This window comes from Lithobates pipiens, unplaced genomic scaffold (assembly GCF_037356315.1).
Source record: "Lithobates pipiens isolate NorthernLeopardFrog02 unplaced genomic scaffold, aLitPip1_a1.2 Scaffold_23, whole genome shotgun sequence".
Taxonomy (NCBI): Eukaryota; Metazoa; Chordata; class Amphibia; order Anura; family Ranidae; genus Lithobates; species Lithobates pipiens.
In genome coordinates, this window is record NW_027507785.1 from 68,522,818 (window position 1) to 68,666,996 (window position 144,179).

General features: G+C 45.6%; 1 protein-coding gene across 4 annotated transcripts; it reads right to left on the minus strand.

Moving 5' to 3' along the window:
• Nucleotides 1-31,871: 31,871 nt before the first annotated feature.
• On the minus strand, nt 31,872-95,190 carry LOC143927637 (deoxyribonuclease gamma-like). 4 transcript variants are annotated; one of them, XM_077451820.1, is made up of 9 exons: nt 95,153-95,190; nt 65,529-65,622; nt 62,928-63,016; nt 56,805-56,894; nt 55,225-55,337; nt 52,515-52,627; nt 43,071-43,228; nt 40,849-40,942; nt 31,872-34,709 (listed from the first exon to the last, which is right to left on the minus strand). In XM_077451820.1, the coding sequence occupies exons 1-9, from the start codon at nt 95,176-95,178 to the stop codon at nt 34,632-34,634; spliced, it is 855 nt and encodes a 284-aa protein (XP_077307946.1). In that variant the 5' UTR covers nt 95,179-95,190; the 3' UTR covers nt 31,872-34,631. The 4 variants fall into 4 exon arrangements, with proteins under 4 accessions (XP_077307946.1, XP_077307948.1, XP_077307945.1 ...); XM_077451822.1 differs by having other exon boundaries at nt 95,169-95,189; XM_077451819.1 differs by lacking the exon at nt 95,153-95,190 and adding an exon at nt 90,042-90,187.
• Nucleotides 95,191-144,179: the final 48,989 nt, after the last annotated feature.

The following is a 144,179-nucleotide window of genomic DNA, read 5'->3' on the forward strand; positions in this document are numbered from 1 at the left end:
ATCAGATAGTGCCCCCCATCAGATAGTGGCCCCATCAGATAGTGGCCCCCCATCAGATAGTGGCCCCCCAGTCAGATAGTGCCAACCCCCGTCAGATAGTGCCCCCCCGTCAGATAGTGCCCCCATCAGATAGTGCCTCCCCCGTCAGATAGTGCCGCCCCGTCAGATAGTGCCCCCCATCAGATAGTGCCCCCCTCATCAGATAGATGGGGGGACACTGTTTGATGGAGGAGCACTATCTGATGGAAGACACTGTCTGACGGGGGACACTATCTGATGGAGGAGCACTATCTGACGGGGAGCACTATCTGACGGGGGGCACTATCTGATGGGGGGACACTATCTGATGGAGGAGCACTATCTGACGGGGGAGCACTATCTGATGGGGGGCACTATCGCACTATCTGACGGGGGAGCACTATCTGACGGGGGACACTATCTGATTGGGGGGCACTATCTGATGGGAGGGCACTATCTCATGGGGGGACACTGTCTGATGGGGGGACACTATCTGATGGGAGGGCACTATCTGATGGGGGGACACTATCTGATGGGAGGGCACTATCCAATGGGGGAGCACTATCTGACGGGGGCACTATGTCCCCCCGTCAGATAGTGCTCCCCGTCAGATAGTGCTCCTCCATCAGATAGTGTCCCCCCGTCAGACAGTGTCTTCCATCAGATAGTGCTCCTCCATCAGACAGTTTCCCCCCCCCGTCAGATAGTGCTCCCACGTCAGATAGTGTCCCCCCGTCAGATAGTGTCCCCTCGTCAGATAGTGTCCCCCCGTGAGATAGTGCTCCCCGTCAGATAGTGCTCCTCCATCAGATAGTGTCCCCCGTCAGACAGTGTCTTCCATCAGATAGTGTTCCTCCATCAGATAGTGTCCCCCCGTCAGATAGTGTCTTCCATCAGATACTGTTCCTCCATCAGATAGTGTCCCCCCGTCAGATAGAGTCTTCCATCAGATAGTGTTCCTCCATCAGATAGTGTCCCCCCGTCAGATAGTGTCTTCCATCAGATAGTGCTCATCCATCAGATAGTGTCCCCCCGTCAGATAGTGCCCCCCTTTAGATAGTGCTCCCCCATCAGATAGTGCGATAGTGTCCCCCCATCAGATACTGTCCCCCCATCAGATAGTGTCCCCCGTCAGATAGTGTCTTCCATCAGATAGTGTTCCTCCATCAGATAGTGTCCCCCCGTCAGATAGTGTCTTCCATCAGATAGTGTTCCTCCATCAGATAGTGTCCCCCCATCAGATAGTGTCCCCCGTCAGATAGTGCTCCCCGTCAGATAGTGCTCCTCCATCAGATAGTGTCCCCCGTCAGACAGTGTCTTCCATCAGATAGTCTTCCTACATCAGATAGTGTCCCCCCGTCAGATAGTGTCTTCCATCAGATAGTGCTCCCCCGTCAGATAGTGTCCCCCCGTCAGATAGTATCACCCCGTCAGATAGTGCTCCCCCGTCAGATAGTGCTCCTCCATCAGATAGTGTCCCCCCGTCAGACAGTGTCTTCCATCAGATAGTGTTCCTCCATCAGATAGTGTCCCCCCATCAGATAGTGTCTTAAATCAGATAGTGTTCCTCCATCAGATAGTGTCCCCCGTCAGATAGTGTCTTCCATCAGATAGTGTTCCTCCATCAGATAGTGTCCCCCCGTCAGATAGTGTCTTCCATCAGATAGTGCTCCTCCATCAGATAGTGTCCCCCCGTCAGATAGTGCCCCCCTTTAGATAGTGCTCCCCCATCAGATAGTGCGATAGTATCCCCCATCAGATAGTGTCCCCCCGTCAGATAGTGTCTTCCATCAGATAGTGTTCCTCCATCAGATAGTGTCCCCCCGTCAGATAGTGTCTTCCATCAGATAGTGTTCCTCCATCAGATAGTGTCCCCCCGTCAGATAGTGTCTTCCATCAGATAGTGCTCCTCCATCAGATAGTGTCCCCCCGTCAGATAGTGCTCCCCCGTCAGATAGTGTCACCCCGTCAGATAGTGCTCCCCCGTCAGATAGTGCTCCTCCATCAGATAGTGTCCCCCCGTCAGACAGTGTCTTCCATCAGATAGTGTTCCTCCATCAGATAGTGTCCCCCCATCAGATAGTGTCTTAAATCAGATAGTGTTCCTCCATCAGATAGTGTCCCCCCGTCAGATAGTGTCTTCCATCAGATAGTGTTCCTCCATCAGATAGTGTCCCCCCGTCAGATAGTGTCTTCCATCAGATAGTGTTCCTCCATCAGATAGTGTCCCCCCGTCAGATAGTGTCTTCCATCAGATAGTGTTCCACCATCAGATAGTGTCCCCCCGTCAGATAGTGTCTTCCATCAGATAGTGCTCCTCCATCAGATAGTGTCCCCCCGTCAGATAGTGCCCCCCTTTAGATAGTGCTCCCCCATCAGATAGTGCGATAGTATCCCCCATCAGATAGTGTCCCCCCGTCAGATAGTGTCTTCCATCAGATAGTGTTCCTCCATCAGATAGTGTCCCCCCATCAGATAGTGTCCCCCGTCAGATAGTGTCTTCCATCAGATAGTGTTCCTCCATCAGATAGTGTCCCCCCGTCAGATAGTGTCTTCCATCAGATAGTGTTCCTCCATCAGATAGTGTCCCCCCATCAGATAGTGTCCCCCGTCAGATAGTGCTCCCCGTCAGATAGTGCTCCTCCATCAGATAGTGTCCCCCGTCAGACAGTGTCTTCCATCAGATAGTCTTCCTACATCAGATAGTGTCCCCCCGTCAGATAGTGTCTTCCATCAGATAGTGCTCCCCCGTCAGATAGTGTCCCCCCGTCAGATAGTGTCACCCCGTCAGATAGTGCTCCTCCATCAGATAGTGTCCCCCCGTCAGACAGTGTCTTAAATCAGATAGTGTTCCTCCATCAGATAGTGTCCCCCCGTCAGATAGTGTCTTCCATCAGATAGTGTTCCTCCATCAGATAGTGTCCCCCCATCAGATAGTGTCTTCCATCAGATAGTGCTCCTCCATCAGATAGTGTCCCCCCGTCAGATAGTGCCCCCCTTTAGATAGTGCTCCCCCATCAGATAGTGCGATAGTATCCCCCATCAGATAGTGTCCCCCCGTCAGATAGTGTCTTCCATCAGATAGTGTTCCTCCATCAGATAGTGTCCCCCCGTCAGATAGTGTCTTCCATCAGATAGTGTTCCTCCATCAGATAGTGTCCCCCTGTCAGATAGTGTCTTCCATCAGATAGTGCTCCTCCATCAGATAGTGTCCCCCTATCAGATAGTGTCCCCCGTCAGATAGTGCTCCCCTGTCAGATAGTCTTCCTACATCAGATAGTGTCCCCCCGTCAGATAGTATCTTCCATCAGATAGTCTTCCTCCATCAGATAGTGTCCCCCGTCAGATAGTGTCTTCCATCAGATAGTGCTCCTCCATCAGATAGTGTCCCCCGTCAGATAGTGCCCCCCCGTCAGATAGTGCCCCCCGTCAGATAGTGCTCCCCCATCAGATAGTTTCCCCCATCAGATAGTGTCCCCCGTCAGATAGTGCTCCCCGTCAGATAGTGCGATAGTGCCTCCCATTAGATAGTATCCCCCCATCAGATAGTGTCCCCCATCAGATAGTGCCCTCCCATCAGATAGTGCCCCCCATCAGATAGTGTCCCCCGTCAGATAGTGCTCCCCCGTCATATAGTGCGATAGTGCCCCCCATCAGATAGTGCCCCCCGTCAGATAGTGTCCCCCCGTCAGATAGTGTCCCCCCATCAGATAGTGCTCCCCGTCAGATAGTGCTCCTCCATCAGATAGTGTCCCCCCGTCAGACAGTTTCTTCCATCAGATAGTGCTCCTCCATCAGATAGTGTCCCCCCGTCAGATAGTGTCTTCCATCAGATAGTGTTCCTCCATCAGATAGTGTCCCCCCATCAGATAGTGTACCCCGTCAGATAGTGCTCCCCGTCAGATAGTGCTCCTCCATCAGATAGTGTCCCCCGTCAGACAGTGTCTTCCATCAGATAGTCTTCCTACATCAGATAGTGTCCCCCCGTCAGATAGTGTCTTCCATCAGATAGTGCTCCCCCGTCAGATAGTGTCCCCCCGTCAGATAGTGTCACCCCGTCAGATAGTGCTCCTCCATCAGATAGTGTCCCCCCGTCAGACAGTGTCTTAAATCAGATAGTGTTCCTCCATCAGATAGTGTCCCCCCGTCAGATAGTGTCTTCCATCAGATAGTGTTCCTCCATCAGATAGTGTCCCCCCGTCAGATAGTGTCTTCCATCAGATAGTGCTCCTCCATCAGATAGTGTCCCCCCGTCAGATAGTGCCCCCCTTTAGATAGTGCTCCCCCATCAGATAGTGCGATAGTATCCCCCATCAGATAGTGTCCCCCCGTCAGATAGTGTCTTCCATCAGATAGTGTTCCTCCATCAGATAGTGTCCCCCCGTCAGATAGTGTCTTCCATCAGATAGTGTTCCTCCATCAGATAGTGTCCCCCTGTCAGATAGTGTCTTCCATCAGATAGTGCTCCTCCATCAGATAGTGTCCCCCTATCAGATAGTGTCCCCCGTCAGATAGTGCTCCCCTGTCAGATAGTCTTCCTACATCAGATAGTGTCCCCCCGTCAGATAGTGTCTTCCATCAGATAGTCTTCCTCCATCAGATAGTGTCCCCCGTCAGATAGTGTCTTCCATCAGATAGTGCTCCTCCATCAGATAGTGTCCCCCGTCAGATAGTGCCCCCCCGTCAGATAGTGCCCCCCGTCAGATAGTGCTCCCCCATCAGATAGTTTCCCCCATCAGATAGTGTCCCCCGTCAGATAGTGCTCCCCGTCAGATAGTGCGATAGTGCCTCCCATTAGATAGTATCCCCCCATCAGATAGTGTCCCCCATCAGATAGTGCCCTCCCATCAGATAGTGCCCCCCATCAGATAGTGTCCCCCGTCAGATAGTGCTCCCCCGTCATATAGTGCGATAGTGCCCCCCATCAGATAGTGCCCCCCGTCAGATAGTGTCCCCCTGTCAGATAGTGTCCCCCCATCAGATAGTGCTCCCCATCAGATAGTGCTCCTCCATCAGATAGTGTCCCCCCGTCAGACAGTTTCTTCCATCAGATAGTGCTCCTCCATCAGATAGTGTCCCCCCGTCAGATACTGTCTTCCATCAGATAGTGTTCCTCCATCAGATAGTGTCCCCCCATCAGATAGTGTCCCCCGTCAGATAGTGCTCCCCGTCAGATAGTGCTCCTCCATCAGATAGTGTCCCCCGTCAGACAGTGTCTTCCATCAGATAGTCTTCCTACATCAGATAGTGTCCCCCCGTCAGATAGTGTCTTCCATCAGATAGTGCTCCCCCGTCAGATAGTGTCCCCCCGTCAGATAGTGTCACCCCGTCAGATAGTGCTCCTCCATCAGATAGTGTCCCCCCGTCAGACAGTGTCTTAAATCAGATAGTGTTCCTCCATCAGATAGTGTCCCCCCGTCAGATAGTGTCTTCCATCAGATAGTGTTCCTCCATCAGATAGTGTCCCCCCATCAGATAGTGTCTTCCATCAGATAGTGCTCCTCCATCAGATAGTGTCCCCCCGTCAGATAGTGCCCCCCTTTAGATAGTGCTCCCCCATCAGATAGTGCGATAGTATCCCCCATCAGATAGTGTCCCCCCGTCAGATAGTGTCTTCCATCAGATAGTGTTCCTCCATCAGATAGTGTCCCCCTGTCAGATAGTGTCTTCCATCAGATAGTGCTCCTCCATCAGATAGTGTCCCCCTATCAGATAGTGTCCCCCGTCAGATAGTGCTCCCCTGTCAGATAGTCTTCCTACATCAGATAGTGTCCCCCCGTCAGATAGTATCTTCCATCAGATAGTCTTCCTCCATCAGATAGTGTCCCCCGTCAGATAGTGTCTTCCATCAGATAGTGCTCCTCCATCAGATACTGTCCCCCGTCAGATAGTGCCCCCCGTCAGATAGTGCCCCCCGTCAGATAGTGCTCCCCCATCAGATAGTTTCCCCCATCAGATAGTGTCCCCCGTCAGATAGTGCTCCCCGTCAGATAGTGCGATAGTGCCTCCCATTAGATAGTATCCCCCATCAGATAGTGTCCCCCATCAGATAGTGCCCTCCCATCAGATAGTGCCCCCCATCAGATAGTGTCCCCCGTCAGATAGTGCTCCCCCGTCATATAGTGCGATAGTGCCCCCCATCAGATAGTGCCCCCCGTCAGATAGTGTCCCCCCGTCAGATAGTGTCCCCCCATCAGATAGTGCTCCCCGTCAGATAGTGCTCCTCCATCAGATAGTGTCCCCCGTCAGACAGTTTCTTCCATCAGATAGTGCTCCTCCATCAGACAGTGTCCCCCCGTCAGATAGTGCTCCCACGTCAGATAGTGTCCCCCCGTCAGATAGTGTCCCCTCGTCAGATAGTGTGCCCCCGTCAGATAGTGCTCCCCGTCAGATAATGCTCCTCCATCAGATAGTGTCCCCCCATCAGACAGTGCTCCCCCGTCAGATAGTGCCCCCCCGGCAGATAGTGCTCCCCCATCAGATAGTGCCCCCCCATCAGATAGTGCCCCCCATCAGATAGTGGCCCCATCAGATAGTGGCCCCCCATCAGATAGTGGCCCCCCAGTCAGATAGTGCCAACCCCCGTCAGATAGTGCCCCCCCGTCAGATAGTGCCCCCATCAGATAGTGCCTCCCCCGTCAGATAGTGCCGCCCCGTCAGATAGTGCCCCCCATCAGATAGTGCCCCCCTCATCAGATAGATGGGGGGACACTGTTTGATGGAGGAGCACTATCTGATGGAAGACACTGTCTGACGGGGGACACTATCTGATGGAGGAGCACTATCTGACGGGGAGCACTATCTGACGGGGGGCACTATCTGATGGGGGGACACTATCTGATGGAGGAGCACTATCTGACGGGGGAGCACTATCTGATGGGGGGCACTATCGCACTATCTGACGGGGGAGCACTATCTGACGGGGGACACTATCTGATTGGGGGGCACTATCTGATGGGAGGGCACTATCTCATGGGGGGACACTATCTGATGGGGGGACACTATCTGATGGGAGGGCACTATCTGATGGGGGGACACTATCTGATGGGAGGGCACTATCCAATGGGGGAGCACTATCTGATGGGGGCACTATGTCCCCCCCGTCAGATAGTGCTCCCCGTCAGATAGTGCTCCTCCATCAGATAGTGTCCCCCCGTCAGACAGTGTCTTCCATCAGATAGTGCTCCTCCATCAGACAGTTTCCCCCCCCCGTGAGATAGTGCTCCCACGTCAGATAGTGTCCCCCCGTCAGATAGTGTCCCCTCGTCAGATAGTGTCCCCCCGTGAGATAGTGCTCCCCGTCAGATAGTGCTCCTCCATCAGATAGTGTCCCCCGTCAGACAGTGTCTTCCATCAGATAGTGTTCTTCCATCAGATAGTGTCCCCCCGTCAGATAGTGTCTTCCATCAGATACTGTTCCTCCATCAGATAGTGTCCCCCCGTCAGATAGTGTCTTCCATCAGATAGTGTTCCTCCATCAGATAGTGTCCCCCCATCAGATAGTGTCCCCCGTCAGATAGTGCTCCCCGTCAGATAGTGCTCCTCCATCAGATAGTGTCCCCCGTCAGACAGTGTCTTCCATCAGATAGTCTTCCTACATCAGATAGTGTCCCCCCGTCAGATAGTGTCTTCCATCAGATAGTGCTCCCCCGTCAGATAGTGTCCCCCCGTCAGATAGTGTCACCCCGTCAGATAGTGCTCCTCCATCAGATAGTGTCCCCCCGTCAGACAGTGTCTTAAATCAGATAGTGTTCCTCCATCAGATAGTGTCCCCCCGTCAGATAGTGTCTTCCATCAGATAGTGTTCCTCCATCAGATAGTGTCCCCCCGTCAGATAGTGTCTTCCATCAGATAGTGCTCCTCCATCAGATAGTGTCCCCCCGTCAGATAGTGCCCCCCTTTAGATAGTGCTCCCCCATCAGATAGTGCGATAGTATCCCCCATCAGATAGTGTCCCCCCGTCAGATAGTGTCTTCCATCAGATAGTGTTCCTCCATCAGATAGTGTCCCCCCGTCAGATAGTGTCTTCCATCAGATAGTGTTCCTCCATCAGATAGTGTCCCCCTGTCAGATAGTGTCTTCCATCAGATAGTGCTCCTCCATCAGATAGTGTCCCCCTATCAGATAGTGTCCCCCGTCAGATAGTGCTCCCCTGTCAGATAGTCTTCCTACATCAGATAGTGTCCCCCCGTCAGATAGTGTCTTCCATCAGATAGTCTTCCTCCATCAGATAGTGTCCCCCGTCAGATAGTGTCTTCCATCAGATAGTGCTCCTCCATCAGATAGTGTCCCCCGTCAGATAGTGCCCCCCCGTCAGATAGTGCCCCCCGTCAGATAGTGCTCCCCCATCAGATAGTTTCCCCCATCAGATAGTGTCCCCCGTCAGATAGTGCTCCCCGTCAGATAGTGCGATAGTGCCTCCCATTAGATAGTATCCCCCCATCAGATAGTGTCCCCCATCAGATAGTGCCCTCCCATCAGATAGTGCCCCCCATCAGATAGTGTCCCCCGTCAGATAGTGCTCCCCCGTCATATAGTGCGATAGTGCCCCCCATCAGATAGTGCCCCCCGTCAGATAGTGTCCCCCTGTCAGATAGTGTCCCCCCATCAGATAGTGCTCCCCGTCAGATAGTGCTCCTCCATCAGATAGTGTCCCCCCGTCAGACAGTTTCTTCCATCAGATAGTGCTCCTCCATCAGATAGTGTCCCCCCGTCAGATACTGTCTTCCATCAGATAGTGTTCCTCCATCAGATAGTGTCCCCCCATCAGATAGTGTCCCCCGTCAGATAGTGCTCCCCGTCAGATAGTGCTCCTCCATCAGATAGTGTCCCCCGTCAGACAGTGTCTTCCATCAGATAGTCTTCCTACATCAGATAGTGTCCCCCCGTCAGATAGTGTCTTCCATCAGATAGTGCTCCCCCGTCAGATAGTGTCCCCCCGTCAGATAGTGTCACCCCGTCAGATAGTGCTCCTCCATCAGATAGTGTCCCCCCGTCAGACAGTGTCTTAAATCAGATAGTGTTCCTCCATCAGATAGTGTCCCCCCGTCAGATAGTGTCTTCCATCAGATAGTGTTCCTCCATCAGATAGTGTCCCCCCATCAGATAGTGTCTTCCATCAGATAGTGCTCCTCCATCAGATAGTGTCCCCCCGTCAGATAGTGCCCCCCTTTAGATAGTGCTCCCCCATCAGATAGTGCGATAGTATCCCCCATCAGATAGTGTCCCCCCGTCAGATAGTGTCTTCCATCAGATAGTGTTCCTCCATCAGATAGTGTCCCCCTGTCAGATAGTGTCTTCCATCAGATAGTGCTCCTCCATCAGATAGTGTCCCCCTATCAGATAGTGTCCCCCGTCAGATAGTGCTCCCCTGTCAGATAGTCTTCCTACATCAGATAGTGTCCCCCCGTCAGATAGTATCTTCCATCAGATAGTCTTCCTCCATCAGATAGTGTCCCCCGTCAGATAGTGTCTTCCATCAGATAGTGCTCCTCCATCAGATACTGTCCCCCGTCAGATAGTGCCCCCCGTCAGATAGTGCCCCCCGTCAGATAGTGCTCCCCCATCAGATAGTTTCCCCCATCAGATAGTGTCCCCCGTCAGATAGTGCTCCCCGTCAGATAGTGCGATAGTGCCTCCCATTAGATAGTATCCCCCATCAGATAGTGTCCCCCATCAGATAGTGCCCTCCCATCAGATAGTGCCCCCCATCAGATAGTGTCCCCCGTCAGATAGTGCTCCCCCGTCATATAGTGCGATAGTGCCCCCCATCAGATAGTGCCCCCCGTCAGATAGTGTCCCCCCGTCAGATAGTGTCCCCCCATCAGATAGTGCTCCCCGTCAGATAGTGCTCCTCCATCAGATAGTGTCCCCCGTCAGACAGTTTCTTCCATCAGATAGTGCTCCTCCATCAGACAGTGTCCCCCCGTCAGATAGTGCTCCCACGTCAGATAGTGTCCCCCCGTCAGATAGTGTCCCCTCGTCAGATAGTGTGCCCCCGTCAGATAGTGCTCCCCGTCAGATAATGCTCCTCCATCAGATAGTGTCCCCCCATCAGACAGTGCTCCCCCGTCAGATAGTGCCCCCCCGGCAGATAGTGCTCCCCCATCAGATAGTGCCCCCCCATCAGATAGTGCCCCCCATCAGATAGTGGCCCCATCAGATAGTGGCCCCCCATCAGATAGTGGCCCCCCAGTCAGATAGTGCCAACCCCCGTCAGATAGTGCCCCCCCGTCAGATAGTGCCCCCATCAGATAGTGCCTCCCCCGTCAGATAGTGCCGCCCCGTCAGATAGTGCCCCCCATCAGATAGTGCCCCCCTCATCAGATAGATGGGGGGACACTGTTTGATGGAGGAGCACTATCTGATGGAAGACACTGTCTGACGGGGGACACTATCTGATGGAGGAGCACTATCTGACGGGGAGCACTATCTGACGGGGGGCACTATCTGATGGGGGGACACTATCTGATGGAGGAGCACTATCTGACGGGGGAGCACTATCTGATGGGGGGCACTATCGCACTATCTGACGGGGGAGCACTATCTGACGGGGGACACTATCTGATTGGGGGGCACTATCTGATGGGAGGGCACTATCTCATGGGGGGACACTATCTGATGGGGGGACACTATCTGATGGGAGGGCACTATCTGATGGGGGGACACTATCTGATGGGAGGGCACTATCCAATGGGGGAGCACTATCTGATGGGGGCACTATGTCCCCCCCGTCAGATAGTGCTCCCCGTCAGATAGTGCTCCTCCATCAGATAGTGTCCCCCCGTCAGACAGTGTCTTCCATCAGATAGTGCTCCTCCATCAGACAGTTTCCCCCCCCCGTGAGATAGTGCTCCCACGTCAGATAGTGTCCCCCCGTCAGATAGTGTCCCCTCGTCAGATAGTGTCCCCCCGTGAGATAGTGCTCCCCGTCAGATAGTGCTCCTCCATCAGATAGTGTCCCCCGTCAGACAGTGTCTTCCATCAGATAGTGTTCTTCCATCAGATAGTGTCCCCCCGTCAGATAGTGTCTTCCATCAGATACTGTTCCTCCATCAGATAGTGTCCCCCCGTCAGATAGTGTCTTCCATCAGATAGTGTTCCTCCATCAGATAGTGTCCCCCCATCAGATAGTGTCCCCCGTCAGATAGTGCTCCCCGTCAGATAGTGCTCCTCCATCAGATAGTGTCCCCCGTCAGACAGTGTCTTCCATCAGATAGTCTTCCTACATCAGATAGTGTCCCCCCGTCAGATAGTGTCTTCCATCAGATAGTGCTCCCCCGTCAGATAGTGTCCCCCCGTCAGATAGTGTCACCCCGTCAGATAGTGCTCCTCCATCAGATAGTGTCCCCCCGTCAGACAGTGTCTTAAATCAGATAGTGTTCCTCCATCAGATAGTGTCCCCCCGTCAGATAGTGTCTTCCATCAGATAGTGTTCCTCCATCAGATAGTGTCCCCCCGTCAGATAGTGTCTTCCATCAGATAGTGCTCCTCCATCAGATAGTGTCCCCCCGTCAGATAGTGCCCCCCTTTAGATAGTGCTCCCCCATCAGATAGTGCGATAGTATCCCCCATCAGATAGTGTCCCCCCGTCAGATAGTGTCTTCCATCAGATAGTGTTCCTCCATCAGATAGTGTCCCCCCGTCAGATAGTGTCTTCCATCAGATAGTGTTCCTCCATCAGATAGTGTCCCCCTGTCAGATAGTGTCTTCCATCAGATAGTGCTCCTCCATCAGATAGTGTCCCCCTATCAGATAGTGTCCCCCGTCAGATAGTGCTCCCCTGTCAGATAGTCTTCCTACATCAGATAGTGTCCCCCCGTCAGATAGTGTCTTCCATCAGATAGTCTTCCTCCATCAGATAGTGTCCCCCGTCAGATAGTGTCTTCCATCAGATAGTGCTCCTCCATCAGATAGTGTCCCCCGTCAGATAGTGCCCCCCCGTCAGATAGTGCCCCCCGTCAGATAGTGCTCCCCCATCAGATAGTTTCCCCCATCAGATAGTGTCCCCCGTCAGATAGTGCTCCCCGTCAGATAGTGCGATAGTGCCTCCCATTAGATAGTATCCCCCCATCAGATAGTGTCCCCCATCAGATAGTGCCCTCCCATCAGATAGTGCCCCCCATCAGATAGTGTCCCCCGTCAGATAGTGCTCCCCCGTCATATAGTGCGATAGTGCCCCCCATCAGATAGTGCCCCCCGTCAGATAGTGTCCCCCTGTCAGATAGTGTCCCCCCATCAGATAGTGCTCCCCGTCAGATAGTGCTCCTCCATCAGATAGTGTCCCCCCGTCAGACAGTTTCTTCCATCAGATAGTGCTCCTCCATCAGATAGTGTCCCCCCGTCAGATACTGTCTTCCATCAGATAGTGTTCCTCCATCAGATAGTGTCCCCCCATCAGATAGTGTCCCCCGTCAGATAGTGCTCCCCGTCAGATAGTGCTCCTCCATCAGATAGTGTCCCCCGTCAGACAGTGTCTTCCATCAGATAGTCTTCCTACATCAGATAGTGTCCCCCCGTCAGATAGTGTCTTCCATCAGATAGTGCTCCCCCATCAGATAGTGTCCCCCCGTCAGATAGTGTCACCCCGTCAGATAGTGCTCCTCCATCAGATAGTGTCCCCCCGTCAGACAGTGTCTTAAATCAGATAGTGTTCCTCCATCAGATAGTGTCCCCCCGTCAGATAGTGTCTTCCATCAGATAGTGTTCCTCCATCAGATAGTGTCCCCCCATCAGATAGTGTCTTCCATCAGATAGTGCTCCTCCATCAGATAGTGTCCCCCCGTCAGATAGTGCCCCCCTTTAGATAGTGCTCCCCCATCAGATAGTGCGATAGTATCCCCCATCAGATAGTGTCCCCCCGTCAGATAGTGTCTTCCATCAGATAGTGTTCCTCCATCAGATAGTGTCCCCCCGTCAGATAGTGTCTTCCATCAGATAGTGTTCCTCCATCAGATAGTGTCCCCCTGTCAGATAGTGTCTTCCATCAGATAGTGCTCCTCCATCAGATAGTGTCCCCCTATCAGATAGTGTCCCCCGTCAGATAGTGCTCCCCTGTCAGATAGTCTTCCTACATCAGATAGTGTCCCCCCGTCAGATAGTATCTTCCATCAGATAGTCTTCCTCCATCAGATAGTGTCCCCCGTCAGATAGTGTCTTCCATCAGATAGTGCTCCTCCATCAGATAGTGTCCCCCGTCAGATAGTGCCCCCCGTCAGATAGTGCCCCCCGTCAGATAGTGCTCCCCCATCAGATAGTTTCCCCCATCAGATAGTGTCCCCCGTCAGATAGTGCTCCCCGTCAGATAGTGCGATAGTGCCTCCCATTAGATAGTATCCCCCATCAGATAGTGTCCCCCATCAGATAGTGCCCTCCCATCAGATAGTGCCCCCCATCAGATAGTGTCCCCCGTCAGATAGTGCTCCCCCGTCATATAGTGCGATAGTGCCCCCCATCAGATAGTGCCCCCCGTCAGATAGTGTCCCCCCGTCAGATAGTGTCCCCCCATCAGATAGTGCTCCCCGTCAGATAGTGCTCCTCCATCAGATAGTGTCCCCCGTCAGACAGTTTCTTCCATCAGATAGTGCTCCTCCATCAGACAGTGTCCCCCCGTCAGATAGTGCTCCCACGTCAGATAGTGTCCCCCCGTCAGATAGTGTCCCCTCGTCAGATAGTGTGCCCCCGTCAGATAGTGCTCCCCGTCAGATAATGCTCCTCCATCAGATAGTGTCCCCCCATCAGACAGTGCTCCCCCGTCAGATAGTGCCCCCCCGGCAGATAGTGCTCCCCCATCAGATAGTGCCCCCCCATCAGATAGTGCCCCCCATCAGATAGTGGCCCCATCAGATAGTGGCCCCCCATCAGATAGTGGCCCCCCAGTCAGATAGTGCCAACCCCCGTCAGATAGTGCCCCCCCGTCAGATAGTGCCCCCATCAGATAGTGCCTCCCCCGTCAGATAGTGCCGCCCCGTCAGATAGTGCCCCCCATCAGATAGTGCCCCCCTCATCAGATAGATGGGGGGACACTGTTTGATGGAGGAGCACTATCTGATGGAAGACACTGTCTGACGGGGGACACTATCTGATGGAGGAGCACTATCTGACGGGGAGCACTATCTGACGGGGGGCACTATCTGATGGGGGGACACTATCTGATGGAGGAGCACTATCTGACGGGGGAGCACTATCTGATGGGGGGCACTATCGCACTATCTGACGGGGGAGCACTATCTGACGGGGGACACTATCTGATTGGGGGGCACTATCTGATGGGAGGGCACTATCTCATGCGGGGACACTATCTGATGGGGGGACACTATCTGATGGGAGGGCACTATCTGATGGGGGGACACTATCTGATGGGAGGGCACTATCCAATGGGGGAGCACTATCTGATGGGGGCACTATGTCCCCCCCGTCAGATAGTGCTCCCCGTCAGATAGTGCTCCTCCATCAGATAGTGTCCCCCCGTCAGACAGTGTCTTCCATCAGATAGTGCTCCTCCATCAGACAGTTCCCCCCCCCCCGTGAGATAGTGCTCCCACGTCAGATAGTGTCCCCCCGTCAGATAGTGTCCCCTCGTCAGATAGTGTCCCCCCGTGAGATAGTGCTCCCCGTCAGATAGTGCTCCTCCATCAGATAGTGTCCCCCGTCAGACAGTGTCTTCCATCAGATAGTGTTCTTCCATCAGATAGTGTCCCCCCGTCAGATAGTGTCTTCCATCAGATACTGTTCCTCCATCAGATAGTGTCCCCCCGTCAGATAGAGTCTTCCATCAGATAGTGTTCCTCCATCAGATAGTGTCCCCCCGTCAGATAGTGTCTTCCATCAGATAGTGCTCATCCATCAGATAGTGTCCCCCCGTCAGATAGTGCCCCCATCAGATAGTGCCTCCCCCGTCAGATAGTGCCGCCCCGTCAGATAGTGCCCCCCATCAGATAGTGCCCCCCTCATCAGATAGATGGGGGGACACTGTTTGATGGAGGAGCACTATCTGATGGAAGACACTGTCTGACGGGGGACACTATCTGATGGAGGAGCACTATCTGACGGGGAGCACTATCTGACGGGGGGCACTATCTGATGGGGGGACACTATCTGATGGAGGAGCACTATCTGACGGGGGAGCACTATCTGATGGGGGGCACTATCGCACTATCTGACGGGGGAGCACTATCTGACGGGGGACACTATCTGATTGGGGGGCACTATCTGATGGGAGGGCACTATCTCATGGGGGGACACTATCTGATGGGGGGACACTATCTGATGGGAGGGCACTATCTGATGGGGGGACACTTTCTGATGGGAGGGCACTATCCAATGGGGGAGCACTATCTGATGGGGGCACTATGTCCCCCCCGTCAGATAGTGCTCCCCGTCAGATAGTGCTCCTCCATCAGATAGTGTCCCCCCGTCAGACAGTGTCTTCCATCAGATAGTGCTCCTCCATCAGACAGTTTCCCCCCCCCGTGAGATAGTGCTCCCACGTCAGATAGTGTCCCCCCGTCAGATAGTGTCCCCTCGTCAGATAGTGTCCCCCCGTGAGATAGTGCTCCCCGTCAGATAGTGCTCCTCCATCAGATAGTGTCCCCCGTCAGACAGTGTCTTCCATCAGATAGTGTTCTTCCATCAGATAGTGTCCCCCCGTCAGATAGTGTCTTCCATCAGATACTGTTCCTCCATCAGATAGTGTCCCCCCGTCAGATAGTGTCTTCCATCAGATAGTGTTCCTCCATCAGATAGTGTCCCCCCATCAGATAGTGTCCCCCGTCAGATAGTGCTCCCCGTCAGATAGTGCTCCTCCATCAGATAGTGTCCCCCGTCAGACAGTGTCTTCCATCAGATAGTCTTCCTACATCAGATAGTGTCCCCCCGTCAGATAGTGTCTTCCATCAGATAGTGCTCCCCCGTCAGATAGTGTCCCCCCGTCAGATAGTGTCACCCCGTCAGATAGTGCTCCTCCATCAGATAGTGTCCCCCCGTCAGACAGTGTCTTAAATCAGATAGTGTTCCTCCATCAGATAGTGTCCCCCCGTCAGATAGTGTCTTCCATCAGATAGTGTTCCTCCATCAGATAGTGTCCCCCCGTCAGATAGTGTCTTCCATCAGATAGTGCTCCTCCATCAGATAGTGTCCCCCCGTCAGATAGTGCCCCCCTTTAGATAGTGCTCCCCCATCAGATAGTGCGATAGTATCCCCCATCAGATAGTGTCCCCCCGTCAGATAGTGTCTTCCATCAGATAGTGTTCCTCCATCAGATAGTGTCCCCCCGTCAGATAGTGTCTTCCATCAGATAGTGTTCCTCCATCAGATAGTGTCCCCCTGTCAGATAGTGTCTTCCATCAGATAGTGCTCCTCCATCAGATAGTGTCCCCCTATCAGATAGTGTCCCCCGTCAGATAGTGCTCCCCTGTCAGATAGTCTTCCTACATCAGATAGTGTCCCCCCGTCAGATAGTGTCTTCCATCAGATAGTCTTCCTCCATCAGATAGTGTCCCCCGTCAGATAGTGTCTTCCATCAGATAGTGCTCCTCCATCAGATAGTGTCCCCCGTCAGATAGTGCCCCCCCGTCAGATAGTGCCCCCCGTCAGATAGTGCTCCCCCATCAGATAGTTTCCCCCATCAGATAGTGTCCCCCGTCAGATAGTGCTCCCCGTCAGATAGTGCGATAGTGCCTCCCATTAGATAGTATCCCCCCATCAGATAGTGTCCCCCATCAGATAGTGCCCTCCCATCAGATAGTGCCCCCCATCAGATAGTGTCCCCCGTCAGATAGTGCTCCCCCGTCATATAGTGCGATAGTGCCCCCCATCAGATAGTGCCCCCCGTCAGATAGTGTCCCCCTGTCAGATAGTGTCCCCCCATCAGATAGTGCTCCCCGTCAGATAGTGCTCCTCCATCAGATAGTGTCCCCCCGTCAGACAGTTTCTTCCATCAGATAGTGCTCCTCCATCAGATAGTGTCCCCCCGTCAGATACTGTCTTCCATCAGATAGTGTTCCTCCATCAGATAGTGTCCCCCCATCAGATAGTGTCCCCCGTCAGATAGTGCTCCCCGTCAGATAGTGCTCCTCCATCAGATAGTGTCCCCCGTCAGACAGTGTCTTCCATCAGATAGTCTTCCTACATCAGATAGTGTCCCCCCGTCAGATAGTGTCTTCCATCAGATAGTGCTCCCCCGTCAGATAGTGTCCCCCCGTCAGATAGTGTCACCCCGTCAGATAGTGCTCCTCCATCAGATAGTGTCCCCCCGTCAGACAGTGTCTTAAATCAGATAGTGTTCCTCCATCAGATAGTGTCCCCCCGTCAGATAGTGTCTTCCATCAGATAGTGTTCCTCCATCAGATAGTGTCCCCCCATCAGATAGTGTCTTCCATCAGATAGTGCTCCTCCATCAGATAGTGTCCCCCCGTCAGATAGTGCCCCCCTTTAGATAGTGCTCCCCCATCAGATAGTGCGATAGTATCCCCCATCAGATAGTGTCCCCCGTCAGATAGTGTCTTCCATCAGATAGTGTTCCTCCATCAGATAGTGTCCCCCCGTCAGATAGTGTCTTCCATCAGATAGTGTTCCTCCATCAGATAGTGTCCCCCTGTCAGATAGTGTCTTCCATCAGATAGTGCTCCTCCATCAGATAGTGTCCCCCTATCAGATAGTGTCCCCCGTCAGATAGTGCTCCCCTGTCAGATAGTCTTCCTACATCAGATAGTGTCCCCCCGTCAGATAGTATCTTCCATCAGATAGTCTTCCTCCATCAGATAGTGTCCCCCGTCAGATAGTGTCTTCCATCAGATAGTGCTCCTCCATCAGATAGTGTCCCCCGTCAGATAGTGCCCCCCGTCAGATAGTGCCCCCCGTCAGATAGTGCTCCCCCATCAGATAGTTTCCCCCATCAGATAGTGTCCCCCGTCAGATAGTGCTCCCCGTCAGATAGTGCGATAGTGCCTCCCATTAGATAGTATCCCCCATCAGATAGTGTCCCCCATCAGATAGTGCCCTCCCATCAGATAGTGCCCCCCATCAGATAGTGTCCCCCGTCAGATAGTGCTCCCCCGTCATATAGTGCGATAGTGCCCCCCATCAGATAGTGCCCCCCGTCAGATAGTGTCCCCCCGTCAGATAGTGTCCCCCCATCAGATAGTGCTCCCCGTCAGATAGTGCTCCTCCATCAGATAGTGTCCCCCGTCAGACAGTTTCTTCCATCAGATAGTGCTCCTCCATCAGACAGTGTCCCCCCGTCAGATAGTGCTCCCACGTCAGATAGTGTCCCCCCGTCAGATAGTGTCCCCTCGTCAGATAGTGTGCCCCCGTCAGATAGTGCTCCCCGTCAGATAATGCTCCTCCATCAGATAGTGTCCCCCCATCAGACAGTGCTCCCCCGTCAGATAGTGCCCCCCCGGCAGATAGTGCTCCCCCATCAGATAGTGCCCCCCCATCAGATAGTGCCCCCCATCAGATAGTGGCCCCATCAGATAGTGGCCCCCCATCAGATAGTGGCCCCCCAGTCAGATAGTGCCAACCCCCGTCAGATAGTGCCCCCCCGTCAGATAGTGCCCCCATCAGATAGTGCCTCCCCCGTCAGATAGTGCCGCCCCGTCAGATAGTGCCCCCCATCAGATAGTGCCCCCTTCATCAGATAGATGGGGGGACACTGTTTGATGGAGGAGCACTATCTGATGGAAGACACTGTCTGACGGGGGACACTATCTGATGGAGGAGCACTATCTGACGGGGAGCACTATCTGACGGGGGGCACTATCTGATGGGGGGACACTATCTGATGGAGGAGCACTATCTGACGGGGGAGCACTATCTGATGGGGGGCACTATCGCACTATCTGACGGGGGAGCACTATCTGACGGGGGACACTATCTGATTGGGGGGCACTATCTGATGGGAGGGCACTATCTCATGGGGGGACACTATCTGATGGGGGGACACTATCTGATGGGAGGGCACTATCTGATGGGGGGACACTATCTGATGGGAGGGCACTATCCAATGGGGGAGCACTATCTGATGGGGGCACTATGTCCCCCCCGTCAGATAGTGCTCCCCGTCAGATAGTGCTCCTCCATCAGATAGTGTCCCCCCGTCAGACAGTGTCTTCCATCAGATAGTGCTCCTCCATCAGACAGTTCCCCCCCCCCCGTGAGATAGTGCTCCCACGTCAGATAGTGTCCCCCCGTCAGATAGTGTCCCCTCGTCAGATAGTGTCCCCCCGTGAGATAGTGCTCCCCGTCAGATAGTGCTCCTCCATCAGATAGTGTCCCCCGTCAGACAGTGTCTTCCATCAGATAGTGTTCTTCCATCAGATAGTGTCCCCCCGTCAGATAGTGTCTTCCATCAGATACTGTTCCTCCATCAGATAGTGTCCCCCCGTCAGATAGAGTCTTCCATCAGATAGTGTTCCTCCATCAGATAGTGTCCCCCCGTCAGATAGTGTCTTCCATCAGATAGTGCTCATCCATCAGATAGTGTCCCCCCGTCAGATAGTGCCCCCCTTTAGATAGTGCTCCCCCATCAGATAGTGCGATAGTGTCCCCCCATCAGATACTGTCCCCCCATCAGATAGTGTCCCCCGTCAGATAGTGTCTTCCATCAGATAGTGTTCCTCCATCAGATAGTGTCCCCCCGTCAGATAGTGTCTTCCATCAGATAGTGTTCCTCCATCAGATAGTGTCCCCCCATCAGATAGTGTCCCCCGTCAGATAGTGCTCCCCGTCAGATAGTGCTCCTCCATCAGATAGTGTCCCCCGTCAGACAGTGTCTTCCATCAGATAGTCTTCCTACATCAGATAGTGTCCCCCCGTCAGATAGTGTCTTCCATCAGATAGTGCTCCCCCGTCAGATAGTGTCCCCCCGTCAGATAGTATCACCCCGTCAGATAGTGCTCCCCCGTCAGATAGTGCTCCTCCATCAGATAGTGTCCCCCCGTCAGACAGTGTCTTCCATCAGATAGTGTTCCTCCATCAGATAGTGTCCCCCCATCAGATAGTGTCTTAAATCAGATAGTGTTCCTCCATCAGATAGTGTCCCCCGTCAGATAGTGTCTTCCATCAGATAGTGCTCCTCCATCAGATAGTGTCCCCCCGTCAGATAGTGCCCCCCTTTAGATAGTGCTCCCCCATCAGATAGTGCGATAGTATCCCCCATCAGATAGTGTCCCCCCGTCAGATAGTGTCTTCCATCAGATAGTGTTCCTCCATCAGATAGTGTCCCCCCGTCAGATAGTGTCTTCCATCAGATAGTGTTCCTCCATCAGATAGTGTCCCCCTGTCAGATAGTGTCTTCCATCAGATAGTGCTCCTCCATCAGATAGTGTCCCCCCATCAGATAGTGTCCCCCGTCAGATAGTGCTCCCCTCTCAGATAGTGCTCCTCCATCAGATAGTGTCCCCCCGTCAGATAGTGTCTTCCATCAGATAGTATTTCTCCATCAGATAGTGTCCCCCGTCAGATAGTGTCTTCCATCAGATAGCGCTCCTCCATCAGATAGTGTCCCCCCGTCAGATAGTGCGATAATGCCTCCTATTAGATAGTATCCCCCATCAGATAGTGTCCCCCATCAGATAGTGCTCCCCCGTCATATAGTGCGATAGTGCCCCCCATCAGATAGTGCCCCCCGTCAGATAGTGTCCCCCCGTCAGATAGTGTCCCCCATCAGATAGTGCTCCCCGTCAGATAGTGCTCCTCCATCAGATAGTGTCCCCCCGTCAGACAGTTTCTTCCATCAGATAGTGCTCCTCCATCAGACAGTGTCCCCCCGTCAGATAGTGCTCCCACGTCAGATAGTGTCCCCCCGTCAGATAGTGTCCCCTCGTCAGATAGTGTGCCCCCGTCAGATAGTGCTCCCCGTCAGATAATGCTCCTCCATCAGATAGTGTCCCCCCGTCAGACAGTGCTCCCCCGTCAGATAGTGCCCCCCCCCCCGGCAGATAGTGCTCCCCCATCAGATAGTGCCCCCCCATCAGATAGTGCCCCCCATCAGATAGTGGCCCCATCAGATAGTGGCCCCCCATCAGATAGTGGCCCCCCAGTCAGATAGTGCCAACCCCCGTCAGATAGTGCCCCCCCGTCAGATAGTGCCCCCATCAGATAGTGCCTCCCCCGTCAGATAGTGCCGCCCCGTCAGATAGTGCCCCCCATCAGATAGTGCCCCCCTCATCAGATAGATGGGGGGACACTGTTTGATGGAGGAGCACTATCTGATGGAAGACACTGTCTGACGGGGGACACTATCTGATGGAGGAGCACTATCTGACGGGGAGCACTATCTGACGGGGGGCACTATCTGATGGGGGGACACTATCTGATGGAGGAGCACTATCTGACGGGGAGCACTATCTGATGGGGGGCACTATCGCACTATCTGACGGGGGAGCACTATCTGACGGGGGACACTATCTGATTGGGGGCACTATCTGATGGGAGGGCACTATCTCATGGGGGGACACTATCTGATGGGGGGACACTATCTGATGGGAGGGCACTATCTGATGGGGGGACACTATCTGATGGGAGGGCACTATCCAATGGGGGAGCACTATCTGACGGGGGCACTATGTCCCCCCCGTCAGATAGTGCTCCCCGTCAGATAGTGCTCCTCCATCAGATAGTGTCCCCCCGTCAGACAGTGTCTTCCATCAGATAGTGCTCCTCCATCAGACAGTTTCCCCCCCCCCCGTGAGATAGTGCTCCCACGTCAGATAGTGTCCCCCCGTCAGATAGTGTCCCCTCGTCAGATAGTGTCCCCCCGTGAGATAGTGCTCCCCGTCAGATAGTGCTCCTCCATCAGATAGTGTCCCCCGTCAGACAGTGTCTTCCATCAGATAGTGTTCCTCCATCAGATAGTGTCCCCCCGTCAGATAGTGTCTTCCATCAGATACTGTTCCTCCATCAGATAGTGTCCCCCCGTCAGATAGAGTCTTCCATCAGATAGTGTTCCTCCATCAGATAGTGTCCCCCGTCAGATAGTGTCTTCCATCAGATAGTGCTCATCCATCAGATAGTGTCCCCCCGTCAGATAGTGCCCCCCTTTAGATAGTGCTCCCCCATCAGATAGTGCGATAGTGTCCCCCCATCAGATACTGTCCCCCCATCAGATAGTGTCCCCCGTCAGATAGTGTCTTCCATCAGATAGTGTTCCTCCATCAGATAGTGTCCCCCCGTCAGATAGTGTCTTCCATCAGATAGTGTTCCTCCATCAGATAGTGTCCCCCCATCAGATAGTGTCCCCGGTCAGATAGTGCTCCCCATCAGATAGTGCTCCTCCATCAGATAGTGTCCCCCGTCAGACAGTGTCTTCCATCAGATAGTCTTCCTACATCAGATAGTGTCCCCCCGTCAGATAGTGTCTTCCATCAGATAGTGCTCCCCCGTCAGATAGTGTCCCCCCGTCAGATAGTATCACCCCGTCAGATAGTGCTCCCCCGTCAGATAGTGCTCCTCCATCAGATAGTGTCCCCCCGTCAGACAGTGTCTTCCATCAGATAGTGTTCCTCCATCAGATAGTGTCCCCCCCATCAGATAGTGTCTTAAATCAGATAGTGTTCCTCCATCAGATAGTGTCCCCCGTCAGATAGTGTCTTCCATCAGATAGTGTTCCTCCATCAGATAGTGTCCCCCCGTCAGATAGTGTCTTCCATCAGATAGTGCTCCTCCATCAGATAGTGTCCCCCCGTCAGATAGTGCCCCCCTTTAGATAGTGCTCCCCCATCAGATAGTGCGATAGTATCCCCCATCAGATAGTGTCCCCCCGTCAGATAGTGTCTTCCATCAGATAGTGTTCCTCCATCAGATAGTGTCCCCCCGTCAGATAGTGTCTTCCATCAGATAGTGTTCCTCCATCAGATAGTGTCCCCCTGTCAGATAGTGTCTTCCATCAGATAGTGCTCCTCCATCAGATAGTGTCCCCCCATCAGATAGTGTCCCCCGTCAGATAGTGCTCCCCTGTCAGATAGTGCTCCTCCATCAGATAGTGTCCCCCCGTCAGATAGTGTCTTCCATCAGATAGTCTTCCTCCATCAGATAGTGTCCCCCATCAGATAGTGTCTTCCATCAGATAGCGCTCCTCCATCAGATAGTGTCCCCCCGTCAGATAGTGCGATAATGCCTCCCATTAGATAGTATCCCCCATCAGATAGTGTCCCCCATCAGATAGTGCCCTCCCATCAGATAGTGCCACCCATCAGATAGTGTCCCCCGTCAGATAGTGCTCCCCCGTCATATAGTGCGATAGTGCCCCCCATCAGATAGTGCCCCCCGTCAGATAGTGTCCCCCCGTCAGATAGTGTCCCCCATCAGATAGTGCTCCCCGTCAGATAGTGCTCCTCCATCAGATAGTGTCCCCCCGTCAGACAGTTTCTTCCATCAGATAGTGCTCCTCCATCAGACAGTGTCCCCCCGTCAGATAGTGCTCCCACGTCAGATAGTGTCCCCCCGTCAGATAGTGTCCCCTCGTCAGATAGTGTGCCCCCGTCAGATAGTGCTCCCCGTCAGATAATGCTCCTCCATCAGATAGTGTCCCCCCGTCAGACAGTGCTCCCCCGTCAGATAGTGCCCCCCCCCCCCGGCAGATAGTGCTCCCTCATCAGATAGTGCCCCCCCATCAGATAGTGCCCCCCATCAGATAGTGGCCCCATCAGATAGTGGCCCCCCATCAGATAGTGGCCCCCCAGTCAGATAGTGCCAACCCCCGTCAGATAGTGCCCCCCCGTCAGATAGTGCCCCCATCAGATAGTGCCTCCCCGTCAGATAGTGCCGCCCCGTCAGATAGTGCCCCCCATCAGATAGTGCCCCCCTCATCAGATAGATGGGGGGACACTATTTGATGGAGGAGCACTATCTGATGGAAGACACTGTGTGACGGGGGGACACTATCTGATGGAGGAGCACTATCTGACGGGGAGCACTATCTGACGGGGGGCACTATCTGATGGGGGGACACTATCTGATGGAGGAGCACTATCTGATGGAAGACACTATCTGACGGGGGACACTATCTGATGGGGGGACACTATCTGACGGGGGGACACTATCTGATGGGGGGCACTATCGCACTATCTGACGGGGGAGCACTATCTGACAGGGGACACTATCTGATTGGGGGGCACTATCTGATGGGAGGGCACTATCTCATGGGGGGACACTATCTGATGGGGGGACACTATCTGATGGGAGGGCACTATCTGATGGGGGGACACTATCTGATGGGAGGGCACTATCTGATGGGGGGGCACTATCTGATATGGGGGGCACTATCGCACTATCTAATGGGGGAGCACTATCTGACGGGGGCACTATGTCCCCCCGTCAGATAGTGCTCCCCGTCAGATAGTGCTCCTCCATCAGATAGTGTCCCCCCGTCAGACAGTGTCTTCCATCAGATAGTGCTCCTCCATCAGACAGTTTCCCCCCCCGTCAGATAGTGCTCCCACGTCAGATAGTGTCCCCCCGTCAGATAGTGTCCCCCGTCAGATAGTGTCCCCCCGTCAGATAGTGTCTCCTCGTCAGATAGTTTCCCCCCGTGAGATAGTGCTCCCCGTCAGATAGTGCTCCTCCATCAGATAGTGTCCCCCGTCTGACAGTGTCTTCCATCAGATAGTGTTCCTCCATCAGATAGTGTCCCCCCGTCAGATAGTGTCTTCCATCAGATAGTGTTCCTCCATCAGATAGTGTCCCCCCGTCAGATAGAGTCTTCCATCAGATAGTGTTCCTCCATCAGATAGTGTCCCCCCGTCAGATAGTGTCTTCCATCAGATAGTGCTCATCCATCAGATAGTGTCCCCTTGTCAGATAGTGCCCCCCTTTAGATAGTGCTCCCCCATCAGATAGTGCGATAGTGTCCCCCCATTAGATACTGTCCCCCCATCAGATAGTGTCCCCCGTCAGATAGTGTCTTCCATCAGATAGTGTTCCTCCATCAGATAGTGTCCCCCCGTCAGATAGTGTCTTCCATCAGATAGTGTTCCTCCATCAGATAGTGTCCCCCCATCAGATAGTGTCCCCCGTCAGATAGTGCTCCCCGTCAGATAGTGCTCCTCCATCAGATAGTGTCCCCCGTCAGACAGTGTCTTCCATCAGATAGTCTTCCTCCATCAGATAGTGTCCCCCCGTCAGATATTGTCTTCCATCAGATAGTGCTCCTCCATCAGATAGTGTCCCCCGTCAGATAGTGCTCCCCCGTCAGATAGTGTCACCCCGTCAGATAGTGCTCCCCCGTCAGATAGTGCTCCTCCATCAGATAGTGTCCCCCCGTCAGACAGTGTCTTCCATCAGATAGTGTTCCTCCATCAGATAGTGTCCCCCCATCAGATAGTGTCTTAAATCAGATAGTGTTCCTCCATCAGATAGTGTCCCCCCGTCAGATAGTGTCTTCCATCAGATAGTGTTCCTCCATCAGATAGTGTCCCCCCGTCAGATAGTGTCTTCCATCAGATAGTGTTCCTCCATCAGATAGTGTCCCCCCATCAGATAGTGTCTTAAATCAGATAGTTCTCCTCCATCAGATAGTGTCCCCCCGTCAGATAGTGCCCCCCTTTAGATAGTGCTCCCCCATCAGATAGTGTCCCCCCGTCAGATAGTGTCTTCCATCAGATAGTGTTCCTCCATCAGATAGTGTCCCCCCATCAGATAGTGTCCCCCGTCAGATAGTGTCTTCCATCAGATAGTGTTCCTCCATCAGATAGTGTCCCCCCGTCAGATAGTGTCTTCCATCAGATAGTGTTCCTCCATCAGATAGTGTCCCCCCATCAGATAGTGTCCCCCGTCAGATAGTGCTCCCCGTCAGATAGTGCTCCTCCATCAGATAGTGTCCCCCGTCAGACAGTGTCTTCCATCAGATAGTCTTCCTACATCAGATAGTGTCCCCCCGTCAGATAGTGTCTTCCATCAGATAGTGCTCCCCCGTCAGATAGTGTCCCCCCGTCAGATAGTGTCACCCCGTCAGATAGTGCTCCCCCGTCAGATAGTGCTCCTCCATCAGATAGTGTCCCCCCGTCAGACAGTGTCTTCCATCAGATAATGTTCCTCCATCAGATAGTGTCCCCCCATCAGATAGTGTCTTAAATCAGATAGTGTTCCTCCATCAGATAGTGTCCCCCCGTCAGATAGTGTCTTCCATCAGATAGTGTTCCTCCATCAGATAGTGTCCCCCCGTCAGATAGTGTCTTCCATCAGATAGTGCTCCTCCATCAGATAGTGTCCCCCCGTCAGATAGTGCCCCCCGTCAGATAGTGCTCCCCCATCAGATAGTGCGATAGTATCCCCCATCAGATAGTGTCCCCCCGTCAGATAGTGTCTTCCATCAGATAGTGTTCCTCCATCAGATAGTGTCCCCCCGTCAGATAGGGTCTTCCATCAGATAGTGTTCCTCCATCAGATAGTGTCCCCCTGTCAGATAGTGTCTTCCATCAGATAGTGCTCCTCCATCAGATAGTGTCCCCCCATCAGATAGTGTCCCCCGTCAGATAGTGCTCCCCTGTCAGATAGTGCTCCTCCATCAGATAGTGTCCCCCCGTCAGATAGTGTCTTCCATCAGATAGTCTTCCTCCATCAGATAGTGTCCCCCGTCAGATAGTGTCTTCCATCAGATAGTGCTCCTCCATCAGATAGTGTCCCCCCGTCAGATAGTGCCCCCCCGTCAGATAGTGCCCCCCGTCAGATAGTGCTCCCCCATCAGATAGTGTCCCCCGTCAGATAGTGCTCCCCGTCAGATAGTGCGATAGTGCCTCCCATTAGATAGTATCCCCCCATCAGATAGTGTCCCCCATCAGATAGTGCCCTCCCATCAGATAGTGCCCCCCATCAGATAGTGTCCCCCGTCAGATAGTGCTCCCCCGTCATATAGTGCGATAGTGCCCCCCATCAGATAGTGCCCCCCGTCAGATAGTGTCCCCCCGTCAGATAGTGTCCCCCCATCAGATAGTGCTCCCCGTCAGATAGTGCTCCTCCATCAGATAGTGTCCCCCCGTCAGACAGTTTCTTCCATCAGATAGTGCTCCTCCATCAGACAGTGTCCCCCCGTCAGATAGTGCTCCCACGTCAGATAGTGTCCCCCCGTCAGATAGTGTCCCCTCGTCAGATAGTGTGCCCTCGTCAGATAGTGCTCCCCGTCAGATAATGCTCCTCCATCAGATAGTGTCCCCCCGTCAGACAGTGCTCCCCCGTCAGATAGTGCCCCCCCGGCAGATAGTGCTCCCCCATCAGATAGTGCCCCCCCATCAGATAGTGCCCCCCATCAGATAGTGGCCCCATCAGATAGTGGCCCCCCAGTCAGATAGTGCCAACCCCTGTCAGATAGTGCCCCCCCGTCAGATAGTGCCCCCATCAGATAGTGCCTCCCCCGTCAGATAGTGCCGCCCCGTCAGATAGTGCCCCCCATCAGATAGTGCCCCCCTCATCAGATAGTGCCCCCCACCCCGGCAGATAGTGCCCCCCCGTGCGATATCTTCCCACCATCAGATAGTGCCCCCCATCAGATAGTGCCCCCCATCAGATAGTGCCCCCCATCAGATAGTGTCCCCCGTCAGATAGTGCGATTGTGCTCCCCCATCAGATAGTGCCCCCATCAGATAGTGCCCCCCCATCAGATAGTGCCCCCCTCATCAGATAGTGCCCCCCACCCCGGCAGATAGTGCCCCCCCGTGCGATATCTTCCCACCATCAGATAGTGCCCCCACCCCAGCAGATAGTGCTCCCCGTCAGATAGTGCTCCCCCGTCAGATAGTGCCCCCCCGGCAGATAGTGCTCCCCCATCAGATAGTGCCCCCCCATCAGATAGTGCCCCCCATCAGATAGTGGCCCCCATCAGATAGTGGCCCCCCATCAGATAGTGGCCCCCCGTCAGATAGTGCCCCCCCGTCAGATAGTGCCCCCCGTCAGATAGTGCCCCCGTCAGATAGTGCCTCCCCCGTCAGATAGTGCCGCCCCGTCAGATAGTGCGCTAGTGTTCCCCCATCAGATAGTACCCCCCCATCAGATAGTGCCCCCCATCAGATAGTGCCCCCCCATCAGATAGTGCCCCCCCATCAGATAGGCTCCTGCAATTGGCTCCTGCTGCTGTCAATCAAATCCAATGAGCGGGGGGGGGGTCGAGTCCTATCTGCCTCAATAGAAGCAGCAGCAGGACACGGGAGCGCGCACACACGAGTGCCCAGAGGGAGAGTGGCTTTCCACCATTCGAGAAGAGCCAAGAGTGCCGCGGAGGGACCCCAGAAGAGGAGAATTGGGGCCACTCCATGCAAAACTAACAGCACAGAGGTGGAGCAAGCGGATTCTGCTTCACAGGGGGCACCTTTTGTGAAAGGGATCTTGGTTAACGTTAAATAGTTTATTGGCATCAAGATGGTCCAGACAAACTATTGGCCTCACTAACTTGTGCAGTGGCTGTCAGCACTGTATTAATTGTATGTTACATACAGTATTGAGCGCTGTGTTAGAAGACTTTAGTCAGGACATTGGTTGTCTTTCCACTTTGTGCTTGCTCAGTTACATATCTGGATGTAATCCTATTTTCTGACTCCTGTAACACCATTTATCTATAAACTGGCTTACCCTAGAATATCTTCCAGCCATTCTGAATTTCCCTGTATGACTGGGGGGAATGCTTGTAATGACATTGTGTGGAATCTTCCGCTATATGCAGCTTTGCTTGCCTAAAAGGAATATTGAGAAATAACACACATGATTTTCTTTCAGCTGGCGGCGGGATAAAGAAATCGGGAAAGAAGTGAGCAGATTGTTTACATGACTTTTTTTTCCGGTTGTGGCGTTGGAACTGTGAAGATCTGCCAAAAGTGACAGCTCTGTGGATCTCTTGTATGTTTTGTGTACAGTGATAATAAACAAGTGTTTTTTTTGTTTTTACTCCCTTCGTCTTGAATGTTGTAGTATCTGTGACTAAAGCAATGTTCATTATTCCAGTAATTCCCATGACATGTTTGTTCCCAAACCAATAAATATGTAAAGAAATTCTATTTAATTTTTAAACAGATTGCAGGGATTACATCAATGGGTTTATCTGCCATAGCCTTAAAGGATAAGTTCACTTTTTTTTGCAAATAAATAATGCATATATTTTGCAGGTAAAGTTTTTTATTTTTTATTTTTTGTCTGAGCCTTTAAAACAGGGGTAGGCAACCGTTTTTTGAAGAGGTGGCGATCTACCTGAACAACATGGTAGAAGTCAAAGATCACAGGACACAGTGTCGCCTCCACACCTGATTCAAGCCTCTAATTGCCATACTACCGTGTAGCAATCGCGTGTTGCTGTTTTGAGCCACCTACACATGTATGTGCTGCGGTTTACCTGCACTGCATTTGTGAGCTTCCTAGGTTGGCTGTGCTTTGCCATAGACTTCTATTATATCCTGCAGGTGTGGTGCTCTTTCTAAAAGCACACCAAAACTCCTGCATTCAGAAAGTGTCCCAAACCCACAAGATATAATTAGTCTATGGCTAAGTGCAGGTACACTGCGGTGTGGGGAAACTGCAGCACATCAGTGTGAAAGCAGCCCTATACTATTATGCCTGGTGTATTGCTTCACACTGACTTGAAGAGCTCTTCTTTCCTGCTGATGCCACCACTGTGGAGACTTTGCATGGGACGAGAGCCAGCACTAGAGGAGGCATCAGCTTATGTTGCTCTTGCTCCCTACTACAGCTCCAACTTTACAAGTAGTCCCTCTATATTGCACTCTGTTTGATGCTCTGGAATGGCAAGTCAGCAAGCTGCCATTTATCGGTCACCTGTCCGCGATCTACTGGTTGCTGGCCCTTGCTCTAAAGCATTGCACCAGCGATCAACAGATCGTTGGTGCCATGCAGGTCTCCAGCAGAGCCAGTATATCTGCTTGCCTCTACAAGTAACCAGATACAATCTAACAGTAAGCTTGAATTAACTACCACTGCGTTCCATGTGCTGTGGTAGTTCATTGAAAACTACAAGGCTGTGGCCAGGTGCATGGAGCCCTGCTCTGACACTTTTTTTTGTTGTTGTTTTCTCTCCCTCCTATTGTGACAGCGGGGAAGAAGAAACCCGCTAGCTGTCACAGCAGGTATGTGCAGGTGTCGGTCTGTTCCTAACATGTTACACCCTAAATATGGGTGTAACGTGTTGGGAAAGGTGAACTTATCCTTTTAAAGAGACAATGGGGTTGATTTACTAAAACTGGAGCATGCAAAATGATTTTAGTAAATCATCCCCAGTGTCACCTTGCCAAGTTGAGTGTCTTAGTGAAGGGTATCCTCCAACCAACATTTGCTGACATTTTCTGCACTCATTTGCAGCTGGTAGAGTGGCGAAGGTGTTGGTACTCCAGTGTGTGTGTGTGTATGCATGCATATACATTTTATTTTTTTGCTATGTCCCCATTCACATCACTTGAGGGGGAAATACCTTCAACAGGGATGAGTGTTACAATCATTTTACCAAGCACTTGCAGCCTGAATTGAAAACTGTCTCAGACAAATTGCATGGTGGGAGCAGCTGTCTTTACAGATGTCCAACTCATCTTTTATATTTGACCAAAAATGCTGTAATTTTATTGCGCTTGAGTTCCTGGAAATTAACTGTAGTGTAATTAATTTTTTCTGAAATTTTGTGTTTCATTTCGCCTTTGCGGTTATATCGTCATAAACAATTGGAGCCACTGCTGTTTTATTCTCTAGGGTGTCTGCTTTCAGACAATATATAATGGTGTTTATTTTTTTTTTTTTATTTTTTTTTTTAGCAAGTGTCAAAAAAAAAAAGGCAGAAATGCTCTGTCAGCAAAAGGGGTTAAACCACACTGAGGCAGCAACACCCATATTTTGCCAGTGTACACTTACCATGCCACATTCCTCTCCTTTAAGAATTGTTCCACTTTGTCAAGTTCAAATTTTGGAAGGTATGAATCCTGCCATATCACCCTGTCCCCTAGCAACCCCCCACCTCTTCCCCATCCATGCACTGACCCTTCAGCATAGCCAGCATGCTTTCTCTTCCTGGGATACTCCTCCCAGAGAGCCCATTACATGTTTGCTCTGCAGATATTGGCAATTATCCAGCGAGGATCGGGTGAGCTGCAGTGGTGAGCGCCCCCATTTTTGTAGAATGGACTAATCCGAGAAAAGGCTGTGATCAGATTGGAGGTGGCCGAGGTATGCACAGCTCTGCACCTATTCAGACCTCTCCTTTTGGCCCATTCCTGTGCAGATGTCGCTCTGTGATGAGCTCTGTAGTATTCCATAACGTATGTGATCTGTCATTACTGATCCAGGGTTGTCATCCTCTTGATCCTTACTCCTCCCTCATCACTCCCCTGTAATGAGTGGGCAGACAGGTCTCATATCCTGTCCTATATGCTTCTTACAGGTGATAAGGATGACCTCACTTTTCTAAATATATCAGTGGTGGCGTCCATATTTTTTTCCCTCATAATGTAATAACTGATAAGGACACAGACGGCAATAAAAACCTGACAGCTGTCCACTCAAAGCTAAGAAAAAGTTTGGCCCTTGATGATGGGGGAAAAACAAGCAACCTGTGGTGAAAGGGAAGAAAGTTGCAAAATCTCTGGCCTACTTTAGTTTTCCTTTCCCAGAATATGATGAAGCCAACTGTGTAATGTGATTAAAGCTGAATTATGCCACTTCTGTTGGCATAGGCCAGGGATAGGTAACCTGGGGCCCTCCAACTGTTGTGGAACTACTCCCCGGTAGGAGCACTGAGAGAGGCACTGCCACCACTGTTTCAGCCGACACAAAGCTCTGCAAGGACCTGGAAATTACACAGGAGGAGGATTAAATAGCCCTCTCTGACTCCTCCCACAAATACAGGCCAGCCTTACACATACCTGTACAACACACTGTTAAAAAAAAAAATGTTTTATTATATTCATTAACATTAAAGATATTCCATTGCAAGCATTATAAAACAAATGAATGAAAATACACTGGTTATATTTTTATGGACATTTAATGACATTGATGTGTCTCTTGGCCTCAGAGATCATTAAAGGAAGCCTTTCTTAAAGTACTGTATATGTAAACCCTCACCTTGTAAAACAACCCATTCAGTTTAAAATAGAAATGAAAGGCAAAAAACATTTGTGTATAGATATAAAAATTGTTTCCCTTTTTTATAAGTGGTTACATAACCTCTGTTCTCAGCTCTATCAGGAGCCCAGAGAGCTGGGGGGGAGGAAAAACAGCAGCACACTAGTCTTCCCAGAGAATAGCTGTGCGGGTAGGTGGGCTGTGTGTTAGGACAAGTCTGATCGTTGGAGGAGAGCAGGCTGAGTTCTCAGCACAGCCAGAAAACTGACCACGCTGTGCTCGTATGAATGAATGAATGAATGAAATACATGTATAGCGCACAATGCGAACTGAATCGCCTCTAGGCCTAGTGTGATCAGTTTTTTTGCTAGGAAAGCAGAGGAACAGGCACGAACACCAGGGATTTTATACAAAGGAAGCATTTCAAAGAGAACAGGATACTTTTTCATACAAGTACATGGTACGGCAGGCACATATCAGGAATATCAAATATTGGGTTTACCTTAAGAGAAACATGAGGAATGCCATTGCTTGCTGTTAGCGGTCTGATCGTTATACTCAAAACTTTGAGTATTTAGATCAGAATAAGATTATTGGAAGCAGAACAACAGAATGTTAAGAAAAATCTATCATCCCCCTACTAGCACTCGGTGAGTAAGCATTGTCACTCGGGTAAGTACTGTGTTATTGGCAGGTAAAAATAAAGGGAGTAGAAGCCTGAAATAAAAATAATGCAGCCGCCACATCCAAGCACGAGTAAGCTGAAATATATTATACTTTTGTTCCTGGGTTTAGATACACTTTTAATCCAGGTATTTTCTGGCTGGTCGTGTCCTGTGTTTGGGTCTTCCGCCAGAGATGGCATGCAGCATTCAATACTGTAGAGTGGTGCCATGTTTACAGCTGTGGGGCCAGACCAACATAGTGATGCACACCCCCCCCCCCCCCCCAGGGGTTCACCATGACAGCTTAGGTTCACAGGAAATAGGTGGAGTGATGTTAGCCACCATTCAACTCAGAAGAGGAGTGCTGTTGGACCCAACGGAGTCTGCATTGTACAGTGCTGAAGACTAGGTGTATAGTGCAGTGAAAGCTGCATTAAAGTAGTTGTAAACCCTTATGCCACGTACATACGATCGAAATTGTCCGGCGTACTTAGTCCGGCAAACAATCCGGCGGATAGTCCGGCAGACTTTCTACCAAACGGACTTGGCCACACACGGACACACACAGAAAGTCCAGCGTTTGCTAGCGCGATGACGTACAGCACGTACGAGGGGACTAGAAAAAGGAAGTTCAATAGACAGTAGCCAATAGCTTCCTTTTCGTAATTTGCTTCTGAGAATGCTTCATTCTTAGTCCCCACCGGACTAGCATACTGACGAACGTATTGTTCGCTGAAACCCAAGTCCGGCGGAAAGATTGGACTGCAAAAATACTTTCTAAGTCCGCCGGACTTCACGCTGAGAAAGTCCGCTGAAGCCCACAAACGATCGAATTGTCCGGTGAAATGCGTTTCAGCGGACTAAGTACGCCAGACAATTCAATCGCGTGTACGCGGCATTACAAATACCTGTTGAAGTGACTGGCCTCAGGTGATACACAGAGATGAAACAAATCCTCCCACATGCAATGGGGGTTATTTACTAAAGGCAAATACACTTTGCACTGCAAGTGCATTTGGAAGTAAAGTCGCTGTAGATCTGAGGGGGATATGCAAGGAAAATAAAAAAACTGCATTTTAGCTTGCACATGATTGGATGATAAAATCAGCAGAGCTTCCCCTCATTTCAGTGCACTTTCAAGTGCACTTGCAGTGCAAAGTGGATTTGCCTTTCATAAATAACCCCCATTGCATCTGTTTATCTGCAGTCTTCTCTTCTCTGCATCTGTTCAAAGTGCAGAATTTGTAAAGCTTATCTGCGAGTTAAAAAAAAGGTGCGGAGAGCTGAATTTACACTCTGCAAAGCTTAGTGAGGAGAGCTCTGAGAGCTGATTGGAGGGAAGGGACACACCCCCATGCACACAGGAATAGAGATGAGGCTGTCAATCAGCTGAAGGTCCCTCCCCTGTCATTATTTGTCTCTTGGTGGCAGGGAAACTTGTGAGAAGTGATTCATGCTGATAGCAGAGAAAGGGAGCAACAGATAGAAATGACACTTAGTGCTCTAGACTGAGACAAGTACACACTATAGAAGGATATGCTTTGTTCATATTTTATGTCTGAGGTTTGTAACCACTTTAACCTAATTTTTACAGTGCCGGGCTACATGTAATTAAAAACAAATTAAGTTCTGTTAGAAGCCACCTAATCAGCATGACAGCCACATGGAGCTTACAGAATAAAAAGTTGGCAATTGCAGCCTCCATATTTCTCTCAATAAAGGTTTCATGTGAAAAATCTAGGCCTCGATATTTGGGACATTGGTTCACCACCGGCAAAATAGCTGCCTTTGCCATGATTCTGACAGCAAACAAAATAATGTGAGTGAGGTAGATCGTGGTTCTGGAGGTTGGGCCGTACTGCTGCACACGATATTCAGTCCCAGATCACATTTCTGCAGTATGTTCCATCACTGTTTCTTTCCACCTTTTCCTTTCAATGGTTGTAGTTCTACTTCCACTGGGTAGTGATCGCTGACAGCCAGAGTCTGTAATAAATATATATTATCATGAATGTAAGGTCATCAAATGGGGTTTTACAAGCTCATTGTGGGATTGTGAACCTTGATCCTTTTATTCTCATGTCGAGGTTAATAGTGGATATAAAGCAGGGATATGCAATTAGTGGACCTCCAGCTGTTTGCAAAACTACAAGTCCCATCATGCCTCTGCCTCTGAGTGTCATGCTTGTGGCTGTCAGAGTCTTGCTATGCCTCATGGGACTTGTAGTTCTGCAAAAGCTGGAGGTCCACTAATTGCATATCCCTGATATAAAGGAAATGTTGCGGGAGCAAAAAACAAACTTGGCTGTTTGTACCGGCTTGTAATGTATTTTGCTGATGTAAACTGTCTGAGATTTGAAGAAAATTGGTCTTCCAAGTTCACATGTCATGAAAGAAATTTTTAGTTCATATTGGGGTTGATTTACTAATGGCAAACAGACTAAGGCCGCGTACACACGATCGCACATTCCGACAACAAAATCCGTGGGATTTTTTTCCGACGGATGTTGGCTCAAACTTGTCTTGCATACACACAATGTTGTCGGAAATTCCGAACGTCAAGACGCGGTGACGTACGACGAGCCGAGAAAATTGAAGTTCAATAGCCAGTGTGGCTCTTCTGCTTGATTCTGAGCATGCGTGGAACTTTGTGCGTCGGAATTGTGTACACACGATCGGAATTTCCGACTACGGATTTTGTTGTCGGAAAATTTGAGATCCAGATCTCAAATTTTGTGTCGGAAATTCTGATGTAAAATGTCCGATGGAGCCTACCGATGGTCAGATTTTCCGTCAAAAAGCCGCCATCGAACATTTTCCGTGAGAAAATCCAACCGTGTGTACGGGGCATAAAACTTTGCAAGTGCGATTGATTCAGAGCTTAGTAAATGAGATAAATCTTCACTTTACAAAAAATATCCATTCATATGCAAGGAAAAAAAAAAGCATTTTTGTTTGCACATGATTGGATAATGGAAGTCAGCAGAGCTTCCCTTCGTTTACTAAGCTCTGGAGCAACTGCACTTGCAAAAGTGCAGTCTCTTCACATTTGTTAAATCAACCCCATTGACTGCTTCAGCATTTCCTTATCAAAATGGCCAATAAGCTTCTGAAACCTTTTTTTTTCCCGCAAGATTTCTGTCTCCTAGAAGGAGGACCTTGTAACCTCTGGTGTTTGGCGATAACATCTGTTGTCATTCCAAACAAGGACTAATAAACGTTAGATTACTGGACTCTCCAGCTATGTGTGTGGTGCTCACTATTTGGTGTGTACAGCCGTGGCCAAATGTTTTGAGAATGACACAAATATTCATTTTCACAAAGTCCGCTGCCTCAGTTTTTATGATGGCACTTTGCATATACTCCAGAATTTTAGAGTGATCAGATAAATTGCAATTAATTAAGTCCCTCTTTGCCATTAAAATGAACTTAATCCCATAAAAAAAAACATTTCCACTGCATTTGTGAAGAAGGCTTCAGGGAGCCCAAGAATGTCCAGTAAGCGCCAGGACCGTCTCCTACAGTTGATTCAGTTGCGGAATCCGGACACCACCAGTGCAGAGCTTGGTCAGGATTGGAATAGCAGTAGGCATGTGTGAGAACATCGGCACACACATTGAGGAGACTTTTGGAGGAAGGACTGGTGTCAACAAGGGCAGCAAAGAAGCCATGTCTCTCCAGGAAAAACATCAGGGACAGACTGATATTCTGCAAAAGGCACAGGGATTGGACTGCTGAGGACTGGGGAAAAGTCGTTTTCTCTGATGAATCCCCTTTTGAGATTGTTTGGAGCATCTGGAAAAAACCTTGTCCGGAGAAGAAAAGGTGAGCGCTACCAAAAGTCCCGTGTCATGTCAACAGTAAAGCCTCCTGAGACCATTGATGTGTGCTCATTAACGATTAGAAAATCCAACAAATGTTCTTAAAACAACAAATTTTAACAAATTTTACTAGTTTATGGCCAGCTGTAGTCTGAACATCAAGTTCGCATCCATTCAAATATAGGGACAATGGCACTTGGACACCTGAGCCAAATGATGTAAATTCCAGCGTATTCACCCTGCCTGGAAAGCCCAGATGCTGTGTACAGCCTCCTATAGACATGAATGGTAGTGTGCAGCTGTACCCGGGTATATGCCAGTTTAACCACCCCTGTGGTGGGGGGTGATGTCAGTAGCAATCTGATCATGGAAGTACATAGGCACAGCTTACAACTAGAAGGTACATACGCAAACTGGCCACACTAGGAGGGATCTGCTTCTGTGTCTGGTGTGGTTAGTTTGCAGAAGGGGGACTGGCAGGATCACAATGCATTCACAAGAGAATAGACTAGATTGAAACATACAGTGTTGTGAAAAATATTTACCCTCTCTGATTTTTTTTTTTTTTTTTTGCATATTCGTCACACTTAAAGGGGTTGTAACGGTAATTATTATAATTTTTTTTAAATAACAAACATGTTATACTTACCTCCACTGTGCAGCTCGTTTTGCACAGAGTGGCGCCGAACCAGGTCTCCTGGGGTCTCTCGGCGGCTGTCTCGGTTTCCCCCCGCAAGGACTTCTCACGTTCATGTGAGCGGGCGCGCTCCCGTGATACAGCCGGCGGCCATAGCCACTCACTGTATCACTCGGCCCCGCCGATGCATTAAGAATGCATTGAGGTGACATTTTTTTTACCTTTACAACCCCTTTAAATGATTCAGATCATCATACAAATTTTAATATTACACAAAGATGACCCAAGTAAATACAAAATGTAGTTTTTAAATGATGATTTCATTTATTAAATTGGTAGTAAACTCGGGATCTTTCAAATCACAGGCAGGCTTTTTAAAACAGAAGAGACCCTAGAGGTCTCTTCTGTTATACATGTCCCCCCAGCTTTTAAATGATGATTTCATTTATTAAGGGAAAAAAACTTTCCAAACCTGCCTGGCCCTATGTGAAAAAGTAATCCACCCCCACCCAATGAACTATGATTAACCACATATTTATATTTTGGAGTTCAATTTCACTTGCCACACCCAGGCCTTATTACTGCAAGACCTGTTCAATCAAGAAATCACTTAAAAAGAGGCTGCCTCGCAATGTGAAACACGCTAAAAGATCTAAAAAAGCCGCACCTTATGTTGCAATCTAAAGAAATTTAAAAAATTTAAATTAATAAAAATTTTAATTAAATAAAAAAAAGATGAGAAACAAAGTCACTGACATGTATCAGTCCGGAAAGGGTTACAAAGCCATTTCCACAGGGAGAGCCATTATCCACAAATAAAAAAAAACAGTGGTGAACCTTGGCCACCCTTATAGCCAGCCTACAAAAATTACTTCAAGAGCACAACGACTCATCCAGGAGGTTATAAAAGAACCCAGAACAACATCTTAAGAACTGCAGGCCCCATTTGCCTCAGTTAAAGAGGAAGTAAAGGCAAAAAAAAAAACACACCCTGCAAGGCAAAGCATAGCATACTAGTTCATTATGAATAACTTACCTGAGAACGAAGCCCCTGAAGTGGTCCTCCGTCTTCCTCTTTGTCTCGCTGCTCCGGCGCTGTGATTTGCCGGAGCTGCGATGACGTCACTCCCGCATGAGCACGGGAGCCGACACTCACAGCATATCGAAGCGATCTGCGGCCTGCCCAGTGAGCCTGCACGCCGCTGTCTACGGCGCATGCGCCGTAGACAGCGGTGGCTGTCTTCGGGTAAATATCTCCTAAACCGTATAGGTTTAGGAGATATTTCTTGGACCTACAGGTAAGCCTTAATCTAGGCTTACCTGTAGGTCATAGTGGTTTGTAAGGGTTTACAACCACTTTAAGGTCAGTGTTCATGATTCAACAATAAGAAAGAGACTGGGCAAAAATGGCATCCATGGGAGAGCTCCAAGGCCAAAGCCACTTCTGACCAAAAAGAACACAAAGGCTCGTCTCACTTTTGCCAAAAAACATCTTGATTTTTGGGCAAATATTCTGTGGACAAATGAGACAAAAAGTACATTTTTTGGAAGGTGTGCACCCCAGTACATCCAGCGTAAAACAAACACAGCATTTCATAAAAAAAACATCATACCAACAGTCACACGTGGTGGTGGTAGTGTTGATGGTCGGGGGCTGCTTTACAGATTTAAGACCTGGACATCTTGCCAGAATTGATGGAACAATGAATTCTGCATTCTACCAGAAAATCCTGAAGGAGAATATCGGGCCATCAATTCGTGACCTCAAGCGCACTTGGGTTATGCAGCAGGACAATTATCTGAACACACACCAGCAAGTCCACCTTTGAACGGCTAAAAAACCCCCCAAAAATTAAGATTTTGGAGTGGCCTAGTAAAGTTCTGACTTAAACCTGGTTAAGATGTTGTGGCATGACCTTAAACAGGCTGTTGCTGCTGGAAAACCTTCCGATGTGGCTGAATTAAAACAATTATGCAAAGAAGAGTGCGCCAAATTTCCTCCACAATGATGTTGTTTCCGCCAAGGGTGGCACAACCAATTAGCTTTAGGGGGCAATTACCTTTTCATATAGAGCCACGCAAGTTTGGGCAGCTGTTTTCCCTTAATAAATGAAATCATCATGAAAATGGTAATAAAGTCTCTATTGTTTACTTGTACCTACAAGTAAGCCTAAAAAAAGGTAAATATCTCCTAAGCATGCACCGTTTGGAGAGAGTTACCATAGTAGCAGCCGGCGACCTCATCAGCGCACTGTGCTCACAATGGACCACGTGCCCTCCATTGAGAAAGCCGTGCCATGATTCCCTTGCGCATTGTACCCGTTGATATATATATATATATATATATATATATATATATATATATATAATTTTTTTTTCTCGTAGTTATCTGATGCACCCCCATGTTGCAATCTGCAATTTAGATCTACTGTTCCCCTTGGGGGGTCTTAGTGGGGCCTTTGGGCTCATCTCTCCTCCAACACCAGGAGGGGCTTCCTTTGTGGGGTAACAGTGGCACTCTGTCAGCGGGACACATTTGAGAACATACCAAGCACCAAGAGTGGTGAGTTCACGCGAAATGCATACATAATGACGTAATGTTTTTCTCTCTTCTGTACTATATTTAGCTTACTTTATGTCTAAACAATGTATTTTCTAATTGAACAGAATCTCCTGAAGAAGTGATTTTTCAATTGCGAAACGTGTTGAGCACTAAGCACCTTTTAAACCAACGGGACAAGTGAACACCCCATCGTGTTATGCCACACTCCAGTGGAAGTTCTTCTGAATTAGCTACTCCACAGGAAGTACACAAAAATGGCATTCCCCCCCTTCTGGGGTTCATCTTTGGGTCCCTTTTTTTCTTTGTTTTGTATTGTATTGTATTTTCATATTGTCATTGTGTATTTGTATTTATGATCTGTGAACCTTTAATACATTTTGTAATAATTTTTTATACGTGCCTATAAAGTCCATTCCCTTTCTCACACTATTCAATCCCTTGCGCATTGTGTGGGAGTGACGTCATCGCAGCTCGGCAAGTCAAACAGCCAAAGCCCGCGAACCCGAAAGGAAGACTGGGTGAACATGGAAGCCTCTACCGCTGGAGGACCTCCTTCAAAGGTAAGTCTTTCATGATGTGCTAGTATGCGATGCATACTAGCACAATATGCTATTATCCTGCAGGGGACCATTTGGTGGAAGTTTTTTTGTGGTTTACTAACGCTTTAAAAACAGCATTTTCTATTTACTCGGCTTATATTTGTGTAATATCAAATTTTTGTTGATGATCTGAATCATTTAAACGTGACAAATATGCAAAAAATTTAAATAGAAATCAGGAAGGGGGCAAATACTTTTTCTCAGCAATGTAAGTGCATGATAGCACAGACACATACTGTAAATGATATATTTTGAGGTAACATACACTTTAAATTCCCTTATTTGTTCATAGTACATTTTTCATTTTCCACCATGGACCCATTATTTTATATAAGGTTATTTTAGTGTATCCAAAAAACAAAAGACGTGAAGAAATGGCTTTTCAATATAAATTCACTATTGATTTTTTTGTCCTGGCAGGAGTCCCATTTAAGAGTTTCAGCAATTTCTGGGGTGAAACCTTTCATCTGTAAACATGTCCCCCCTGATTTACCCCACAGCTCACCTCCTCATCTGTCAGATTATACTCCAATTGGAAGTTAAAGGGCTTGGCGGAGTCTGGAACAATGTATTGGAGGAGATCCTGGTGGACGACTATTCTAAAAGGCAAAAAACACAATAATTTCTTGAATCAGTTCACATTTTTATTATTTAAAAAAAATTATATAACATTTTTTTTTTAAGTAAACGTCAAAAACAGCTTTCATTCTGTTTACCCCAAGGTCGGGGTAGGCAACCTTTCAGAGGTAAAGGTCTACATGGACATCATGGAGAAGATCACTGGGAGACGGCACCCCCCTTTTTTTTAAAAAGAAATTAACTAGCAAGCCCCCAATAAAAAAAGTAAAGATGGTATGAAGAAAAATCTAACAAAACTAATGTCAAAATAAAAATATAAACGTATCCTCCTTAAAATGTAGCTTCAGTGAGAAACTCTGCATTCACTTTAAAGTGATATTAAAGTCTCATTATTTATATAAAAAAAAAATCAAACATATCATACTCACTTGCTCTGTGTAGTGATTTTGCACAGAGCAGCCCAGTTTCTCCTCTTCTCGAGTGCCACTTCGGCATTCCTGGCCCCTCCCTCCTTCCGAAGTGCCCCCACAGCAAGCAGTTTGCTATGGGGGCACCAGAGGTGAGCCGCTGCTCTGTGTGTCCATTCAGACAACGAGCTGCGCCTTGACCCCGCCCCCTCCGTCTCCTGATTGTCTCACTGGCTGTGATTGACAGCAGCAGGAAACAATGCCTCCCACTGCTGCCAAAGGCCAATCAGGAGTGCAAGTCCCCAGAGATAACTTGATCAAGAAGGGGCTCAAGTAAGTATTGGGGGGGGGGGGGGGCTGCTGCACACAGAAGGTTTTTTACCTTCATACATAGAATGCATGAAGTTAAAAAAATCTTGAGCCTTTGCAACTACTTTAATTCACTTTTTGTTTCATGTCTGGGGAGTAATTGGTCACTCCCACACAAGGCTAATTCCAGAGTTCATCATTAATGCAGAACATCTGGTACTTCAGGCTGATTTGCTTGACTACATTCAAGCCTGGCTATCTGTCAGTAGGATATAGGGCAGCGATGGTGAACCTCGGCACTCCAGATGTTTTGGAACTACATTTCCCATGATGATCATGCACTCTGCAGCGTAGTTGAGCATCATGGGAAATGTAGTTCCAATACATCTGGGGTGCCAAGGTTCGCCATCACTGATATAGGGCAATATATAGAGGTCAGTAGTATGTAGGGCAGTGTATCGAGGTCAGTGGTATGTAGGGAAATGTACAGGGGTCAGTAGAATGTAGAGTAGGGGGCAGAGGTTAGTAGTATGTAGGGCAGTGTATAGAGGTCAGTAGGATATAGGGCAATGTACAGAGGTCAGTAAGATGTAAGGCAGTGTACAGAGGTCAGTAGGATGTAGGACAGTGTGCAGAAGTCAGTAGGATGTAGGACAGTGTGCAGAGGTCAGTAGGATGTAGGGCAGTGTACAGAGGTCAGTAGGATGTAGGGCGGTGTACAGAGGTCAGTAGGATGTAGGGCAGTGTATAGAGGTCAGTAGGATGTAGGACAGTATGCAGAGGTCAGTAGGATGTAGGGCAGTATCCAGAGGTCAATAGGATTTAGGGTGGTGTACAGGGGTCAATGGGATGAAGAGAAGTATACAGACGTTAGCAGTATGAAGAGCAGTGTATAGGGATCAGTAAGGCAGAGGATATAGGTGAGCAGGACAGGTGGTCAGGAGGGCATGGTACTTAGGGTTCAGGAAGGCAGAGTACAGGGGAGTCAAGAGGGAATAGTACTATGGGGTCAGGAGGGTATAGTATTGCTGAGTCAGGAGGGCACGGTACTGGGAGGGCAGGATAGTATGGTATTGGGGGGCTAGGAGGGAATGGTACTGGGGGTTTAGGAAGGCACAGTACAGGGGGCTCAGGAGGGCAGAGTCAGACCCCCGCTCCTTGCGATCGCTCTTCAGGGGCACGGCAATTGTAAATGGAAGTGACTTTGCATTTCTCTTTTGCTAAAACAAAAAAAATAACTTTCCTATATCCAAGCAATGTTTGGTGAGGGTGGGGGTGCACAACTCTATATTAAAGCCCATTGTTTTTGGAATGGGAGATCCAGTAAGCTCTTATAGGTGTGATGGGCATTTGGCCACTTTTGGCCATATACCGAATATTTTATCACAGAGGGATTTGTTCTCATTGGTTCTCATTAAATATATTTTTATACCGATCATAGGAGCAGTCCGTTGTGTTGGTGGCCGTTGTGTCTTTGTCATCTGTGATCAACCAGTGAAAACTCTTATCGCTCCTCAGTTTGATTGTTTTCATTTTCTTCCCTGAGACGTAAGCTCCATCAGCATTGAAATCTCCCAGCACCATAATATTCTGCATTTAAAAAATAAGATTTGTGAATAATTGAAACCTTAAAAAGCCCAGAACTAAAAACGCCAGAGCACACATATACAGTATAATTGGGTAATGTATTGTGGATTCTTCACTAATACCTAATACATACGATCAGAAAATCGGAGGAAAATAACAGCAATCAGATCAATCCTTCGATAATCTAATCATTAATACACAGTTTTCGACGTCGGATCATGACAGTACAGACAAACGTTTCCAACGTTTATAGCGGGACTGCAATATTGCAGCAGACAAATCAGACACCTAACTGACACTTTTGACACATTTTTGGGGACCTGTGCCACTAATAAAGTGATCAGTGCTACAAATATGCACTGTCACTGTACTGATGACACTGGCTGGGAAGGGGTTAACATTATGGGGGATCAAAGGGTTAATTGTGTGCCTAGCTGGTGTTTCAGTGTAGTGGGGAGGTGCTTTTACTAGTGGAAGGCAAGGATTCGTATAGATGCTTTGCAGGAACACAGGATCTATGCCTTCCTTACTGACAGAACAGCGATCTGCCTTATTTATATAGGCAGATCGCTGTTCTGCAAAGAATGATCAGCGGGTGCTGGCAGACATTAGGGCCATGGGACCCACTGATCAGCTCCTGTTGTGTAGAATCACAGTGGGGGCAAGCAATTGTGCCTGATATCTGAATATGCAGACTCACGTATTGATATATATATATATATATATATATATATATATATATATATATATATATATATACAGTTACATAGTTAGTAAGGTTGAATAAAGACACCAGACCATCCAGTTCAACCTGAGTGAGTGTCTACAATTGTCCCTAGCCCTGTACACTCACATTGGTCCCTACCCTCAAGGAACCCACAATCCAAGCCCCCCATTCATATACTAGGGCCAATTTTGGACAGAGGCCAACTGACCTACCTGCATGTCTTTGGAGTGTGGGAGGAAACCCACACAGGCACAGGGAGAACATGCAAACTCCAGGCAGGTAGTGTTGTGGATTGGGATTTGAACCAGCGACCCTTTTTACTGCTAGGTGAGAGTGCTAACCACTACACCACTGTGCCGCCCATACATTTATTTACCTTGTCATGTTAAAAAATCTTTTTTCAGAACAAAGCGCAATGCATGAAAACTTCTCAACACTCCGATTGTGCATCGCTCTAGGTGTGGCTAGAAAAGGGGTCACATGTACAATACATCACTTCCAATTACACATTAGAATGTAGATACATACGTGGGAAGTTGTATTCTGTCTTAAGAGAATTTTCATACTGTAAGGCCGCGTACACACGGGCGGACTGTTCGCCCAACTAAGTTCGTCAAACAATCCGACAAACAGTCCGTTCAAAATTTGCATGAACGGACTTGACCACACACGATGAGCAGACAGTCCGCTGAAAGCGTGCGCGATGACGTGAACGGCACGTACGACGGGACGAGAAATTCGACGTCCAATACACTGCAATGCAACCTTCGCCGTGTAAATCCTTTCTGAGCATGCGCCAAACTTAGTCTGTCGAACTAGCCTACACACGAGCGGACTGTCCGCTGAAACCAAGTTTGGACGGACTGTCTTACGGAAATTCCGTAAGACTTTGTTCGTCAGACTGTCCGCTGAAACAGTCCGCTGAAGCCCACACACGAGCGGATTGTCCGCTGAAACACTGTTCAGCGGACTAAGTTGGGCGAACAGTCCGCCCGTGTGTACGCGGCCTAAGTCTCTTGTTTTCGAAATGAGACTAGCGTGCAAAAAAAAGCAGATGATCGCTCGTCCAATTTCAACACTTAACCCCTACACTGCCACCCACTGGTTAACCCCTTCACTGCCAGTGTCATTTACACAGGAATCACTGCATTTATATAGCAGTGATTGCTGTATAAATGACAATGGTCCCAAAAATGTGTCAAAAATGTCCTATGTGTCCGCCATAATGTCGCAGTCACAATAAAAATCGCTGATCGCCGCCATTACTAGCAAAAAAAAAAAAATATTAATAAAATTGCCATAAAATTATCCCCTATTTTTATAAACACTATAACTTTTGCGCAAACCAATCAATAATCGCTTATTGCGGGGGGCGTGGCTACCGCGCGCTGGTGCATGGACGCTTAGGCAGTGAGCTCCGTTCCAGCGAAGGTTCCTCAGCGACATAGCAGCGACGGACAGCATTCCTGCCTGTGTTCCCGGTGACCGGAGACTCCACAGATTCGGCCGGCATGTCCCGCAAACGGAAAGACGCGGCCAAACCGAAGAAATTGGCGGATTTCTTCAAGCCGGCGGAGCGAGGCCTGCGGCAAGATGGCGCCGGCGGTGCTGACTCGCCTCCGCCTCCCTCGTGTAGCTCCAGGTCGAACGAATCCAGCCCTGAAGCGACAAGTGCTCAGCGAGGACGTTCGCCAGCGGCATCCACTCCAAACTCATGCAGCCCTGTGAAGTCCAAACCCAGGCTGGAGGAAGACTGCAGACAGGTGAGCACGGAGCAGGACTCATTGGAGGACACAAGGGAGTTAGCAGACCCCTTTAGTGCTTTCCCTACTGCTGATAGACCTGTTTCAGATACCATGCTCAAGGAGATGCTGCTCTCCCTCCGCACCTCCATGCATGCAGACATGTTGAAATGTGTCAGTTCTTTTAAAACAGAGGTGGGGGAGGTGAGTGGCAGAGTTGACCATATCGAATCAAAAATGGGGGAATTTGCAACTTCCCACAACACACTGATTGACGCTTTTCATGAGCAGGCAGATGAAATCTCCTGGCTAAAGAGCAAAATCGCAGACCTTGAGGACAGGTCGAGAAGAAATAACATCAAAATAAGGGGTGTCCCTGAAACCGTCCTCCCTGCGCATCTACAACAATATGCTAGAGAACTCATGTGTGCGTTCCTTCCCTCCACTGATGAAGCGGAGATGCAGGTAGATCGAATACACAGGCTGCCTAAACCATCCCATCTGCCAGATAACATCCCTAGGGATGTGTTAATGCGAGTGCACTTTTTTCAAACCAAAGAGAAGCTCATGATGGCGTTTCGAAAACAGCAGGTCCCCCCTGAAAAATTTACTCACATTCAATTGTTTGCGGACCTCTCGCAGTATACGATGCTAAAAAGGAAATCGTTGGTTTCAGTGACCAAAGCCTTGAGGAATCACAATATTCCGTATAGGTGGGGCTACCCAGTGAAATTGACTGTTACTCACGAAGACAACACCACTGTTGTGACCAACATAACAGAGGGCTTGGCCCTGCTACGCTCCCTAGCCATCCTACCGGTACAGACGGATGACGAGCCTGCTTCCGCAAAGGTGGCACATTCTCCGGATGGTTGGCATACAGTGTCGCATAAGAAGAAGAAAAACTCTAAGAAAAGTAATCCTTGACATGCTTTTATCCCTCGCCGAGACACGGGCAGATACACATTGGGGCCTTGCCGCACTATGGAGCATTAGTGCGTTCTTTTTCCCCCCCCTGCAATAATGGACGGTTTTTCCGCCCTCTGGTTCTTGTTGAAACCTACCTTTTTACTACTGTTTTGTTTTTCTTACATAGACACTACTTTCTCCCCCCCTTTCCCCCTTTCCCCCTTTTCCATTTACGTTCTCCAGGGTCTGGTGATTTTCTTCTTTTTTCAAGATCAGAAAGTCTGTTGAATAGACTCATTTGTCCGTGTGGTCGCAGTAGAAGTCTGTGGGTCGTTGATGGTATCTCCCCCAGATGCCGTGAGTATCATCAAATACCTGTTAAATTATGTCTTTCAAAGTAGTTTCATTTAATGCTAACGGGTTGAATCATCCTGCAAAGCGCTCTTCGGCCTGGAGAGAAGCTCTCAAACTTAAAGCAGATGTCCTATACATACAGGAGACACATTTCGAAGATGGCAATGCACCAAAATTCCAACATAAAAGCTTTCCATCCCTTTTCATGTCCTGTGCACCGAAGAAACACAGAGGGGTCCTTATTGCTATTAGGGACTCGGTATCTTTTGTCCTGAAGGAGTTGCATACGGACCCATCGGGTAGATACCTGATTGTTCAAGGAGAGCTTAATAACAAGCCGTATACCCTGGTCAATCTCTACGCTCCCAACACCCACCAAATTCGGTTTTTGCAAAGACTGTATAGGAAGATTGAAAATATGAAATGGGGTTCCCTAATTATCTGTGGAGATCACAATATTACTCCTGATTTTGCTCTGGACTCCACTACAGTCGCCAAGCGGTTCCCTCCCAAATTGCAACCTCTTATACATGCGTCGGATGTGTATGATGTCTGGAGGTGCCAACACAGTGAAGAGCGAGACTATACATTTTATTCTCCCAGGCATAACTCGTATTCCCGAATTGACTTGATACTTGTGGATAAACAGCTGTTACAGTTAATCTCTACATCTACTATTCATGACATTACGTGGTCTGACCACGCCCCGGTCTCCATGGTGGTGATGGAGGGCCGTGGTCCTGGTCCAGCCTACATTTGGAGAGCCAACTCCCGTATCTTTCAGATGCCAGAACATGTTACTAGTATTAGAGCACATTTGAAGGACTACTTTGTTTGTAACGAAGGTTCGTTAGACGACCCGATGGTTTTATGGTGTGCCCATAAGGCATATATTAGAGGGGTGATGATTAAGATATGTGCAGGGGAGAGGAGACGGAGGACACAGAAGGTTGACCAGCTGCTTGCCACCATAAAAACTCTTGAATCCCTCAATAAAGCCAATACTGATTCCCAATTAGCTCAACAACTTTCTAGAGCCCGCTCTGATCTCAGACTTATGCTCATAGACCAAAGTGATAAATATGTGCGTTCCCTGCGTATGTCCTTTTATGCCTCAGGGAATAGAGCGGGCAAATTTCTAGCTCAAAGGCTTAGGGGCATTAGGACTAAATCTAAAATACCATATCTCCTAGGGTCTCCAGACAACAGAAAATTAGTTAATCCACAGGAGATAGCAGAATCATTTGCCGAATATTATGCGGCACTTTATAATCTAGATAGAGACCCAAACACCCCCAATCCTACCGACGATGCTATTCAGTCGTTCCTGGCCAAAATTCGGTTGCCAAAGCTCACGGAGGAGCAGTTAACTCTCCTCAACTACCCAATAACGAGGTCTGAGATTGAAAAAGTCATCGGCACGCTCCCATTAGGAAAGTCTCCGGGTCCAGATGGCCTATCAAATGACTATTATAAGGTTTTTGGTGAGCAGTTGTCCCCAACGCTTCAACAGGTATTTGCAGCAGCAGTGTCCTCCGCCTCCTTCCCTAGGGAGATGCTTAAAGCATATGTTGTCACGATCCCGAAACCGGGCAAGGAGCCTACAACTCCGGCCAATTTTAGGCCGATATCTTTACTTAATACCGATGTTAAGGTCTATGCAAAAATTTTAGCGCTCAGATTACTCCCGATACTTCCATCTATCATTAACCCTGATCAATCGGGCTTCACTGCGGGCAGGCAGGCCTCAGATGCTACCAGAAGGGTCATTGACGTGGTCCAGTATGCAAAGACCTGTCGGACGCCTTCTCTGCTCCTATCTTTGGATGCGGAGAAGGCGTTCGACAGGATCCACTGGGGATACATGAAGCGGGTTTTGATGCAGTTTGGTTTCTCGGGCCCCATACTTTCGGCAGTGCTGGCCCTGTATTCTTCTCCCTGCGCACAGGTTTACACATCTAATATGTTGTCATCAGTTTTTGATATATCGAATGGAACGAGACAGGGGTGTCCGCTGTCCCCCTCCATCTTCAACCTCCTCATTGAGCCACTGGCGGAGAGGGTGAGATCCCCAGCCATCTCTCTTAGACAGGTTCATCAGACCCTGAAGGAGTTTGGAGATATCTCTTTTTATAAGGTTAATTCAACTAAATCCTTAATCCTGGGACTAGACATTCCCCCTCCCTTAGAGACCGCATTGAAACAGGAATTCCCTTATAGCTGGAGCAAGGAACACATTACCTACCTGGGAATCAAAGTAACGAAAGAATTGAAACAACTGGCCCCTTCTAATTTTTCCTCCTTGTTGACAAAACTTAAAACTGAAACCGCTCAACTGAATAAAACTGAACTGACCTGGACAGGACGGCTAGCTACCTTTAAAATGATTATTCTGCAACAGATTTTGTACATGTTTCGAACCCTTCCGATCCCCCTAGGGGAGGCTCATTTTGGTCCCTTTAATGCACTACTCAAACAGTTTATTTGGAGAGGCAAAAAACCGAGATGTGCCAAATCACTACTGGTAAAGCATAGACAGGCGGGAGGAATGGGACTGGTGGACCTCCGGGATTACTATAGGGCCTCACTTCTTACACAACTCAAACACTGGTTTAATCCTTCCTGCGAAAATCCTTGGGTGGCGCTGGAGAAGGCCCTATGCCCGACAGATGACCTAAAATTATTGCTTTTCTTAGACACTTTGAAACCTCTCCCTGTGCATACCCTTCCTCTTACTATCCGGGCCTCCCTGATGGCCTGGAAAACTCTTCTTAAACTTGCTTCGGAGGGTCGGGAAATTCTGGAATTACCTGTGCCGTTGGAGGTGGTTTCTTATATAGCTCTCAACCTTTCCATGGTTAAATGGCATAACAAAGGAATTAAATTTATTGCTGACTTATACACTGACCCATTAAATTTGATATGCTTCAGAAACAGTATGGCCTTCCCCCGTCAGACAGATATACCCACTACCGAGTGATGCATTGCTTGGGTTCCATAAAATCACGCCAAGTGCTTGTTCCTAAGGTTGCTTGGAAGTTCTACAACTCCAGTTTCCTAGCTAGAGGTGGAATTTCCCTTTTTTATAATCTGTACCAAAACAAGTTAGAATTTATTAAATCCCGCCCCTACCTATTGTGGGAAAGGGATATGAATACTACCTTTACGCTTCAGCAATGGAAAGAAGCTTTCCGAGCTATCTATGCCTCTTCCAAGTCCGTTAACCACTGGGAACTATCACAAAAGATCGCCCTTAGATGGTATCTCACCCCCTACAAAATATCTAAGTTTGATGGTGGAGGGTCCCCGTTGTGCTGGAGGCGATGTGGAGACATTGGGAATTTATACCACGTGTTTTGGAGCTGTAGGAGCCTGACGAGCTTCTGGAATTCCTTGCTCCGCGTTGTCTCCAGCGTGCCGGGGATCATAACTAGACCTAACCCCTCCTTAGCTATACTGAATATAGGTATAAACAACTTCCCCTTGGAATCTAGAGTAGTGATAACACACATTCTTTTGGTGGCCCGTACATTGATAGCGAAATATTGGAAATCCGACTATGCCCCGAAAGTATCCGAAGTCCTGGTTACTACCCAAACCCACTGTGCATATGAAACCTTAATTGCTAGTAGGCAGGGAAACAGAATGAGGATGGTTAGTAAATGGCAAGTGTGGACAGATTGGTATAAACCTGCTTGACCCTACTAAGGGATACTAATTGATACTAAGTGATAAAGATGTATTGTTTGGAGGGGATCACTAGACCCTGGACCCTTTACCCCCCTTTACCCCCCTTTTATTCTTTTCTTTCTCTTTTACCCCGTTTCTTTTCCCTCCCTCCTTTCCCCTTTCCTTCATTTTGACTATCCACGACCTCATATCATAGCAGAGAGAATAGTACTTATTATCGAGAAACATTGGAAAGCATGATATATAGTTTATAATAGCGTTTCAATGAGGTACTGATATCATATTTGTGCTCTGCCAATTGATATATGTATTCTTTTCAACTTAAAAGAATTGTACATTTTCTTGCCAACTCTACTATTGGTCATATTCATTTGTTTGTGCTTTTTTATTCATTCTTTCCTGTATATGTTATATGAAAAATCTCAATAAAAAAATAATTGAAAAAAAAAAAAATAAGCGCTTATTGCGATTTTTTTTACCAAAAATATGTAGAAGAATACGTATCAGCCTAAACTGAGGGAAAAAAAATGTTTTTTATATATTTTTGGGGGATATTTATTATAACAAAAAGTAAAAAATAATGATTTTTTTTCAAAATTGTCGCTCTATTTTTGTTTATAGCGCAAAAAATTAAAACCGCAGGGGTGATGAAATACCACCAAAAGAAAGCTCTATTTGTGGGAAAAAAAGGACGTAAATTTTGTTTGGGAGCCATGTCGCATGAACGCGCAATTGTCAGTTAAAGCGACGCAGTGCCGAATTGCAAAAAGTGGTCTGGTCTTTGACCAGCAAAATGGTCCGGGGCTGAAGTGGTTAAGGCATGATCTATAGCACAGTGCTTGTGCTGTGTAATTTGCCCCTTCCTATTTTGTGAAATACCTAATTGACCCTGACTTTTCCTGTGTTCCCGTCTGTGCTGACCACAGTAATCAAGGCTGCTGAGCCCTGATACCATGGTCAGGTTATGTGCCTTCGTTATCCCTCTCTCTGCTGTGAGTCTCTTTCCTCTCCAACTCCCTTCCAGCCTCAGCATGATAGCCGCTTTCCTCCCTGCCCCACCTGCTGCTATTCATCTGCAATATGCAGCAAATATACATGTATTCTCTCTGTATTATGTGACTATTAACTATTGTGTACTGTATTGTGTATGTGTATGGTCACGTGATCCACCTCTGCTGGCCGGCTGACATCACAGGGATATCTTGGCCCCTCCCACTGCTCCATAGATCAGGGAATAAGAGCGGAGGGGGATCACGTGACCACACAGCGGCAGTGTGAAAAAATCTATTTAGCCTTTTCATAAAAAACAAAACAAAAAAACATACACAGTAGTTAAAAGAGAAGCATGGGGTTGGGGTTTTTTGCAGATTTATACCTACCTAGGTGTATTCTGTCCCCCGCCGGCTCTAACACTGGGAACCGAGCAATCTAACACCGCAGATCGCTCGATTCTTGGGGCTCCCTGAGCAGAGAACTGCTGACTGTCGGTCACCACTCTGCTGTGCCCCCTCCTTGATCACTGGGGTGCTGGGCTGTGGAAGGGACGGGGGTGGTCGGCTCAGGCTCCCAGAGGCTCCCTGAGAGGCTGAGCTGGGTGCCGGTCCAGACACATGGGCCGATCCCGACCCAAGTGTCGTGATCTTGCCCGAGCCTGGACTGGCTCTGTGACATCAGCAGACAGCCGACTTCAGCCCCCTGTCTGCTGAAAACGGGTCACAGGAGTGCAGAACAAACTTTTTACATACCTTCTATGTGCCCTAGCGGTGATCTGTGTTGATCCACTGCAGGAAATCACAGGTCACCGCCTTGAGAACGAGCCCTGGTTATGTTTCCGGTGGGGTCTGCTGTTATGGCAGTGTGTTGTTACCTTTGTATCCCATTTTTTGCTCACATCAAGGTACACATCGAACAATTCGTCTATTTCTTGCACGGAATCTTTGGGAGTCGTGTGGATGGGGATGAGGACAAAATCCTTTACAGCTGAAATGAAAAAAAATGGATATCATATCACTAGGGGGCAGCAGTGACCACAGTTCAGAGTAGTGGACAGAATAAAAGATAATTGGTGGTTATAGATCACTCTTTTTTCCATAAAATAAAACTGTGCAATACGATAAAAAAAAAATATCCAAAATACCTACATAACCCAGTCACACCTTGTACAGGCGAGGCAGAAGGAACGGCCTGGTGCAAAATTTGTTTGTTTTTGTTTCATTCGTTTTTTTGTGTTTATTTTTTATTTTTCGGGCCATTGGTTATGATTGTATTTCGTAAATTCGAAAATTCATGAATTCGTAAATTAGAAAATTCTAAAATCTGAATATTAAAAAGAAATTCTGAACATTCGAAAGAATAACTAACTAATAATAACTAATTATTAAATCATAGGTATTGGAATTTCCTTTCAAATTTGGCTGTTAGTAAACGTAACGCATATGAATTTATCCGAAGTTACGAATTATCCGAAATAATGAATGCCGCATCTAAACTAATGGAACGTAACAAATTAATAATAATAAATAACAATAATAATAATAAACGTTTTATTATTATTATTATTTATTATTAATTCATTCCGTTCCATTTGTTTAGATGCAGCATCTAAACAAATGGAAAAGGCTGTTTTATGCTGTCTTCTCTGATCCTCCCCTTCCTGCATTGTCTATCTGGGGAAAGCCAGCTAACACAAGCATAGCTCCCAACTGTCCCTGATTTTGAGGGACTGTCCCTCATTCTGAACAAAGTCCCTCTGTCCCTCTTTCCTTTTCATATGTCACTCATTTTGGTCTGATCTATATAGTTGTATATAAAATGCATTATTTATCGATCAAAAAGTGTTTCACGGTGCTAAACTTTTCATTTACTTTCTACATTGCTGCATTTGTAAATTTCAAAAGCCAATATAAAGGAATAGTAGTGGTAAAAAAGCACTTGTGGGTTTAGCCAATCATTTTCTTTAGTACAATTCTCCTTTAAGGGGGCGTGGCAGGAGGTGTGTCCTATGCCTGCATACTTTTGCTAATAAGTGTACCTTATTCCCATTTCAGAAAGTTGGGATGTATGCACAGGCAGGGTAGCCGACCTGCACTTGCTTAGTTGTGTCTTTTATGCTGGAGAGAACATTTACTTTGTTCTCAGAGATAGCAAGGTCACATGATATTGACATCACACACGTGGGCGTGTATACAGGCTGTAATGGAAATCTCCTCCTACCCGAACTCTCAGCACTGGAGAAACTCTGCAGTTTATCACTGACTGTGGTATACAGATCAGCCGAAAAGGTATATAGTGGTAATGAACTATTTTCATATTACTGGGTCTAGTAACACTTTAAAAATAGGAATCTGACTCTCCCTTTGCTGTAGCATATAGAAAGAGGCCTATTCCTTATTGTATTTGTTGCCGACTACATTACAGTAATAAATTAGGAAGGTTCATCTAGGCTTTAAAGTGATTGTACAGGATTGTTTTTTTCTTTAAAAAAAATAACAAACATGCCATACTTAGCAGCACTGTGCAGCTCATTTTGCACAGTGCGGCCCTCATCCTCTTTTGGGTTCCCCCGGCGGGTCTCGTGGCTCCTCCCCACATCAGATAACCCCCTAGGAGAAGCGCTCTCCCGAGGGGGTTACCTTGCGGGCACGCTCCTGAGTCCAGCATTTGTGTCCACAGACACGAATGTCAGACTCGGCCCAGCCCCGTCATTGGATTTGATTGACAGCAGCAGGAGCCAATGGCTGCACTGCTATCAATCTATCCAATCAAGGGCTGGGACCCCGTAGAAAGAGGGACAGTGCATACCCGCCGAGGAGATGAAGGGGCTCAGGTAAGTAAAATGGGGGTCTGGGGGGCGGTGACTGCCAGGCTTTTTTTTTCACCTTAATGCATAGGATGCATTAAGGTAAAAAAACACGAACCTTTACAATCCCTTTAATTACGTGTCTCTGTAACTCAGTAAGCATTTTTTTTCAGAATATTTAGGCCCCATTCACATCTTGCAATTTGGGATCTTGGGCAGAATTGCTGTGATCCTGCCTGCAATCTCAAATCGTGACAGAATGAGCAATGCGCTTTTAAGTGCTATTACTTTTTAATGGCACTCCAAATGTAATGCGATTTAAAAACGTGCTATGCTTGTCGCCAACGAAGGACCATTAACTTCTTTTCAGGATGCAAACTCACAAAGGGCAGCGTATGAAGTAACTGGGTTGCCTTATATGCAACACACAAAATCGTGCGCAAGTCGCTCAACTAAATTCACGAGAGGGTACGCTTGTTCCCGCTACACAAAATGTAAGTGCAGCTTTCATATAAATCTATAAACAGCGTAACTTTGTTGCTTTTGTACTTTATATTGTAAATGAACCTGCAGTAATAGGTAATACATGTAGTGATAGTATTACAGTATAACAATAGTAATACATATTACATAGATATACAATAGTAATACATATAACATATATATATATATATATATATATATATATATATATATATATATATATATATATACAATAGTAATACATAGTAACAATACTACATTTATGAATGTACATTAAGACTTTATTTTCACATACCGGTCTTTTTTGATTCAAATCTGATGATAAATGGTTCACGTGCAAAGGAATCCTCGTCGCCCTGCTGCATGTCAGCATATTGATACTGTTCCTTTACCTTCACCAAGTCTCCCCTGCAACAGCAATCACATATAACATGTAACCATGGATGGTTATTATGGGTTTTGACATCCTAACATTACTCTGTATAAACAGGACATTTCATTTCAGATGGAATAGAGAAGAGTTAGGGCATTTTTCCGGTTTCTTTTGCTGTCTTTGTCCCATTTGGCAAGATTTACCCTCCCTTCCTGTGTCATTGACAGTGTGATTGAAAAGCTTGCAGCTGCAATGCAAACCAATCACAATAGGACCCATGGGGACCAAGGAAATTCAAAGCAGGCCAAGCAAACCTCAGAGCTGTCATCTATACTATACAGTTGACCGCGTACACACAACCGGACTTTCCGGCAGACTAGGTCCGACAGACTTTCGGTGGAGTTCCGACAGACTTTCCAAGCGAATGAACTTGCCCACACACGAAGTCCGTTTGAAAGTCCGTTCGTTTTGAACGTGATGACGTAAGACAGGACTAAAAAAGGAAGTTCAATAGCCAGTAGCCAATAGCTTCCCTTGCGTCGTATTTGGTCTGTTGGACCAGCATACAGACGAACGGTTTTCCCGATAGGAATTGAATACGTCGGACAGATTTGAAACATGTTCTATTTCTAGGTCAGTCGGATTTTTTAAACGAAAAACTATCGGATTAGCTCACACACGATCGGATTGTCCGACGGACTGATTCTGTTGGACCTAGTCTGCCGGAAAATCCGGTCGTGTGTACGCGGCATTAGGGGTCCATTTATAAAACATTCGTTGGATGAATGTCACTCACAAAATAGCTTCACTAGAGCAGTGGTTCTCAAACTCAGTCCTCAAGTACCCCATGTTTTGGGAACTTCCCTTAGATAAAATAGTTCTTATCAACACCATGGGGGTTATTTACGAAAGGCAAATCCACTTTGCACTGCAAGTGCACTTGAAAGTGCAGTCACTGTAGATTCGAGGGGTACATGCAAGGAAAATAAAAAACTGCATTTTAGCTTGCACACGATTGGATGATAAAATCAGCAGAGCTTCCCCTCATTTCAGATCTTCCCCTCAGATTGATAGTGATCTACAGCGACTGCACTTCCAAGTGCACTTGTAGTGCAAAGTGGATTTGCCTTTTTTAAATGTCATTAATATTGATTTAAAGCAGCTGTGCACAGTAAAGAAAAAACAGAAAACCTGGCCCGTTCGGGGTATTTGAGGACTGAGGTTGAGAACCACTACACTAGAGGACCAATAGCAGTGTAACCAGTAGAAAACCTTATTGAGATCACATATCAAAAAAACAACATTTAGCCATACATGCACAGAAAGTCCTCAATTCCCCATTAAAATCAAGGATTGACACCGTTGTCACCTTAAAACCACTTGAGACCGGGCTACCATCACATACAAGCATGCTTTTCAAAGTGTTCAACTACGAAACACTGGCGGTTTAATACTGCTTTAACCCATTCATGAATGGACACATATAAAACTATATCACTTACCGGTATATAAACAAGTACTGCTCTTTATAATCACCTCTTCCCAATGGTTTACTTATAATGTACTGGTATGAAGCTCCTTTCTCACCCGTGCTGTTCAAATAAATAAAAAGTACATAAATACGTGCTAAAACAAGGCACACAAAGAATTAAAGTGGTTATAAACTTCCCCCCACAACTTTGTCCCATGTAAATCAGCATAAAAAACCCTAATGAACACTGCTTGTAGATATCTCCTTACTTGCTTAGTATTGTTGTAATCCTTTTGCTTCTTTAGAATGACGTCACTGTGCATGCCCAGATCTCCCCTGATTTACAGCACAATCTGTGTACTTGTCTATCTATTATCACAACTTCCTATGGCACAACACTGAAATCCCACGAGACTGCATAATCACTCAGAGTTTCCTACTACACCCCATGTGACCATGTGACATCACATGCAGTGTAAACCAGGGCATCAGACAGCATTACTGCAGTCTTATCAGCTGAAGCTGATAAGTCTGACACAGGCAAACACTAGATAATCAGCACAAGTAAATACTATGAAATAAAACAAATCAGCTATAAACAGGGAAGCAGGGTTGCCATAGAAACTTTGTATTGAGAAGGAGGCTTGGTTAACAGTACAGGAAGTGCTCAATGTAAGGGCGGAAATACACTCCACTGTGGACTCAGAAAACAATACTTAAGATGGCGCTGCCTAACCCCTGGAAACAAGTTTTTTTTAAAGTTTCTTTAAACAGTAAGCAATATGCGATTTGGACTGGATTACAGTGGCTATAGTGTGATAATTACTTATTATCGCCTAGAGGCGATTCAGTTCGCATTGTGCACTATACAAGTATTTCATTCATTCATTTAATGGACTAAATGAAAAGAAGAATCAGATTGGGAGAGTTTACTTCCTCTTTAACTTGGCATCCAAGGAATGTATTCAAAAAAATGTAGCAGAAAAGGCTGCAATTACTTTTTAAACACAGTTACAAACACAGCACTGTAGGCGTATTCAGGTCCCCAGTGTTCCCAGTAGCCCCCTACATTTCCCACTGGCCAAAATGAATGATTCCACCATGAACTGGCAAATAGCACAATAGCAATGCTGTATATTACCGTATTTTTCGGACTATAAGGCGCACGTAAAAGCCTAAATTTTCTCACAAAATCGACCGTGCGCCTTATAATCCGGTGCGCCTTATATATGACCTGTTGACATGATGGCAAGCACCGAATTCGTTTTCTTCACTTGGGCTTTAATAGTATCTGTCAGATGGGCGCGCATGGAGTCACAGATCAATAGGGATGGAGATTCGTGGAAAAAGCCACCCGGTCTCTTACCGTAAACTGACGTACCGTAAACCTCTCTCAGGTTGTTCTACTGCGTGACTGATAGCGATGAGTTTGAAATCCGCTTCGTAAGCATGTCTCTTAACAGGAGCCATTTTTGGGGCAGCGGGTATACCGTAGAAAATGAACGAATGAATGTGCACACCTCCTGACTAAGATGGCCGTAATGCTCACGAAGCTGCACTGCTTGGATTGGGCATTACGGCCATCTTAGTCAGGAGGTGTGCGCATTCATTCGTTCATTTTCTACGGTATACCCGCTGCCCCAAAAATGGCTCCTGTTAAGAGACATGCTTACGAAGCGGATTTCAAACTGAAGGCTATCAGTCATGCAGTAGAGCATGGAAATAGAGTAGCTGCGAGAGAATTCAACATTAATGAATCAATGGTACGAAAGTGGAGGAAGCAAGAAGATGCCCTGCGCCAGGTAAAGAAGACCAAACTGAGTTTCCGAGGAAACAAAGCAAGATGGCCACGGTTGGAGGACAAAATTGAACAGTGGGTTATTGAACAGAGAACCGCAGGTAGAAGCGTCTCTACTGTCTCTATTCGACTCAAAGCAACAGCGATCGCACGCGACATGGAGATCAACGACTTTCGAGGAGGTCCCTCTTGGTGCTTCCGTTTCATGAAAAGGCGGAATCTCTCTATCCGCACAAGAACCACTATGTCACAGCAACTGCCAAAGGATTACAAAGAAAAGCTGGCCATTTTCCATACCTACTGCAAGAACAAGATCAATGAACAGAAAATCCGACCAGAGCACATCACCAACATGGACGAGGTCCCCCTTACCTTTGATATCCCTGTAAACCGTACTGTCGAGAGAACAGGGACCAGTACGGTATCTATACGCACTACAGGAAACGAAAAGTCATCCTTCACTGTAGTTCTCGGTTGCCAGGCTAATGGCCAGAAACTACCACCCATGGTAATTTTCAAGAGGAAGACTCTGCCAAAAGAAAAGTTTCCGGTTGGCATCATCATCAAGGCTAACCCGAAGGGCTGGATGGACGAGGAGAAGATGAGTGAGTGGCTGAGAGAGGTTTACGTCAAGAGACCGGGTGGCTTTTTCCACGAATCTCCATCCCTATTGGTCTGTGACTCCATGCGCGCCCATCTGACAGATACTGTCAAAGCCCAAGTGAAGAAAACTAATTCGGTGCTTGCCATCATTCCGGGTGGATTAACCAAAGAACTGCAGCCACTAGATATAGGTGTCAACAGGTCGTTTAAAGTTAAACTGCGAGCTGCGTGGGAGCATTGGATGACAGAAGGCGAACACACATTCACCAACACAGGGAGGCAACGCCGGGCGAGTTACGCCACTATCTGCCAGTGGATCGTGGATGCCTGGGCGAAGGTATCAGTCACCAGTGTAATCCGAGCTTTCAAGAAGTCCGGAATTATCACTGAACAGCTAAGTACCGGTACCGATGACAGCAACGAGCCTGACTCGGATACTGATGAGAATGATGAGAGGGATACAGGCGTGCTTGATGCCGAAATCGCCCAATTGTTAAACTCAGACACTGAAGACGAAGAATTTGATGGATTTGCGGGAGAAGAATAAAGTGAAAAAGTGAGTGTCTGGTTTTGTACGGTATTCACCGGTAACTGAACAGTGTTAAGAGTTATTGAAGAATAAAGTGAAAAAGTGAGTGTCTGGTTTTGTATTTAATTGAACAGTGTTAAGAGTTATTGTTATAGACCATTTTATGGTTATTGCTAAAGAGTTGAATAAAATTTGACTTACAGTACCGCATCCGAGTTGTGTTTCATTAAATGCGCCTTATAATCCAGTGCGCCTTATAGTCCGATGCGCCTTATATATGGAAATATCCATTATATTAGCCGGTCGTTGCTAGTGCGCCTTATAATCCGGTGCGCCTTATCGTCCGAAAAATACGGTACATTGATTACTTCTCTTTGCCACCTAGTCAAATCCAGTTCCCTGGAACTTCTTGCACTTGTTTAAACCTGTGTATTGGAATGTGTGAGTGACGTTTATTTTTACTATCAATGAACACTTGTGTGTTGTAGTATTTATTCAGGCATGTGTGCTGTCATGTGATGTGGAACCATACCTCAATAAACAAGACTAGAGCCAGCCTGTTATAACCAAAAAAGACCATTTACAGCCATTAAAAGTGTGGGAAACTTACACCAGAAAATTTTAGGTACTGTTTTTAAATCTTTACTTTTAAAAAAATCTAAAATTTAGAATTTTCTGAAACAGAAAAGTGGTTCTTCGGCCTGTTTGAAAATAAAATAAAAGTCAGCAGCTACAAGTACTGTAGCTGCTGACTTTTAATAAAAAGAAATTCACCTATCCAGTGGTCCAGCGCCATTCTCACCCAAACCAGTCGTTCTCCTGTCTCCAGGTCCCCGGCACCGGCATGTTTACTGTGGGCAGCTGGCTATGATTCCATGCGGCTTCACAGCCTGCTTCCCACTGTGCATGTACGAACCGCATTGCACTTTGTAAATGGTCCTGCAGTCTCCTGGGACCTGTGATGGTGGGGAAGAGAACTACCGATGGATCGCCGCGGCATACCGCCTGGAAGTGGGAGCAGGTAGCTGTCAAAACCAAGTACCCCCCCCCCACACACACACACACACCAAAAGTGCCAAAAATATGTAGCTTCCAAGGACCTGATGATGACCCCCAGAGCCAGGGAGAACTGGCATTCCTCCTTAGGGTGCAGGTAACTAGGCATGGTGGGTGTGGTATTAGGTGAAAAGATTGGGCGCCAGTCACGTTTTGTAAAAATGAACAAGGAGACTTTTATTTCTCTTAACAGGAATGGTGGGAGAGAGGGTTAGGGCACAGGACACTCTTAAGCAGATGCAATAGCAATTAGGCAAACTCCATAGACAAAAATAAAACTAGGCAGACAGCAATACAGATAAATGGCCTTTAAGCAGAATGTATCTTGTAGCAACCGCTGCCTCCTATAGCCACAGCTTAACTCACAGTATCCCACTGTAGATCCTTAAAGTGGTGTTGCCACCAAAAAATTAAAAGCTGCTTAAAATTCGTAAAAAAAATGAAAAAAAAATAATTGGCAAAAAAAAAAATTTTTTACTCACCTCTAAATACCAGTTGCTAGGGGGTCCTTCGTAGTCTGCCTTCTTCATTGCCCAGGCTGGTGACATTTCCCCTCGCGCCGCACATTCACCTGGGACCTGTTACGTGTCCCAGGTGACTGTACGGCATATCATGGCGCCCTGCGCCGCTGGCGCGTGCGCAGTGGGTGCCCGGCTGTGAAGTCACAGCCGGGTGCCCATAGTATGCATGACGGCGCCGTGAGCGGAGCGGGGAACGAGGGGGGGCTTCGTTCCCCTGCATCGCTGGACCCTGGGGCAGGTTTTTTTTAGGGGGTACCCCACTTTAAGCTTAGCTCACCATCTCTCTCTAGACTTCTCTGACTCTCAGATCCCTGCTGGATCCCTCGAGTAAAGGTTAAAAAGGCTGAACCTGTAGATATTCCTTTATTTTTGGAGGTGGGCCTTGGGCTAGGGGAAAATGAGTAGCCAAAATGGCAGATTTCCTCCATGTTGCCGGTGTCTGGTACCCTACGTTGTTCCTTTTTGCAGGAAGATGGTGGGAGGTGCCCTGGGCCAGCCTGATCATTGCTGGTGGCAAGTCCTGCTTACAAACCAATGTCTAGGGCTATGCAAAGCTTAACCACTTGCCAACCACGCCATAGCCGAAAGATGGCTACAGCGCGGTCGTGTTTTCCTGGGTGGACATCCATGGATGTCCTCCCAGAATGTTGCTCTCGCGCGTCCCCTGGGGTGCACTCCCGCAAACATCCGACCGTGACCACCGGGTCCGGAAGACCAGGCGCATCATGGATCGCGGTAAACAGCCGCTGGTAGTGGCCGTTTACCATGTGATCGCTCCGTCAAAAGAAGGAGCAATCACATGTAAATAAACCGGCGTCATGTCATGATGCCGGTTCCTCCCTCCCCTCTCTGTACCGATCGGTACAGTGAGAGGGGAGAGGCGGAGAGATGGCAGCAGCGCTGTGGCCTGGATGTGTAGTGCCCACAGCGCTGTTCAGTGCCAATACTGTGCAATGCTCTGCCATACTCTGCAATACTCTGCCAATACTGTGCAACACTGTGCAATACTCTGACAATACTCTGCAACACTGTGCAATACTATATTCGCCAATACTCGCCAATAAATTTTAACAGAAACAAAGAATTTTTTTAATTTATTTTTTTACCGAATTTTCAGTCTTTTTTGATTGATAGCGCAAAAAATAAAAATCACAGCAGTGATTAAATACCAGCAAAAGAAAGCTCTTTGTGTGAAAATTTCATATGGGTACAGTGTTGCATGAGTAATTGTCATTCAAAGTGTGAGAGCACCGAAAGCTGAAAATTGGTCTGGTTAGGAAGGGGGTTTAAGTGCCCAGTGGTCAAGTGGTTAATAGTCTCAGTGGCTTAGTGGTTAGAGCTTCTGCTATGCAGCTCCAGGCTCCTCAGTACAAATGACAATCAGGGCACTGTCTGTTTAGAGTTTGCATGTTCTCCCTGTGCCTGTGTGGGTCTCCTCTGGGTACTCCGGTTTCCTCCCACACTCCAAACACATAGTGGTTGTTAAATTGGCCCTTGTATGTATGAATTTGAGTTAGGGCCCTTAGATTGTAAGGTCCTTGAGCGCTGTGAGTGTACAATATACTGTATATGTATAGTGCTGCACAAATTGTAGCTGTATATAAACACCTGTAATAGTAATAATAGTATTTTAATCTCAACACTTACCTGTTTAGCTGATCTACAAGCATTTTTGCAGCTTTCTCCTTTGCATCAAAAACTTCCAGGAATACAATGATATCATACCGTGCTGCAATCTGCAAATAGGATGGAGATTGTTATTTCATCATCTTTGGCCTGCCACTAGGAACTTTGTACAGGATAAACACCAGAAGGACCAAAAGTGGGCTGCCATGTGTATACTCATACACAGCCAGATCTATATCTCATAGCATTTTATTGCAAGCGAATCGGAAACTATAGGTCCCCAATAATTGCAGATAAATCGCATGTCGATCGATCAACTTGGGTACATTTAGACTGCCTATATATGGTTCGAATCTCAGCTGGTATGGAACCGTCTGTGGCCAGATTTAGTTTCCAGTAGAATAGCTCACAGAGACTCATATTAAAGTATATCTATGATATGATGGGTAAGGTGTGGAATGGTAGAAGAACCACAAAACAACAACAGTCAAGCTTCTGAGAATAAAGACATTGTACCCTCGGCTTTAAATGTCTGTAAAGTCAGGCATTCTACATGAGTTAGAAAGGGTCAGCCATGTATAGCTAAATTAAACATTATGTCGACGTGGCTATACAATAGGGTCAAGCCCATGAAATCAAATGTGTGGTATTGACTGTATTTTGAATTATGGAGTTGGGGGGAGGTCAATATCGTAAAACAGGGATATGCAATTAGCGGACCTCCAGCTGTTGCAGAACTACAAGTCCCATGAGGCATAGCAAGACACTGACAGCCACAAGCATGACACCCAGAGGCATGATGGGACTTGAAGTTTTGCAACAGCTGGAGGTCCGCTAATTGCATATCCCCGCCATAAAACATGAATATGTATTAACCACCCCAGTAGCCTATCTCTAATCAGCTGTAAAGGGGATACACCTGGTACATCCAGCCAGACATTCCATAGTTTTGTAAATTTGCCAAGACTGCCTGTTAGTATAGTTTCCCGAACAAGGACATCATTAACTGCTTTCACCCATAAGGCATGTGTTGGAGGAGCTGGAGAGGTTCACTTTTGGGCTATAGGTTTTTGAGCTAAAAACAGCAAGCGGGAGAATTGCTGTGTATGTATGTGGAGTGGATTTTTATTAATGGCTGTAGAGGATTAGAGCTCAAGCATCCTCCCAGACTTCTTGCATGTCTGGCATTTATCCCTTATTGCATACTGTCCTAAACGTTAGCACTGCTAGGTTCAATGTTCAATGGCGCCAATGGTGGAGATCGCTAATTGGAGTGTTCTGACGAGGAGGGGAGTCCCGCTGTCAGAACACAATGGCTCAGCAGGGGAGATCACTGTACTAACTGACAGTTTTTGTTCGCTCAAAAAACTCATAAGCCTCGTACACACGATCGGATTGTTGGCCAACAAAACCGTGGAATTTTGTCTGAAGGGCGTTGGCCCAAAATTGTCTTGCATACACACGGACACACAATTGTTGGCCAACAAATATGGACGTAGTGATGTACTATGTGTTTTCTTCAGCTTTTTAGCGCCACTCTATGGCCTCCTTCTGCTAAGTTCGTGTTAGTAGATGTTTGGGGAGTGTTGATTTGCGCTTTTCTTTTCGTGCTTTTCATTTAGCGCTTTTAAGTTCGCGTTTTTCATTTCGTGCTTTTCAGTTAGTTTCTGAGCTCCCCATTCGTCAACCAGCCATGTTGCGGAATCAGAGGAGAGAACATGTTATTTATTATTGGCTTTGGAGTTATTGCTTTGACATTATTTTTTTGGTTGAATAATGATTTGATTTTCTATATTTTTGGATGCATAGAATGCGTTTATGGTTAAGTTCTAGTGGCAGATAGCATGTCTAATTTTATTTGTTTTCTTTTTTTAATGCACAATAAAAAAAATTGTGGAGAATACTTGGCTATGTGTTTTACTTCAAATGACAGTTTGGGAGTAGGCAGTTACATAAAAAAAAATACAATGTAAAATTAACAAGGGACACCGACATAGTTGTATCTTTGATCTTAAAAAACTACGGGATAATGGTGTTCTGTTAACTTGCCCAAATAAAAAAGCAAAAAAAAAGCATATTAATATTATTATTGGGATCACTAGAAATATAAAAGCCTTTGAAAATTTGTTGCAATAACTCTATCAGTATCACCAGCAAAGCAGCTTCATTATTATCCCATTAAAGAAGAAGAGAATTGTGCGCTGCATTTCGAGATTTCATAATTTGCCGCGTCACGAATGTTAATTCTCCATTACGAACGCAAGTTTACAAGACCGACCGTCTCCGGCTCGTCCTTGCTTCCGAGCATGCGTGTTTGTACTTTGGACTTTTGTCCAACAGACTTGTGTACACACGCTCGGAAAATCTGACAACAGCCCGCTGTCCGTGGAAAAATTATAAACCTGCCATCCAACATTTGTCCACGGAAAGTTGGCCAACAATGGATCGTACACACGGTCGGATTTTCCGCCAACAGCCTGTCATCACACATTTCCCGTAGGAAAATCCGATTGTGTGTATACGAGGCTTTGCAATCTAATTAGAAAACTAATTTCTTTTACAAATTTAGATAAGTGAGGCTCTGTATTATTATACACAGGCATTTGTTTTTGTTAAACTCACCTTTGTGATCATTGGAAACACCTTGCAGTCTTTACATTTCTTCAGCCCGAACCTCCTGACATTGAATGAAGCAATCTTCATTCTTTTAGTCCCTCTAGGATTAAAACGACACAGACAATCCATTTTTACTTTACTCGTATTGCTAAAAACCACACTTCGCTCTTCTTCTTCCTTCGCGTGACTTTATTACTGAACTGAAACTGAAAACCAACTATTCCGCCACAATAGAGATAAGCAGAGCAAAGTTAGCTCATGAAAGTACGGCAAGGAAAATGCAATGTCATTCCTTTATGTACACTGTGAAGGGTCTCTAAATTACAGGGCGGTCACTATAAAACAATTGCATTGACAAATAGATCAAAGATGGAGACAAATGAGAATTTAATGTTTCAATTGAAGATGATGTAATACGTGTTTTTTTTCTAACCACACAGCCAACTTCCTGTTCACTAATCCCACACAAGATAACATTAGGCAATAGTTTTTAAAGACAGCGTAAAGGAAATATGGACCCCCCCTTGCTAACCTCCTTTTAAACATGTTAGTTTCCTGGCTGTCATGCTGATCCAATAGCTTCACTATTTTTGGAGATGCCCATGTAGAAAAATTGACATTAATGGTCAATGGACAGCCCATGTTAATAAAAGCCCCATCTATCATGGTAGCTTGTGGAAAAGACACAACCCATGTAAGGCCATTTACTGTGGTTATAATAACAGCAAAAAGCTGCGCTAACTTACCTATTTGTGTATTCAATAAAGAAACAATCTAATATTATATATAATAGTGAAAAATAGAGTCCAATAAAGGCCAATTAAGTAAGAGGTGAATGAAAACTGTGATTGTACAGACACCACCAACGCGTGATAAACCACATAGATTGCATGCTTACCAGAGGCAAGCTTAAAGCGGAGGTCCACCCTAAAGTGGACCTTCCGCTCATTGGAATCCTCCCCCCCTCCGGTGCCACAATTGGCACCTTTCAGGGGGGAGGGGGGTGCAGGTACCTGTACAGTACAGGTATCTGCACCCACTTCCGGGATAGCTCTCTGCGTAAAGGGGCGTAGATTACGCCCCTTTCCGAAAGTCCCCCGCTGCCTGCTGGGAAACACACGGATCCCAGAGGCAGCGGGTCCATCCTTATTGCGCAGCGCGACTCGCGCATGCACAGTGGGGAACCGGGAAATGAAGCCGAAAGGCTCCACTTCCTGATTCCCATACCCAAGATGGCGGCGGCAGCACCCGAGAGACGATCGAGAGATCGGCTTCGGGTGCCGACATCGTGGGCGCGCTGGGCGGGTAAGTGTCCTTATTTTAAAAGTCAGCAGCTGCAGTATTTGTAACTGCTGGCTTTTAAAAAAAAAAAAACGGCGGACTCCCTCTTTAATTGAAGCCTGTATAAATCCAAACATCAACCTGGTAATAGCACTTCCACAGACCACCTGGATATTATTCATAGTTAGTAAGGATGAATAAAGACACTAGTCCATCCAGTTCAACCTGAGTGAGTGTCTACCCCTATCCCTGTACATTGCACACATTGGTCCCTGCCCTCAGCCCACAATCCAAGGTCCTCATTCATATACTAGGGACAATTTTGGACAGAAGCTAATTAACCTACCTGCATGTCTTTGGCGTGTGGGAGGAAGCTGGAGTACCCGGAGGAAACCCACGCAGGCACAGGGAGAACATGCAAACTAAGGGCAGGTAGTGTCGTGGTTGGGATTTGAACCAGCAACCCTTTTTACTGCTAGGTGAGTGCTAACCATTACACCACTGTGCTGCCGCCACTACATTCATGCAGCAAGAGACGTTTCAGATTCAAATCACTGGCATCACCCTTCCTTGATCAAACATCAATGATAGCCCAGGGACAGCAGCGACCATTCGGAGCACACCTCCGTCATAGGTTCATAAAGATGAAGAAAAGACTGGCCATAGTGTGAATCCGTAGGATAAAATTTAATAGAAATAAAAATAGCACTTACATGTATATAGTAAAAACAAACAATTAAGAATTCTTTGGCCGGCAGCATACACCCGTTCACATACAGGTCGCGATGATGTCAGCGTGTCAGGGGAGGTTGATGCGAAGTAACTCAAAGTATTGTTTAAATACATCCAACATGTTTCGGCTGGCAACAAAACTGCTCTTCATCAGGGTATAGAAGAGTGGAATAGGCCTTAAAATAAACTATAACCAAATGGATCTATATTTGATCTGGTACAAAAAACAACTTTTGGATTTGAATTATAACAACATAACCAGCAGCAGCAGCTGGTCATTTATATGTGACTGTATTACAGACAAATACACTTTGGACTGGGTTTGGCGCCCATATGCATGTCTTTCCCTTGACCCTATGAATGTTTTAAGTTTGTGTTTGTTTTCTTTTGTAAAAACGAATGGTCATGTTCCAGAATGTGAAGAATCTTGCAGCCAGCACTTGCATAGCTTAGAGCCATTTGATAGCACGCGAGACACAGATCATTCTTGCGTCAAACTGGTCCATATCGGACTGAGAAACACCCTCTTACTGCTGCCTTTAGTCAGCTTCAAAATTGATTTATGTTCTGTAGCTTTTTAGGCTGCTAGTTAAAGTGGTTGTAAACCCTTACAAACCACTTTGACCTACAGGTAAGCCTAGATTAAGGTTTACCTGTAGGTCCAAGAAATATCTCCTAACCTATACGGTTTAGGAGATATTTACCTGAAGACTGCCACCGCTGTCTACGGCGCATGCACCATAGACAGCGGCGCGCAGGCGCACTGGGTAAGCCGCAGATCGCGGCGATATGCCGCGAGTGTCGGCTCCCGTGCGCATGCTCCGGCGAATCACAGCGCTGGAGCAGCTTTACCTTTGTAGGGAATCAAAGAAGAAGTAAACCCATCATGGTTTACTTCCTCTTTAAAGGATAAGCTCACCGTTTTTAGGGTGGAACATGTAACATGTTCCCAATGCTGCAGCCACTGCCCGATACCCTCCCTGTGATAGCAGTACAGGGAGAAGTTCCCCATACTAGCTGTCAATGTTTAAAATCAGCGCAGCTGTGCGGGGCTCCGCCCACATGGCCGCTTCATTCATACACAGAGTTCTGTGTACAAATGAACTACAAGTCCATACATCCAGGGGGCACGCTAATATACAATTACAGACATGGAGCAGGAAAGGGGGTGCCTGACCAGCTTGCTGCACCTTTGTTTATTAAGTGGAACTTCAGTCATTTTTTTCATCTTTCCATCTATTAAATCTTCTGCTCTTGTTGTTTTAACTTTGGATAGTAAAATATTTTTTTTTCCTGCCAGTAAATCCCTTATACAGCCCACTTCCTGTTTCTTTTCTGATAAAAAGCCTAGGCTTATGACATCATGCACAGCTCTCTCACGCTCATGAAAGTTTGCCAGAAAGGGAGGGAGGGATGAGTCATAGGAGGGCCAATGAGAGCTGCAGAGCTGGAGGAGCATCTCTGTGCGTCTGTGTAAATCCAGGAAGTGAGCAGGCAGCAGCTTCAGCTGCCCACAGTTAAAATGGTTGCAGCCAGACACAGTGGAGGGAGATTGCTGCAGCATATTTGGCAAGTACAGAACCACAGCATATATAAAATAATATGCAAAGTGGTTGGAGGGAAGCTTCAGAATGGCAAAGATGTTTTTATTACAAATTATGTGGGCAGACTGCATAGCTCCCAACTGTCCCTGATTTCGAGGGACTGTCCCTGATTTGGAGCAATGTCCGTCTGTCCCTCATTCCTCCTCATTTGTCCCTCATTTTGCTCTGATCTATATTGTTTTTATCTTTCAAAAAGTGTTTTCCAGTCCTAAACCTTTCATCCAATTTCTAAATTGCTGCAATTGTACATTTTAAAAGCCAATATAAAGGAATAGTAGTGGTAAAGAAAAAAGCACTTGTGGATTTAATGAACCTTTTTTTGGTTAATTCTCCTTTAAGGGGGTGTGGCAGGGGCGTGTCCTATGCCTGCATACGTTTGTTAGTAGGTGTTCCTCATTCCGATCTCAAAATGTTGGGAGGTCTGAGACTGCAGTTCCTCTTTAAGCATTATAGTCAAGCTCAGTAACTAATAGTTAGGTGTGAGAGGGCGGGATTTCCTTTGACTTTTCTGTCAGTGTTTGCATATCTGAGTGCCCTGAATTTTAAGGGTCCCGAGGTTCCCTAGGAGGTATTGGCAAATTTCCACAGGACACTGCTCAATACGACTACTGATTGGTTCCCTTTTTTCCTTTTTAAAGGGTTTGTTTTAAATTCTCAGTGAAATGTCTTCTTGCACCTTTAAAGCAGAACTAAGCTCTTTAAATCAACATTAAGTATTTTAATCATTATGCTGCTAGCATTAGTAAACCGATATGAAGGTATATTATATTACCATGTTCTAAACTTTTTTTTTTTTTTTACATTTCTTCAGTTACTTCCTATTTTCTTGCCCAGGCCAAAATGATGTCATACATCTCAGGAGTCTTCATGAGCATTTGTTTTTTCTGGGGGAGGGGCTTTCTCAGCTAAGCACACTCTCTTACTTGCATGCATGCTTGAGCTAAGGGCAGATGGATTCCAGGAAGTAAATGTGATCTGCCCTTATTCAAGATGGTCGCAGCTAGAAATGCTAGGGGGGTGTTTTTCAAAGTGAGTTCTCAACAAAATAAAGCATGGAGACGTGGATGGATGGGAGTTTGCTTTCAATAGCAAAAATGAACTAAATTGTGTTTTTAGCTTGTGGTGCTGAGAAACAGTTTAGTTCTGCTTTATGTTTACAAGTCGTGATAATCACATCATGGTCAAATGAAATTTCTACTTTTTATCATACATTTTCTAAAGAAGATATAATAATGCTCAAAGCGATCAGGTTGTGTTTGCAGTTAGATAAGTGCAACAGCAAAGGTACTCTTTCATACCTTAATAGGAATCTATATTGTTTCTTAAATAGTTACATTCTTATATATTACAGTTCAATGCTAATATATATATATATATATATATATATATATATATATATATATATATATATATATATAATTTAATTATCTTTATTTAGGTTAGTGTGGATGATTGGGGCTCTTTCACACTGCTCTGTTGCAAAAATGCGGTTAAAAACACAAGTTTTTGCCACGTCTTTGCTGTGTTTCTGGCTCATTTTGCACCTATGAAAAAGGGATATGTGACTCAAAAGCGTGTGTTTTTGATCAGTATTTCTGTGTTCAGATGCATTTTCCAATAATTTCCATGGGGAGGCGTGTGTTTTGGTGTTTTTTTTTACTGCACAAAAAATGCAGCATGCGGGACTTTTAACTACTTGCCTACTGGGCACTTTCACCCCCTTCCTGCCCAGGCCAATTTTTCAGCTTTTAGCGCTCTCACTATTTGAATGACAATTGCACGGTCTTGCAGCACTGTACCTATATGACATTTTTATCATTTTATTCAGACAAATAGAACTTTCTTTTGGTGGTATTTGATCGCCTCCTGTATTTTTTGCTATACTAATGAAAAAAGACTGAATATTTTGAAAAAAAAATGTTTTCATAGTTTGTTGTTATACAATTTTGCAAAAGGGTAATTTTTCTCCTTCACTGATGTGCACTGACAGGCTGCACTGATGGGCGCTGATAAGGCCTCACTGGTGGGCACTGATGAGGCGTCATTGATGGGCACTGATAGGTGGCACTGATGGGCATTGATGAGACTGCACTGATAGGCAGCACTGATGGACACTGACAGGTGGCACTGATGGGCACTGATAGACTGCACTGATAGGCAGCATGATGGGCACTGATGGACAATGATAGGCGGCACTGATGGGCACGGACAGATGGCACTGATAGGCAGCAGTGATAGGTGGCACTGATAGGCACTGATGAGACTGCACTGATAGGCAGCACTGATGGACACTGACAGGTGGCACTGATGGACACTGATAGACTGCACTGATAGGCAGCATGATCGGCACTGATAAGTGGTACTGATGGACAATGATAGGCGGCACTGATGGGCACCGACAGATGGCTCTGATAGGCAGCAGTGATGGGCACTGGTGGGTAGCACTGATGGGCATTAATAGGTGGCACTGATGAGGCTGCACTGATAGGTGGCACTGATGGGCACTGACAGGTGGCACTGATGGGCACTGATAGGCAGCAATGATGGGCACTGATAGGTGGCACTGATGAGGCTGCACTGATAGGTGGCACTGATGGGCATTGACAGGTGGCACTGATAGGCAAAACTGATGGGCGCTGGTAAGCTGCACTGATAGGTGGCACAGATAAGGAGGCACTAATGGACACTGATTGGCAGCACTGATGGGTACTGATTTGCAGCACTGATGGGCACAGTTGGGACTGCACTGATAATCAGGACACTGATAATTAGTGTACTGATAATCAGGACACTGATAATTAGTGCACTGATTATCAGTGTCGATGTCCCTTTAACACAAGCTGGTTATCGGGTCTCTTCTTCCTTTCTCAGGCTGTCAGTGTGAGAAAAGAAAAGCCAATAACCTACTTGTGTTTACATCTGTGATCAGCTGTCATTGAACACAGCTGATCATGTGGTAAAGGGTCGCTGTGATTGGTCCTTTACCCTGATCTGTGATCAGCGATTCAGCTGAGTCTGAAGGACCTGACGATCGCAGAGTGCGCGACCCCCTGCTGCGCGGCAGCATGATCTAAGGAGGTTGTCCATGTACACCCCCTCCCCGGCAAAGTAAGCCTGCACTGTAGCCGTCTTTTGGCTATAGTGTGGGCGGAAAGGGGTTAAAAACTCAATTGACCCATAACTGACTGGTGTGAGGCGTTCCATAGGATTTAATGGCCATGCATTTTTCTTTTGCTTTTGTTAAGGCAACGACGGAAGAAAAGCTGATCAGTGTAAAAGGGCCCTTATTATTTATATTCATAAGTATAATTTTGTTGACCATTTTTAATAATAAAAATAATTTATATGGATTTCACCAGTTAATTGCCATCTACCATTGAGACAAAACCATCCGTGAGGTGTCAGCTGAGTGTATAAAAATGCATGCTAGGTGGAAACCTGTGTATAGGTAGATGCTACACTCTTTTAAAATACAATGAATGGCTGGAGGTGATGTCTGTCCATGAATAGGTTTTCAATCTGAATTCCACCTTTATCTTATCATGCCCTTGCCCTGGGGGGGGGGGGGGGGGGGGGGCTGGTACAGATCTGCTTTTACCTTTTTATTAGAACAGCCTTGTATATCATGTAGGAAAGGAAAGAGTAGGTTTTGAAAAAAAATTCTATATTTTTTACTTTTTGCTATAAAAAATATCCCCAAAAAAGATATATTAAAAAAAAGTTTTCCTCAGTTTAGGCCGATATGTATTCTTCTACATATTTTTGGTAAAAAAAATCGCAATAAGTGTTTATTGATTGGTTTGAGCAAAAGCTATAGCGTCTACAAAATAGGGAATCGTTTTATGGCATTTTTATTAATATTTTTTTTTCTACTAGTAATGGCGGTGATCAGCAATTTTTATTGTGACTGCGCCATTATGGTGGACACGTCAGACAATTTTGGCACATTTTTGGCACTATTGGCATTAATACAGCGATCGGTGTGACTAAAAATGCATCGATTACTGTAAAAATGTCACTGGCAGTGAAGGGGTTAACACTAGGGGGCAGTGAAGGGGTTAAGTGTGACCTAATGTGTGTTTCTTACTGTAGGGGGGCGTGGCTTGGCGTGTGACGTCACTGATCGTTGCTCCCTATGACAGGGAACAGATGATCAGCAACAAGCTCGCTAGGAAGCTCGGGGAGAGGTTTGTTTACACTTACCTCTGCCCGTTCTTCAGCTCTGTGACCCGATCGCTGGACACCGGCGGGGGGCGGGCACGGAGCTCAGGACCGGGTTGCGAGCGTGATGGCGGCGGCGCGCGCACGACCAATGGCTGGGCCCTTAAAGGGCAACGTACCTGTACGTGCTTGTGCCCAGCCGTGCCATTCTGCATATTCGTATATCGGCGTAAGGTGGTCCTTAAGTGGTTAAATCAGCTAATACATACAAGTATGCTGGGTTTATCAGAACATGCTGATTTATAACCCATATTTTTGGAGAGGGCAACATAAGGCCCCTTTCACACTGAGGCACTTCTAAACCACCAGTAAAACACTGAGCTCTTTTGAAGAGCTTTTCAGGCGCTTTTGAAGATTTTTTCCTTTCATTTTAATGGAGAGGGTCGTTTTTTCACCGCCCTGCCACTGCACTGCCCCAGTGTGAAAGCATTCCTTGGTTTTAATGGAAATAGGTTTTCGTGAGCTTTTCAGGCGCTTTTTTTTTTTTTGCGTGAAAGCACCTGAAAAACGACTCAGTGTGGAAGGGGTCTTAGGGCTCTTTCACACGGCCGATCCGTTCAGGTCCGCCAATCAGTTTTTCAGGTGGACCTGAACGGATGCTCCATAGACCTCTATGGAGCGTCGGATGTCAGTAGTGACACGTCCGCTGACATCCGACCCGCTCCCATCCTAAAAAGTGTGACCGAGGAAAAACCTACTTTTCCATCCGTCATCGGTTCGCGTGACAACAGACTCTGCGGTCCCATAGGGGAGAGCGGCGCTCTGACAGTTCCGTCCCTGTACAGTGTGCAGAGACAGACCTGTCATCTTCCTACAAGCGGCTCCTCCCCGTGTGAAAGAGCCCATATGTCGCGTACACACACGATCGGAATTCTCGTTGGAAAAAGCTCTGATAGTTTTCCCAACGGAATTTGGCTCAGGCTGTCTTGCCTACACACGGTCACACCAAATTCCGATCGTTTATAATGCGGTGTCGTACAACACGTACGACGGGACTAGAAAAAGGAAGTTCAATAGGCAGTAGCCAATAGCTTCCGTCTCATAGTTGAATCTGAGAATGCGTGATTTTTGCCGTTTTGGAATTGCATACACACGATTGGAATTTCCGATAGAAAGTTTTTCCATCTGGAAAATTGAGAACATGCTATCAATTTTTGGCTGGCGGAAGTTCGGACAGCTAAATTCCAATGGAGCATACACACGGACGCATTTTCCAATGAAAAGCTCTCATCGGTCTTTTTCTGTCCGGAATTCTGATCGCGTTTACGCGGCATTAAGAAGTTATAAATAAAAATAGATAACAGATAATAAAAATAAAAAACTTACTGACACCAATCTCTACCCTACTGACACTGTCCATTGCTCTACTGACATCTATACACATGCACAGACACGCCTATGTGTTTGAGCTTTGGGATGAACACCCTAATGCAGTGGACTGTGCACCCCTATGCTGAGTATACACAGCAGATTTTCAAACAAAAAGTTGTCAAAAAATGCTTGATAAATGTCATCCCAAAGAGTAGTTCAAAATATAGTTTATATAGCTTATAACATTTTATGTTGGAATGATGGACTTTACCGAAAAAGCAAAAATCGCATACATTCTTACAAATTTGTTCCTAAAGCCCCATACACACTATCAGATTTTCTGCTGATTTCTTCCATCAGATTTACCAAAACCATGTAATATGAGGTCAAACCTTAGGAGTTCCAATGTGTATGTAATCAGGCAGGCCCGTCTACTACATGGTTTTGGTAAATCTGAAGAAAAAAATCTTCAGAAAATCTGATAGTGTGTATGGGGCTTTAATAATAATTTAGCATCTTCAAATTTTCTCATTACTACAAAAACCAATGTCAGTTTAGCCATCGCCCCTCCACCACCGCTAACAATTAGAAAGTCCAATCAACCTTCTTAAAATTTTAATTTTTGTTCAAAAATCTAGCAGTGTAATCCCAGCTCACTTGTAATTGATCTTCACTGCAATGTGTGCAGGAGAGCATCCTCCACTATATCCACCACTATAGTCCAGAATGGGCCATCGCCATCCCATGTCAGTGACCAGCTCTATAATACAAAAATACACTTACTTGTGCGTTGTGCTCCTGGGATTATCTGTAGAAGAGACTCACTCGTGTTGTGGAAGACCCAACACAAAACCTCTTCTTTAAACCTTACCCACAGGAAGAACTGGTTTCTCTGACTGCTGATGAGTGTCCCTGTGTCTACACTTATTTTGACTGTAACCAAACAATTATACTACCCAAGAACATCAATGGCATTCCTTCTTGTCACACTGGAGTGCTAATAGCTTCAAGGCTTATCAGCATGGAGTATCCCTTCCTTTTACTGTACAAGACTCGTAAAAAAAAAAAAAATTGTATTTACAGGAGCTTCAGGCTGCTTTAACACGAATGTGTTTTTTTGCTACGTTACCGTGCTAAAAAAGGAACGAAAAAGCAATCCATTTAAATATGATAATACTCTTCACAACACTTTGCTATGGGCGCAGAGCGTTTTGAAAAGTTCTGCATGCTGCATCTTTTGTGGGGTTTTTGGAAACCCACCAAAAAATGCAGGTCCCCATTGATGTGAATAGAAAACGTGGCAAAAATGCTGCAAAAACGTGCCCGAGTTGCGTTTCTGATGTGTTTAAAGGCAGACAGGATAGGGGCTGACCGGACATACTGGGGCAGGGAGTTCCAGAGGATGGGAGATGGCGGCTGGTGGGTTCCCCTTTTGGGGCAGTGGCAAACATGCACCAACCCCCCCCCCCCCCCCCCCCCCGCAGCTGGGCGGTCCGGCACTGACCACGGTGGCCCCCTCCGGACCACCTGCGGCACTGGCCATCCACGCCCCTGACCCGTGGGTGGTATGGCGGCACTTACCCACTGTGTGGCAGGAATCTCCTCCTCTCCTGCATTGGCAGGGCTGTCTTCCGCCTCTCCTCCAGTGCAGGCAGTGGCGGCTTCGGTGTCTGCTCCTCAGGCTTCCTCCCTTATGTGTCTCCTCTTCCACCAAAGCGCTAGGCGTCCAGTAGGGTCGCCTGGCACTTTTGCCAATCGGGAAACAGGTCTCACAGACATGCCTCCTGATTGGCACGGAGGAACTTTAGTCTGACCATAGCGAAAATTCATTCACTATCATCACACAACAGGGTGGGCTCGGGACGCAGTGCTCTGTGCCCAAGCACCCTATTCTGAAGCCTATTAGAGCCTCTGGATGTAATCACGTGCTTCAAACTACATACCCTCCGCCTATCCCCGCCATAGGAATTCTTGTGTATGGCGGCCTGAAAGGGGTCAGGCACATGGATAGTGGAGGGTGGTGGAGGTGTTGGGGGGGGAGGTACCCACAAGGCACGGGCTGCCACTGCTTGGAGAAGTCCTGGAGGCGAGCACGGGAGCAGGTAACAAGGGAGCTAGAGAGCAGGAGGTCCTGGGAGGAACGGAGGGGGCGTTTTGGGCAATATATGCAAATGAGGTTGGTGATGTAGCTGGGGGTAGGGTTACCACCTGTTCTTCAAGCCAAACCTGAACACTTTAGCGACCTGGGACACCTTTGGGTGCCCCAAGGAGAGTAGTAAAGTGCTGCAGAAAACAGTGGGTGTAGCCAAACTGCTCTTGCTGATATCATCGCCCTGCCCCCCAGCAATGCCAAACCTGCCCCCAGACAGCTGCCCACAGTTCCCAGATGGCAACATATTTGTGTGTGACTATCTGTTTTTTTTGGGGATCCACAGTCCGGTCTGAATAATATGTCTGCGTTTCAGTCCACCTGCATTCAAAACCCGAACTGTCCGGGTGAATCCCAGACAGGTGGCAACCCTAGTTGGGGGTGATGTTGTGGATGGCTTTGTATGTTGTGGTTAGTATTTAACATTTTATACAATGGTGTAGGGAAAGCCAGTGAAGAGATTGTCAGAGAGGGGCAGCAGTCACGGATTGGTTAGTGAGGTGTATCAGTCTGGCAGCAGCATTCATAATAGACTGAAAGGGGGGATAGCCTGGGTAAAGGTAGGCCATTGAGGAAAGAGTTGCAGTAGTCAAGGTGGGAAATAACCAAGGAGTGAATAAGTTGTTTTGTGTGTCGTTAGGAAGAGGCGGCAAGATTTAGAGAGTGATTGGATGCAGGGGCTGAAGGAGAGATCAGAGTCTCGGATTACACCCAGCACCCTGGCATGTGTGGAGGGACCAATGGTTGTGCTGTTGATCTCAATGGTAAAGTCGTGGGGAAGGGATCGGGGAGGAGGAAATATTACAGAAATATTGCAAATATAATATAGTTATTTTTGTTATAGTTACTTAAAATGTGAAGTAAAGGCGGCCCTCGACAGATTAAACATTTTCTGGTTCAGTGGGACCCAGCTGAATATTGATCCATCTATAGACAGGCTGGTTGTATTAAAGTCGATCAGTTTTTTTTTTTTCTTGTTTTTTTTTAGGGTTCCAGAGCAGGAGAGATTCCCCCATCAACACTGACTGTGTTCATGGAGGAATTTAGTAATTTTCTTTCCGCCAACCTGTGGTTGAAAAAAAGAAATTTGCACAATGTATGGCCTGCCTAAGAATATCGTGCTGTCAGCAGGACAGGAGGTGGGATAACTGTTCTCTAATGAATGGCAGTAAAAGCCCATCAGGGAGTCTTTTTCCTTTTCCATTTTTCCATTCAGAGATAAAAAGCATAAAAGTTTATAGCTGCCCGTGTCCATGAGGTGCTCCAACTGGAAAATCGGAGTCTTCCAGCAATGGAGTCATTGGCAAGGGTTGTGGAGAGATCATGGGCAAGGAAAAAATCTGCGCTTTGACCTATTTATAAAGCATTTGTTGGATGGTTGTCTTGCACATTTGTGCAAGCTGAATGATTATTCCCTCTCATTTCTGTAATAGATTAATTCATATGATCGTCAGGTCCATCTAGTGGCCAAAATCTGGTATAGGTTTTTGAAATACTTCAATGAGAAACTATACTGCATTTTTGGCCACTAGATGGCGGTGGCGTTCATGGTATTTCATCTATTACAGAAATGACATGTGCGTGACATTAGGCCTATAGTGGATCCCATAGTTGAGTGGCTTGTGGGGAACCACGGGAGGCACAACAATAGTATTGGGCTGTATTCCTGCTCAACCTGGATCTCCTGGATCTCCTGTTTTGAATGTGGGTGGTTACATCATCCTACCACTTAGAACAGGTGGAGTGCCTTGTAGCAGTGCCTCGGGAAGGCATTTGTGGAAAAGAAAGAAGAGATGAGAATATACAGAGGATTTGTTGTCCCAGATGTATTTCCCCAGTAGAGAGTGTTATGCTCCCATACACACAATCAGAAATTCTGCCAGCAAAAGTCCGATGTGAGCTTTTGGTCAGAAATTTTCGACCATGTGTATGCTCCATCGGACTTTTGCTGGCGAAATTCCAGCCAGCAAAAGATTGAGAGCAGGTTCTCTATTTTTCGGTCGGAAAAAGTTTCGATGGGAAATTCCGATCGTCTGTACAAATTCCGACGCGCAAAATTCCTACGCATGCTCGAAAACAATTTGACGCATGCTCGGAAGCATTGAACTTAATTTTCTCGGCTAGTCATAAATTTAAGGTTGGTGATGTTGTGGTTAGTAGTTTGAATTTTACTCGGTGGGGTAGGGGAAGCTAGTGGGGGTATTGACAGAGAGGGGCAGCAGTCACGGATTGGTTAGTAAGGTGTATAAGATGGTTTAATAATTTGCCTGAATCTAGAAAACATTGCCCCCCCCCCCCTATTTGTTCAGACTATTTTCTAAAATAAATGCAAAGCATTCTAAATCTGATCGTGTGTACGGGGCATTCAGGGGAGAAAAGGATTGATGGAATATAAAGGGGATTGTTTTGGAACAAGTACAGAACAACAAGTACAGAGTGGCTGGAGCCGCGATATTGTCACTCCCGCGCATTCGCATGGGAGATTTCTTTTCGGCAAAGTCCGGCGTCTGCCGGGCTTTCAGCCGAAAATCCACTGTGCACATGCACCGCTGCAGTCAGCGGCGCATTGCGAGGGGAGTATCTCCTAAACCAGACAGGTTTAGGAGATATTTTTTTTTACCTACAGGTAAGCCTTATTATAGGCTTACCTGTAGGTAAAAGTTAAAAAAAAAAGAAGTATACAACCGCTTTAATTGAACAAACTGAAGTTAGAAGCTGATTGGCTACCATGCACAGCTGCACCAGATTTTGCACTCTCCAGTTTTAGTAAATCAACCCCAAAGTCTTGTCAGTACATTTGATAATGCCATCAGAGGCTTGAATGTCACTTGAAACTACTTCAAAATGTAATTTGCTTTTATCGTTCTATTTTGGAATAGTTTGAATTTCCTGAACAAAAATCACATTTACCTTTAGAATTTTGTTTGTCCAGATAAAAAAAAAAATCCATCCTGTTTCTTCAAAATTTTTCATCACCATGGGGGTTATTTACAAAAGGCAAATCCACTTTGCACTACAAGTGCACTTGGAAGTGCATTCTCTCTCAATCTAAGGGGTAGATCTGAAATGAGGGGAAGCTCTGCTGATTTTATCATCCAATCACGTGCAAGCTAAAAATGCTGTTTTTTATTTTCCTTGCATGTCCCCCTCGGATCTACAGCGACTTTACTGCCAAATGCACTTTCTGTGCAAAGTGGATTTTACCTTAGTAAATAAACCCCTATGGTCAAAAATTGTTGACTTGACCCCAATAACTATGAGCTATGACAAGCAACAATGATGTTGTGAAACGTGTCATGTGTTTGTCCTGCTTCTGGTGTCCCATGAACGTTGGCTATTCATTACAATAAAAGCTTTTATCAGAGTGCGGCTGTCCAAAATCCATTTCTTCAATATTGCCCCCCAATAACTATTATGCCGCGTACACGCGATCGGAATTCCGGCCAGAAAAAGACCGATGAGAGCTTTTCATGAGAAAATGCGACCGTGTGTATGCTGCATCCGAATTTAGCTGTCCGAATTCCCGCCAGCCAAAAATTTATAGCATGTTCTCAATTTTCCCGACGGAAACACTTTCTATCGGTAATTCCGATCGTGTGTATGCAATTCCGACACGCCAAAAATCACGCATGCTCAGATTCAACTACGAGACGGAAGCTATTGGCTACTGGGTATTGAACTTCCTTTTTTTAGTCCCATTGTGCGTGTTGTACGTCACCGCGTTATAATCGCGTTATAATCGGAATTTGGTGTGACCGTGTGTAGGCAAGACAGCTTGAGTGGAATTCCGTCGGGAATACCATCAGAGCTTCTTCCAACGAGAATTACGATCGTGCGTACGCGGCATAAGAAAACAAACTCATTTTGTAACAAAAATTTTATTGGTGTATGGCCAACTTTAGTTTTGTTACAGTTCTTTATTATTTGGATTCACTTTTAGTTTTTTTTTATACAGAACTTTTTCTTTTTGTCATGGAATCTTACGCAGAGAAGTATTCATCCTTTGGTAGGAAACACTGAATTTGCTCATTTATAAGTTGTCAGAGATGTAGATATCAAAGGAAGAAAAGCGGTAAACAATATCCTTTCTTTTCATGTGTCTGGCTGTGTTTGATAACAGAGGCCACAAATTTCTAATCAAAACTGCACACATGTAAGTCACACCCAGAACTTCTTACAAAATAGCTCTTTTTGTCTAATTGCATAGCAATCACCTTTAATGTTTGTAGCATTTTTTTCCCGCAGGAGTCAGTTTGAAGCTGTAGTAAACCGCCCTTTTTATTTTAAACCTGCAAGACAAAGTTATAATGTGCTAGTAGCATCACCTACTAGCACATTATGTGAAACTTACCTTAAAACGACTTTGACGCAGTTTTTCCGTGACTTTGACGTGACTTGAAGCAATGCCTGTGTAACCTTGAGGACTATGGACCTCAAGTCGCATCAAAGTCAGAGCAAAGTAGTGCAGGGACTACTTTGAAGAACGCACAGATGTGAATGGTACTTATTGGAAATCATGGGGTTCGATTTGTTATGCGACTTTGCAGTCCCAAGTCATAGGACAAGTCGCACAAATGTGAAAGGGATCTTATGGTAAGGTCCTGAAGGCACTAGAGGAGGCATCTGTGTTGCCAAGAATATGTCACTAGTGCCTTCAAGGAAACCAAGAAGTGGACGTAAAAGAGGTAAAGTCACAATTATTTTTTTTTTAAATCATTATTGAGATGCAGACATGCATGTGGATGTGAATTCTAATAAAAGGTGTAAAGGACTTCTTTAACCTGACATTGATGTAACTCTATGCACAGCAGCACATTACAATGTGTAATATCACATCAAATGCTCTGTGCAAAAATTCAACTGTCCTATGTAGCACTTACCCTCGAAGGAGCCGCTGTTACTCAGGTCCTCCTTCCTGTACCCACAATGCTGACAGGCTGAAGGGGGGGATATGAGAAATTAATTATATGAAGGTTCTTCAAAAAGTTCCTGTACTTCTTTACACTCTTATTGATAAGAAAAAGTGCAGAAACTTTTTGAAGGCTATATATATATATATATATATATATATATATATATATATATATATATATATATACAGTATCTCACAAAAGTGAGTACACCCCTCACATTTTTGTAAATATTTTATTCTATCTTTTCATGTGACAACACTGAAGAAATAACACTTTGCTACAATGTAAAGTAGTGAGTGTACAGTTTGTATAACAGTGTAAATTTTCTGTCCCCTCAAAAAAACTGGTTCTCCAGCCAGAAGAACCGTCACTTCTGGTTGGACTGCATGCCACAATCCCAACCCTGGAATGCTCTCCCGCTTCTGGATAGGCCCTCAGACAGCCTAGCAGCCAGATGTGCCTGGGAAAGGCCCAAACTTTGGCCTAGCAGCCCAGGCAGTACAACACACGTCCACCCAGACAGCTGTCCAGGTGGCAAACACAGTGATCACCTGATTTCACCCAAATATATAGGTTCCCAGCAAGCCAAAGGATTTCAGAAAACCCCTGCCCATTGGCTGGGATAGCCCATATACCCATAATCTGACCTTGCATTGCCCTTCTCATATCTAATGCCACCAGGTACTTGGCCACCTAGCGGCAGAGTGAGATCAATTGATCCTCAACAATTAGCCCAGGCAGCTATACCTGGCAGGTAAATTTAGGAGCAACCCTGCCTAAACACCAGAGTGCTACATTTCTGTGTTACAAATAAGAAAGAAGACCATTCTGATGCTATGTATGTACAATATTTTCAGCTGGTTATAAATCTGTCATCTAGCATCTTTTAAAAAGCGATACAGCTCATAAGTAATGAATAGGCAAATCAATGAGCAGCAGCAGACACTCTGCTTAGGTACGTTTTTGAAAGGCCTAGGGGTAGGGAGCTCATTTGATGAGATATCAGCCTGTCAATTTACCCACTTGACCTCCAGAAGGTTTTTTTTTTTAGCTATTAAACACTGGCTCCCAGTGCTGTCAATCAAAGCCAGTGACGAGGGAGTGGGGAGCGGGGCCGAGTCCCGCTGTCTGTGTCAATGGATGCAGCAGCCGGGCTCAGGTGTAAGCACGCACGAGTGCCCCCATGGCAAGCGGCTTCTCATGGGGGCAATGGACAGAGGGAACTGGCCAGGAGCGTCGGCGGGGGGACCTAAAAAGAGGAGGTTTGCGGCCGCTCTGTGCAATGGTATTGGTAAGGTAAGTATAGACATGTTAGTTTTTTATTTATTTTATTTTTTAATGTTACCTTTACAATCACTTTAACTGTAAAAGTCTTTTTTGTGTAGAGCCCTGAGACTGCTGCTGGGTTCCTCTATCTTGGATGTGATGTCAGCAGCCCGGGCAGACTCAGCGTTCTTTCTCAAGTGACACTCTATAGTATTCCTCTTCTCCCTCCTTCCCGGCAACTACATAAAAGGTTATATAGGGAGGTGCGGGTGAGCTGGGTCAGCACAGACAGTAAATCCCAGAAGAGAAAGGGACTATTGCATGCAAGGATGGAAGAGGGAATCGACTATAAGTGGAGCAAGTTCAGAGGCACATTGCAAGTGTATAAAAATAATTTATGAAAAGGAAACACACTGCAAGTATTTAAATGTGATTTTTCTGTACTTTTACCTGCATTTTTTTATGTTGATGACAGGTTCTCGTTAACACTTACTGGTGTATGTTCATTAAACTGCTTTAAATCGTAAAAAAAAAAAAAAAAAAAAAAAAAATGTTTAAAGCAATCTCTACAGTATTCAGCCTGTTCTACAATACCATAGTCTTTTTTCGCACATGACAGATTTGTTTAGAGAAACAATATTTCAGTATAAAACCCTCTCTTTTATTGTAGGTGTTGTTTATGTGCTGCTTAAAGCTGCCAACTCAATGAAATGCATTTGCTCTTCGAGCGATCGTAGTTTAAAACTACTCTGCCTCATAAACACAGCATTAACAAGAGATCAGAGATTTGCTATTTTGAACATAAAATATGTAAAGGGCAATCTAGCTCATCTTCTATTAACGCTAGATACTAATCCCTCAATTACACAAACTACTTTTTAAAGGGCTATTGACCTTTTTTTATTTATTTTGGTCTAATTTCCAAATATAGCATAGGAGACAGTTCTATAAAGATGACCGTATGAAGAAGACAGCTGGACTTAACATGATTCTAAACGATCTTCTTGTAAAACAACCCATTACCCATTCAGTATAAGATTCAAATGAACGGCAAAACATTTGTGTATTGATTTAAAAAAACATGTTAAATATCTTTTTTTTTCCTCTTTTTTATAAGTGATCACATTGCCTCTGTTCTCAGCTGTATAAGAGCTGGGGGGAGGAGAAACAGCAGAACACTGAGCTTCCCAGTGAATGGCTGTGCAGGGGGGGGGTGGGGACAAGTCTGATTATTGGAGGAGAGCAGGTTGAGTTTGCAGCACAGCTCGAGAACTGACCACGCTGTGTTATCCACTTAATGTGGTCAGTTTTTGATAGGAAGGCAGAGACTGGCAGGAACACCAGGGATTTCACACATAGGAAGCAATACAAAGAGAATAGAATACTTTCTAATACAAGTACATGGTACAGCAGGTACATATCAGGAATATGAAATGTTGGGGTAACAAACACTTTAACTGCCTAAGCTGACTTTCCTCTGATCATTCTGGTCATTTGGAACAAGATCATAAATGCTTAGAAGAACATGAAACATTTTTGCACCGTGATGATGTAATATTCACTTTTTTATTGCATATCTTCATAAAGCACAATGAATGAAATTAAAAGCTCCATACTTGTTGAAACATGTTGGGTTCTTTATCAAGCTTGGAGACCAAATGTTCAATTCACAAAGTTATATCATTTAGGTGTTATACTAACACCAACTAAGCCTGCTGCCTGATTGTCAGGGAGAACTGCAGACGCTGACTTTGTTGTGTCATTAATGGGGGACAGGAAGAGATCAGCTGCCACCACAAGAGTTGGTGAGAGGCCACTGGCGATCCACCGCTACACCTTTACGAAAGAGGAACAGTGCTGCCTAGAAGGAAGGAAGGTTATCCTGAGTGCTCCAAAACCAGATCTGGGCCCCAATTTGCTGGCTAGCGGGGAGAGAGTGTTTAATATCGAGTGTTGACTGTTATTGCTATATAACTCTCTTAGGAAAGATTACCCTACTACTACTAGTATACTAGTATATAGGTAAGATTACCCTACTACTACTAGTATACTAGTATACCAGACTACTACTCACTAGTATAGTGTTTAGGGGTTACCCTCTGTTCTACTTGTTTGCTACCAACAAGTTATTTTCTATGCCATCGTTTTTACCTTGTTGTTGTGCAATCACCGCTGTCTCTATTCTTTTGGCTATTGTAGTATATAACTTTTTTTAAAACTCTTTTTAAAAAGCAAAAGTGAAGAAACTTTTTGAAGACCCCTAGTATATACATACGGTATCTCACAAAAGTGAGTACATCCCTCATATTTTAGTAAATATTTAATTATATCTTTCATGTAACAACACTGAAGAAATGACACTTTGATACAATGTAGAGTAGTGAGTGTACAGCTTGTATAACAGTGCAAATTTGCTGTCCCCTCAAAATAACTTCAACACACGGCCATTATTGTCTAAACTGCTAGCAGCAAAAGTGAGTACACCCCTAAGTAAAAATGTCCAAATTGGGCCCAATTAGACCTTTTCCCTCCTCGGTGTCATGTGAATCGTTAGCCCTTGCACACACGGTCGGAGATTCCGACAACCAAATCCGACGGATTTTGTCCGACGGATTTTGTCCGAAACTGTTGTATACACACGGTCGGACGAAGTTGTCAGAAAATCCGATCGTTCAGAACGTGATGACGTTATTTCGTTACGACAGGACTACGTTCAGGCTAGTAGCCTATAGCTTTGATGTAGGAATTTGATCTGAGCATGCGTGGCACTTTGTCTGATCGGAATTCTCTACATATGATCGGAGTATGTCCGATCGGAGCATTTTGTCGGAAAATATTTCCAGCAAGTTGGAAAATTTGGTCCGACGGATATTCCGACAGAAACAGTCCGATGCATACCATACACAGTCAGAATATCTGACAAAACGCTCCGATCGGACACATTCTGTTGGAATCTCCGATCATGTGTACAAGGGCTTAGTGTTACAAGGTCTCAGGTGTGAATGGGGAGCAGGTGTGTTAAATTTGGTGTTATCGCTCTCACTGTCTCATACTGGTCACTGGAAGTTCAACATGGCACTTCATGGCAAAGAACTCTCTGAGGATCTGAAAAAAAGAATCTACATAAAGATGGCCTAGGCAATAATAAGATTGCCAAAACCCTGAAAATGAGCTGCAGCACGGTGGACAAGACCATACAGTGGTTTAACAGGACAGGTTCCACTCAGAACAGGCCTCGCCGTGGTTGAACAAAGAAGAAACAGGTGGGGAGGAGGTGACATATTGGCTCCCAGCTGCCTGTCAGCCTCCCTCCAAATTTTTAAATAGGTCTATAGATCTGACCCCAAAACAAGGGACTAGCGAGCAAAGAAGGACAGAGAAATTTGGTTTCAAACTGGGACAGTCCTTGCAAATGAGGGACAGCTGGGATCTATGTATATTTGTTGGTAGGGTTAAGCTGGCCATACACAGGTAGATTTATGTTCAAATACCTGTAGACAATATTTTATGAAAAAAAAAAAATTGTAGAAAAATTGTTCTTTCTATTGAGTCTACTAGTTTAGTTCAAAATCCCCTAAAATTTTGTCCAAACCTTCTATTTGAATGGAATCCCAGACTCAGGGCCGGCGCTACCACTAGGCGGACTAGGCAGCCGCCTAGGGCGCAGCCATGGCCTGTCACCTCCTCATCCCCGCTGGATGTAACCTATGGATCCGCTGTCCCCGTGTGGCGGGTCTGCATGAGTGTGTCCGGAGGAGGAGAGGGAATGTCTGTTGCCAGGGATGGTGCAGGGGCGCGGGGAGGGAACTATCACATGTATTACACTGACAGATCCGTCCCCCGGCTCCCCCAGCTGCAGAGCTGTTCGGCGGCTCAGGGCTCTGATTGATACCGAGGAGTTGGCCCACCTCCTTCATTGTCACTGGTCGGGACTTGTGAGGGGGTGTGGCCAGCAAGGGGATGATCCCACATGTCACTGGGGGACGGGGGACAGGGGGTGGAGCAGCCAGCCTCAGGGATGATCGCAGGTCCTTCTGGGCAGAGCATCATGGAGGTAAAAAAAGGCTCTAAAAATTCTGTTTTGTTTGTTTATGCAACCACTGGACTGGGAGAAATTGGGTTGAAATCTGCTCTGCCCAATATCTCAGTCAAGACACTGCTACAGGAAAGACCAGATATCATCTTGGTCTTTGTCAACTTTATTATTTCTATCTTTAGACTTTTAAACATAAGTAAAAAAGTGACAAAGATCAAGATGATATCTGGTCTTTCCAGTAGCAGTGTCTTGACTGAGATATTGGGCAGAGCAGTTTTCAACCCAATTTCACCCAGTCTTCTGCCCTGCTGTCACCCATCCCCCTGCAGACACCCATCCCCCTGCAGACACTCAGCCCCCTGCTGTCACCCAGTCCTCTGCCCTGCTGTCACCCACTCCTCTGCCCTGCTGTCACTAAGCCCTCTGCCCTGCCATCACCCAGTCCTCTGCCCTGCTGTCACCCAGTCCCCTGTTGTCACCCAGTCCTCTGCCCTGCTGTCATCCAGCCCTGCTGTCACCCAGTCCTCTGCCCTGCTGTCACCCAGTCCTCTGCCCTGCTGTCACCCAGCCCTGCTGTCACCCAGTCCTCTGCCCTGCTGTCACCCAGCCCTGCTGTCACCCAGTCCTCTGCCCTGCTGTCACCCAGCCCTCTGCCCTGCTGTCACCCAGCCCTGCTGTCACCCAGTCCTCTGCCCTGCTGTCACCCAGCCCCCTGTTGTCACCCAGCCCTCTGCCCTGCTGTCACCCAGCCCTCTGCCCTTCTGTCACCCAGTCCTCTGCCCTGCGTTCACCCAGTCCTCTGCTGTCACCCAGTTCCCTGTTGTCGCTCAGTCTTCTGCCCTGCGTTCACCCTGTCCTCTGAACTGCTGTCACCCAGCCCTCTGCTGTCACCCAGCCCTCTGCCCTGCTGTCACCCAGTCCCCTGTTGTCGCCCAGTCCTCTGCTTACTATTACCCAGTCCTCTGCAGACACCCAGTCCCCTGTTGTCGCTCAGTCCTCTGCCCTGCATTCACGCTGTCCTCTGAACTGCTGTCACCTAGCCCCCTGCTGTCACCCAGTCCCCTGTTGTCTCCCATTCGTCTGCCTATCACCCAGTCCCCTGATCTGCGTTCACCCAGTCCTCTGCCTGCTGTCACCCAGTCCTTGGCCCTGCTGTCACCCAGCCCCCTGCTGTCACCCAGCCCTCTGCCCTGCTGTCACCCAGCCCTCTGCCCTGCTGTCACCCAGTCCTCTGCCCTGCTGTCACCCAGCCCTCTGCTGTCATTCAGTGCCCTTTTGTTACCCAGTCCTCTGCCCTGCTGTCACCCAGCCCTCTGCTGTCGCCCATTTCTCAAAAAAAAAAGAATTTTAAATGTTGTCAACTATGCTCGCTGTGTACAACAGTTCAATGGGGGGGGGGGCAACAAACATCACAGGGGGGTATAGATAGGGCCGGTGCTAGACTATTTTGCGCCCATTCTATACCGTATAGAGGTATATAAATTATATTTTAGTGGTTCAGAAGTTTTTTGTTTTTTTTGGGGGGGGGGGGGGGCGCAAGTAGCTGGTCTCGCCTAGGGCGCAAAATAGTCTAGCACCAGCCCTGCCCAGACTTATTATTAACCGCTTCAGCCCTGGAAGATTTTACCCCCTTCCTGACCAGAGCACTTTTTGCTATTCGGCACTGCGTGTTGCTTTAACTGACAATTGCGCGGCCATGCGACGTTACACACAAACAAAATTGACATCCTTTTTTTCCCATAAATAGAGCTTTATTTTGGGGGTATTTGATCACACCAAATCTTGAAAAAAAAGCATTATTTACTTTTTGCTATAATAAATAAAAACATACATTTATTCCTCAGTTTAGGCCGATACGTATTCTTCTACATATTTTTGGTAAAAAGAAAAAAAAAATAAGCGTATATTGATTGGTTTGCGCAAACATTATAGTATCTACAAAATAGGGGATAGTTTTATGGAATTTTTAATATTAATTGTTTTTATTAGTAATGGGAGTGATCTGCCATTTTTATCGTGACTGTGACATTATGGTGGACACTTTTGACACTATTTTGGGAGCAGTGTCACTTATACAGCGATCAGTGCTATTAAAATGCACTTATTACTGTGTAAATGACACTGGCAGGGAAGGGGTTAAACACTAGGGGGCAATCAAGGGGTTAAGTGAGTCCTAGGGAGTGATTCTAACTGTGGGGGGTGATGGGCTTCCACTGACATGACGGCGATCACTGCTCCCGATGACAGGGAGCAGTGATCTCTGTCATGTCACTATGCAGAATGAGGAAATGCCTTGTTTACATAGGCATCTCCCCATTCTGTGGCTCACAATCGCAGAGACACTGGTGGACATGGAGTCTGCGGGTCCCGCGGGCGTGGTCACGCTGTACATGGCGGGCGCTCACGCCCGCTAGCCCTGTCAATTAAAGAGGATGTACAGATACGCCCATTTGCCCACCGCTGCCATTGTGCCAACGTATATTGGCGTGCAGTAGTCGGCAAGTGGTTAAACAGGTTTCATTACAATATGTACAGGAGATAAAATTAAATTAAATCCACATTCAGACTGGTTTCACATCCAATTCACATAGCAGGAGAATGTGACTGGCTCTCTATGGAGCCGCTCCACATATCTCCGCAGCAGGTCCGGTGCGTTTTGCACGAAAATTGTGTGCCTTTTTTGGTCCATTTCAGGTGTGAATTCAGCCCAAAATTCGGGCTGAAATCTGACCTAAAATGGTGAACGAGCACGCACCGGACCCCTGCTGTGCAACGGATGCGGCGATGGCGTGAACCTAACTTTACAGTTAAAAGTTTGTTCAAGAAAGAAATTTCCGTCCTTCCCCTTTTGAATGTTGATCTGAGCCCACACTAACCATCATAAAATCAAACATTTCAAAATGAAAAATTTCTACTGGTGTATGAACAACTTTAGATTAGAGATTATATTCCAGTCCACGGAGTCATGTGTGTTCCATGCAGATTTCAGGAAATGCTTTTAGTTACCTGTTAGTACGTGAAGCCATGCTCAGTCTTTGCCGCATCGGTTTTGGGAGCCCATAACAAGCATGTCTTGACAAATTAGACAGCCTTCTCCTTTTGTACAGAAGGTACAGCCAGTTGTTTGATTCTATCCAGTTTCACAATGTTTTATATGTCCTTTTTATTGCTTGGTTAACAAGACAAAGGCGTCTATTATTTCTCCTTGTAACGATGGCTCTGATTGGTTGCATATTTTCCCTTTGTCCCTAAGGGCAGGTGTGACCTGTGGTAACAGATCTGCTGCCAGTTATATTTCCCTCTGCCGTGTTTATTTTTATTTAAAATGCTTCTGTAGTTTTGGAGCAAACAGTATGTCCCAAAGGAACATAAGAAAGTATTCCCTTGATATCCATACAAGTTTTATGATGTCAGAAGGAAGATCAGCTCCTACCGTCTATGCCATTTAAATATTATCTTTTAGGCTGAGTGTGATGTCAGACATCGCAGGTGATTGGCACCGCACTGCTGTGCAGATCACATGCGAGGTCTGTGCGATACAAATTTTTCCATGCCATACCATAATGGTGCAGGACCCTTTTTTTGGTCCGCACTGGAATTGGATCGTGTTCACACCTATGCGATGCATAGTAGTCCATTATGCTTTACCTTTGCAGGGAATCAAAGAGGAAGTAAACTCATCAGGGTTTACTTCCTCTTTAAATGGAAGAGCCCTGGGGCCATTCTAAAGAAATGTATGAAATAAAGACTATGGCGTTTAATTTCAAATTCTAAATTTAGTGTAGTGCCTCAGTAAGCTAATAGTGTTGAATTTCGTTTTTTCCCTTCCTGTAGCCAGGAACTGCTTTGGTTACTTTCCTCTGCATTCCACTGAGTTATGGGATATAGTGGGTGGAAGAACAAAGACCCTGGCCTGCAAATTACTGCCTCTTCAGCCAATTCCTGGTCAGCGGAGTGAGTGACCAGCAGGGGGCTGAGAGGGGTATAAATAGGCTGAGATCCAGAACAGAGTTCTCTTGTTCCTGGGGGAGTAAGGCCCAGCCTGAGGTCTGTGGCATACCTGTGAAACTATCTGCAGCTGCAAGAATCCTTTTGTGGTCCCAGCTTTTGCTTTGGCTGGGTTACCTCTGGCCTAGCTCATCTAAGGTTCCAGGACCCAGGGAAAGTACAGAAACTGACTTATACTACAGGTGGCAACACAGTATTCTGGGTACAGAGAGTACCAGCCTCTTGGACTTGGAAACTTTCTTTTGCTTCATTTGGGAGAGCTTCTTCTCAGTACATCCAGATAATTTTAGTAGGGTAGGATAGAATAAGAGCTGGAACCTCCAGTAGAAAAATCTCATTGCCATAGCCACCAAAAGATATGACAACACTAAGCCCTTGTACACACGGTCGGAGATTCCGTTGGGAATGTGTCCGATTGGAGCGTTTTGTCGGATATTCCGACTGTGTGTGGTATGCATCGGACTGTTTCCGTCGGAATATCCGTTGGACCAAATTTTCCAACTTGCCGGGAATATTTTCCGACAAACTGCTCCAATCGGACATACTCCGATCATGTGTAGAGAATTCCAAACGGACAAAGTGCCACGCATGCTCAGATCAAATTCCTACATCAAAGCTATTGGCTACTAGCCTGAACGTAGTCCCATCGCAACGAAATTACGTAATCACGTTCGGAAAGATCGGATTTTCTGACAACTTTGTCCGACCGCATGTATGGAACAGTTTCGGACAAGATCCGTTGGACAAAATCCGACGGATTTGGTTGTCGGAATGTCCGACCGTGTGTACAAGGGCTAAAAGTGATAGTGGACAGATTACTGGGAGGGGCTGGAGAAAACCCGGCTGTTATGGTGTACGTTGGCACCAATGACAAAGTCTGAGGAAGGAAGTTTTCTCAGAAATACTAACAGCACATCAAGCCACACCAGAAAGGCAGACAGAGATTAGGAATGTTAACAAGTGGCTGAGGAGCTGGTGTAGAAAGGAGGTATTTGGGTTACTGGAGAACTGGGCTGACTTCTCAGTCGGTTACCAACTCTATAGAAGGGACAGACTGCACCTAAATGAGGAGGGTGCAGATCTGCTGGGAATGAAGATGGCTGGAAAGTTAGAGGGGTTTTTAAACTAGGTGATGGGGGGAGGGTCCAGAGGAAGAGATAGTCAGCGTGGAACAAATTCCAGAGGGTAGTATCAGGGGCATTAGTGGTAGGTTGACTAAAGCACCTCAACTTGAGGTAAGTACAGTAACAAGTCCTATTTGCAACCTTAGAACACCCAATAAGGAGATACTATGCTAAACTAAGTGGCATGTTCACCAATGCCAGGAGTCTGATGGGGCAAGATGGGAGAACTAGAGCTACTGTTGTACAAGGAAGATTTCGATTTTGTAGGAATTTCAGAGACTTGCTTCAACAGCTCTCATGATTGACTGGTAACTATTCAAGGGTATTATCTCTATCGCAGAGATAGAGAGGGTAAAAAAGGGGGAGGGGTATGCCTGTATATAAAAAATGATGTACAAGTGAATGTGAGAGATGACATCACTAAGGGAGCTAGGGAGGAGGTGGAATCCTTATAGGTAAAGCTACAAAGGGAGGAAAGTAATAAATACTGGGAGTATGATATAGGCCCCCTAACCAGAGGGAGGAGGCGGAGGAGGACCTCCTCACAATTTGGATTAGCGACAAGGATGGGAAGTGCCATTATAATGGGGGATTTTCATTATCCAGACATAGACTGGGTGGAAGGAACCACGCATTCATCTAAGACTCGCCAGTTCCTAAATGTCTTGCAGAACAATTTCATGGGTCAGATGGTAAATGTACCAACTAGAAACAAAGCATTACTAGACCTACTGATTACCAAAAATACAGACCTGATTACGGATGTGGAAATACGGGACAATTTAGGAAATCACAGGTCAATTCGTTTCAGTATAAATGACACAAATAGGAAACATAAGGGGAATACAAAGACACTGAATTTCAAAAGCGCTAACTTCCCTAAACTACGATCCTTGCTAGAAGATACGAAATGGGATAAATTCTTAGGAACAAAGAACACAGAGGAAAAATGGGTATGCTTTAACAGTATATTAAATAGGGGTATTAGCCAGTGCATCCCAATGGGAAATACATTTAACAGAGCTAATAAAAGTCCTGGGTGGCTTAACTCCAACGTAAGAATGCATATAAAAGCAAAGGAGAAGGCCTTCAAAAAATACAAAGCTGAGGGATCATCATCAGCATTCCAACTTTACAAAGAATGCAATAAAAAATGTAATGAAATAAAAAAAGAGCAATGAAATCAAATCCCAAGAAATTATTTAAGTACATAAATAGTAAGAAAGGGAGGTCAGAGCATATTGGTCCCGTTAAGAATGATGAAGGGAATCTGGTTACTAAGGATGAAGAGATGGCGAAAGTATTGAATATATTCTTCTCCTCAGTCTTCATGAGGGAATCGGGGGGCTTCAGTAATGAAAACAGCAGTGCTTATCCTCATGACATGTCACAGGAAGCACCCTCATGGCTAACAGAGGACAGAATTAGAAATGGACTTGAAAAACTTAACATTAATAAGTCACCAGGACCAGATGGCTTGCACCCAAGGGCCCTTAAGGAACTCAGTCAAGTAATTGCCAGACCATTGTTAGTAATTTTTACAGTCTACTGACTGGAATGGTACCAGCTAATTGGAGAAAAGCCAACGTAGCACCACTATTTAAAAAAGGGCCAAGATACATTCCTGGGAATTACAGACCAATTAGCCTAACATCAATAGTATGCAAGCTCTTGGAGGGGATGATAAGGGACTATATACAAGATTTTAGTAATGACAATGGTATCATTAGCAGTAATCAGCGTGGATTCATGAAGAATCGTTCTTTTCAAACCAATCTATTAACCTTCCATGAGGAGATGAGCTGCCATCTAGATAAAGTAAGGCCTGTAGACGTGGTGTATCTGAATTTTTCAAAAGCATTTGATACACTTCCCCATAAATGTTTACTGTACAAAGTAAGGACCATAGGCTGAGTACATGGATTGAAAACTGTCTACAAGGGCAAGTTCTGAGGGTGGTGATAAATGGTGAATCCTCGGAATGGTGGGTAGTGGGTAGTGGGGTCCCCTAGGGTTCTGTGCTGGGACCAATTTTATTTAATTTATTCATAAACGACCTGGAGGATGGGGTAAACAGCTCAATCTCTGTAATGGCAGACGATACTAAGCCAAGCAGGGCAATAACTTCTCTGCAGGATGTGAAAACCTTGCAAGAAGATCTGAACAAATTAATGGGGTGGGGAACTACATGGCAAATGAGGTTTAATATAGAAAAATGTAAAATAATACATTTGGATGGTAAAAATATGAATGCAATCTACTCACTGGGCGAGAACCTCTGGGGGAATCTAGGATGGAAAAGAACCTGGGGGTCCTAGTAGATGATAGGCTCAGCAACGGGCAAGCTGCTGCAAGCAAAGCAAACAGAATATTGGCATGCATTAAAAAGGGGATTAACTCCAGAGAGAAAATGATAATTCTCCCACTCTACAAGACTCTGGTCCGGCCGCACCTGGAGTATGCTGTCCAGTTCTGGGCACCAGTCCTCAGGAAGGATGTGCTAGAACTGGAGAGAGTCCAGAGAAGCGCAGCAAAACAAATAAAGGGACTGGAGGACATTAGCTATGAGGAAAGGTTGCGAGCACTGAACCTATTCTCTCTGGAGAAGAGATGCTTAAGAGGGGAAATGATTTTAATGTACAAATACTGTACTGATGACCCCACAATAGGGATAAAACTTTTCAGTGAAAGGGAATTTAATAAGACATGCAGCCATTCACTAAAATTAGAAGAAAAGCAGTTTAACCTTAAACTGCATTGAGGATTCTTTACTGTAAGAGCAGTAAGGATGTGGAATTCTGTTCCACAGGCAGTGGTTTCAGTGGGAGCATCGATAATTTCAAAAAACTATTAGATAAGCACTTGAACGACCACAACATACAGGGGTATACAATGTAATACTGACATGGAATCACGTGCATAGGTTGGATTTGGTGAACTATGATTTACCTCATTAGCATTTATCCATAACCAAAATATCAGTACCTGGCAATTAGCTTACAATCCATCATGGAGAATCAGACCTTTTTCTAACCTTTAAAGCAGGTGGCGGAGCTGGGAATTCAAGAGCAGAAATCACCCAGGTTCCCAGTAATCATAACAAGTGAATAGGATGATTCAGCAAGCAGGAGTTACATCAAAATACCTATTTCGGACGTCTTGATTGGTCATGGTGAGGGACGGGTGTGTTTATGTAGAAACATTGCAAATTGTGTAACGTCTTCCCTGCTAAAGGTGAAACTATAAATGTCACAGCGTCAGAACCTGCTTTAAAAGCTATGGGAAAATAAATATTTTGTAGGTGTGCAATTCTTTTGTTATTACATTTGAATTGACAAGTGAAAAAGCAACCAAAGCACAGCCCTTCCGCCTGGTAAAAAGATTATCTTGTCAGTTATAATGGGCAGAAAAAATAAGGATTAATTAATCTGAGCAATTACAATAGAACTTCACCTCTTCCATAATGAGTCATGAGATAATGAGCTTTGTAAAGATCTTTTTCTGACAAACCTTCTTTCTTTATGTGTGAAATATATATTTATGGACAATGTTGCACAATGCAACAGTATTCATTTACTTTTTTTGCAACTTTTGTATTGGGGAATTTTGTAAATGCTACATGATAAATGTTACAAAATAAAACGATTCCAAAATTAGTAACCAGTTACTCTGGTTGAAAAAAAGACACATCAAGTTCAACCCATAGAGAAAAAGAAAACCACACACACAAATAGAAAACCTCCATATACACAATCCGATACCCACAATTAAAGGATATGTAAAGGTTTGTTTAAAAACAAAGCAAACAAAAAAACAAATGTCATACTTGCCTTCTCTGTGCAGTTGGTTTTGCACAGAGTGGCCATGATCCTCCTTATCTGGGGTCCCTCAGTGGCGCTCCTGGCTCCTCCTCTTCTCGAGTGCCCCGTTGTATAGACGCTCTCCCTTGGGGCACTTTATTGACAGCAGCGGGAGCCAATGGCTGCGTTGCTATCAATCTATCCAATCAGGACCCGAGACACCCACTGGAGCTGGTGTGCTCATCCCCGTTGCTTAAAAGACCGGGTTCAGGTAAGTAAAAGGGGGGCTCTGGGGGCAGCTGCATCACAGGAGGTTTTTCACCCTAATGCATAGAATTACAACCCCTTTAATCCAGAGGAAGGTAAAAAAAAACAAAAAACAATAAAGAATGATCTAATTTGCTCCAGTAGGGGGAAAAAATACTTTCTGATTCCCCAAGAGGCAAATGGATATTCTCTGGATATTCTATACCTATACAGTAAATATTAGTAACCAGTTATATTTTGTGCATTCAAGAAAGAATTAAGGCATTTCTTAGAACAATTTACTGAGCTGGTCAGAACCACATGTTGAGGGAGTCTATCCCACATTTCCACAGCTCTTACTGTGAAGAAGCCTTTCTGTATTTGGAGGGTAAATCTCTTTTCCTCCAGACCTAAAGTGTGCCCCCTTGTCTTCTGTGATGACCTATAGTGACCACTTATGTGTTTATACATGTTGCATATAGCCACAATTTATTGTGTTCGTGTGTATGTGTTTATTAATATATACCTATAATACTGCATGGGGTGCCATTGAGTCATGGTCATTCAGGCATTACATTTGCAATGTGGATTTAGGATGGACAGAAGGGAAATTGAAGACAAAAAATACCTCTATGAAAACCGATTGGTAGATTTCCTTTCCAGTATTCTAACTAAATACCACAGGGGCTAGTGCAAAACCTCTAAGCCCTTGTACAAAAAATCCGATCGTACGTAACGTGATGATGTTATTTAGTTATGACGGGACTATGTTCAGGCTAGTAGCCAATAGCTTTGGTCTAGGAATTTGATCTGAGCATGTGTGGCACTTTGTCCGATCGGAATTCTCTACACACAATCGGACAAAGTCCGATCGGATTATGTTGTCGGAAAGTTTTACAGCCGAGCTCTAAAACTTTGTCCGTTGGATATTCTGTCGGAAACAGTCCGATGGAGCCCAAACCAGTCGGATTATCCGACAACACTGTCCGATCGGACATTTTCCTTCGGAATGTCCGACCGTGTGTACAAGGGCTAAGTGTTTTTTGTTTGGTTGTAAAGTGTTAAAAGATTTTCACGTTTCATAGAGTTTGTGTGTTTGTTTGTTTTCTGTGAGACTGCCTCCTTTCTATTAACTTAAAATGTATTTATTAATATAGACTTCAATGAAAAAATAAAAATGAATAGATCTGTAAAATTTAAAAAAGCAGCATTTGCTCCAATGGTCTCATTCAATCTGGGGCTGTCGGTTGTAGTAGATGCTTTCTGCCACTAGAAGTCTCCAGTTTTCTGAGATGGAATGACATACAGCATCATTCAACCCACTTCCTCTCCATGTGGTACTGCATACAATAGAAGTCAATGCGGAACTAATTATCTTCGTTTCCATTGACTTCTATGGGGAAACTCACTTTGATATAAGAGTGCTTTGGATTACAAACATTCTCCTGGAACTAATTATGCTCGTGATCCAAGGTTCCGCTATATATATATATATATATATATATATATATATATATATATATATATATATATATATATATACATATATATATATATTTAGCACTAACCCTCGAAGGAGCCGCTGGTTTTATTGGGCTTACTGTTACCTTCTCGTCTGCTTCTCCGTCTAGGGATTCCCGTGGTAGATGGCCAAAAGAAATGTGGAAACTGACACGGAATCTTCTTTTGGGTTATTTATTTGAAACAGAAACAGAGTCTTTCAATGAAGGGTAGAGGGTTAAGAGTAAGTTCAGGTACTTTAGACTGCAAAAAATAAAGGAAGTCCTCAAGGAAAATCCAGAGAATAGCAACCATTTCACAACTGGATTTTACAACCCCCCCGGATAGACCTCCTCTCACTAGGCCTAGCAGCCGGTAGGGTGTTCAGTAAAGTCTCTGTCACAGACTTGTGATGTTTGACAAAGTCTCTGCCACAGACTTGTACGTTACTGAGGGACATAGACAAATTTAAAGAGCTATCATACGGTACCAGTATCTCTCAGCCGATCCGGCGATACCGTATGAGTGTTGATCCAGGTTGCGTCCTTCAACTAAGCCTCCAGGCTCCTTCAGAGAAGCCAGCCTTGCGCATGGCCTTCTCCTGAAGAGTCCTCCCCTGGGGTTCTTCAGTTGCTGGGCCTCTCCCTTCAGATGAGATGGCACCAGACCACCTTTGGATCAATAGGCCCCAAAATCCACTCGGGCCTGTCCAGTGATGTAAGTAACTGAGTTAAAATAAACGGAGTTACATAACGCAGTTAGTTTAGAGGGTAACAAGTAATCTTCCCCTGATTACTCTTTCCCTCATGGTAACTCGGTTCCCATTACATGGGCAGAGTTACCTCAATTACATCTATCGCCCGGGAGGCCCGCCGTGGCTGCGCTGCTTGGCCGTTCGTTCCTCCGCGGGGAGGGGGGCTTTTGCCCGCTGAGCTGAGAAGAGGCTGAGACTCAGAGAGACTGTCTGGACCGCCCCATCCCGCTCCGCCAATCCAGAGAGAGAATGTAGGGAGGTGGGGCGGACACTGAAAAATGAAGTCAGCTGACCAGCTGACACCAATCGAGTGAAGGAGAGGTTCTCTCTCTCTCCCTATGAGGAAAGGCTTCCCTGCAAGCATTCAATTAAGTGACTGATGATTCAAATTGCAGTGCAATCGATCCATCCCAAGTCCTCCACCACCTCTGCTTCTTACTGATCCCATCCCTACCCACCCACCATCACTTCTACAACAGAAGTGATGGGGGGATAGGGTAGGAATGAGATCAGTGGTGGTGGGGGATGGGATCAGTAAGAGGCCGAGGTGGGGGTGGTGGGAGAGGATGGCTGCACCACCACCGCTGCCACCCCCCCAAGTACCACCGCTGCCTGCCACCCCCCCAAGTACACCACTGCTGCCACCCCCCCAAAGAACCACGCTGCCTGCCACCCCCCCCCAATTACACCACCACTGCCACCCCCCAAGTATACCACCACCACTGCCACCCCCCAAGTACACCACCACCACTGCCACCCCCTCAAGTACCACCGCTGCCACCCCCTCAAGTACCACTGCTGCCACCCCCCTCAACAAATGTTCTAAAATACTGTATATAGTGTTTTTATTCTTCAATCAGTTAATATAAACATCTTTGATATTAAAGATGTTATAGAACATAATTGCTTTATAGAATATTTTAAAAAAAAGTCATAGTTACTTTGCTGAGTACTAATTACTTTCCCAATGTAGTAATTGAGTTACTAATGCAATTACTTTTTGGGAGAAGTAATTTGTAACTTAACGATGAGAGTAACGAGTAAGATGACCAACACTGGGCCTGTCCCTGCAGTTGCACTGCCTCAGGCCAGCCAGCCCGAGACTCTAAATGCATGGTTACACACCCCAGGCCAGGAGGGCCATGGGGCTGGGTCAGGAGGACCACCAGAACCGAACAGACAGAAAATAATCTCCGGAACCTTGAAGCACGTGATGTCCGTACCTTAAATACAACCTCCCAGAATACACAGCGGGAGAGCACTCCCACTGGGCTGGTTCCAAGAAAACAGTGGCATTCAATACACCCAGCTAAACTGTGTTCTTACTCTTGCCAGTGGTGACAGCGACACCTGCGGTCAAGGAGAACCCAGTGCAACCCATCTGGACTGGTACTGAAACCAGAAATGTAGAAAATTAGCCCCAAAACCCAACTGTGGTTTCAGGAAAATTAACTTTGAAAAAAAACATAGCGCCTGCTCGTCAGGAGCCAACTATATATATATATATATATATATATATATATATATGTATATATTACAGTAATACCTCAGATTGCGAGTAGCGTGGTTAACGAGCATTTCACAATACAAGCTATTATTATTTTTAATCCTGACTCGGTTTGCGAGTGTTGTTTTGCAACACGAGCAGGATCCAAGCATCTGCAGTATGCAGTACCACATTTGGCCAGAGGTGTGGGGGCACCGGTGACACTCAGAGCAGTTCGGATGCACTTGGTATCAATGTGGAACTAATTATCTTCGTTTCCATTGACTTCTATGGGGAAACTCGCTTTGGTATGGAACGGATTATGCTCGTAATCCAAGGTTCCACTGTACATAAAATACAAAAAAATAAGGCGGCACTCATGAGGCTTGAAAGGTAAACACTCAGTGATAACGTTTATTTTAATGTTTTTAAGAGGCACAAGCTCATCTTCCCAACCCCTTGCTGCCACATATATATGTGTGCCTTACAGGGTTGGCAAGAGGTGAAAATAGCCAGCAGGAACAAATTCTATACTAACATGCTTCATGCTAGACACAGTGCCTTCCCTGAGAAAGCACTGTGCCTAGCAATGTTAGAATAGAGCTTGTTTCTGCTGGCTATTTTAACAAAGGAAGAGTATTATGTTGCATCTTAATTTTCGACATTCCTGTTTGCAATAGTACTGTTCACTCTACACTTTCTTTGCATGTGAACAGTTTACAGAGGATGGGTTGAAAACTTGAACTAGCTGACTATATAAAGGTAAGATTGCCAGAGGCTGACAATAGAGTTATTGGCCTTTTCAAAAGTGGCAGTCTAAACAATGTAATTGAATGGACCAGAATGGGGAACACCTTAATATTCCACTTACAACGTGGGCCATCATAGATTAAAAAAAAGGGTTGCTCCTAAGAACAGCAATTCTTTATGCATAAATTCTATTTACTCATCAACCATAAAGCAACAGACAGATCCTGACTGGTGTCACATACACAACTGTGGTTTACAATGACTGGTATCAAAATGATATAGGCTACTGTACTCATGACTTAGAAATTTAGAAAGGAGTGCGGCAAGGATGTATGTTGTCACCCTACTTATTTAACTTATATGCAGATTACGCTATGCGAAATGCCAAAATCGACGAATCACAAGCCGGAATTAAGATCATCGGGAGAAATATAAACAACCTGAGATATGCAGACGATACCACACTAATAGCAGCAGAAGAAGAACTAAAGAGTTGCTCAATAAAGGTGAAAGAGGAGAGCACAAAAGGTGACCTGAAATTGAACATTAAGAAAACTAGGAACATGGCAGCCGATCTCATCACTCCTTGGCAAATAGAAGGAGAAGAAACAGTGACAGATTTTATCTTCCTAGGCTCCAAGATCACAGCAGACGATTACTGTAGCCATGAAAGTAAGAGACGTTTGCTTCTTGGAAGGATAGCAATGGCAAAGCTAAATACATTGTAAAAAGCAGAGACATCACCCTACCAACAAAGTGCCGTATAGTCAAAGCAATGGTATTCCCAGTAGTAACATATGGCTGTGAAAGTCGGACCATAAGGAAGGCTGAACGCCATCTGATTTAAAATATAAAATACATTAGACAAATCCAAAAGTCTGCAAGTTTGAATATTTGGCTGCAACCCTACATCAAAAAAATATGTAAACAACATTTGCTAAGTTTAAAAATTGGAAACAACAAAAAAAAACAGGAAACTAATAAATCAAGAATTGTTTATAAACTATTTACATCCCAATCCACATTTAATCCATGTGGAATATAACTTTTGAGAATATTGATCCATTTGGTTTCCATTCTACATAATTCCCTAACCTTATAACTCCCCCTCCAATGGGAAACAAGATGGTCTATCCCTATTAAGAGTACCAGAAGGATCTCTGTTGTGTACAAGATCATAATGTTGGGAAACATTATGATTTTGATATCTTTACGGATATTAGCAATATGCTCATTCAGTCTAACACTCAATGCACGGGTAGTCCGTCCCACATATTGCAACCCACATGGGCACTGGAGCAGGTAAACCACATGCGGGGTGCAACATGTAATGAATGGCTTAACCATACAATTTCTTAAAGTGATGATAGATGAGAAGTCACAGGTTTTTCAGCCAAAAACACATCTCTATCCATATTTCTGACCACATCAAGTGTTGAATCCAAAGAGGAGGGATCATATCCCTTCTCCTTGAATCTTTGAATCATAACCTGAGATTGGGCATTAAAGTCACTGGTGGTGGCAGCTATCTTTAGAGATGTTTGCATTATGATCAATATTTTTGAAAAAGGTGGATGTACTGAGATTCCCTTCTTCCACCCTAATAGTGAGATCCAAAAAATGTATGTCCCTCTGACTCATCTCATAGTTGAGCTTTATCCCTCTATCATTCAAATCTAAGGTTGTCAAAAATTGAGTCAAGGAGGCGGAGTTACCTTTCCATAGAGATGAGTCAGAGGGAAATCCATTTTTTGGATCTCACTATTAGGGTGGAAGAAGGGAATCTCAGTACATCCACCTTTTTCAAAAGTACTGATCATAATGCATACATCTGTAAATATAGCTGCCAGCACCAGCCATGGCTGAACGGCGTCCCTAAAGGACAACTTCTCTGCATTAGACGGAATTGTTCCAATATTGTTGATTTTGACACCCAATCTCAGGTTCTGATTCAAATATTCAAGGAGAAGGGTTATGATCCCTCCTCTTTGGATTAGACACTTGATGTGGTCAGAATTATGGATAGACATGCATTGGCATATTTTACAGAACGATAGAGTTTTGGGCCCTCTTCCCCCCCCCCCCCCAACCTCAATTCGCCTTTAGGGGTGTTCCCTCTTTAAAAAACAAGGTTACAGTCAGTATTATAGACCCCCTGTGGAAAATGTCAGGTCTGTAGCCTTAACAAATGTAGGACTAGGAAAATCTGTGACTTCTCGTCTAGCATCACTTGGAAAAATTATACATTTAAAGGGGTTGAAAACCCTTCGCATTAAGGTGAAAAAACTTCTGGCAGTGACCGGCCCCCCAGCCCCCCCGTGTTACTTACCTGAGCACCTTCATCCCCTCGGTGGAGAGGTGCTCTCCCTCTCTGCATGGGGTCCTGGCTTTTGAATGGATAGATTGTTAGCGAAGCCATTGGCTCCCGTTGCTGTCAATCAAATCCAATGACATGGACCCCGGGGTCGGGGCTGAGTCTGGCATTCGCATCTATGGACGCAAATGCTGGACTTGGGAGCGTGCCCAAATGGTAACCCCCGGGAGAACGCTTCTCCTAAGGGGTTATTGGATGCAAGGAGGAGCTGTGAGAGCTGCCGAGGGACCCCAGAAGGGGATAATCAAGGCCAATCTGTGCAAATCGAGCTGCACAATGGATGTAAGTATGACATGTTTGTTATTTTTTTTAAATAAAACAAAAAGCCTTACAATCACTTTAAGCCGTTCATTACATGTTGCCCCACGCATGTGGTTTACCTGCTCCAGTGCCCGTGCGGGTTGCAATATGTGGGACGTTGAGTGTTAGACTGAATGAGCATATTGCTAATATCCATAAAGAATATCAAAATCATAATGTTTCCCGGGGATAGACCATCTAGTTCCCCATTGGAGGGGAAGCTGTAAGGTTAGGGAATTATCAAGGATGGAAACCAAATGGATCTATATTCTCAAAAGTTATATTCCACATGGACTAAATGTGGATTGGGATGTAAATAGTTTTATAGACAATTCTTGATTTTATTGGTTTTATGTTTTTCTATTTTTTGTTTCCAATTTTGTAAACTTAGCAAATGTTGTTTACAATTTTTTAGACCTAGGGTTGCAGCCAAATATTCATACTTGCAGTCTTTTGGATTTGTCTAATGTACTTTATGTTTTAAATCAGATGGGAGGTATAGGTATTGGCATCTGATGTGGCAGTGCCTTTTTTTTCTCCCCACTTGGACTCTCGTTTAATTTGGGGTAGGTTTGCTGTTGCTCACGTTTCTATCTGTCTTTAGAATTAGAATGAGACATGACCTTTTTTTATAATATGAGAGTGAGGCTTGGTCGCCGTCCTCCTTCTTTTCATTCAGGCTGCAAAGATGAAAGCGAGGTTTGAATCACCTAGCTCTCTCCTTTTGGTGACAAAACCGGTCGGACAGAGCTGTTAGTTCCTGCTATCGTGTATTTCCTAGCTTGTCCAGATGTTCTGTGGTGGCCGCCTTTATTTTATATCACGCTTTTTCAACTTGAAAATTTGTAATTGCAATACTTTAATAAATTCAATCTCTAAGAGGTTTTACACTATCTAGCTTTTTTATATTTCTTTTGGGATCCGGCCATTGGTCATTGTGTAAGAGGAGTCCTTTGGGTACATCTGAACTGATCCTGATGTGATTGCTTCCGTGCCCTGTGTCAGTGATCTCTACTGGGATTATTACATCAAGCCTGTTTGACCCTTCATAATAAAGGGTTCAGGCTCTCTTGTAAGAGTCCAACTTAATGTGGTGGTGGCGTACTCACATGGTGAAGGGATTTGGTTACAGTTATATCCACATTTGAACCATGTATTTTGATGAACACGGTCCATTTGAGAGACTGTTTTTTGGACTATATTTGTTATCAATTTTTTAGCACAACACTTTTTGAATCCATTATGTTTTAATTGTCTTAGATCCCCTCACCGCCTGAAGATGCGGAGTGTTCCAGCAAAATGCATTGAGATTGCCAACCCATGGAGGACACCTCATCTTCATATTGAATCAACTATCGATGTGACTTGTGAATGCAATAGGGTTTGGTGTCTAGTCCTATGGGAGGTATCTCAGGGAGACTTCTATGTTTACTAGTGTATATACCTGTACATTATATTTTAAATCCTTTTGTGATTTTATCTTAATATTTGTTTGAATAAAAATGGAATAACTTTTATATTGCTGTCTTTGACTGGCACCTTAAAAGTCCAACTTGTTTTCTGTTTACCCTTTATTCCCTGTAGACATGCTGATAGCTCTGCCTAGTGGTATTGGACCTGGAACTATGTAGACACCAATAGGGTAAAGGTTAATTGGCAAGAGCTCAAGGAACCCCCACCCACCCCACGAAAAATTAAAAGTCAACAGCTACAAATACTGCAGCTTCTGGCTTTTAATATATGGACACTTACTTGACCAAGCAGCCCATAATGTCAGCGCCCCAGCCAATCTTTGGATCAGCTGTCGGGTGCAGCCACCACCATTGTCAGTAAGGGAATCCTGCAGTGATTGCCGGTCCCCTACTGTGCATGCGTGAAATGTGCTGCACTTTCTAATTGACCCAATGGAGGAAGGAGGAGGGGGGCCGAGCTTCACCATGGCGCCATCTCCAGAAGCAGGCAAGGGGATCTGTCAAAAAGTGGAAAGTTCCACTTTTTTAACTCAGGTTGAGAATAGCTTTTTTTTTCTTTTTTTTTAACAATTTCAAATATATTTTAAAAATACAGCACTTTGCATAGCAATCTACACAGAGGAAAATCTACATAATTGCAGTTGATTACAGTTCACAGAAATTGGCATCGGTACAGTAGAAAATAGTGACCAACAACAAACATGTAACAACCAGGTAAAACTGTAAAGTACTTATTTAGCCAAAACCTTTGAATTTTTCTGTCTAAAGTAGGAATGGTTTAGAAACCCCTGTCAGGTTATTATCTGTTTCACTAATTAGATGACTCATTCTCTTTATTTGCCCTGGCAGCCAGTGGCACTGGGATAAGAAATTATGGCAAATCCAATATATATTTTATAGTTGTTACTGGAACAAGTGGTAAAGGGAAATTTCCCGATGGGAATTCCTGTTACGATGACAACTATCTAAGAGGGGAACTCCCTTCACGCACCTCCTATTGGGTCTCTAGGGCAGGAATTAAAGAAAAATCTTCCCATTGGGTCACAGAAAGAGAAAAAAAAACTGATGGGAAATTTAAAAATTTTACCTACTCTGCTGTATCCAAAACTGAAAAAGTTAACTGTATCTGCACTTTAAAATCATATGATAAAACCTGAAATGCTCTTTAAAAACAAAAATAGTTGCATGGGAGACATAAAATAGTTATTCCAGTAGTGGCTCCAAACTTTCTTCTACAATGGAAATTGAGCCCCTTGATCTTTGAGCATTGATGCATTTTACATACAGACCTTCTATATTTTGGCCACAAGGTGGCAGTAAATGATTAGACACATTTTTCTAATTGATCAAACAATTGAAAAATATGCTGCAAAAAAGCAATGTTCTTATTGTGGAAATGAAAAGTGTTCTTATTGCGGAAATGAAAAGCTTAAGATGTTTGATATTGTGCAGAGTGGTGAAATTATCTCTCCAAATGTTTTGTAACAGCTGTAATAAATTCCCGAGAGCTGGAAACATTAGCGGTAGAATTAGGACATTGGTATGAGCTTAGAATAATAACTAGGCCCTTGAAATTTTTCTTTTTCTCTGTATTTAATGCTTATATCCTAAAATGCAAGGCTGTGTATTGTGTAATAATAATAATAATGATAACAATAATAATATATATTGATAATATGTAATAATAGTAATAAAAATAAACATTTGACTCAGGGTGCTCCCATGACACAGAATTCCCAGAATACTAAGGAGCATATGTATATATAAGTATATGTATATGTATATGTATATGTTGTGTTAATGTCCCAAGGATTCCTACAGCTGCCATGAATAATTATGGTAAATTGCCTAATATGTTTATTTCCTATGAATGTCAGTTCTTCTAGAGCCATAATGTGGTATTTTCCTGAAATACCTTCATCAGCAAAATACCACATTATGATCACTAGACGGAGCTAGAAATAAATATTAACCAAATTACGGTGATTATTTGTGATTTGTAAATAGAATTTCCAAGATTTTGTGTGTAACAGTAATACATTCCTAAAAGATAGAAACATTGGCAATAGAATGAATGCATTAGTGTCCGCCCTGTACTGTGCTTGCGCAGTACTGAGGACAAGGAGACGCCGAAGGTCTCCGAAGATGAACAGCGCCTGCGCCCTGAGTCCAGGTTTAAGCCCCACCATCCAAGTGGACATAGAGTTAGAATAAAAAATTGTCGCACAAAGCGAGGCCTTGCCCGAAGCCTGGCGAGCGAAGCAAACCCACGAGGGGTTCTGTTACTTAGTGCTACCGTATGTCCACTTGCATGGTGGGGCTTCAACCTGGAATCGGGGCAGAAGGGACTAGCAAGTGCGCAGGCACCATTCATCTTCGGAGACCTTCGGAGTCTCCTTGTCCTCTGTACTGCGCAAGCGCTGCACTCCTGCTTCCCTGCTGTGTCCCTGGCTTGGCACTCCAGATACTCTTCAAGCGTCACCCCACTGGCTGGGTCCCTGGCTTGGCACCTGCTGAAGGGTCCCGATTCTTCACAATCCCCGGTTGGTGAGAATACTGCTCCGGTACTTGCTTCAGCTACTCACTGTGGCCCCTGGTAACAAGGTGGATGGTCCCCTAGTGGTGACAGCTCCCCCTCTGACCATGACAGGATCTCCGGCCGGCAGAACTGTCACTTCTGGTTGGACTGCAAGCCGCAATCCCAACCAAGGTTGCCAACCTCCGCAGCATTTTTTACTGACAAAACATGGAAAATTTACTACCAGTGCAAATTTGTTCTGGCAATCTTAGAAATTACAGAACTCCTATTGAAAACGAACACAGTGAATATTTAAACAGTATAAACATGATATGGAAACACTGATAATACCTATAACAAAGTAATTTGTTTGATTTACACTTAAAAAGTAAACACAGCATGAAATTATCAGCTCCTGATATTTACTGGCAGTTGTAAAAAAATCACAAATTTTTACAAACGGTTAGTAAGTTTACTGGCGGTTGGCAACTCTGATCCCAACCCTAAGCTGCTCTCTTGCTTCTGGATAGGCCCTCAGACAGCTGTGCCCGGGATAGGCCCAAACTCCAGCCTAGCAGCCCGGGTAGCGCAACACACGTCCACCCAGATAGCCGTCCAGGTGGCACAGAACCCCGATCACCTGATTCCACCCAAATATATAGGCTCTCCCAGTAGGCCAAGGGATCTAAGAAAACCACTGCCCATTGGCTGAGACACCCCATATACTCCCAATCTGTCCTTGCTTTGCCCCTGCCCTATCTAATGCCACGGGGTACCCAGCCACCCAGAAGCGTTATAAAGAAGTGCAATAACTCCAGACCTAGGGCAAACTCAACTGGTCCCTAACAATTGGCCAAGGTAAATACACTCGGCCGGTAAATTTAGGAGCAACCCTGCCTAGACATACGGGTGCTACATGGCATATTTACGTGACTACACAAAGCCCAAAAAAAATGTATTTGCCCTGACCATATGAAATAACATATATACAACACCACTACATCCACTTTAAATTGCTCTTATAGTAGACTCGCTTATGTGGCGTCTCTCAAGCTTTTCTTTTATTTGACAGGTCGGCAAAGACCTTTTCCTAAAATCTCAGCAGCTCCTAAGCTGTAAGAGTAATGGGGGCCCCACCATGGATGTCAGTTTCAGGGCATTCCCGTGTCCACCTGGGAACTCTTGTTTACTTAGCAGTGTTTTCAGAGCAAGCACTGTGACAGAGAATGGTCTATGATACAGGTGGGTGTCTTCACATGAATGATCAGCTTCTTCATCCAGCCACGGAGTCCTGCATATGGCATAATAGGCCCAATTCAGCCCTTGTTATGGGGCAGGCAGATGCCTGAGCTTGTAGGGAATTGATTGACTCGTGTGTTAGCACAGCTTACACCTTCCTTTGTCTCCGGCGTGTAAGAGAGGCACCTATACAGAGGCTCCAAAGCTTTGAGGGATCTGTAGTCGGTGCACCTGAAAAAGACAAAGCTTAGAATAGGCATTCTTAGGCTGGGAAAATTGCTATCAATAGTACTGAAGCCTTTTTCTCGCTTTTATTTAACTTTTTTATTTGACTTTATTAACCACTTCAGCCCCGGTAGATTTGGCCCTTTAATGACAAGGCCATTTTTTGCGATTTGCCGCTGCGTCATTTTTGACTGACAATTGAGCGGTCGCTGTACAAAATAAAATTGACGTCCTTTTTTTCCCACAAATAGAGCTTTCTTTTGGTGGTATTTGACCACCTCTGAAATTTTTATTTTTTGTGCTATAAACAAAAAAAGAGTGCCAATTTTTAAAAAAATTATTATTTTTTAAACTTTTTGCTATAATAAATATCCCCAATTAAAAAAAATAAAATATTTCTTAGTTAAGGCTGATATGTATTCTTCTACATATTTTTGGGAAAAACTTGCAATGAGCCTATATTGATTGGTATGCATAAAAGTTATAGCATCTACAAGATAGGGGATATACTGTATTTATGGCATTTTTATTATTATTTTTTTTTTTTTACTAGTAATGGCGGTGATTTGTGATTTTTATCGGGATTGCGGCAGACAGATCAGACACTTTTGACACTTTTTTGGGACTATTGACATTTATGTAGTAATCAGAGCTAACAAAAGCCACTGATTACTGTATAAATGTCATTGGCAGGGAAGGAGTTAACACTAGGGGATGATCAAGGGGTTAAATGTGTGTCCTAGGGAGTGTTTCTAACTGTGGGGGGATGAGTGCTGCCAGCATTCCTGCCTGAGGGAGGAGACCGATCGTTGTTCATACTTAGTATGACCAACAGATATGGCTCCTCTCACCTGACAGACACGTAGATCTGTCTGTTTACATTGACAAACCTCCGTTCTGCCTCTCTCAGGAGCAATCGCGGGTGCCCGACGATCACTGTGGCCACCGGGCATGCGCATCTGCTCCGTCGTCGTGCCTTCTAGTGGTCTTAAAGTGGCTGACGTACAGCTACGACGGCTCGCCAAGGGGAGCCAACCTGCCACAGTATAATGATGACGGCTGGTCGGGAAGCAGTTAATACATTACATTTTTTTCACTCACATTATTGAGTGACATCTTTTTGCTAACATACAGTATCTCACAAAAGTGAGTACACCCCTCACATTTTTGTAAATATTTTATTATATCTTTTCCTTTGACAACACTGAAGAAATGACACTTTGCTACAATGTAAAGTAGTGAGTGTACAGCTTGTATAACAGTGTAAATTTGCTGTCCCCTCAAAATAACTCAACACACAGCCATTAATGTCTAAACCGCTGGCAACAAAAGTGAGTACACCCCTAAGTGGAAATGTCCAAATTGGGCCCAATTAGCCATTTTCCTCCCCGGTGTCATGTGACTCGTTAGCATTACATGGTCTCAGGTATGAATGGGGAGCAGGTATGTTAAATTTGGTGTTATCGCTCTCACTCTCTCATACTGGTCACGTGAAGTTGAACATGGCACCTCATGGCAAAGAACTCTCTGAGGATCTGAAAAAAAGAATTGTTGTTCTACATAAAGATGGCCTAGGCCAGTGATGGTGAACCTTGGCACCCCAGATGTTTTGGAACTACATTTCCCATGAGGCTCGTGCACTCTACAGTGTAGTTGAGCATCATGGGAAATGTAGTTCCAAAACATCTGGGGTGCCAAGGTTTGCCATCACTGGTCTAGGCTATAAGAAGATTTCCAAGACACTGAAATTGAGCTACAGCATGGAGCTCAAGACCATACAGTGGTTTAACAGGACAGGTTCCACTCAGAACAGGCCTCGTCGTGGTCAACTAAAGAAGTTGAGTGCACGTGCTCAGCGTCATATCCAGAGGTTGTCTTTGGGAAATAGACATATGAGTGCTGCCAGCATTGCTGCAGATTTTGAAGGGGTGGGAGGCCAGCCTGTCAGTGCTCAGACCATACGCCGCACACTGCATCAAGTTGGTTTGCATGGGCGTCGTCCCAGAAGGAAGCCTCTTCTAAAGATGATGCACAAGAAAACCCACAGTTTGCTGAAGACAGGCAAACTAAGGACATGGATTACTGGAACCATGTCCTGTGGTCGGATGAGACCAAGAAAAACTTATTTGGTTCAGATGGTGTCAAGTGTGTGTGGCGGCAACCAGGTGAGGAGTACAAAGACAAGTGTCAGGCATGGTGATGGTGATGGAAGTGTCATGGTCTGGGGCTGCATGAGTGCTGCCGGCACTGGGGAGCTACAGTTCATTGAGGGAACCATGAATGCCAACATGTACTGTGGAATACTGAAGCAGAGCATGATCCTCTCCCTTCAGAGACTCGGCCGCAGGGCAGTATTCCAACATGATAACGACCCCAAACACACCTCCAAGATGACCACTGCCTTGCTAAAGAAGCTGAGGGTAAAGGTGATGGACTGGCCAAGCATGTCTCCAGACCTAAACCCTATTGAGCATCTGTGGGGCATCCCCAAACGGAAGGTGGAGGAGCGCAAGGTCTCTAACATCCACCAGCTCTGTGATGTCATAATAGAGGAGTGGAAGAGGACTCCAGTGGTAACCTGTGAAGCTCTGGTGAACTCCATGCCCAAGAGGGTTAAGGCAGTGCTGGAAAATAATGGTGGCCACACAAAATATTGACACTTTGGGCCCAATTTGGACATTTTCACTTAGGGGTGTACTCACTTTTGTTGCCAGCGGTTTAGACATTAATGGCTGTGTTTGAGTTATTTTGAGGGGACAGCAAATTTACTCTGTTATACAAGCTGTACACTCACTACTTTACATTGGAGCAAAGTGTCATTTCTTCAGTGTTGTCACATGAAAAGATAGAACAAAATATTTACAAAATGTGAGGGGTGTACTCAATTATGTGAGATACTGTACATAAACCAACAACATCTAACCACTTTTCCCTATAATATAAAAAATAGGCCAGGTATAGTCCAGGTATACATTATATGTGATGTACAATACCAATTCCAAAAAAGTCGGGACGCTGTGTAAAATATACATAAAAACATAATGCAATGATTTGCAAATCTCATAAACCCATATGTTATTCACAATAGAAAATAGAGAACATATCAAATGTTTGAACTGAGAATATTTACCCTTTTAACCTATTGCCACCCGCGTTATAGCCAAATGAGGGCTACAGTGCAGGCTTACTTTGCCAGGAGGGCATCTATTGACATGCTACCATCGGTATTCAATTTTCCCCACGTAAAAACTTTCTATCGGAAATTCCGAAATTCCGATTGTGTGTATGCAATTCCGACATGCAAAAACTCACGCATGCTCAGATTCATCTACGAGATGGAAGCTATTGGCTACTGGGTATTGAACGTCCTTTTTCTAGTCCCATCTTACGTGTTGTATGTCACCACGTTCTTGACGGTCGGAATTTGGTGTGACCGTGTGTATGCAAGACAGCTTGAGCGAAATCCCGTCGGAATTCCGTTGGGAAAACCATCAGAGTTTTTTCCTACCAAAATACCTATCATGTGTACGCTGCATTAGTCTAATAGTCTTATTTTATCTTTAGATTCTTCAATCATCTCTTCACTATCCTCTAATAAAGGGGTCTCCAAACTTTCTAAACAAAGGGCCTCAGACTTTAGAGGGGCTTGAGTGCGGCCAGTGGGAGTAGAAAGTGCACCAGAATCAGTGCTAGTAGACAATGTCTCAGGCTTGGTGCTCAGTGGGAATAAAAAAAAAATAATGACTTAACGTAATAAAATTACTTACTGTCTGTGGTCAGTAGGAGATGGAATACTGCTCAATCATTGGTGACAGTGGTGTCATAAACAAATCCTCCTCCATAAGTTGTACCTGTTTATCTGCAGTCTTCTCATTTCTACATTTGTTCAAATTCCAGCTTGTTTGGACTGTCAGAAAAAGGGGGATGTAGAGCTGAAATTAAACACTGCAGAGCTCAGTGAGGAGAGCTTTGAGAGCTGATTGGTGGGAAGGGACACACCCCCCTTCATACAGTGAACAGGAACAGAGCTGAGGCTGTCAATCACAGGCTGTGTGTTGGAGCTACCTCCCCTGTCATCTTTTTTCTCTTGGTGTCAGGAAAACTTGTCAGAAATTACTCATGCTGATAGCAGAGGAAAGGGTCAGCAGACAAATGTTACACTTATGTACACACGACCAGACTTTCTGGTAGACTAGGTCCAATGGAATCAGTCCGTCGGACATTCCGATCATGTGCGGGCTAATCCGATCGTTTTTCATTTAAAAAATCAGACGGACCTAGAAATAGAACATGTTTCAAATCTGTCCAACGGACTCAATTCCTATCGGGAAAACCGTTTGTCTGTATACTAGTCCGACTAACCAAATACGACGCAAGGGAAGCTATTGGCTACTGGCTATTGAACTTCCTTTTTTAGTCCTGTCTTATGTCATCACATTCAAAACGAACGGACTTTCGAACGGACTTTAGTCCGTTTGTGTGTGGGCAAGTCCGTTCCTTCGGAAGTCCGTCTGAACTCCGGCGAAAGTTCGTCGGTAAGACCTTCGGACCTAGTCTGCCGGAAAGTCCGGTTGTGTGTATGCGGCATAAGTGCTCTGGACAGAGACAAGAACACACTATAGAGATATGCTTTGTTCATAGTTCATGTCTGAAGTTTACAATCACTTTAAAGAAGAATGATGATTGGTCCTTATTGGTCAGGTGTACAGTATGCGTTCTCAGAAAATAAAAAAAAGGAAAAGCAAACAATGATAATAATGGGCCGGATTCGTAAAAAAACTGGAAAAAAAAAATAATGAAAAAAATAAATAAAGGGAGACACAAACAATGATAATAAAAAAGAACATTATCAGATATCCACACCAATTATTCCTCAATTGTGCTTACCACCTAATTAATATAATATAGATCCTCTATATTAGTGGAGCAGCCACATAATTATCCAATAAATGGAATAAGAAATAATCCAAGGATAGTGGAACATCAATGAGGGTTGAGTGGTGATGTTATGTTCGACATGTTTCGCGTCTCTCAACAAACGCTTCTTCTGGAGCTTAATGCAACTGACTAATAAGATAAAATACAAAATATTATTAAATAATCTAAAAAGATTCATCAGTAAATATGTGATGTGTTACTGTACATATTTACTGATGAATCTTTTTAGATTATTTAATAATATTTTGTATTTTATCTTATTAGTCAGTTACATTAAGCTCCAGAAGAAGTGTTTGAGAGACGCGAAACATGTCGAGCATAACATCACCACTCAACCCTCATTGATGTTCCACTATCCTTGGATTATTTCTTATTCCATTTATTGGATAATTATGTGGCTGCTCCACTAATATAGGGGATCTATATTATATTAATTAAGTGGTAAACACAATTGAGGAATAATTGATATGGATATCTGATGATGTTCTTTTTATGTACTGATTATTGTTTTGTCTTTGTAAAAAAATGTTGTAAATAAAATGATTTTTTAATTATTTAGTTGTTGTAATCCGTGCCTAAAAAGTCCATAGCCCATTTTTTCTTTTTTTTTTTTCTGTAAACTTAAATGTAGGACGTGGCACGTTTGGACTCGCTTTGTATCCACCTGACCACACGGTGTTTTGATACAATTAAATTCATATAATAATGGGCGTGATTCATAAAAGCTGGAAAAAAAAAAAAAAGAAAAAAAAAAAAAAAAGGAGAAGCAAACAATGATAATACAGGCATGCCCCACTTTTAAGTACACAATGGGGTTTATTTGCTAAAGCTGGAAAGTGCAAAATCAGGCTCACTTCTGCATAGAAACGAATGAGCTTCTAACCTTGACTTGTCCAATTAAGCTTTGATAATAAAACCTGTAAGCTCATTGGTTTCTGTGCAGAAGGGAACCTGATTTTGCACTTTCCAGCTTTAGTAAATGAACGCCATTGTGTACTTAAAAGTGGGGTATGCCTGTAATGGGTGTGATTCGTAAAAACGGGAAAAAATAAAAATAAGAAAAATTTTCAAAAAAGAGAAGCAAAAATTAATAATAATGGGCGTGATTCGTAAAAACTGGAGAAATAAAAATATGAAAAATTAAAAAAAAAGGAGAAGCAAACAATGATAATAATGGGGGTGGTTCATAAAAACTGGAAATAGAAAAATAAGAAAAATGTTATTTGGCGCCAATAGCTTCCACCTTTCATTGTATAGATCATATAAACAAGTATTTTGATTGGTTGTTTTGTGGCAAAACTCCAGTCTTGTGCTCTTTTTTTTTTTACTCCAGTGTTAATGAATCGTCCTATACTGTATAGTCTTTTTTTTATAAATTTTTTATAAAAATGTCCCATTGGAACTACGCCATTGGGACTTGTGAGATGACAAAGGTTGGAGTTATCTCATCTAGATCACATAATTCCCTGAAATAGCTCTCCTTATCTTATCTGCATAAAATAACTTGTTTTTTTCCCATAACTTGTCTTTCATGGTTCCGGAACTCCCGTGTTCCTTTGTTTATCAGACCTTGATAGTGCATACACTCACATGGCACAGGCAGATGGGACCCCCTCAGATCTGTGACGGCTTCTTGCTGCTAAATCTTCCCCACCAGTGTTTTTAGAGCGGAGAAGCCTCTGTTTAGTTTATGGCTTTTAAGATACAGATGTTTGGATGGCCGGTTCCATTCCAAGGTTTTGTTCCATGTTTCATAGTGTGCTACTAGCATCAACATCCAGCCCCCCCTCCATCAAGCCTTTGATACTGTACAGCTCCCATCCCAATTATGTGATGTGTGTACATATGAATTACAGTAAAGATCAGGGCCTTGATGTGGTTACCCCGGGATGGGAGGCCTCGTCCGACATCACAAATAAAAGCTTCAGTTCCGCAGAGAGAGGATTTAGGGTGGGATTCTAACCCCAAACCTTTATTTTCCCATCTATTTTAAGCCATTTCCTTTTTAAACGTAAGGCGCAATTAACAGACGGTAGCCTGCAAGCTGTTCTCCAACTTCAAGGAAATCGTTTTTTGGATTTTTTTTGTTAATGTGGTAGACACTAAACCAGAAACATGCATTTCATGAACATTCTGGCTTAGTTTTCTATTTTTTTTTTAGAGAGCCATGGTTTAAGATGCAAATGTGAACATTTCCTTTTAATGGGTTTATTATTAACCACACTTGCTTACCTGGGCACTTTTAGCCCCTTCTTGCCCAGGCCAATTTTCAGCTTTCAGTGATGTCGCATTTTGAATGACAATTGCGTGGTCATGTAACACTGTATACATGTGACATTTTTATCTTTTTTTTGATACAGATACAGCTTTCTTTTGGTAGTATTTATTCACCACTGGGTTTTTACATTTTTTGTTAAACAAAAAAAGGCAGAAAATTATGAAAAAAAAAAAGCCTTTTTATATTCTGTTATAAAATAAAATCATTTTTCTCCTTCACTGATGTGCACTGAGGAGGCTGCACTGATAGGCGTCACTAATAGGTGCCATTTATGGGCAGTGATAGGCTGCACTGATGGGCACTGATGGGGCTGCACTGATAGTCGGCACTGATAGGCGGCACCAATAGGTGGCACTGATATGCGGCACTGATAGACGGCACTGATCAGGCAGCACTAATGGTCAGCACTGATGGGCAGTGATGGGGGCAGCTGCAGCAAAGAAGGTTTTTCACCTTAATGCAAATGCACCTTAATGCAAAAACTTGAGACTTTACAATCCCTTTAAAGCATGATATAAAGCACAGTGCTTCTGCGTCATTTTTCCCATTCTATGCTGTAAAATATTTGGTTGATCCTGCCTGTTAATGTGCCTCCTAGGTGTGCTGACCACGGTAATCATGGCTGCTGATCCATGATATCATGATCAGTTTATGTACCTCCGTCATCTCTCTGTGTGCTCATCCTCTGTGTGTCGTCAGCCTCTCCCTCTCCCCTCCCTCTCCCTCCCTGCCTGTTAGCTCAATAGTCTGTGCGGTAAGAACCAATCTCCTCCCAGCAGGAGGGGTGGGGAGGAGGTCGGCTCTCACAGCACGGACTATTGAGCTGACAGGCGGGGGGGGGAGGGGGAGAGGGAGAGACTGACGACTGAGCACACAGAGAGATGACGGAGGCACGTAAACCCTTAATAAAATACTTTTACGTTTTTGGTTGTAAAATTACAAAATGTATGACATTTCAAGAGGTTTGAATATTATTTTAAGGCACTGTATTCCATGTGGTTGTAAAGTCACTGAGTGAGCACAATTACTGGAATCCCCTCTGTTATAGCAACCCCAAGCTATATTGTACAGTGTATGTGTTTTTTTTTTTTAATTATGAAGCTAAATATCTTTTTTCATTAATTTCATAAGTGCTGGATTCAGGTTGCCATCATCCCTTAATTCATGTATACATTCTAGTAATGGACCTCTTTATGGGACTTTTACAAGACAACCAGATATAGAAGAAAACAAATTGATATAAAAAATATAATGTTTATTGGAAATTCTTAAAAGAAAAACCTCCCATTAGGCTTAATCTTTAAAATCAGGGAAAATTGACATTCAAAGTTAACATGATGTACATAATATCAGTGGTGATACCCTATAACTTAAACGTCCGCACACTCTCCAGGGTTAGTATACTCTCTGAGATAAGTAACAGCTATGAATAGAAAGGGCAATCCAACGTGGTTTCCAATGTCTTCATCAGGGATATTAATCACCACCCTGAAAGGTAAAAAAAATTCTACCATAATTTACATTCTATATTTGCATATTGTAATACACAGAAATAATTTGAGACAATACTTACATTTAGTCACCAGCTTCCATGCTCATCTCCAGGACTTCTGCAGAGCCTCTTCTGAACTCCCTACCCCAATCTGTCCAGCTATCCCCACCTCTGTGCAACATGCAAAGCCATCCACAACTCTGCCCCAAGCTACATCACAAACTTGTTTCAATATGCCCTCCAACCTATCCTGTCTGCTCCTCCCAAGACATTCTGCTCTCTAGCCTACTCGTCACCTCCTTCCATGCTCACCTCCAGGACTTCTCCAGAGCCACGTCCTTCCTCGGAACTCCCCACCCCAATCTTTCCGACTATCTCCAACTTTATCTGATAACAAACAAAGCCATTCACAACTCTGCCCCAAGCTACATCACAACCTCGTTTCAATATGCCCTCCAACCTATCCTGTCCGCTCCTCCCAAGACATTCTGCTCTCTAGCCTACTGGTCACCTCCTTCCATGCTCACCTCCAAAACTTCTGCAGAGCCACTTCCTTCTTCTGATCTCCCCACCCCAATCTGTCCGGCTATCTCCAACTTTATCCGACAGCATACAAAGCCATTCACAACTCTGCCCCAAGCTACATCCCAAACCTCTTCCAAAAATATCATTCAAGCCATCCTCTCTGCTCCTCCTACAGTAAGTCCTCCTGCTCTCTAGCCTACTCATCACCTCCTTCCATGCTCACCCCCAGGACTTCCCCAGAGCCTCTTCCTCCCTCTGGAACTCCTTAATCTAATCTCCTTAATCTAATTACTTTGGCGATCTCCAACTCTGTCTGCTTTTAGGTGATTCATTGAAAATGTATCTCTATAGAAAAACCCATCTCACCTCCACCTAACAAAAAAAGAACTTTCACTTTCTCTATCAACTCATCCCCACACATTTTTGTGATTTCTCACTTTCCCCAGTAGATGTCACCAGTATCACTATTTTTAGTATCAGATTTCACAAACAAAGCTAAGTTATGAATATTTATATTTTCTTTCAGCCAATCCAGTAGCAGGTTTATGCCACTGGTGCATGTTGGAGAGGATACAAATATTTGGGACAGGCCCACATGCTCGTTCTCTTCCCCTGGGCTGAGGTTTTCCTGGATGGAGCTCTGCTGTAAGGTCCAATAGGCTGTTTTGGGACCTAAGGTGCTGAAGCTGTCCTGCCTGGTCTGGAGGAAGGCTGTTCTCTCAGAAGGGCCTGGTGACTCACTTGGGAAGGTGCTTACTGTGTTGCTGGGTCCACTTAAAGGTTCTGACGCTGTGAAGCTGGACATTGATCTGGATATGCAGAGTCTGTAGGTGATCTGCTATGCTATCTGGGGCCCCTAACCCTCCCCTCCTTAATCGTTCTGCAATTACATCTCAAAAAGACAAAAAGTGATTGGTGCCCAACATCCTTTCTCAGTCCCCCCATTTTATCCTTGGGGTGAAATGCTAGCCTGCCCCTGCCTCTGGAGGCGCTATCCTGCCTTTGGAGTGTCAGAGGTGTGCTACATATTAGAAAGTGCTATGCAAATTGTTGGAGCTATAGAAATCCTGCATAATAATCATTATTAAAATATGTCTGCTGATTACTATATACAGTGCCTTGCAAAAGTATTCACCCTCTTGGCTTTTTACCTATTTTGTTACATTACAGCCTTTAGTTCAATATTTTTTTAAATCTGAATTATATGTGATGGATCAGAACACAATAGTCTAAGTTGGTGAAGAAAAATTAGAAAAATATGTACATAAAACTATTTTTCATAAATAAAAAAATTATAATTGGCATGCGCGTGTGTATTCACCCCCTTCGTTATGAAGCCCATAAAAAGCTCTGTTGCAATCAATTACCTTCAGAAGTCACATAATTAGTGAAATGATGTCCACCTGTGTGCAATCTAAGTGTCACATGATCTGTCATAGACACACTTTTTTGAAAGGCTCCAAAGGCTGCAACACTTAAGCAAGAGGCACCACTAACCAAACACTGCCATGAAGATCAAGGAACTCTCCAAACAAGTAAGGGACAATGTTGTTGAGAAGTACAAGTCAGGGTTAGGTTATAAAAAAAATATCCAAATCTTTGATGATCCCTAGGAGCACCATCAAATCCATCATAACCAAATGGAAAGAACACGGCACAAAAACAAACCTGCCAAGAGACGACCGCACCCCAAAACGCACGGACCGGGGAAAGAGGGCATTAATCAGAGAGGCAGCACAGAGACCTAATGTAACCCTGAAGGAGCTGCAGAGTTCCACACCAGAGACTGGAGTATCTGTATATAGGATGACAATAGGCTGTACGCTCCACAGAGTTGGGCTTTATGGCAGAGTGACCAGAAGAAAGACATTACTTTCAGCAAAAAACAAAATGGCACATTTTGAGTTTGTGAAAAGGCATGTGGGAGACTCCCAAAATGTATGGAGGAAGGTGCTCTGGTCTGATGAGACCAAAACTGAACATTTTGGCCATCAAATAAAACGCTATGTCTGGTGCAAACCCAACACATCACATCAACCAAAGAACACCATCCCCACCGTGAAACATGGTGGTGGCAACATCATGCTGTGGGGATGTTTTTTTAGCAGTCAGGACTGGGAAACTGGTCAGAGTTGAGGGATAGATGGATGGTGCTAAATACTGGGATATTCTTGAGCAAAACCTGTACAACTCTTTGTGTGATTTGAGGCTAGGACGGAGGTTCACCTTCCAGCAGGACAATGATCCCAAACACACTGCTAAAGGTACACTTGAGTGGTTTAAGGGGAAACATGTAAATGTGTTAGAATGGCCTAGTCAAAACCCAGAACTCAATCCAATAGAAAATCTGTGGTCAGACTTAAAGATTGCTGTTCACCAGCGCAAACCATCCAACTTGAAGGAGCTGGAGCAGTTTTACAAGGAGGAATGGGCAAAAATCCCAGTGGTAAGGTGTGGCAAGCTCAGAGACTTATCCAAAGTGACTTAGAGCTGTGATAGCTGCAAAAGGTGGCTCTACAAAGTATTGACTTTAGGGGGGTGAATAGTTATGCACATTAGCTTTTTCTGTTAATTTGTTGTTTGCTTCACAATAAAAAAAAAAAAAAAACATCTTCAAAGTTGTAGGCATGTTCTGTAAATTAAATGATGCAAATCCTCAATCAATCCATGTTAATTCCAGGTTGTGAGGCAACAAAACATGAAAAATACCAAGGGGGTGAATACTTTTGCAAGTCACTGTGTGTAAGAATACATTACATTTATTTTTTAGACACTGTTTTCCTGTATATTTTCTTGGAGTTATTCTTCATGGAGCTTTGTTTGCTAGTATCATGTTGCCATGTTGTTCTTGCGCTTTTGCAGCATGGAAACCTTACAACATGGAGGAGGTCCCTGGAACCACATCATACGTTGTTTCTTGCTTTTCCAAAACACTTATCATGTGTTCTTCATCTGGTTGTAATGTAGCAGAAAAACTGGCTACAAGTTTTCACTTACAGATGAAGAAGAAAGGAGGAAGGAAGAGATTTTACATCCCCTGATCCCCTTATTGGCCACTCGCCTGGGATGCTGGAAACACGAGAGTGTATGATTACATCATTAGCATTCATGGCAATTGTGAGCCCATTATGACTGCCACATTCTGGAATTTTCTCCACGTTAGTTTTCCTCCTGGATGGACTATTGTATATGTATGGAAAAAGCCCTTTGGAAAAATATTTGAAGGCATTAAAATAACAAGTAGATGGGGCTAGGTATTACCCAGTCAGGAGAAGCTTTTGGGTATCCGGACTGAATCAGAGTCAGTTAAAGTGGAACTAAACCCATCGATTTAACTGTTTCCTGTTACAGATGCTTGTGCTGTCAACCGAACTGTCAAGCCATCAAAAGGCTGGTGTTATGTACCTGGTAGGATAGTGAATTGATGTGGTTGGCCTCTCTTGTATCTCTGGGACAGGAGGAACACGAGTGGCGGCAGGTGTTGATAGTAGAACTTGCAGAAGGAGATTTAATATAAAAATAAAGTTGCGCTACAAGATGTGAAAGTGAAGATCACAGTGAAAAGATTAATAAAAATCAAAGAAATCACATTAAACCCATCAGTTAAATTGTCCTTTCTGATTGACATGCAGTAAACCCAAAAACAATAGTGATTGTAATGTCCTTGATAGGAACACTGCAGATGGGAGAGATGTTCATGTGAACCCCAACAGGAAACAAATCCTTCCAATAATGGTATCTGAGGGTCCTTACTGGATCGGTTGGACTCCTGTATGAGCGGAGTCAACTGGGCAGGCAGACACAGTCCTCTGCGGGGACACCTGGAGTTTCTGTGGACACAAACTCCGCCGACAGAATCTGGAAATGAACGAGGGGACACGAACGGTGGTGGGCGGTGTGCTGAGAGATGGACAGACGGACTCACCAATCGCCCCCTGTAATCCAGCGTGATTCACCAGGAAGGGATCCAAGGTTGCTCAGCCGAATGAGAGACAACTTGTCAGCTGATGAATCAGCTTAATCTTAAGCCGCGTACACACGGGCGGACTGTCTGGCCAACTTAGTCCGTCGAAACACATTTCAGCGGACAGTCCGCTCGTGTGTGGGCTTCAGCGGACTTTTTCAGTGTGCAGTCTGGCGGACTAAGTATTTTGGAATTTCCGTAATACTGTCCGTCATACTTTGGTTTCAGCGGACAATCCGCTCGTCAGTAGGCTAGTTTGACGGACTAAGTATGGCGCATGCTCAGAAAGGATTTACACGGCAAAAGGTTGGATTGCTGTGTATTGGACTTCCTATTTCTAGTCCCGTCGTACGTGCTGTACACGTCATCGCGCAAGCTTTCGACGGACTGTTTGTGCATCCGTGTGTGGTCAAGTCCGTTCATTCGAAAGTAGGACGGACTGTCCGTCGGATTGTCTGACGGACTAAGTTGGCCATACAGTCCGCCCGTGTGTACGCGGCTTTAGAAGAAAAAACATACACACACACTCGGACCAGCCGGCCACGAGGGTGGGTAGGAAGGGGGGAAAAGAAAATGAACTCCAATGGTGAATTACCGTTGATATCAAAGAATACATTTTAATAGAAAAAAGACCGATGGTTTAACCCACTAACGGCCACAATACATGGTAATATTGCGCAGAAATAATATATTAATAAAAAAATGGTTAAATAGTAAAATCAAGCAAAATAAAACATATAACACCCATGCATATGGGTCACATGAAGCGTGATGGAGATGTAGGCTTGAGAAGTCAGGCAGGACATCAGCATAGCTCCCAACTGTCCCTGATTTTGAGGGACTGTCCAGGATTTGGAACAAAGTCCCTCTGTCCTTCATTCCTCCTCATTTGTCCCTCATTTTGGTCTGATCTCTATAGTTGTATACAAAATGCACTATTTATCTATCAAAAAGTGTTTCCCAGTGCTAAACCTTTCATCCAATTTCTAAATTGCTGCATTTGTAAATTCCAAAAATCAATATAACGGGAATTAGTAGTGGTAAAAAAGCATTTGTGGGTTTAAACAATCAATTTCTTTTGTACAATTCTCCTTTAGGGGGCAGCGGCAGGCGGTGTGTCCTATGTCTATGTACTAATAGGTGTCCCTCATATAAAACGAGTTCCCCTTGGGGTTTTTAGGCAGCAATAAGAAGCAAAGGATGCCGAAATCAGTAGGTGACCATATTGTCTAGACAGACTGGGTCTAAAAGGGGGATATCAATGTATAAAGCAGAATTCAAAACAAACAATAGGAGTCCCCCAAAAAAAATCAAAGAACCCATAATTACTTACTGAATACTGACTCTTTAAGGTTTAAGGTGTGTTCCAAGGTGACAGAACAATGTAGGGAAAAAAAATACTGTTACATAAGCATCTGCAAGTCATCATTTGTACACGTATGCATACGTCTCATGGGAGAAAAAAAGTCAGCTACAGGATCAAAAACAAGATTAAACCACATCTGTTTGGGCTTAAGCGACATTGTCTACATAGTTCAAAGTTGTTTCCCATTTGCCCACGAAAAAAAAAAAATCCCAGCTGTTTTTTATCTCAGATTTTTAGCCACTGACGGTGTGTTTTCATTGGCTGTCTGGCAGTGTTCCTGTAGAGTGAGCTCATTATAGAGGCAGACCTATGAAAATAGCCCCATTTTCTGCATTTCTCGCAGGCTCCTGGGACGGCCTTGGGAATATGTTAGGGTCAAGTTCAATTTTTGCGAATAATCTATTGTCATTACTTCAATCAAGGGATTGCAGGGGGGCCCTTCCAGTGGCGATCCACAGATTTTAAAAGACTTATGTCTTGGTGGGAGGTTGTAGTTTCCTTTTAAACAGATCCAGAACGTTCAAAGAGAAATAATGGGTAGTTGTGTTAAATAATATACCACATTGATGGTTTTTACGTCATAACTTAGTATTGAAACGAGGAAACAACCTTTTTTTTTATTGTATTTTTTCTGTAGTCCTCTACTAGTTGTGTGTAACCAGTTATCATTCAAATTCAATATTGCTTATCATGTGGCTAGTGAAAAATTTAAAGAACTCCATGTATAGATCTTTTTACATATTTACATTGGTCCAGCTTTGATCAATGTATCTATGCATTGACCATACCTGTGGGATCCATCTAGAACCTGGAAATCACTGTAGTAGACACCGTTACTCCAATCATATCCATATGCCCTGCTGCATTGTGAACACAAGAGGTCAGCCACTGAGCATTGGCACCATTCAGAGAACTCTTTGCATTTTCTCCAAAGCATTGTATGATTGGATGAGGTAGAGAATGTGACATCACCGCACATCCTCTTCACCTCATCCAATCATTCTCAGTTTATTGAGCAAAGGCAGTGTTCTCTGAATGGCGCCCAAGTGGCCGACCTCCTGTGTTCTTTAAGCATTAGGGCAGCCATTCGGTACAGGACCCAGGTCCAAGTGGGTACCACTGTAATAGTGGTGTCTACTATAGTGATTTCCGGCTGCTGGAGCGGGTGCCATGGGTATCCGGAGAACTTTTTTCAGGGGGGCATCGTTTTAAGGTCACCCATGCTCCGCCCCTTTTTGACAATGTCATGAAAGGGAGGGACTTAGTCTTGAAATAAAGCGCAGGCATGCAAAGGTTTGAGAAACCTGATGCAAAAGCTTAATAGAAGGTTCAAGCTGCCATTGTCTGATTAACAATTTCTAATCTGTTTTTAACCCCTGCCCTGGCCCTAAGTTTGCCCCTAAACACACCCTTGTAAATGATCTCATGAAATTACACTGTTAAATGTTTTATGTAAAATTAAGTTACAAAAATAAATATTGACAACAACCTGAACAATATTAACATAAAGCATATCAGTGCCCATCAGTGCAGCCTATTAGCGCCCATCAGTGCAACCTCATCAGTGCCCATCAGTGCATCCGATCAATGCCCATCAGTAATACCCTGGACATTTATCAATAGCTATATAAGGGCTCCTCGGACAACACAAGGCAGACCTGAGAAAGGAGGCTACTCCCTCTGAAACGCATTGTCCTGGCAACCGCATAGCGCCCCCTGTCAGTCTGTTCCTTCAGAAGCTCCCTCTGGATTACGTGGTGGAGGCTTCCACAGCCTGGTCCTGAGCGGCTGGCACCTGGAGTCAGTGAGTGGATTGCTTGCAGCCTGTCGGCGGCTGCATGGTGAGCCATTGCTTGTGGAGGAACTCATCCATCTATCCTGTGGACGATCCATCTATCTTGGCGCTCGGATGTGACCCCCGTTCAGGACTTCATAAAGGAGGATTCTAGACATTTATGTTCTATCTACACTTGTAAGTGTATTGATTTTATTCCCTTTATCAAATAAACAAACGTTATTTGCACCATGAACCTGTGCGCTCGTATCTCCCTTTATGTTTCTACAGTGCCCATCAGTACAACCTCATCAGTATAGCCTCATCAGTACAGCCTCATCAGTATAGCCTCATCAGTACAGCCTCATCAGCGCCCATAAATGCAGCTTATCAGTGCCGCCTCATCAGTGGCCATCAGTGCAGCTTATCAGTGCCGTCTCATCAGCGCCCATCAATGCAGCTTATCAGTGCCGCCTCATCAGTGGCCATCAGTGCAGCCTATCATCGCCCATCAGTGCAGTCTATTAGTGGCAATTAATGCAGCCTATCATTGCCCATCAGTGCAGCATATCAGTGCCCATCAGTTTAGCCTATCATCGCCCATCAGTGCAGTTTATTACTGGCCATCAATGCAGCCTATCATTGCCCATCAGTGCAGCCTATCAGTGCCCATCAGTGCAGCATGTAATTGCCATTCAGTGCAGCATATCAGTGCCCACCAGTGTAGCCTATCAATGCAGCCTATCATTGCTCATCATTGCAGCCTATCAATGCCCATCAGTGCAGCATATAATTGCCCATCAGTGCAGCCTATCAGATCCCACCAGTGCAGCCTAGCAGTGCCCATCAGTGCAGCCTACCAGTGCCCACCAGTGGAGCCTATCAGTGCCCACCAGCTGTCATTTAGCTGGTAAGACGACCGGTGGCAGATTGATGAGTCTGCAGTGGACAGTGCTGGAGACAAGGTGACTTTTGCATTGAGAGTTGCTTTTGTAATTTTATAACACCTTGGTAAGTTGTTTATGAGATTTTTTTTTTTAGATGTTTTATAGATGTTTTTAATAGTGTACGGGTTCACTTTAAGGCTGCAATATTCTGAAGAATGAATGCGAGGAAATAAATGGCCATTGTAGGAAACTTGCTAAATCCTCCAAAAATGAATCTTTTTAAGTGCTAAAGCAAGAGCTGGAACAGGATGTTAATCATGTACATAACCAAACCCAATATTATCACCGCTAATGGAAACAAGATTTTCTGTAATCTGCCAGCGATCAAGACCTACTTAGCCTTCCTACAGCATCAAATATATTTTTTTGCCAGGGTATCAATATAAGAACTGTTTTTTCTTTGATGTCACGTTAACATTTCCAGATCAAGCCTGAATATTTTATGAACTTGCATTCAAGGGGGGGATCAGTGGGGATTGCTACATCAGAAACGGTGCCAGGTTCTTGAAAGTCCTCACCCGCTCATATGGCACATTCGGTGTATTTTTCTCTGATTTGCATGTAATTTGCGATGATCAAGTGAGGTGATACCAGATGGCACTACAATGTACTGATTTCGGACCCCACCCTAAGGGGAAAAATCAGCCCAAGGTTTGCTGAGCTGCATATGGTTACAATCACCTAGTGGGTTGGCAATCGGAATTAATAAGCTTTGCTGTTCTCGTTGGCTGTCAACACTTTAAGCCGGGACTAAATGATGAGCAGCTATTACTGATGGTCAGCTAAGTGTTAATAAAGCAACAAAGATATTCAGGAAAAGTGGAGATTTCATTGTTGGGTGTGCATTCATCTGTACAGTTAATATAATGCATGTACACTATATTACCAAAACTTCTGGTATGGATTTTGGAGGGAACATCATGCCAATTTTTTGGGCGCGGGGGCTCCCCTTAAAATCCATACCAGACCGAAGGGTTTGGTATGCTCTTAAGGGGTAACCCCATGCCAGTTTTTTCCCCCATTTTTGCGAGGGTTCCCCTCCAAGATCCTCAGCACACAAGCCGCATCGCAAGTCAGATCATCATGATCCGACTTGTGGTGTGACTCCTATTCAAATCAATGGGCCCTCATAGGGAACCATTAATTTTGATATGTCAAAAAAAAAAAAAAAGATTGACGAGGCATAAGGCGGCTGTATCCAGCGTTAAGCCGTGTTTAGCAGCTTTTACCAGTGTCTGACACTTTTACAGCGAACCGGTGCTCAGAACCCGCTCACCCTGTTTTTTTTGTTACAGCTTAAAAACGCCTATGCCACTTACAGCCCCTAAAAGCATGTGTGTGCATGAACACATAGAATAACATGGAGAGGCATTTTTAAGCTGCAAAAAAAAAAAAAAAAAGCAGCTGTAAAATGCCCTGTATGGATGAGGCCTTAAATTGTCAATGATGCCCATAGAAACCCAACTGATCTCAAGACTCTCAAGGCACTCCAATAGTGCAGGTTAGGAAATAAAGGATGCATCTGATTGGTTGCAACCAGCATCACCTCTTTCTTTTTGCGGCCAGCGCGTCTGCTACACATATGGATTTTTAAAAGCAAGCAGAAAAAAAAAAAGAAGATATTTCCCTTTCAAACCCGGCCACCCCGTATAACCTCTGTGGCATGATAGAGAAGCCATTAGTCATTAGAAAAAAAAGAAATGTCTATTTCAACTAAACAGAACCACATCGTATAAGCGCAGGCTGAGCGCGGTCACCTCTTAAACACAGGCTGCAGGAGATGAATTTGGCACGGTTTGAAAGGGGTGGAGGTGGAATCCGCCGTCCAGAGGGGAACCAGACTAAATTTTGACTCATGTTTTCCGTGCTGCTTGGAAATGAAAATGTTTATGTTCACAAAGAGGACTGGTGGCTGTGTGGCAGCTCTGCTGTCCCTGGCAGGACTGGTTGGCAGTGATTTATTGTATATACCTGACATCATTGGGACATGCAGAGAACAGGTTAGAATTCCCTGAAATAAGAACTGTAATCAGTGCTCTTCCACAAATGTAAATTCACAATCAAATTTAACCACTTCAGCCCAGGAAGATTTGGCTGCTGAATGACCGGGCCATTTTTTGTGATTCGGCACTGCGTCGCATTAACTGATAATTTGCGCGGCCGTGCGACACTGCACCCAAACAAAATCGACATCCTTTTCTTCCCACAAATAAAGCTTTCTTTTGATGGTATTTGATCATCTCTGCGATTTTTTTTTTTTTGCGATATAAACAGAAAAAGAGCGAAAAGTTTTGATAAAAACACAATGGGGGTTATTTACAGGCATACCCCACTTTTAAAGTGGTGTTGCCACCAAAAAAAAAAAAAATTGCTTAAAATTCATAAAAAATAAAAAAATAATTGGAAAAAAAAAGTTTTTTACTCACCTCTAAATGTGTGTTGCTAGGGGGTCCCTCGTAGTCTGCCTCCTTCATTGCCCGGGCTGGTGACATCACTTCCCCTCAGCGCCGCACAGTCATCTGGGACCTGTCATATGTCCCAGATGCCTGTACGGCGTATCACGGCGCGCAGCTTCGACGCGCATGCGCAGTGGGTGCCTGGCTGTGAAACCACAGCCGGGTGCACGCACACCCCAGACCCAGAAGTCCGGGATCACGTACTAAGTATGTGATCCTGCGCAGCAAAGCCGCATCACTGCCGTATCCGTGGTCAGGATGATGCACTACCTGGACTGACATTGGTGACGTCAGCAGAGAGCGGACTTCAGTGACCCTTAGGAAAAGTACAGCCAAGTGAGCTTTGGCTATACTTCTTCTTGAAACAAACAAAATTTGTATTTTTTTAAAATAAAAATATTAGCTTTGGAGGGGGTGGGGGGGTGTAGCCCCAACTTTCCTTTTCTGAGGAACAGCGCCGGGGATTGGAGTGTGGGCAGACAAAGAGGGGTAGGGGTGCAAAATGAGCCCCGTCTCCTCTCCCGTCTGTGTGTGTTTTTTGGTGGTGGTGGTGGGGTAGGGGTGTTAATGTTGGCTTTGGGCAGTGTAAAAGAGTATAACAGACACTCTCACCTTGTACACACGGTCGGACATTCTGACAACCAAATCCATTGGATTTTGTCCGGCGGATTTTGTCCGGCGGATTTTGTCCGAAACTGTTGCATACACACGGTCGGACAAAGTTGTCGGAAAATCCGATTGTACATAACGATGACTTTATTTCGTTATGACGGGACTACGTTCAGGCTAGTAGCCAATAGCTTTGGTCTAGGAATTGATCTGAGCATGCGTGGCACTTTGTCCGTGGGAGTAGGCTACACATGATCGGAATATGTCCGATCGGAGCATTTTGTCGGAAAATTTTACCGGCAAGTTGGAAAAGTTGGTCCGTCGGATACTCCAACGGAAACAGTCCGATGGAGACCACACACAGTCGGAATATCCGTCAAAACGGTCCGATAGGACACATTCCGTCGGAATCTCCAACCGTGTGTACAAGGGCTCAGACAACTGCAGCCAGCAACTCTGCTGGGGAGCCATAGTTCAGTCTAAATGATCTGTCCGGGTCTCAGACAGTCTGAAACCCGGACACATGATTCCAAACCCAAACTGCCCGGGTGAATCCTGGACAGGTGGCAACCCTATTCCCACATCAGATGACCCCCCTAGGGGGAGTGATTTCCCCCGGGGGGTTACCTTGCAGCCGTGCTCCCAAGTCCATCATTCGGCGTCCATAGCCCCACCCCCTGGCACCCACGTCATTGAATTTGATTGACAGCAGCGGGCACCAATGGCTGCGCTGCTATCAATCGATCCAATCAAGAACCGAGCATAGGATGTATTAAGGTGAAAAAACACGAGGGTTTACAACCCCTCTCACTCTTTCCTGTGACACTCAGAGAACAAGAGCCAACAGCACTGAATGTTGTGAAATACAGATGCTGGGGTAAGAATTTTATCAAACTGTACTGGGGAATGTTTATTTTTATGTTTATTCTAACCCCACCCTATTAGATTGTAAGCTCTTCTGAGCAGGGCCCTCTTAATCCTCTTGTATTTTATTGTGTTGTAACTGTATTGTCTCCTTTTATATTGTAAAGCGCTGCGTAAACTGTTGGCGCTATATAAATCCTGTATAATAATAATAATAATAATATTGGGCTCAGTGTGTTCATCTAAACAATGCGGAGAGTTTAATACTACTTTAACCACCTCAGTACAGTGCAGTTACACCCCCTTCCTGACCAGACCAATTTTCAGCTTTCAGCGCTCTCACACTTTGAATGACAATTACTCAGTCATCCAACACAGTATCCATATGAAACTTGCGTCCTTTTTTCCACACAAATAGAGCTTTCTTTTAGTGGTATTTAATCACTAGTGGGTTTTTTATTTTTTGTGCTATAAATAAAATAAAACGTAAATTTTGTGAAAAAAATGCCTTTTTCTTCGTTTCTGTCATAAATTTTTGCTAATTAGTAATTTTTCTTCATAAATTTTGGCCAAAATTTATACTGCTACATATCTTTGGTAAAAATAACCCACATTAGTATATATTATTTGGTCTTTGTGAAAGTTATAGAGTCTACAAACTATGGTGCCAATCACTGAAAATTGATCACTTCTGATGAGGCCTTCAGTACATCAGGTGTATCTCATTTCTTGAGACTCTAACTAGTCAGGAAAGTACAAATACCCCCCAAATGACCCCTTTTTACAAAGTAGACATCCCAAGGTATTAAGTAAGTAGCATGGTGAGTTTTTTTAAGTTGTCATTTTTTCCCACAATTCTTTGCAAAATGAAGATTTTTTATTTTTTTTTATTTTTTTTTACTAAATTGTCATATTATCAGGTTATTTCTCACACACAGCATATGTATACAACAAATTACCCCCCAAAATACATTCTGCTACTTTTCCCGAGTACGGCGATACCACATGTGTGAGACTTTTACACAGCCTGGCCACATACAGAGCACCAACATCGATGTAGTACCTTCAGACGTTCTACGAGCAAAAATGACGCATCTCATTTCTCAACCACCTATTACACTTTTGAAGGCCCTGGAGTACCAGGACAATGGAATTTCCCATAAAATCACCCCATTTTGGAAATCTAACACCCCAACGTATAATCTGTGAGGCATAATGAGTCTTTTGAATGGTTAATTTTTTTCCAGAAGTTTTTGGAATATGTGGAAAAAAATTAAAACGCATTTTTTTTTGCACAAAATTGTCAATTTATAAGATATTTCTAACACATAGCATGTATATAGCAAAAATTACACCCCAAAATACATTCTGCTACTCTTCCCGAGTACGGCGATACCACGTGTGTAGGACTTTTACACAGCCTGGCCACATAGATGGGCCACACATTGAAGTAGTACGTTCAGGCGTTCTAGGAGCATAAATGACACATCTTATTTCATTCCTACCCATCACACTTTTGAAGGTCCTGGACCACCAGGACAGTGAAATTACCCACAAAATGACCCCATTTTGGAAAGTAAACACCCCAACGTATATTCTATGAGACATGGGCTGCAAATAGGTACTCGGGTACTCTGATGGGCTGGAGATAGGTACTCGGGTACTCAGGTGGACTGTGATAGGTACTCGGGTACTCAGATGGACTGGAACAGGTACTCGGGTACTCTGATTGCCTGGTGACAGGTACTCGGGTACTCTGATGGCCTGGTGACAGGTACTCGAGTACTCTGATGGCCTGGTGACAGGTACTCGAGTACTCTGATGGCCTGGTGACAGGTACTCGGGTACTCTGATGGCCTGGTGACAGGTACTCGGGTACTCTGATGGCCTGGTGACAGGTACTCGGGTACTCTGATGGCCTGGTGACAGGTACTCGGGTACTCTGATGGCCTGGTGACAGGTACTCGGGTACTCTGATGGCCTGGTGACAGGTACTCGGGTACTCTGATGGCCTGGTGACAGGTACTCGGGTACTCTGATGGCCTGGTGACAGGTACTCTGGTACTCTGATGGCCTGGTGACAAGTACTCAGGTACTCTGATGGCCTGGTGACAGGTACTCTGATGGTTTGGTGACTGGTATTTGGGTACTCTGAAGGGTGGTGACAGGTACTCAGATGAACTGTGACAGGTACTCGGGTACTCAGATGGGCTGTGACAGGTACTCGGTACTCTAATGGACTGTGACAGGTACTCGGTACTCTAATGGACTGTGACAGGTACTCGGTACTCTAATGGACTGTGACAGGTACTCGGGTACCCTGATGGGCCGTGACAGGTACTCGGGTATCCTGATGGGCCGTGACAGGTACTCGGGTACCCTGATGGGCCGTGACAGATACTCGGGTACTCTGATGTGCCGTGACAAGTACTCGGGTACTCTGATGTGCCGTGACAGGTACTCGGGTACTCTGATGTGCCGTGACAGGTACTCGGGTACTCTGATGTGCCGTGACAGGTACTCGGGTACTCTGATGGGCCGGGACAGGTACTCGGGTACTCAGATGAACTGTGACAGGTACTCGGGTACTCAGATGGGCTGGGACAGGTACTCGGGTACTCAGATGGGCTGGGAGAGGTACTCGGGTACTCAGATGGGCTGGGACAGGTACTCGGGTACTCTGATGGGCTGGGACAGGTACTCGGGTACTCTGATGGGCTGGGACAGGTACTCGGGTACTCTGATGGGCTGGGACAGGTACTCGTGGTACTCTGATGGGCTGGGACAGGTACTCGGGTACTCTGATGGGCTGGGACAGGTACTCAAATACTCTGATGGACTGTGACAGGTACTCTGATGGACTGTGATTGACAGGTACTATGAGGGGTGGTGACAGGTCCTCTTTATTGGGGGGGGGGCAATCAGTATGTTTGGTGTACACTGTATGCGGTAACGAGATGTTACCGCAATCTCCTCCTCACACACGATCGGTGTGTGAGGAGGAGAACCCGGTAACATCCCGTTACCGCGGTTTGTTTACATTTTAGTGATCGGCTGTGAAAGGATCACAGCTGATCACGTGGGTAAACAGCCAGCCAATAGCTGTTTACCAGTGTCGGTGACGAGCAGTGTTCCCGGGGAACACGCCGCCACCGACGTGCACGTGCAGCGCGCTCGCGATCGCGCGCATGCGCCGTGCACGTAGGGGGTGTGACCATCTGTGATCGGCCGTGACTTCATCACGGCCGATCACGTTGTAAACAGCCATAACGAATGGCTGTTCACCCCCTTCGGTGGCGAGCGGTGTCTCCGTGACACGCCGCCACCGAAGAAACAGGGATGCGCGCGCACGATCGCGCGCATCCCTGTTTAAACGGGAGGCCGTCATATGACGGCCTCCCGCCACAATAGCTGCGCCGCCTGGCCGTCATTTGACGGCCGGCGGTCAGCAACTAGTTAATATAATTTTTGAGTTACTTTACATGGTCAATAACATCAAAAAAGCTGATGTGGTTCTGAGTTACACTATCCTGGACACAGCTTCATCAGGACAGAGCACCAAGACGTAGGACGACCCTTGCAAATCCAGGCCAGTTGGCAGCATAGTGGGTAGCGCCCCTGCCTTGCAGCAGTGGGGTCTAAATCCCAACCGCAAAACTACCTGCATGAAGCATGGATGGGTTTCCTCCCACAATCCAAAGACATGCTAGTGAGTTAATTGGCTCTTGTCTAAACTGGCCCTAGTATATGAGGTAGACCTTAGATTGTAAGCTCTTTTTGTGCAGTAACTGATATGAATTTACAATATAGTGTATATGAAGTGTTTCATAAATACCTGGAATGAAAATGGTGCAAGAATATGCATTCTGTCTGTGTTGTGGGGGCTCTTTGACCATCTGCATTGGGAACATGATGGATCTCAGAGGCTTTCATGTAGATGGTCGGCATACTCTCCTGTTGGGTGTAATACAGAAGAAGACGGAACATCTCAGCTAATGCTGTCAGTCCTGGAAATAATCTGTAATCCTGAAAGCCTTGTTCAGGACTGATTATGGTGACTGGTGGTGTGAGTGAAGCAATTTGTCAGGGGTCGTGTCATTGCAATGGCCCCCTTGAAGAGTTGAGGGTGGGGGTGGATTTGTGGTATGAATAATGCTTTATAAGAACACAATGTCTGACTGGCTGTGTCTCAGCAGTGGAGTTTCCTGAGATAAATACATTCAGGTCCGGCCTCCTGAGACATGGCGCTGTCAGGACACAATGTGCGCACTCACTGAGCCTCCCCTCCTTCCATATTATACCATTCAATGATATATGGAGTCCCGTCTTACACCCACCCCCGACACTCATCACATTATATTCATCATATGATCAGAGAGCCAGTTACAGGATTTCTACCCGTTCTTTATTGGCAGGGACCAGAAAAACAAAATGCAGAGCCAGTCCTAGTGTATGGGGATCAGTGAAGTACCAGTTGGGTCAGTGTGCAGTAGCAGTCAGTGAAGTAAGTGGGTGCAGTGGCGCTCAGTGAATTACAGTATGTGGGTGCATTAGCAATGAAGTGTGTGGTTGCAGTGGTGATTGGTGGTACAGTGACAGTCAATGAAGTGTGTGGTTGCAATGGAGGTCAATTAAGTATGTGGGTACAGTGGCGGTCAGTGAAGTGTGTGGGTACAGTGATGGTCAGTGAACTGTGTGGTCACAGTGGTGGTTAGTGAAGTGTGTGGGTACAGTGGCGCTCAGTGAAGTGAGTGGTTACAGTGGAGCTCAGTGACGTGTGTGGTCGCAGTGGTGCTCAGTGAAGTGTGTGGGTACAGTGGCGGTCAGTGAAGTGTGTGGTTGCAGTGTCACTCAGTGAAGTGTGTGGGTACAGTGGCGGTAAGTGAAGTGTGTGGTTGCAGTGGCACTCAGTGAAGTGTGTGGGTACAGTGGTGCTCAGTGAAGTGTGTGGGTACAGTGGCGCTCAGTGAAGTGTGGCTGCAGTGGTGCTCAGTAAAGTGTGTAGGTGCAGTGACGATCAGTGAAGTGTGTGGGTGCAGTGGCACTCAGTGAAGTGCTTGGGTACAGTGGCGCTCAGTGAAGTGTGGGTGCAGTGGTGCTCAGTGAAGTGTGTGGGTACAGTGGCGCTCAGTGAAGTGTGTGAGTGCAGTGGCGCTCAGGGAAGTGTGTGGGTGCAGTGGCGCTCAGTGAAGTGTGTGGGTGCAGTGGCACTAAGTGAAATGTGTGGGTGCAGTGGCGCTCAGTGAAGTGTGTGGGTGCAGTGGTGCTCAGTGAAGTGTGGGTATAGTGGCGCTTAGTAAAGTGTGTGGGTGCAGTGACACTCAGTGAAGTGTGTGGGTACAGTGGCTCTCAGTGAAGTGTGGGTGCAGTGGCGCTCAGTGAAGTGTGTGGGTGCAGTGGCGCTCAGTGAAGTGTGTGGGTGCAGTGGCGCTCAGTGAAGTGTGTGAGTACAGTGGCGCTCAGTGAAGTGTGTGGGTACAGTGGCGCTCAGTGAAGTGTGTGGGTACAGTAGCTCTCAGTGAAGTGTGGGTGCAGTGGCGCTCAGTGAAGTGTGTGGGTGCAGTGGCGCTCAGTGAAGTGTGTGGGTACAGTGGCGCTCAGTGAAGTGTGTGGGTGCAGTGGCACTCAGTGAAGTGTGTGAGTACAGTGGCGCTCAGTGAAGTGTGCGAGTACAGTGGCGCTCAGTGAAGTGTGCGGGTACAGTGGCGCTCAGTGAAGTGTGTGGGTACAGTGGCGCTCAGTGAAGTGTGTGGGTACAGAGGCTCTCAGTGAAGTGTGTGGGTGCAGTGGTGCTCAGTGAAGTGTGTGGGTACAGTGGTGCTCAGTGAAGTGTGTGGGCACAGTGGCGCTCAGTGAAGTGTGTGGGTACAGTGGCACTCAGTGAAGTGTGTGGGTACAGTGGCGCTCAGTGAAGTGTGTTGGTACAGTGGCACTCAGTGAAGTGTGTGAGTACAGTGGCACTCAGTGAAGCGTGTGGGTACAGTGGTGCTCAGTGAAGCGTGTGGGTACAGTGGCACTCAGTGAAGTGTGTGGGCGCAGTGGCACTCAGTGAAGTGTGTGGGCGCAGTGGCGCTCAGTGAAGTGTGTGAGTACAGTGGCGCTCAGTGAAGTGTGTGAGTACAGTGGCGCTCAGTGAAGTGTGTGGGTACAGTGGCGCTCAGTGAAGTGTGTGGGTACAGTGGCGCTCAGTGAAGTGTGTGGGTACAGAGGCTCTCAGTGAAGTGTGTGGGTGCAGTGGTGCTCAGTGAAGTGTGTGGGTACAGTGGTGCTCAGTGAAGTGTGTGGGCACAGTGGCACTCAGTGAAGTGTGTGGGTACAGTGGCACTCAGTGAAGTGTGTGGGTACAGTGGCGCTCAGTGAAGTGAGTGGGTACAGTGGCGCTCAGTGAAGTGTGTGGGTACAGAGGCTCTCAGTGAAGTGTGTGGGTACAGTGGCACTCAGTGGTGTGTTGCTACAGTGGCGCTCAGACAAGTGTGTCGGTACAGTGGCGCTCAGTGAAGTGTGTGGGTACAGTGGCGCTCAGTGAAGTGTGTGGGTACAGTGGCGCTCAGTGAAGTGTGTGGGTACAGTGGCGCTCAGTGAAGTGTGTGGGTACAGTGGCGCTCAGTGAAGTGTGTGGGGACAGTGGTGCTCAGTGAAGTGTGTGGGTACAGTGGCGCTCACTACCTAATCATCATAAGAAGGTATCCTATACAGTGTATGAAGTAGATGGAGGGATGATGAGGAGGAGAGTTACATCAACCATTGGACCTTGTTAATGTGCTCCTGATTGTTGGACACATAATCTTCATTATATGGAAGTAGTTTTACTTCTTTGATGTGAGTAGTATTTTTTGAAATTACTGTGGTGTTACATTATGCTGCCTATATTTCTATGTATACGGTACATATAGTCCTTGGAGCGGTCCTCCAGCGCTCCTTCCCTGAATCAGTGCCAGCCCTGGCCTCTCCTATTAGCGGTGACATTGATTCAGCTCCCAGTGTTTGTACATGTAAGTACAATATAAATACTCCTTCCTCTGCCCCACAACATCCATTGTTTGCTTGTAGAATCCACATGGGGTGAGCGCCAGTGGAAATAAATGTTACCCAGCAGAGGTAGCTATGTAAATAATATATCCTTCTAGTGAAAGTGCTTACATGTTCCTCCGGCAACCCAGAAAGCAGCCTTGGCAGTTGTTTGGAGAGAGGCAGCCAAGTCTCCGTCTATTATGGCCTTTATGGAGGACAACGGTGGTCTTATGGTAACTCAAGAAGAGTCAATCATGTTAAAGCCCTTCGAACGTTCGGTTAAAAGAGTATTTACACTTTTTCCACAAAATTGGGATAACACTTCCTTTATATTTGTTACATGTTCCTATCTATGCAGCATTACTTACAATAAAAAATAAAAATAAAATAAAAATTGCTTGTTACATTTTTAAGCCCCGCTTCACACTGCCAGGAACTCAAAGTCACATGACAAGTCGCACCCCCATTAACAGCAATGAAACTGTTCTTATCGCTGTGACTCAAGTCGCTCTGAAAAAGTTCCTGCGTTACTTTGGTGCGACTTCAATACAACTTGCATTGACTTCTGTTATAGAAGTTGTATGCAAGCCATGATAAAGTCACGCAGGGATGTTGGATTCAAAGTCACGCGGTGTGAACAAGGGCTAAGTGCTTTGCTCATTCACATAACGCAGCAACACCTAAAGCAGAAATAAAGTCAAACTTTTTTTTTCATTTTGGATAAAGTTTTCACCCTTGTCATTTTTTTCTCCATTGTGGCAATTTCTCTTCACTTCCTGCAGGAAATACCTGCCTTAAAAAATATTTTATAGGGTATGCCCTTTCAGGGGTGCGCTATGTACAGAGTGCAGAGTTCAGGGGTGTGCTGTGTACAGAGTGCAGGGTTTAGGGGTGCACTACATTCAGAGTGCAGGATCTAGGAGTGTGCAGAGTTCAGGAGTGCGTCATGTACAGAGTGCATAGTTCAGGAGTGCGTTATGCACATAGTGCCGAGTTCAGGATTGCGTTATGCACAGAGTGCCGAGTTCAGGAGTGCGTTATGTACAGAGTGCAGAGTTCAGGAGTGCGTTATGTACAGAGAGCAGAGTTTAGGAGTGCGTTATGTACAGAGTGCAGAGTTCAGGAGTGCGTTGTGTACAGAGAGCAGAGTTCAGGAGTGGGTTATGTACAGAGTGCAGAGTTCAGGAGTGGGTTATGTACAGAGTGCAGAGTTCAGGAGTGCGTTATGTACAGAGAGGCAGAGTTCAGGAGTGCGTTATGTACAGAGAGCAGAGTTCAGGAGTTCTTTATGTACAGCGAGCAGAGTTCAGGAGTGCGTTATGTACAGAAAGCAGAGTTCAGGAGTTCTTTATGTACAGAGAGCAGAGTTCAGGAGTGCGTTATGTACAGAGAGCAGAGTTCAGGAGTGCGTTATGTACAGAGAGCAGAGTTCAGGAGTGCGTTATGTACAGCGAGCAGAGTTCAGGAGTGCGTTATGTACAGCGAGCAGAGTTCAGGAGTGCGTTATGTACAGAGAGCAGAGTTCAGGAGTGCGTTATGTACAGAGAGCAGAGTTCAGGAGTGCGTTATGTACAGAGAGCAGAGTTCAGGAGCGCGTTATGTACAGAGAGCAGAGTTCAGGAGTGCGTTATGTACAGAGAGCAGAGTTCAGGAGTGCGTTATGTACAGCGAGCAGAGTTCAGGAGTGCGTTATGTACAGCGAGCAGAGTTCAGGAGTGCGTTATGTACAGAGAGCAGAGTTCAGGAGTGCGTTATGTACAGAGAGCAGAGTTCAGGAGTGCTTTATGTACAGAGAGCAGAGTTCAGGAGTGCGTTATGTACAGAGAGCAGAGTTCAGGGGTGTGCTATACACCGTGTGCAACTCCAACCCACACCCCCCCCCCCCCCCCCCAAAGCTTCCTCACATCTCTCTCTCCTATCTGGCCTTAATACCTCCCTGTGTAGGGGGCTCTGCCTGGCCTTGCCAGGAGATCATTTTCTCTCTCACATCCTGGTGGAGATCTGTCCCCACAGCGCCCTTCTGTGAGTCCGTGGAGAATCTGTTAGTTCTGGGAGCTGCTGAGAGCAGAGCTATGCCTTGGAAACACAGAAGCCTTCTGTGACAGCAGGGATCCGGAGCAGAGGGTGAGAGCCAGAGGTGACGGCTGCAAAAATGGGTGCGAGGGCCACATGACAAGGCCTGGCATAGTGGATTCGGCCCGGGACCTTGTGCTTGTCATATTATTTACAGTTTTTCATCGAAAATAATATTAATTTTGGTGACAAAAGACACAGTACGGCTTATTTTCGGGGTAGGCCTTACCATGTAATGTGCTATCTTCTCTCTCCCTCTCCCTCCCTGCCTGTCATGAATCCCCAATTGGGCCAAATACCTTCATTGCAGCCCGCTTGGTGCGTCCGTGACCTCCGAGCTCTCTTCCTCGCTCGGAGCACTGCAGAGGTGGGGGCTGGTATCCCCCACTGACAGCTCGGAGAAGAGGAGGAGAGCAGTGGGAAGTCAGCAGAGCGCCAAGCAGCACTGTACCGAAGGTATTTGGCACAATTATATTACATAAACACACACATTGTACATTATATACTACTGTAATAGAGTGGATTATAGGATTTTGCAAGCATTTTAAACTAGTGCTTATTTTCGGGGTAGGGCTTATATTGCAGACCTCTTGGAAAACAACGCTAGGTCTTATTTTCAGGGTAGGTCTTATTTTCGGGGAAACAAGGTAGAAGCTGGATCCTGCATTGTATGATAATGAAACTGAGTCTATCCTAAAGTCAGCCATAGATGGATTGAAATTCAGCCAGTTCAGCAGGAACCAGTCAAATTTACATCCATCTATGGGCAGGCTGGTTGTACAGACGTTGTTTTATCGATCAACTTCAGTACAACCAGACTGTCTTTTTTATTCATGCAATCAGTCCCTGCTTTAGCCAGCAGCAGTAATCATTGTATTTGGATGCCAGGAAAACCTCCTGCTGCTAGAATATAAAAGCGCTGCGGGAGGAATTCCCCCCATTAACACTGACTGTGTCGATGGGGGAATCAAGCGATTTTCTTTCCTTTATGGTTGAAGGAAAGAAAATTGCATAATCTATGGCCAGCCTTAATCTTTCTATTGGGACTGACTTATGCCCTGTACACACGGTCGGACTTTCCGACGGAAAATGTGCGATCGCATCGTGTTGTCAGAAAATCCGATCCTGTGTGGGCTTCATCAGACTTTTTCCGTCGGAATTTCCGACACACAAAGTTTGAGACCTGGATCTAAAATTTTCCGACAACAAAATCCGATCGTTTAAATTCCGATCGTGTGTAGACAATTCCGATGGACAAAGTGCCATGCATGCTCAGAATAAATTACGAGGTGAAAGCTAATGGCTACTGGCCTCTTTATAGTCCCGTTGTACGCGGTTTATGACACCTTGTTATGAACGATCAGATTTTCCGACAACTTTGTGCGACCGTGTGTATGCAAGACAGACAAGTTTGGGCCAAAATCCTTTAGAAAAAATCTGATGGATTTTGTCATTGGAATGTTCAACTGTGTGTACAGGGCATTCCTCTGAACTTGTTCAGAAATGCTTGCAGACTGCCCTGACATCTTCTCCAGAGAAGCATCTAAAAAGTGAGAAATTAATTTGTCAATTTTTTTTTTTAGGTATGCTGTGAATGGAAAAAAAAAAAAAAATTTTTTATTTTTTTTTTGTTCAAATTGACTGTAAAAGTGGAAATACACTTAAAAAGAGGTGTATAGAATTTTTTCTTTTTTTTTAGAATCTTACTTACCTAGGTAGATGCTGCATCTGTCCCCTGCTGGCTCTAACACTTAGAACCAAGCAATCTAAAACTGCCGATCGCTCGGTTCTCAGGGCTCCCCGAGCAGAGATCTGGGGAATGTCAGTCAGCGATCTCTGCTCTGCCCCCTCCTCGCTCACTGGAGCGCTGGGCTGTGGAGGGGGTGGGAGCGGCCGGCTCAGGCTCTCAGGTATGTGGGCGGATTCCAACTCCATTGTAACGATCCTGCCCAAGCTTGGACCAGCTTTGTGAAGTCAGCAGACTTCAGCCCGCTGTCTGCTGAAAACCGGTCACAGGAATGCCAAACGAACTGCACTCCTGTGATCCTTAGGAGGAGTACAGCCAAATGAGCTTTGGCTGTACTTCTCCTTTAAGCCAGCTGATAACATTCCATGTGCCTTAAAACAAAAGTTGCTTAAAGCGGAGCTCCACCCAAAAGGGGAAGTTTCACTTTAAGGCCTGCTCCCCGTCTCCTGTTTGGAAAACTGAGCTTTTGGGGAAGAGGTGGGAGCGGGCACCCAATTTTGAGAGGTGCACACTCCTACTTCTGTTCCAGTTGCCTTAGGCGATCGGAAGCAGAAGTTCTCCTTACCAAAGTCCTCTGGGACACATGACAGGTCCCAGAAAACTTTGGGGACCAGTCACAGAGCGCAGTGGGCACCTGGCTCTGAAGCCGCAAGCTGTCCCAGCTGGGTGCCCATAGTGAAGATGCCTGCGCCGCCCAGGGAGAGTTTGAGAGAGGAGGTGCAGATCACGCTGGACTGACTCGATCAGTCACTGCTGTAAGGTTTGTAGGTGTGTGCAGATGAGGTTTGTTCCCGGTTGGAGGAAAAAGGTGGTGGTGGACCCTGTTAGAGCCTAGGCTGCTACCCTGGGGAACAGCCTTCTGGTCGACTCCACGTATGCTTGAGAAGAAGTGAAATTACAGGAGCGCTCGGTATCCAGTAAATGTAGGTCATAAAGATGTTTTATTTGAAGTCACAGTAATAAAATGAGGACAACGTGTTTCAGGGGACTAAAGGCTCCCCCATCATCAGGGCTGCTAATGAGAGTTGTTACAGAATGGTCCTGTTGGGGGTTGCCTTTGGCACATAGATTGGACCGATAGATGTCCAATCACTGACTGTGTGTTAAGAGGCAGCATTGAGCGTGCCGAGGGTGGACACAGGGTGAAAACGGCAGGGGTGAGTGCACCGCTGGATTGTGAGACAGGTAAGTGTGTGTTTATTAAAAGTCAGCAGCTACACTTTTTTGTGTGAATGAAGCCTTATTTATCCATCCCAGCAAAACTGTTGACATTGCTCTTTATCTTTCAGAGCAAACTCACATTCTGTTTAATGCCTACCCAAACCTCACTGCACTCATCTTCCCCCCCCCCCCCATCCCATTCACCTGCAGTCTGAACTCTTTGTAAGCTCCATGTCGGATGATGTCAGAGCTTGCACAGGCTGAAGATGTCACATATCATGTGACAGTGTTCAGGGCTGGTGATTGGCTATTTAGGCATAGGCACTGCATTAAGGGAAAAGGTTACATGCACCCCTATGTCATCAAGGGGCCCATAAGTAGGTCAGGGGATGTGATCTAAAGAGGCATTGTCATCCTGTACATGCAAATAGACATAGGCCCTTTAAGAGATGAGGTCCATTTTGTCTCCATCCTGCCTGCTGTTGCTCTTTAATTTTAGGCAGGGGTGGGACTTCCTGATCACATGATCTCTGTGATTGGCTGTCACAGTGGTCACCTGATTTGGTGTCCAATTGCTGGCTAACTGGAGGCCAGGAGCTGTTGCTCGATCACAATGGCAGGAGTGCGCAATGTGCGTAGCACAGAAACTTCAGAGGTCATGGACACACATGCGCAGTGCGTCGTTGTTAAAGCCTACCCTCCTTGTCACTGGCATGCGCAGGGGCATAACTTCCAACTGTCCCTGATTTCGAGGGACTGTCCCTGATTTGGAGCAAAGTCCCTCTGTCCCTCATTCCTCCTCATTTGTCCATCATTCTGGTCTGATCTATATAGATGTATATAAAATGCACTTTTCTCTGAGCTAAATCTTTCATCCGATTTCTAAATTGTTGCATTTGTAAATTCCAATGGCCAATATAAAGGAATAGTAGTGATGAAAAAAGCACTTGTGGGTTTAACTAATCATTTTTTTTATACAATTCTCCTTTAAGGGGGCGTGGCAAGGGGTGTGTTCTATGCCTGCATATTTTTGCTGATAGGTGTCCTTCATTCCCATCTCAAAAATTTGGGAGGTATGTAGGGGGTGTGCCAGGTGTGCCTGGGGCTGGGCGCATCCTAATAACTACATGTGGTGCTGATTCCCCCTACTGCCCAGGCTTCCACCAATGTTGGCCCCCTAGCACTGCAGTGTCGCTGGCTTTCCTTCTCTCCTTTCCCCGCAGCTGCTGCAGGGGATGTTTCAGGATGGAGAAGGGGGGAAGGGCCTAGCAAATATGTCATTTACCAGCACCTTCCCTTTCAAACTGAACACAGTGAACACACTCACTCACTGATTTCATTCATAACAGAGGCATTGTAAACTGTGTTTACTATGCTTCAGTTTGTGAATGAACTGGAAGATGCTCAGCATGAGGCACTCCCCATTCATTCCCTGTCATGCGCAGCTGAGGCTGCAGAGAAAGGCATGCATGTTTGAGCTTTGGGGTGCACACTCTAATGCAATAGGCTGTGCACACATATGTCCACTGTATTTATGCATTACGAGATTATTATAACAAAAAAGTCTACAGATTCCTGCACAGGATCTGCTGTGAGCTGGGTTCTGCAAAACTGAACTTTTGCAACAGTTCTTTTTTTTTTTTTTTTACAGTATGCTGGCAGCAAGCAGTAAAATTTGGAAGAAAAAATAATAAAATTAATTGCAGGCAGAAAATGTGCTTAAAGTGTTGATAAAAAATAATTATATGGTTCTCTATAATTACAGTATCACAGCAATATGTTTTTTACTGCCCCTTTTCACTTTATTGGATTTTTTTTTGGTGAGCCGTACCTTTTGTGATCTACCACTAGATGGCAGTGTTACACCCACCTTCATACACTACATTGGTTCTTATGAGTGATGAAGCAAAGTAGAACCTTTTTATAACAGAAGTTGTCTGTTTCTCACTTCCATCTCACATTAAAAAATAAAAGGGGGTTTATGATGTTATGATAGTGGGCAGAGCCATATAAAACACTCCTTTGCACCTCTGGGTCAGCATAACATCGTGGAGCTATTTTATTCCAAACTGCATAGGGTCCCCAGTCCTGGGTCGATGGGCTTTTGCTTACTTCTGGCAGGTTTTCCTATACAAGTCCATAG

Coding starts and splice junctions, on each gene's coding strand:
- LOC143927637 (XM_077451819.1), bottom strand. CDS start 90,079: ATGCGGCAAAGACTGAGCATGGCTTCACGTACTAACAG. Junction 52,628..55,224: donor ATTTGAATCAAAAAAGACCG/GTATGTGAAAAT, acceptor TTTTCATTTCAG/CTGTAAAGGATTTTGTCCTC. Junction 34,710..40,848: donor ATAATCTGACAGATGAGGAG/GTGAGCTGTGGG, acceptor TATTTATTACAG/ACTCTGGCTGTCAGCGATCA.